Source organism: Crinia signifera, chromosome 5 (assembly GCF_055691185.1).
Source record: "Crinia signifera chromosome 5, ASM5569118v1, whole genome shotgun sequence".
Taxonomy (NCBI): domain Eukaryota; kingdom Metazoa; phylum Chordata; class Amphibia; order Anura; family Myobatrachidae; genus Crinia; species Crinia signifera.
The window spans coordinates 303,126,346-303,270,524 of NC_139221.1; the positions used below are offsets into that span (position 1 = coordinate 303,126,346).

At 45.2% G+C, this 144,179-nt stretch overlaps 1 pseudogene; it reads left to right on the plus strand.

Annotated features, from left to right (window-relative positions):
• The first annotated feature begins 91,335 nt into the window (after positions 1–91,335).
• Positions 91,336–91,543, plus strand: LOC146006073 (U2 spliceosomal RNA; annotated as a pseudogene).
• The last annotated feature ends 52,636 nt before the right edge of the window (positions 91,544–144,179 follow it).

The window sequence follows — 144,179 nt, forward strand, 5'->3', positions numbered from 1 at the left end:
GCGCGGGGGGGGGGGGTGCTGTGCTTGTGGGGGCACCGGGGGGCTGCGGTGCTATAGTAATGCCCCCGCCCCCCATCCCCCGCAGACTTACCTGTCTGCGCATCCCGTCTCCCCTCCTGGCTTCAATCAATTCTATGGAGACGGACCACGATAAAATGGCCGCCCCATAAACCATACAGTTCTCTGAAACTGTCTGGGGTATGGGGGCGGCCATTTTATCGTGGTCCGTCTGCATAGAATTAATTGAAGCCAGGAGGGGAGCCGGGACGCGCAGAAAGGTAAGCCTGCGGCGATGGGGGGGGGGCACGGGTGGCCGGCGGGGAGGGGGGGGAGGCGCCCGCCCACTAACAGCGGGGGGCGCCCCAAACCAAGCTACGCCACTGGGTGGAGCCCAGGCCAGTGCCAGTGTTTTTGGCACCCCTGTAAGCTACTAAATGTGTGCCCTACCTCCTATACTTTCTAAAGAGACAGTGGCCTCATAATAGTGCCCACATTTTAAATTGTGCCACACAATAGCACAAATGATATTCACATTACACTGCATGTAGTCACCCTGATTCATATTATAACACAAAGTAGTGCTCCTTATTCATATTTTGACACACAGCAGTTCCATTTATTAAAGTTACGCTACCCAGTAGTACTCTTTATACATGTATGCCACACAGTAGTGTCACTTACACATAGTGCCAACAGCAGTAGTACCAGTTACACATATCGGTCTCTGCTCCTCCAGTAGCTTCCTCTCCTCTCTTCTTCACTTCAGTGGTGGGAATGGCACGGCATAATATACGACGTGCCACAAAAGGGAGTTGCTGGGAAAGAATTTTCTGTTGGAATTATTGTGCATGGCTGTGGAGGAGGTGGAACTGAGTTCCTCCTACCATTAGAGGTGGTGGAACTCATTTTCACCCAATTCCCCCAACCTTTAATCCCTGGTCCCACTCTAGGCCCCCCAAATTTTCCTGGACCCCCACATCAGTCTCAGCAGCCTTCTCCTATGCTGGTCAAATACCAACATTCGCGGGTCTTTGGGGGAGGGGCTAAAGTGACATCAATTGGGGGAGGGGCAAAAGTGACATCCTCCCCTGAAGAGCCGCGAATAACAACATTTACTGTAATGGGGGCAGCGTTTAGTGTAGCTAAGCTTCTCCCAGGGAGGAGACACATTAAGTAGGCAACTGTGATATATGTATATATGTATGTACCTATTTTGGAATTATGAAGGCCAATTGCATTACTGACACATGGATTGTGGAGCGGGAAGGATCCACCCAGACAGGGAACCAAAGTGGTGTAGAGAATTTTGCTAATGTAGTGGGGATCTCTCTTGTTTCTGTGCAGGGGTAATACTGGCTGCTTTATTTTTACACAGTAAATTAGATCTCAGTTTCAACACACCCCACCCAAATTTAACTCTCTCTGCACATGTTACATCTGACCCACCTGCAGTGCACATGGTTTTGCCCATTTTGAGAACAAATTTGTACTGTGATCAGATATGAATAAGGGCCATGGTTTGGATCACCTACTGGGCAGTAGTAGGAGTGCAGTTAGAATAGGAGGCAAAGTTTTTCTGGGCAGAACATTTTACCCCTCTTCACCCCTTTAGGAGTAGAATTTTGAAAAACCCCGGCTAGTGGGTGGCCGCAAATAACGATCACAGTTTCCAAACTACCCAGCAGGTCACATGTTCCAGGTCACCCAGGAAATGTGCGCCAACTGTTACATTTTCCAGAGGACAATAGTGATGCATTGTAAACGTCACCTAGCTCCGAAACAAAGAAATAAAATGCCAATGCCAATATTTTATTGTAAATATATGGACCAAACCCTTTCATTGAGCGGCATCGTAGAAATATGTCGCTCGTAAAAGTCGTCCTTCGGCTATTGATATATATAGCACCTGGATTAGCAAGTGCTATAATGTGTGTACGGAAGATAATGAAGAATGCAAAGGTTGATAATAGTTCTCCTTGTAGTAGTCTGTCAGTTAATGAGTATATTAATGGCTGTCTGGAAAATGTCACCTTATCTGTTAGATATGAACCTCATCATTTACACAATGAGCTTTACGTGTTCGGTGAGACCAGGTCTATTATGTTCTCAGCTGCTGTGATAACATTTAAATCGCCTCATCCAGACCCTAGTCCATATAATCCCAATGCAGGGGAGCAAGAGTGACTGCAATAAGACATCTACATCCGCGGCACTTAGGGTATAGGACAGTGTCTGCGTCAACAGTAAAAAGGTTGACTACTGTTGGTCGACAGTCAAAAAATCAACATGCTTTAGGTTCGACATGGTCCATCGTGGACCAACTATACAATACCTTATTTTATGCAGCTGTATAGTAAAGGGGCCCATACATTTGTCCGATTTGGGACAATTTTGCCAGATCCATAAGGATCCGGCCGTGAAATTGGCCCAAATAGGATGTGTTTGACACCTCATCTGACCCGATGCGCAGTCCCGTGTGCATCGGGTCAGACCCTACAGATTGAGGGCCAGATGCACTAAGCTTCAAAAGTGATAAAATGGAGAGTGATAAACAGCCAACCAATCAGCTCCTGTCTGACATTTTTCAAACACAGCCTGTGACATGACAGGTAGGAGGTGATTGGCTGGCTGTTTATCACTCTCCATTTTATCACTTTTGAAGCTTAGTACATCTGGCCCTGAACCTGCTGCAGGTTCAATCTGTCGAATCAGAACCATCAATGGCACATCGCGGGTGCTTTTTAACACCCACGATGTGTTGGTCCAATCCGTAGGTGTGTGCCAGCGGTGAAGCACTGCTGTCACACACCTATGAGCAGCTGCGGGGTCCGGGCAGCGGCATCTGGGAAGTGGCGTCTGGGAATCAGTGTCCGTCTGGTGCAGGCAGCAAGTCAGCGGGGTCCGTCCAGCGGCTGGGAACTAAGTAGCGCTATTTGCCGGGCGTCGGTGCGGGAAGCACTGCTGAATTTGAAAACACTAGCCGGACACTAATTGGCTGAGATTCAGTCTTTTCAAAATGTTTTCAAATTCAGCAGCACTTCCGGCAAATTGCGATACTTAGGAGGTTATTCTGATCGTAGCGGCCAAACGTGCGTACGTTCGCTATTAACGTACGCTATCCGTACGCGGCCGTTGGAGTTAAGTCCACCCACAAGTCAGCCGCATACGTACGGCCAGAAACAACGTCAAAGGGGAGTGGCGTACAATTGAGCGTACGCCAACGTACACGGACGGATCAGCCCTTAGACACGTTTACGGACGTCTCTCGTCCGTCTTCCCGCCGACTTCTTGCGGAGATCTGAGCGTACGCCAGCTTGCACGGACGGGTCCCTATTGTTTTCAATGGAAAACTCAGCTTATGTCACCGCTCGTGAGAGTGAGCGTACGTCCGTGTACGCTGGCATACCCTTCACATATATGGACCTGCAAATCTTGCCTTTCAACTAGAATTCTGACAATTAATTAATTATTCTATTTGTTATTCAATTATTGTTTTCTATTAACTCAATTGTCTACCTTAATAAAGACCCTAATAAAACAACATTTTAACCCTCATTACATGTATATTTGTTATGTTCTAATGTGGCATTTTAATCACTATCTATGTGTCCCCATATTGCTGTTACTTTTAAATCAAGTTATGTTGGTGTTTCTGTATATGTACTAAATTATGTCCATAATTAGTTTGTCCAAAATGTGTAACATGTATACCTACCCTGATGTTATGTGTGATGTTTTAATCAAACAACATTAAACATTCATGCATTTTCACTATGTGTTATTTTACTCAAAAACACACACATTCACACATCAATCATTACCCCTCACCTCAAATTACAAATATAACTTACATTACACATCTGTATGTACCTACCCTTACAAGCCCTCTAACATATTTATTATTAAAAGGGAGGGGTTGGGGGTGGGGGTTGGGGAGGGGGTGGGGGTTGGGGAGGGGGTGGGGGAAGGGGATGGGGAAATTTGGTGGGCCCCAGCTTGACCCATTGTCTCCTCCTCTTCCTCCTCCTCTTCCTCCTCCTCTTCCTCCTCCTCTTCCGGCTGCTCCTGGGCTGCCTGCTCCTGGGCTGCCTGGTCCCGGGCTGCCTGCTCCCGGGCTTCTATGCGGGCTCTTGCCCGTGCTGAAATGTTCATGTTGATGGCATAGAAATCGAAGATTGGGTTTCATAAAAAAGGGGGAAAGAAAAATTCACATTAGTCATGCTCATAACCTTCCAAATTATCATTGCTGTTATATTTCAGACATTTATCATGCAAACTAATTGATATGCTACACCCAAAAACTGAGCAACTACTTAAACCCCCCCTATACACCCCATATACACCCCCTATACACCCCTATACACCCCCTATACACCCCCTATACACCCCCTATACACCCCCTATACACCCCATATACACCCCCTATACACCCCCTATACACCCATATACACCCATATACACCCCATATACACCCCCATACTCAGGAACATATTTATAAAAAGTACAGAAAACATTGCAAAAAAACGCAGTCATACTATTAATTAAAAACTGACATCGGGCAATATGGCGGCAAAGTGATGATAGCAAGACTGGCTGCCGCCGGCGCAGGTCAGACCAGCGCCGCTCAACTTGGCCCAGGCTTCTGTGAACGCCGGTCCGGGCGAAGATTAGCCGGCGGGCAGCATTATATGCCCGCCGCTTGTCAATATTCGCCACATAAGGGCCCCTGGGCCCCAGGCGCCGGTCCATGACCTCAACCAAGGCCAATAGCTCCTGGGTAGAAAACGCCCTAGCCCTGGTTGAAGTCATAGTGGCAATGGCGCAGTTATTAATTGCAGGTACATATATCACTTTTGGTGCTTGCTGATTGGTGTAAAAAATTGTTTGTTTAGTATTAACTTTATTAATCCTTCTTACATGAACAAACTGGATGCGAATAGAAACTTACGCGGACCGTTCCGATATACACACACCATAACCAACAACATGCATTCAATGTAGAGAGGAACTGTATATACAGTGTGCGTAAAAGAATACACGCAACCGTCTACTAATAAATACGCTGCTAAAAGGGGCACAATGCAACATGTTGGTGTATGACAATTTCATACTCATTACATATGTAAGGAAAGCATTATAACGTGATGTTTTGAAATGTGACTCACAAAGCATACACGAACTCCAACAGATACCAGCTGACAACACTCATCATTGGAATGACAGGTGCACACATTTCACGATGTAGCACAAAATGCTCCACAACCTGTGTATGTGCATATACATTGGGGAAAAATATACGCCCCCTTGTTCATGGCGGGAGATTAACATATAAATAATCAGTCAGATGCAGGCCAGAATTGCTGCAAACATGTCTAGTTTAGACGATTCCGCAGCTGAGGACGCTCTACAGAGAGCACAAGCAGAATCCCTGCTTCAAGCTTTACAGAAGAGGGAACAGGAGCGGAGAAGGAGGGCTCAAGAGAGAGGTAGCCTGCAAGACCAAGCGGGCTCCTCACTAACAGGCCCTGTTCAACCTCCACCAGCTCCACAAGGGCCAAGCAACCAGCCAGAACAAGAGGTTGCATCTCTCCAAACAGGTGTGACCCAGCAGGTGCATGTTGAGAGAACTGGGGCCACCAGAAAACGAGCTGCAACATCTAGGGTGAGGACTGAGCAGGATACCACCTCCAAAAAGAGAAACCCTGCATTTGTAGAGGCAGAATTAAGAATTTTAGTGCCCAGAGCACGTGAATGGATAGAATTGCCAATCAGGAAGCCGGGTGCCAGTGCAAGGAGAAACCTTTGGGACAAGATAACAGAGGAAGTGAACCAGGTGTCACCAGTGGTCAGAGATTGGCTATCGGTGAAGAAAAGGCAAGTGTGTTTGTCCCCCTGATAATGTCATATGTGTGTACATATGTTACATGTATGTTTTGAGAATAATAGAAAGGTGTGTTTGTAGATAGTGCTACACTTCAATGTCACATGTGAACACAACCATGTCTAATAACCCACATTGATATATGAAACATGCACCATTGGTGTGATGTGAGGTTATGGGCACAGTTCTGCTCATGTGAAGTATGTGAAGTATGTGATGGGACAAGAGAAAGTGTGTTTTGGAAAGAGTTGTTGTAAAGGTGCCCATACACGTTACAATTATTGTATACAATATTGTATACAATATCGCATCTCATAGCATATCGGTTTAGCGATGAGTACAAAAAGTATGTGCAGCACATACTTTTTGTACTAGATCTCATCTAATCTGATCTCATCGCAAAACCGATATGCTATGAGATGCAATATTGTATACAATAATTGTAACGTGTATGGCCACCTTTACATGTTCCATATGATGCAACTGAAACAAGAATGAGCAAACTGTGCACATGTAGCTGGTGAGAAAATACACATCCCAGTATGCCATCCCATAGTTAAATGACTCCATAATAACCACACTGTCAAGCTATGGTGGAATGTGTAGTTTGACAACAGGTGGAGGTGCCTAATTTGGCCATGGATGATGTCATTTCTGCATAGTGATCTATGTATGTGCATTTAGTGGCCTAATGAATGAGATGAGACACTGAAATGCCTCCTAATGGAGACATTAATGTGTGTGTGGGACACATATGGCTTTAAAACATAAGATCACCCACACTAGGAAATGTCACGTAGTCATGATGTTCACTAGCACAGTGGTGCACATATCTCATGGTGATATTTGTATTTTTAAACTTGTAGGTGGACCGACTTCAAAAGTACACTGAAGAGGAAGATGACTGACCGGTACAACCACAGCATGTCCACCGGGAGAGGTCCTATGCCCGATACTTTGGAGTATACCCCCCTGGAGCAGGACGCCTTGGACGTCATTGATGTGGCCGAGGTCAGGGGGATCTCCAATATGGACAGTGAGCTCCCGGCGGAGGTCTTTGATGCTGCTTTTGATGGTAAGTCACAGTAATGCATTGTATTTTGAAAGAGATTTTTTAGTGCGTATGTGATGGTGACATTGTTTTCAATTATTATCCTAGCAGAAGCAGAAACCCAGGATGTACCGGCAGCATCTTCCTCTGCAGAGCCACAGGTGGAGCAAGTGGTCCAGCCTCCACCAAGAAGACACCCCCAGCCCCAGCCACAGGAGACATGGGATGAGAGCATGATGGTGATGCTGGAGAGGATCGAGCAGCAAGGGGTGGATGCTGCGCTCCGTCAGCAGCAGATTGGGGAATTTTTGGAGGATTGGAAGGCCACAAACAGGCAGCAGTGTGAGGCCTTCAACCGCATGAATGACACTCTGGCGGCTGGCATGCAAAGCATTGGCCAACACCTCAGCCGCCTGAATGACATTCTTGCGGAGCTGCTGCCCACCGCCAGGTCCCTAAGGGACAATCCCCCATCTGCTGGCCCACCCCAAGCTGCTCCCCAACCTTCCACCTCTGCTGACCCTCCTGTGTCCACTAGGGGAAGACGCCGCAAGCCATCTGACCCAAAGGCCCCTGTCCCCAAGGCCCCATCTAAAAGGGGGAAAAAAGGGCCCAAATAATGAGACCTGGTTCACTTCCTCTGTGGTTGGACCCCAAATGTTTAAATTGCACTGGACATCCACTTCCTGAGTTGGCCATCTAACCATTTTCGTGCCATGGGCATTAAAGTTCTTATTTTGACCTCTACAAATGCAGGATAAATTTTTGGTGGTGTGTATCTTGCTTAGTATTCACCCTGGTTGTTGCAGTACGTATTCTGGTGTCCCCATTTCTTTCACCATTGCATTTGCAGGGTAACACATGTTTGGAGATATGCAACCTCTTGTTCTGGCTGTTTTTTTTATTTTTGTGTCTATTTTATTTGGTTATTTGATTTATGACATGAAAGTGTCTACTAAGCTGTGATGCTGAACAGCAAATAAATTTATTTTACCAATTAAAACAAAATTGTTGTATGTGTAATTTCTTGTGTGAAACAAATACTAGATTTATGTGTACTTACTGACCAGGGTATTTTTGAACATTTGTTGAAGTGTGGTCGAAGTTTCCCATGTGTAACCCTCTCCATGGTCATTCCCATGTTCCTATCCAACTTTTCCCTGCTAATTAGTTTGTGTCAGCACATGTGCAGAGCAACTTAATAGGTGAGAAAGCAGTTTGTGTGCAGGTGAGGTAGCTCCTACAGTAGTAGGTAAAAGCAGGTCCAGAACAATGCTTTCCTCATGGAGTGGGTGAGGCAGACAAACAAGGGTCAAAAGGTACATTTGTGTAGGAATGCATATGTGTCCTCCCTAAAAAAAGATGTGTGAATCGGCCAAACATGATAAAATTGCTTGTGAACAAACATGTATAAGTTTTTAAATATATATGATTTTACAGTGTCATAAGCAGATGTAGGAATCCTTTGTTAGAGAGATGTGAGTGCAATAATGTGATTGGTGGCATCTTACATCCAGAGTGTAGTCAAATCCAATTCATAGCAGATCAGATAGTGGTACAGTTCTGTATTTTGGGTACTATACAAAGATTGTGTGCAAAATAGTGGCCATGGGCTTAAAACATTGCTGAAACATCCTTTGTAGGTGTTAGATGTGGTTTATGTTATTGTATCATAAATACAAAACCTGGGCGGGATGTATCAACATACATCCCCGCCCTTCGCACGGCAGCCGCCGCGATGCTACCGCATATGTACTAACATATGCGGCCAGCATCGGGCTGCGGTAACGGAGACCCCCGCGATACCTGTTATGTGGGCTGCGGGGGTCTCCGTCACCTCCCGGCGGCTGCCAGCGTCCCCCTGCGTCTCCTCCTCCCCCCTGAAGCCGGATGTCCTGCCGGCTGTCACACCAGGGGGAGGAGGAGGTTAAAGGAGGACGGGAGGGGGGGCGGCGCGCGGACGGCGTACGTCGGGCGGCGAAAGAAGCCCATAGGCTTCTATAGGGTATCGCCACCCTCTGGGTGGCGATACCCTGGCCTGCGAAAACGGGGCGAACCGGTGATAGTACATAGGAAAATGCGGTAAAACGGGGGTTTTACCGCATTTTCCCTTTAGTACATCCCGCCCCCTATGTTTGTATTAGAGTGAACACGTTGACACATGTCGACATGTGTAGATTGAGTGTGCTACTGTGTAAAGTCTATGAAAGCACGTAGTGAATGTGTCTAACTGTTTAGCAAATAGCTACCTTAGCATATATAAGCAGGTCTTAAAAAGATTCTTACCTTAAATTAAACAAACCTTTAAATGTCGAGAAGTATAGAAAGATAAGCTTCCAATGTGTTTGAGTGCTGTGTGTGGCTTGCAGGTAGTGAAATCATGGTTTGGACTTAATAGACTGCAGCATTGCCTATTACATTCAGGTGTATGTGTTTGAGTAGTAATCAGCGTAAATTAGCAAACCCAGGCGCACGCTGGCATGCGGTATCTGTAGGGGTGGTTTGAGATGGCGGTTGGCGGCCGCCTGTTTTGTGTCCGAAATGAACGGTGCCTTAGTCGATCGTGCGGTAGTAGCACCGCTCATTTTTGGTGCACACCCCCGTGTATGCCCATATTTACGCCCATTTTCCCTTATTATTTCGGCCGCTCCCCTCATCACGCCCTATGCCGCCCCCAATGCCCGTACACTCGCGTATAGGTTTTTTCGCACGTAGAGACCCGTCCGTAAGCGTTGTGGAGTGTTCGCGCCTGCGCATTAGCGAATGTACGCATGCGCAGATCATAAAAAATCCCGGGACGTACGCGTACGGCCCGGCCGCTCCAACCAGAATAAGGCCCTTAGTTCCCAGCCGCTGCACGGACCCCACTGACTTACTGCCCAGCGCCGCAGGGACCCCACTGCCCGCCCCGTGCTGCACGGACCCCCCTGCGTGACCCCTGCCTGCAGCTCCCCGGGGACATACATGCAATAAATCGCATGCAATTTATTGCATGTAATTTGGCATATCAAGTGCCAAATTGTAAGCAGCCTCCCGGGAAGCTGCCGGGGGCTCTCAAGGGCAAACTGATCCGATTTGTCCTTAGGACAAGTGGGATAAGTGTATGGGGGCCTTTATAGCAGAGCCCAGATGACACATTCCCATTGGCCCTACCAGTGGCGTAACTATAAATTTTTCTCCCCCAAGCCAAAATAGTTTTGGGCGCCCCCCCCCCTGGGCGCCCCCCCCCCCCCCCCCCCATAGTGGCCCTTACACATTATGCCAAACAACATAATGCCCCTCACACTATGTCAGACCATAATGCCCCTCACACTATGTCAGACCATAATGCCCCTCACACTATGTCAGACCATAATGCCCCTCACACTATGTCAGACCATAATGCCCCTCACACTATGTCAGACCATAATGCCCCTCACACTATGTCAGACCATGATGCCCCTCACACTATACACCACACCGTAATGTTACTTACACTACATGCAAAACAATGTAATGCTCATTACACTATATGTCTAACACCATGATGTTGTACACTATACGCACACACTGCAATGCTACTCACACTATACGTGTCCATGCCTGTCCCCCCCTGTCCCCCGTCCCCCAGCAGAGATACAGAACATATACCATATACCTGTTGGACTGGCAGGTAATGCATGTGCGTGTGTGCGTACATACAACAGTGTAATTAGTTAGTATCACTCCCTCCACCTCCCCATTCTGCCTTACACACAAATTCCCCTTCCCCATCCACCTTAAATAATTTATCACAATGGCATGTACTACAGTATTTTCCAACTAAACTTACTGCATATTGTGGGAGTGGAGGTTCTTATAAGCTGTACTGCTATCCGCAGGCTGCGCTCTCTGCTTGCCTTAGGAAGGAGCTGGCCGGGTCAGGCATAGGTAAGGGCGCCGGGGACAGCCGAGGTCTGCGTCCAACGCAACTGTTTCCTGCCCAGTGCCCAGCTTTAAACAACCGACGGCGGAAGTGACCCGCAGAGTCCGGTCACCAGGGCTACAGTAAGTAAGTAAAGGAAGGACCCATACCTGTCGCGCTGCTGCCCGGCCGCATCTGCGTCACTGTCCTGTCACTCGCTCTCGGCGCCGGCTCCTGCTGATAATGAAAAGTGACTCTTAGAAAATGGCTGCCAAAACTGTCTGCAATACGGGGGCAGCCATTTTCTAAGTGTCACTTTTCATTATCAGCAGGAGCCGGCGCCGGGAGCGAGTGACGGGCAGTGACCGCAGATGCGGCCGGGCAGCAGCGCAGCGGGTATCTATAGCACCGCAGCCCCCCAGGCGCCCATAGTTACTCTGCGCCTCCCCGCCATGGTGGGGGCTGCGGTAGCTTAGTTACGCCAGTGGGCCCTACCTGTGTCCAGACTGACCCCCCCCCTCCTGCAGGAGGGTGAAGACAAGTAGATAAGTATATCACCCGTCTGCTTGGTTTCAAAGCATCGTCATTATCACTGTGCCCTACCTGAAAAGAGAAATGTGGCGGAGAGGTATCAAAACTTGGAGAGAGAAAAAGGGGAGGTGGATAAAGTATCAGACGCTAACTGTGATTTTATTTAAACATAGCCTACATGCCAGTTGGAAGCTGATTGGCTGGAGTAAATTTACTTAGATGGGAGTTCTACTGAAGATGGGATGTTGCCCGTAGCAACCAGTCAGATTCTATCTACTATCGTCTAGAAGCCGGTGCTCTATAAATAAGGAGTAGAAACTGATTGGTTGCTATGGGCAATGTCCCGTGTTCAATAGAACTCCCATCTTACTAAATTTACCCCGTTATCTCTCTCCAAGCTTTGATAAATCTCCGCCCAAAATGACGTGTAAGCACACTAGGGCAGAACAAGGCTCTATGCTACCCGGTGCTGGTTCTGTCCCCTAAACCCATGACATCATAATGTTACACCTAGTGGGCGTGGCCAGGAAGTAGGAAGTAGAATGCTGCCCAGTGCCGTCCTTTACATTTTATGCTAAATAGCGCCCTCCCCCAAATCCCAGAATGAGGCTTCCCGTTGTTAACCTTACTTCCACCTATAGGGGTGAATTCCCTGGTGAGGGCACCCCCTAGGCACAACAGTAATGGCTGCCCCCCTTTGCCTGCATTAATTGGATTATTTTCATTGGTGCTTATCAGCCCCCATTTGAAGATAACCAATTTAATATAATAAAAAAAAAGCCACGAACTATGACTTTATTTTTAATTATATACATATATCAGGGTTGCCGACCCTCCCGGAATTTCCGGGAGTCTCCCAAAAATTGGGTCCCCCTCTCGGCCCCCCGGAAGGGTGGGCAACCCTCCCGGATTCAGGAGGGACCCCCGCTGTCCCCCGGATCGCGGCATTAAAATGCCGCAATCCTCGGGTCTCAGGGGAGGGGGCGGAGCTAAAATGACACAATTGCGTCATTTTAGCCCCGCCCCTCCACGGAGATCACTGAATTTGCTGGTTTAACAGTATGGGGGCGGGGCTTAGGCCCCCCCCCCGAGCGGCTACTGAAACTCTCCTCTCCGGGCTTCTCCCGGAGAGGAGAATAAGAGGGTCGGCAACCCTGACATATATCTACTAAGTAAGACTGGGGCATTATGTGTATGTCCTATCCATTTACACTCCATTCAAGATGGCATATGGTCAGTGGAAATATTTAGCAGTTACTGGTACATTTCGGGCTGACAGTACCAACACAAGCATCCAAGTTCAGCCCCCAAGCCACCCATAGGCACGTGCTGTATGGGAAATTCGCCACTGCGCACCTATCCTATACACAAACACATTGCAAAAATAATAAACCGAGGGAACAGCAAAGGTCCATAGAACACCAGCAATAGTTTGTTTCTGTGGCAATGTCCCTTTAAACTTGGCGATGTTTATCTGTAACGGAACGTTTAGTTCCTGTCTAACAAATGCATAATGGAGTCTTCCTGTAGCGCAATTTATTTCACGCTGCTTCTCTAGAAGCAAATGAGTTCAAATCTGTCCGGATTGTATGCGCGGCACATGCAGGCACACTAAGCGGAAAATGATTACTCATTAAGATTACAATCCAGGCTCCCCTTCCTGCAATTGGATACACTACTTCTCCTAATTAAACACTTACTGTATTGAGCGTAGCAAGATGTGTACACTGCAAGTCCTTTCAGATCGCCTTGTTGCACATACACTGTAGTGTTATTACTAAAGTTTCATAAATGTTGTCTCTTTGTATTATTTCTCTCCATGTTATTGTTACGGCTCTGATGTCTGTACCAGGCTTGAGAATGCTGCGCGTCTTTTCTCTATCTAATTACAGAAGGATTCTTATCTAATAACGAACCTTTACCAGGAGGCCGCACACTGTGAGTTCATACAATGCTTCTACAATGCCCTTTTCAGAGCAGGTAGGTGTGAGTCCAGCTCCTGTCACAGACTACGCTGGTATGGGAAGTGGGGTGCAAAAAAGTACAATTCACATCTGGATTGTGTTCCAAAATCTATACGCTGCCCTGTGTGTACACTGGAGACATGAAACAGTCGTCAGCACGTGTTATCATTCATCAAACCACCGCTTCATACCCGTATAAATCAATACTGCGTTCAGGAATAGTCCAGCATTTGCCTGCAAGGTATCGCCGCAGTTAGTGTATAACAATCCCACAATATACTGGTAGGTTAATTGACTCCTAAGAGATTAACCCTAGAATGTCTGTGTGTGCGTGTATATGTGGTAGGGAATATAGATTGTAAGCTCCACTGGGGCAGGGACTGATGTGAATGTTCAAACGTTCCCATGGTAATCGGCCAGTAACTTGGGCACCGGGGACGGGCAGGTGACATCACAAATGTGCACGCATACATAAGTGACCTAGGAGTCACTTTATATATGCGTGCACGCACCACATCTTTCGATGGTCGGCGACCATTGAAAGATGTGAGAGGTTCCCCCTGGCCTGCAAATTAATGTTTATGTAAAACATCCATCCGCATGCTGTGTGATAGAACCTGATGTGCGAAGGGGGGATGGTGGGGAGGGGCGGGCGTACCACCATTCACAGGGCGGGTTCTGGTTGACTTGCATTCGAGCGAGCCAACCAGAATAACCCCCTATGTGTGCGCTCTCTCTCTCTATATATACTGCATATAAAACTGGTAATAAATAATAATAAATAAAAAAAGGATGTGACCATTAAACGGAACATGTCATTCCCTTATAAAGCCACATTGGTATTTTTCTAGCTTCAAGGAATTTTCAAGCTTATTGTGTGTTCAGTATAGAATATATAGGTAGTGCCGCTCAAGGGAATATAAAGCACATGCACCGTTGGTAGATCTTGAGGACAGGTTTGGCCACCCCTGGTCTAGCACACGTCCCTGAGCAGCAGCAGAAGTCTCTGCTCTCTCTGTACCTCACCAGAGCTAGACATTGGCATTAGGCAGCTGTAGAGGTGGTGGGTGGGGATTAGCTTGTTGTAAGCATGAAAATTAGAGATTTAATGCACGGGTGCGATTTGTGGGGGGACGGGGGGACGACTGCAAAGGGTCCCCCTTCCTGAGCATAACCAGCCTCAGGCTCAAAGAACCGGTCTTGGTTTTTGAAATTCAGGTGTCAAAAAACATAGGGGATCCCCAGGATTTCTAAAACCAGCACCAGGCTCAAGAGCCCCACCCACCATCCAATCAGGAGCCGACATTGCCTGGTGGGCTCACCTCCAGTTTGTGGGAGGAGCCGAGATTGTAAACATCCTCAGCTACTGTGCAGCCGGAGGGTACTGATAGGTGGAGGAGCAGAGCGTTCGGTACCAGAGGGCATGTGAGTATAATTTCCCTCAACAGTTACCCGTTTGGATACTACAGGGAGAAGAGGACAGGCATTTGAGGTGAATTCATAGGTAATGTATGTGTGAATGAATGTAGTGTGTAATAAAGTTATACTGTTCATGTGTGAGTGTGTGTGTTTTATTTCCCTATTTGTACTGTTGTGGACCTACAAGTACCAATTCCCTGCATGTGGTGCAGGCTTGCTGGTACTTGTAGTTCCACAACATTACACCATAGTTTAATCTATTATTAACTATTTATCAGTCTGGTGCCCACCGCCCCAGGGGCACCGGCGACAGCCCCGGGATTCAGCCTGGGCAGGGGTAATACCGCAATAGAAAATAGTTTAGCGCTTAATACCCAGCTCTCAAAAAATCAATCAGCCCTAGTCCTCTGCAGCTGGAAAACATTGGTGTGCGCAACCTGGTCACCAAAAAAGTAAATGTACCAGCGCTGAGGGTTAGGTTTAATTGGATTTAATATAACAATATATATACTTAATAAAATTTAAATACTGTACGGTATAAGTAAAAACACAAATAAAAATACACAAATACACATTTACAGTCAAAAGCAATTGCTCTTAGTTACACATTCAAAAAATGAATTGCACAGAATAATAAGCTGGCAAAGATGATTTTATCTCTTAGGTGTACAAGGCAATAAACACTAACGCGTTTTCCCGCCTCGGTCCTGTTACAGTGGCTTCCTTGGAGAGTGTACTTACACCCTTACACAGAGAAATGTGTTAGTTTGTTAAACACCATTTGTTTGGATCCGTGGACTCTGAGGATAGCTGTTATTCTGGCTTCAAAGCGCCAGCAGTATATACATACTTTATAGTATGTATATGTTGTTATATTAAATCCAATTAAACCTAACCCTCAGCGCTCGTACATTTACTACTTTTTCGGACAGGGGTAACCCTGGATTATTGAGGGGTTCCCCATTCCACTAGGGTCCTTGCCCAGGCTGACTATCCACGTGGATGAATGGTTTGGCTGACGGAACTTGAATTAAAAAAAAATTCCCCCCCGCTTTGTCTTACCCTGTTGGCTGTTTGGGCCCGGTGTGGGTTGTTAAAATATGGGGGGGACTCCTACTCATTTTGCCACCCATATTTTGGTGGTTGCCTGATGACTGCCAGTCAGTCGAGCTTCCGACGGTCAGTACTCCGCCATAGGTGCCTGTCTAAATTCCCAACAGTTGGGATCCCGACTGACAGGGGCTATTCTCCCTTGTGGGGAGAATAAAACCTGTGGTGAGTAAAGCGAAAGTTGGGAATACTTATTCTGGTTCACTCGCAAAGGCAAATTCTTTTTCAAATGGAAAAACCATGTGCACTGCAGGTGGGGTAGATGTTACTTGTACAGAGAGAATTAGATTTGGGTGGGGTTTTACTTCAAAGTGAGATCTATATTGCAGTGCAAAAATAAAGCAGTCAGTATTTTCCCTGCACAGAAACAAAACAACTCACCCAAATCTAATTATCTCTGCATATTTTCCATCTCCCCCCCCCCCCCCCTGCAGTGCACATGGTTTTGTCCATTTGAGAAGGTATTTGCCTTTGTGAGTGAACCAGAATAAGGGCCACTGACCGTCGGTATCCCAATTGATCGCTATACCACACCCATTTGGTAACCAGGACTGGCCCTTGAGCCTGGTGCTGGTTTTAGGAATCGCACATTTGGATTATTTTGCACATTTTTATGGCTAAAATCCGAACTTTATCGCATCACATCGCATTTTTCATGCCTCAAATCACTTTCTGTTAAAAAAAATTTTGGGGAAATTCACGATTTCAAAAAAAGCAATTTTGTGTGATATCAGAACCTAACTAAAAGTCCATTTGCTATCTTTTGTTTTTCTCCAACTATTATCAATTTGGAAACAGCATGGAGGTAATTGATGAAGATACATAGCATACATTGGGAATTCCTGTTGCTGGACAGACCGGAGTAATTAGCTGTTGGTGGATGCGGAGCATACTGTACCTTAGAGCTTTGCATGTACCAGGCATCACAAGGGCTATATAGAGTCACATAAATTGCATACCTGCCAGCCGTTTTTATGGGATGGCATACCTCCCAACTTCTTTGCTTCAGGAATAGGGACACTCGCACGGCGAAGCCGCGCGAGCGCCCGGAAAGGGGGCGGGGCGTATGCAAATGAGGGCGCGGCTTATGCTAATTAGCCGTGACCTCATTTTTATACGAGAATAGACGCTGTGCGCATGCTATTCTATTACATTGGGGGGTCTCCCAACTGCCACCCCCCTGCAGCGGGACAATGCCTGCCGCGGGTGGGACAGCGGGACAGGACCTGAAAATCGGTACTGTCCCACTGTAATCGTGACAGTTGGGAGGTATGGGATGGTCAGGCGTCTTGCCCTGGGGCTGGCAGTGTTCCGCTGTGTGCGTGTGTGTGTGTGGGGCAAATTGGGAGGGTATCCGGACTGATCATAGACTGACTCATGATAGACTGTCATATGGTCGACCACTAATGGTTGACACACAATAGGTCGACATGGTCTAAAGGTCGATATGGTCAAAAGGACAACATGGAAAATGTCGACATGAAAACGGTAGACATGCATTTTTTGTACAAAATTTTCAGCCGATATGTGCCGACAGGCGGTATTTCATGCCCTACCATCCACTAGGGCAGTGGTTCCCAACCTTTTTTCTCTCCCGTACCCCTTGATTAGGCTTTTCATTTATAAGTACCCCTCCTCTCAATTTGAAATTTCCACAGAGTGGAAGTGAGCAGTGTGCGTGTCCTAATATAAGTAGTAGCCGTGGGCTAGTATATGGTCAGAAATCAGGTCCATCTTTGGAGACAATACACAGCCAGCGGCCAGACAGAGTTCCCACTAACGCCTGTAGGATTCATGCTTCTTCCACCCATGTCAGTGTGGGGCAGATGGTCACAGGTAGCTCTCAGTGAATTGCTGGTTGGGCAAAAGCACGAGGAGACGCTGATGACGCTGCAGATGGAACTGGAAATGACACAACGTGGCTTGTTTCCATGGCAATGGTAGACTTCTTTTGCCATTGGGAGACTTTTTCTTCCGCCATTACCAATATTATTTCCAAGTACCCCCAACTGGTCTGCAGAGTACCCCCAGGGGTACTAGTACCCCAGGTTGGGAACCACTGCACTAGGGCGCGGAGGGAGAATAAAATTGTGTGCTGAGCGCAGGGAGCATGCGAGGGGACGCGGTACACTTAGACAGTGTCCATGTCGACCTATGTCAACATAGACACCCTAAAAAAATTTAAAAGTCATGTCGACATTTTTCCATGTTGATCTTTTGACCCTGTCGACCTTGTGACTGTCGACCGCTAGTGGGAGTCCCCCCTGCTACCTGCTGCTCTGCTTAGCAGAGCAATGGCGAATAGATGCTGTGCGCACATGTGGCCAGCAGCTCTCACAGCGCCCCCCAACAGCAGTGGAAACGTGGGGCATGGTCTCGCGTGAGTACCGTGGACATAGGCCATGCACCCTAACTGAGAGGCCATGCCCTTCATTCCTTCTGTCCCTCCTCCGCTGCCACCAGTGTTGGGATGTATGAGATCACAGTCGGACCTCCACTTGCACGGGAAGTCTGTGTTGGGACATCACAGTGAGGTGTATCACCAGAACTGCTGGCTATTATTAGGTGCAAATATGTATATTTACACAGGTGCCTTAAGCACCAACTATAGTACAGGCTGGTGTAAGTGCAAATTGGGAGCGAAACCCTCGATAACTGAATGGGTGAGATTTAATAGGATGAGAGATTCAGAAAGTGAGAGATTTGGTAAGAAATCTCCAGTTTTTTTAAAGCGGCAATCATCTATACTGCAAAATCAAACTGGTTTAGCAGTATGATTGCCGCTTTAAAAAAACTGGATTTCTCACCAAATCTCTCACTTTCTGATTCTCTCATCCTATTAAATCTCACCCAATATCTGGCGGCTCTCACAAGGACTGTAGAAGGACTGTAGATGGTCTATATATTATAGGCTGTATCAAACATTGAAATAATTTAAAAAAGCGGTCAGGGAAAGGATAAACATAGAATAATAAATAAATACACAAACACAATAGAACTAGCACTACAAGCACACATTCTCCAACCTCATGGTAAGGAGCCTGTCTCTTCTTCCTAGCAGCTACTGTACTGACTAGTCCAGTGCAGTGATTGAGGACTGTCTCTAGAACATATTTTATACCTCCGAACTATCAGGAATAGTAACAGCCAGCTTCCTACTGGGCTGGAATATACAGCGACTGTGGAAGAATATTTATTTATATTTAACTGTGTGGCAGAATAATACGTCTGACAGAAACACTCCCCGAAGATCGGCCAATTATTGAACTGGCATCATAATAATTAAGCTAGATAATGCCAGTGCCCGCGTACGCTGAACCCTTCATGGATTAAGTGGAAGCCCCCCCCCTTGTCATCGGTGGCGCGTCAATCACAATGATGGCCGTCTCTTGGGTCCTGAGCGCTTACTTGCCCTTTTTATTACAGTGATGTTCGTATTGTGTTTGGCCACATTCTTCCCTATGCAAATCAGCCAGTAATTATGAGTAAGCCGTGCCCTCTGTACCAACATGAGCTGAGTTTTTTTTTCCTCTCCGCTCCTTGCAAAAGCGGCCATGGGGAATTCAGATGCAGATCATAATTACATCTATGCCATATGGATGCATTTATATTCCATTACAGGTTAAGCTAATAAGACACAGGAATATATTGCTAATGCTTAGAACACCACCAGCCCCTGCACGAAGCATCTGATTGGACAGCTGACTAGACTGGTGAATTAAACTCCGTCTCAGCTCTTCATGCAGTGCGAAAGGCTTTAATTAACTAAATGATGTATTTGGCAGGCACCCTAGGTGTTGCATTTCCGTTTCGTACTCAAACACAGCAGTGGGAGCCCCAGATTATCTTATCACGGTCCACAGCAGAATTCTGCAACATAGACTTTTGAACAAAAGTTTGGCAAAGGTAATTATAAAGTTCAAATGTAGCCATGTAATTATCTTGCAGGGCGTATGACTTTAATATACCCTCTTTAATGAGACCTTTCTCTCCTCGTTAGCTTATTTATCGTCCTTGCATATTCACAATTGGCGTTACACGGGGAGAAGCACCGCTGTGTCGCGTAGAGACTTTTGCATAGATTAAAAAAAAAAGAAATGTTTTCCAGAAAAAATAATAATTGTTATCTCCTTAAATGTAACATTTATTTCTATAATGTCATTTGTGATAGGGTTGGGGGTGGTGGTGTGTGTGTGTGTATGTGGGGGGGTTATCGCACATTTAGATAATTTGTTTACAGTATATCTGGAAGATAAGTGTAATTTTTTTAGCTGGGTATTTAAAATTTAAGATAATTATTTAAAAACCGTATTAGGATATTGGCCAAAATGAAGATGTTTGAGTCTTTCTACCGGACACTAATTCCGAACTTAAATCCAGCCGCGCAAACAACAATTGGCCCAATCACAGTGACAGGATCACTTTCCTGGCTGATCAGACTACCATTGGTGCAGCAGGTCCCCCTGAGGACAAAGGGGCCCTGGCTGTCCTTGTCACACCTACTGTGTTTCCGTATCACACTCTGACGCTCCCTGACTCTCCCTTTTACCCTCTTCTGCTCCCTGTTACCCACTGCCATGCTGCATTTTGTAAATTTGGGTTGGTGAGGAGAAGGGGGGGGGGGGGGTGTGGGACCAAATGATATTGTTGGACCTATGGTCCCCACACACAAGTTCCGTTACGGGGTCGATGGTTAAATAGCATAAGATACAGTTAGTTAGTTATGGGACACGTGGGCCAGGGGCTGGAAATGATGAAGGGCCTATACCAAGAAGGGGGTGTAAACAGTGCCATGTGGGTGTGTACACCCTATACCCTATCTGCCCCAATCAGGAGCACATGAGAGGTCAGGCAGATGAGGTGGAGCAGCAGGTGCAGCAGGAAGGCGGGGCAGTGCAGCACGTGAGGATACATATCTACGCTCTCTGAAGTGGGATTTCCTAGTGAAATGGGGAGACATTTGCTGGAATCACAGACAGTGTGGAGGGGGTGTGGCTGAATTATACCACAGCCGGCCCCTGTCCCCCTAATCACCCCGATTCTTCTCCTCTCCAGGCTTCTCCCTGAGAGGAACATTTTAGAAGTAGGTAAGTAGTTTCAGCAATTTTCTGTATTATCAAGCAGATGTATTGATTTTTAATCAGTATTTGTTTTAGTTGTCCAGGAATCAGTGGTGTGCAAGCTGTGCAGTTGCCCTGGGTGCAGGGCATTGCCCCCCCCCCCCCATCACACACACAGAGTACTGGCATGTGATTTGATAGCCGGTAGCTCCACTTCAGTGCGACCTAGATCATTCAAGGAATGCTCCGGCATGCAACCTGCAGTTGGTATAGAATCTGTTTGGAGCATCCTTGTGTCCCCCATCCACGGACATGAGGCATTGCATGCCGTACCTCTCATGTGATGCCTCGCCATCTCACACGGCAGCTCCCGGGCAGCAGGATCGCATACGATACATAGTTACATAGTAGGTAAGGCTGAAAAAAGACTTGCGTCCATCTAGTTCAACCTGGTATAGATATCCATTGCTGATTTGGTAGATTCTGGTATTTTACAGACAATTTATATTTCTTATTTGTACCCATGGATGTTTTTCTCCAGTAAATGTTTGTCCAACTCAGGGCCGGCGCCACCACTAGGCAAACCTAGGCATTTGCCTAGGGCGCCGGCCACTGGAGGGCGGAAAATGCCGCCCGGGTACCTGTACCTGTCTATTTAAATCTGGCGGCGGAGGCAGCGGGGGTCCCTGCAGTCTATTAAAAATCACGAGCGCTATCCGCCGGGCTATGCGGAAGCGCTTCTAGTGTGAAAACCCTGGCAGCACGGCGCACGCTGATCTCAGCCAATCAGCGTGCTGCCAGTGTTTTCACACTAGAAGCGCTTCCGCATAGCCCGGCGGATAGCGCTCGTGATTTTTAATAGACTGCAGGGACCCCCGCTGCCTCCGCCGCCAGATTTGATTAGAGAGAGCGCCGAACGACAGGTACCCCCCCCCCGGCACCGGGGCGCCCCCAGCCCGACTCGCCTGGGGCGCTCCGGTGCCTTGCATCGGCCCTGGTCCAACTTTGCCTTGAACGCATTTAATGAGCCAGCCGTTACCACCTCTCTGGGAAGAGAGTTCCAGAGTTTGACTGTTCTGACCGTAAAGAAATTCTTTCTACTAGCTGAATGAAATCTTTTTTCTTCTAATCTATACTCATGCCCTCGCGTCCTAGATTCCTTTCTAGTAGAAAAGAGGGTGTGTGACAGTTCCTTATATTGGCCCTTGATATACTTGTACATGTTGAGCATGTCCCCCCTTAAACGTCTCTTTTCTAATGTAAATAGTCCCAAATTGCTTAATCTCTCCCCGTAGCTTAAATTCTCCATTCCCCTAATAAGCTTTGTTGCTCGCCTTTGGACTTTTTCTAATTCTATGATGTCCTTTTTATAGTGTGGGGCCCAGAACTGTACTCCGTACTCTAGGTGAGGTCTCACCAATGCTTTATACAGTGGCATAATTACCCTTGAGTCCCTAGTTTCCATTCCCCTCTTAATACATGCCAGAATTTTGTTGGCCTTTTTTGTAGCTACATTACAATTGGCACTACATCCTAGTTTGCTGTCTATTTGGACTCCTAGATCCTTTTCAAGTATGGAATTACCCAGTTCCTCTCCACTAAGGTTGTAACTTGCACACTGGTTGTGTCTCCCAAGGTGCATAACCTTACATTTATCTACATTGAACCTCATCTTCCACATCACAATATATCGTATGCAATGCTTTTCCTGTCTATGGGATCCGATGGATCTATGGTGCAGCATTGACAATCTCCGGCTCCGATCTGATGAGCACGGAATCGCAGTTGGATGTTAAACACATGCGATTTGGGCCCTTTTCATCTGCTTCCTTAGCCCAATGCCTCCGAATCCGGTGAAGAGGCACCAAATCGCACTAGCAGATGGGGGCCTTTAAAGTTGATGAAAAGAAGGCTGTAAAAAAAGCAAAAAAGCATTGTACCGTATTTACTAAAAGTTGCAGAGATTAATCAAATATAAATCAGTAGATCAAGGCAATATCACAGCAGGACTTTTTGCAATAAAAAAAAACCCAACGTAACAAAAAAGTCATGAAGAAAGCTGCGACGTATCTTAATCTTTGCTGCATTTAATAAATAGGGTTGGTCATTATTATATCAACAGAGGTTCTTACGCTTCCCATGGGCAATTAAGCAAAACCTTCTAAAAATGTTCCGGCAACAGCATTTAGGATAAAACATAACCACAACCAGCGACATACCCAGAAAGACAAATGATCTCCTTGTACGCGATTCATCAACACGAGTCTAGGGGTTCCCGAGATGTGACCTCAGCTATTAGCCAGTTATAGTGTGTTGTTAGCGGCATAAAAATCACAACATTATTATTCCATTTTGCCTTTTATGTAGTCGTTACATTTTATTCTGGCATTGCTTAATAACACTGTCACTAGAGGTCTGGATATGTCACAGGGACTGTAGCGTCGTATCCATATTCCCAGAATCTAAATTGTTCTATTAATATTAACTGTGTTTTGAAGTTTGAAATAGTGTATTCATTATTTCTTATTATACCATATAAAGCAAACAAAGGTTATTTTGAAACTTTGCTCACCCTAAGAATTAATAGAATCTGTGGGGTATGTTATATAAAAGGGGTGGGGGTTAAGATGCTGGCAGTCGAAATGCCAGCGCCGGAATCCCGACCAGCGCCTCAATACTAGTGCTGGAATCCTGACATTGGTGGAGGTGCAGATCCCGGATTCCCGACTGCTGGCATCCCGACACTGCCAGGTGGTACACAGGCCAGTCCCAGAAAAACGGGACTGTCCCACAAAAATCGGGACAGTTGGGAGGTATAATGTTGCACTGCAGGTGGGGCTGATGTAACATGCAGAGAGAGTTAGATTTGGGTGGGGTTTGTACTTCGAACTGAGATCTATATTAATAATAATAATATTTATATAGCACTTTTCTCCCAAAGTGCATTGCCATTGTCTTTACAGCTCAAAATACAAAACAAGCTTAATAGTAGATGTCAGTTAAATGCTTGAGTAAATAGGTACGTCTTTAGTCTATTTTTAAAGGATTCTACAGTGGGGGCTTCTCGCACTGTGCGAGGAAGAGAATTCCACAGAGTTGGAGCACGAAAGTTGAAAGCTCGACCCCCAGATGAATTCAGGGAGATTCTGGGTACTGTTAGTAGTCCTTCTTCAGTGGATCGTAGTAATCGAGTAGGACAGTAAGGGATCAGCAGCTGCTGCAGGTACCTTGGGCTCTGGTCATGTAGGGCCTTGAAAGGTTGTTTTTGTGTTATCAGTGTCTGGAGCAAAGGACAGGTACAGTTGGGTATCATCTGCATAGCAGTGGTAGACAAGGCCATGACGCCTGATTATGTCACCCAGTGAAAGCATGTATACTGCAAAAAGCATGGGAGATAGTATAGAACCCTGTGGGACACCACTAGACAACGGCACTGGTGGAGAAGAGTATACTCCCAAAGAAACTCTCTGTGACCTGCCAGCGAGAAATGATTTGAACCAGCTAAAGGTGCCCACACACTAGAACGATTTTTTGGCTGATTGGTTGATTTCCGATAAATTGACCGATATGTCGTCTGATGATTACAGAAAATTCTGCACGAAAGATCAGAAGATTTAACAAAAGATCCATAGGAACGCACACGGGGTCCAGGACAGGCAAAAGAGTACTTGTGTATTTTCACGGCGCCCGATATATCGGATGCGATTTTGCCCGATATATCGATGCGATCCAAACCGATTTTTGACCTGTTCATAACCCCGCTATCCACTACGCATGGAGTTGATTTTATATAGTGTGGCGAGCGCAGCGAGCCATCGAGCCCGAAGTGTGGCGAGCGGACGCGGAGTACTGCGCTCGCCACACTATATAAAATCATTATGAACAAGTCAAAAATCGGTTCGGATCGCATCGATATATCGGCCGATATCGCATCTGATATATCGTCCGATATCGCATCCGATATATCGGGCGCCGCGAAAATACACAAGAACCGGCAAAAGATTTGAAGGCTAATTTATGTGCACATCTTATGATCGCACCTTTAGGACTGTGCCGCTGAGACGACAGAAATACTTCAGGCACTCAATTAGAATCTCATGGTCAACGATGTCAATTGCTGCAGAGAGGTCCAGAAGGATTAAAGGTGTCCACACACTAGAACAATTTAATTGCAGATTGGCAGGTTTCCGATAAATCGGCCGATATATCGATAGATTTCTACCGATAATCGGTTGGAAATCGGCTAATATCGGTACAAATCGATAATATCGGTAATATCGCTCCTGTAGATCTTTTGCTAAATCTTCTGATGTTACATGCTGCATGAAAGATCAGAAGAGGAACGCACATGGGATCTTAAGATAAATCTTTGTTGAAGATGTGCGCTTGCCTGAAATCTTTTGTTCAGGACGGACAAAAGAGTTCAAGGCTAATTTATGCGCACGTCTTAAGATCACAGATCTTTCTAGTGTGTGGGCGCCTTTAGATTGAACAGCCTCCTCTATCCCTTGCATTTGGAAGATCATTGAGCACACATACCAGAGCTGCTTCTGTGCTATGTCTTCTCCTGAATCCTGACTGGAATAAATGTCTTGGGTTGATAGGTGGGTCCAGTGGCGTAACTATAAATTTTGCTCCCTCCTGACAAAAAACTAAAGATATTTAGCATACAAACTAAACGGTAGTTTAAACAATGGGCCTGATTCAGACCTGATTGCACAACCTATGAATTTGCAGGCCGGGGGAATCTCGATAAACTGCGCATGTAGTACACATGCACTAGGCCTGCGGTGACATCTTCCCTTTTTTGGTTTAATCGCTGGATGTTCTCAGGGTGATTGGTAGAAAGCTCCGCCCCCGATCAGCCTGATACTATGGCAACCGCTCAGTCCTGGGCTTCGCACCGACTGCACACACAGGAAAATCATTAGGTGGTTAGCGATTGTGAATAGTTTTCGAGCTAATCGCAGACCTGCAATATTTTTGCAAGCCGCACTAAGCAATTTGCAGGCGGCGGGAATTCACTCTCCCAAGGCGGCATATACCTCATCAGGCCAAATATCGCAGTTACTATGGGGGTTATTCTGGTTGGTGCGGGCGGACCGTCTTGCATACGGTCTGTCCGAGCAAATCCCGCATTTTCTCGGAAGAGCATGATTCTTCCCACAACACATCTGCGCACGGACGGAGTCAGCAACCGACAATGGGGAGTGGCGTTCATATGAGCGTACGCTCCCGTGCACGGACGGTCCACAGCCTCATCTATCGGAGACAGAACGCACGTCCGATCAGACGCGGTGGCGTACGCCCGAGCACGGGAGCGTATGCGTCACTTGTCTGGACCAGCAATTGGTCTGCTAATGAGAAAATTGGTAGAATCCAACATCAAAGGGAAATAGAGCTGTGTAAATACAGTTTTGGAATTGTATGTTTGTGTTGCAGTAAAAAAGTTGACACACGTCGACTCCTATGAATTGTGTATCCTGTTTTCCTAACATTAAAAGCTTGTGTAGATGGTTAAAAAGTAACTAAATGGACACATTGAAACATGTGTATTTGGATTAATACGACATAAAAATAAACCTGGTGAGAAGTGTAGAAAGAGAAGCTTGCACTGAAATGAGTGCTGTATATGGCTTGCAGGTACTGAAACTAGTTTACATACAGATAGTGATAGATGCTCAATTAGTTCAGTAGCATTTCCCAGGTGCATGAGGGAGGGGTTAATTACTGGGTAAGTAAAACAAGACATTTTTTCCCTCAGCACACTGAGCAATGCTAGTAACCAATCTAGAACACTACATGATAATAGAATTCAGAGATATTGGTTACATATACCTGCGCAGGTGTATGCTATGCCCCCAAGCCGCGTCAAGGCTTCTCTGTATATTGGGGGTCCCTAGCGCTATATCTAGGTGCAGGGTGCGGCACCCCAAAAACCATCATAAGCTGGGAAGCCCAGTGCGGCATGCCAGTGATATACTAAGTGTTAATAATTAGTGATAAGAAGCCGAGGCTATATAAAAGGGAGAGATAAATGAATGTAATTAAAATAGGATAGAGATAGTGTTAGTGAGGGAAAAGTGTTAATAGAATGTAAGAGCATGCCGCACTAAAGGCACCCAGCCCATCCAGTCCAGGAGCACCGCACCCCACACCACCGTTACATACCTCCCAACATGACCCATTCCAGGAGGGACAAGATGCTCTGTTCCTGGACATCCATGCCAGTGGTAGTTGCAGAGTTGCAGCACAGTCCAAAATTCAGATAGGGGAGCCCAAACAACTGACACCCCAAATACCACAGTCCGGGAGTCATTGGCAGGTGTGGCTCCCCTATTTGAATTTGTGAGAGTGGTGCAGTCCCACCTCTGCAACTGCCACTGGCAAGGATGTCCAGGAGCAGAGCATTTTGTCCCTCCTGGAATGGGTCATGTTGGGAGGTATGTATCAGGGATGTGTATGATCCGGGGGGCCACCTTCGACTTTTGCTGATCTGAAAGAGAAACATGACTCGTCACAAACACAGTTTTATATGTATCTACAAATCAGACATTTGTAGCCGTCTCTGCCATCTCTGCCGCCAGCTGGTCTGACAGGGGCGGAGACTGACCCAATTAATACTATTCTCTCATTGGCACACACGGGAGTATTTAGGCTACGTTATAATTATACGGTAGCATTGGTCACTTATGGGGAGAAAAAGTGGGGTAGTTCAATGGCGACCTGGAAGGCTGATGTTCCCTCACTTCTGGAATACCATGAAATCTTGAAACACTGCCAACAAACACTAAAATATCTGCACTCTGCCTCCCTTCAAGAGGTAAATATTGTACAGAGCATATGTGGCCCCCGCACAGAGAGCCCATATGATTCCTGGGGAATCTGACTCGGTATACGGTCATTTTGTAGACCACACTTAGGTCGACAGGGGGGAAGGTCGACATGGGTCAAGGTCGACAGGTGTTTACGTCGACATGGGGCAAGTTCGACATGGGTTTAGGTCAACAGTCGTTAGGTCGACATGGGTTTTTCACTGTTTTTTCCGCCGACAGGCGGTATTTCAATTACAATCCTCTAGGGCGTGGTGGGATAATAAAATAGCGTGCCGAGCTCAGCGAGGCACCTGTGTCCATGTCGACTGTGTCGACATTCGGGTAAAAAAACTGAAAAACCCATGTCGACCTAACTATTGTCGACCTAAACCCATGTCGACCTTGTCCCATGTCGACCTAAACACCTGTTGACCTTGACCCATGTCGACCTACAACCCTGTCGACCTCCCCCCCCTGTCAACCCAATGTGGTCGACCTAATGACAGTCGACCTAAATGTGGTCTAGGAAATGATCCACACCCTCTGACTCCTGTGTCAAATGTGGCCAGAGAAAAGCTACATTTTTCCATAACCTTTGAGAGTGTGGCAAAGATAGTAACGTTCTGGAACAAACTTATTGCCTTTATCAATAAAATATTTAAATGAAAGATGACTAGGAACTCCAAGGTGTGATTATTACTTGTGATGGGTGAGTGGGATTGGAACGGTCGGAAAAAGACTCTCCTACCAGTTATGACAGTAATTCTGGGAATAGCGAGAACATTGAACATGAAATATTGGATCAAACGTCAGCCCCCACCATATTAGAAACCAAACGTATACTACTCAATACTTTATATATGGAAAGAAGGGTGACCTTGCCTGATATAGAAACGGGAGTAAAGAGATTCTACAAAAAATGGGTCCGGTATATATAGACTCTACCTAGCAAGACCCAGACGCAAATCCAACGCCTATATGAGAATACGTCATGATATTTCATACTACAATTAAGTACTACATAATGATTAAATATGCCTATATCTGCCTTCGCTTAAGATTATATATCCGTCCCACACTGAGCTATATTCAACAATCGACTCAATTCTTTTTTTTTTTTTTTTTATTCTTTTTATTAAATTTTGCAAAAGACATAGACATTTACAAGCAATTACACATACAAGTGATACAGTAATAAATATAAGCCATAGATACATTGGAAATTCACATATTTTCCACCGATACGACTTTCCCAATCGTTTATCCGGATTTTCAATAATCCTTTACATGGGCTGTCACTGTATCTTACAATATCACATGACATCACATACCTACACAAACACTCCATGTCCAGTGCTGATTACCTTTATCCCCTTTTATTATTTCTCTGAATCTTATACACTCTATAACTGGCTGCTTTGTCTAGATTCTATGTACCTGGGTGTTTATTAGCTCTCCTGTGACCACCTCCTTTTAAGTATCTTTATAGAGCACGGTCCGTATTTTACATTGATTTTTCTTTATGGATTCTACATTGTTAATTATAATTAATAACGTAAGTGACCATTATTTTGTTAGCCGATGTGCATCCTATGTGTCTTCTTGTTTTATTCTCTAAGTGACTCCCATTCAGTCTCTTTCTCCTCCTTTCCCACCCTCTATCCCCGTGCCCCACCCTTCTAAACTTACCTCGCTTAACCCTTACTTGGCCCTCTTACTAGCCCACCCACCCTCATCCCTCCCTTCCCTACCCGCCCCTCCCATTTCCCCCTCTCTCCCCATTCCTATTTCCCACCCTCAGAACCTCCCTCCCGTTCGCGTTTTACCCATTCCCCCACCTCCCTAGTGATTTCCCTAGTGATTTCCCCTTCTTATCCATAAATTTCCACTCATAGAGAAAAAAAAAAAAGAAAAAATGGGGAAAAAGAGATTCCCTTCCTTCCCTTTCTCTCCACTCAGTGTTCAGATTTAGGATCATGTTAATAGATCACTTCCTTAACCATCTGTGCCATATTTTATAAAATGTATTTATTGTGTTTCTATTATTGTAAAGGTGTTTCTCGTGTGCCACAGTATAATCCATCAATGCCTTCCATTTCGCGTGCTCCGGGGATTCCTTTGCCATCCATGTTCTAGCTATTATAACTTTGGCTAGTGCACAGGAGTTCATAACAAACACCCTATCCTCCCATTTTGTTATGGTAGCAACGTTTATGTTTAACAAACAACATCTAGGCGTGAGGCTATTCTCATTTATCCCCAGTTTCACCAGGGTGGTTTTTACTCCGTCCCAAAACCTTTGTATAACATGGCATTCCCATATCTAATGATAGAACGTCCCTACAGCACTATTGCATTTCGGACACTTATCCGAGCTTCTTCCCCCAAATTCCATCAACTTCTCCATAGTTAAATACATTCTGTGCAGTATATACAGTTGAACTTGGTGTACCCTGATTGAGTTCGTACCCTTATAGACTGACGACAGTGCACTGTCCCACTCTGCATCATCCATAGGGCCAATATCTTTCTCCCATTTTTCCCTTAATTGTGGGAGGCTTCCTTCATTCTTCTCCCGCATGAGCTGACTATATATTTTGGCAACTTTACAGTCACTATTCCCTGACAGTAATTTTTTAACTGGGGATATCCTGAATTCCGGGGGCTCTCCTCTGAACTGTATATACAGGGCCCTTCTCAATTGAATGTATCTAAAAAAATGGGTTGAGGGGACCTTATACTCTTCCTGCAGCTGATTAAAGGGCTTTAACCCCTTCCCGACATTTGACGTACATTTACGTCATGGCCGGGAGGTACTTCCCGACACATGGCATAAATGTACGTCATGAGTTTAAACTGTCACTGCGTCTCGAGACGCAGTGACAGAGGGACGATGTCTGCTGTCCCTGACAGCAGACATGTCCCTGCATGCCCAGGGGGGGCTGCGATGCCGCCCCCCCGTCGGCGATCGCTGTGATTGGCTGTTCAGTGTGAACAGCCATTCACAGCGTTTTCCTGTGTTACCAGCGAATCGGACGCTCGGTAACACAGGTGTCAATCACCGCCGGGCGTCAGGGGGCATGAGGGGGTCATCGGTGACGATGACACCTCACCCCACCCTCACCCCACCTGCCCCCAAGGCTGTGATTGGTCCGTGGGACCCACGGACCAATCACAGCCAAGGCGCGACATTTAAACTGACGGTGACTGCGCTGCAGACGCCATTCCGGTCTGGAATAGCGTGCAGAACGGTCACCGTGCCTGCCTGCCGTGAATACCGACCTGATCCTTGCTAATACTTACCTGATCCTTGCAAATACCTTACCTGATCACCTTATCACTGCTTGTAGCGTGCTGGACGCTTCCTGGATCTGACTTCCTGAGACTTCCTGCTGCTGCTGCAGTGTGATAGAGAGATAGAGAGATAGAGAGAGAGATAGAGAGAGATAGAGAGAGATAGAGAGAGATAGTGACAGAGAGAGCTATATTTTGTGTCTGCTACCCCCCCTTTTTGGGGGTGCAGGGGTTTTCTATATATAAATAACTGTCAGTGCTGCTGCTGCAGTGTCATACAGTGATAGATAGTGATAGATAGTGATAGATAGTGAGAGGTAGAGAGATAGAGAGATTTGTGTCTGCTACCCCCCCTTTTTGGGGGTGCAGGGGTTTTATTTTATATATATATAACTGTCAGTGCTGCTGCTGCAGTGTCATAGAGTGATAGATAGTGATAGATAGTGAGAGATAGAGAGATAGAGAGAGATAGTGACAGAGAGTGATAGAGAGTGTATATTTTGTGTCTGCTACCCCCCCTTTTTGGGGGTGCAGGTTTTTTTTTATACATATAACTGTCAGTGCTGCTGCTGCAGTGTCCTAGAGTGATAGATAGTGAGAGATAGTGAGAGATAGAGAGATAGAGAGAGATAGTGACAGAGAGTGATAGAGAGTGTATATTTTGTGTCTGCTACCCCCCCTTTTGTGCTGATCAGTATATCTGTGCTGATCAGCAACTTTTTGGGGGCGCAGAGGTTTTTTTTTTATATATATACCTGTCAGTTGCTGCCAGTTGCACTGTCAGTTGCACCAAAGGTTGTGCACCTGCTGTCCCTCACTGGTAATCAGTGTCGCATCACTGATCACCTTTTTTTTTTTTGTGAGTGCTGTGGGGTCTTTTTTTAATTTTTTTTTTACACACACTGATTTTGTGGGTGTCCTGTGGCCACTGTGCGCCGATCAGTGACGTACATCACTGATCAGCTTTTTCGGCACAGGGTTGATCTATTTTTTTTTTTTTTTTGATCAGATTCCTGTTGCCTTTGAGCGCTGTTCAGTGACAGACGTTACTGACCAACATCTGTGCTCAATTTTTGGCGCAGGACCTTTTTTTTTTTTTTTTAACCCCTTCAATTTTTTATTTTTAACCCCTTCATTTTTTTTTTTTTTTTATTGGTATAAAGTATTTTTTTTTTTTCTGCACTACATACACACTACATATCCCCCGGGTTGAAATAAAGTTTGTACCCCCCCCTACACTATACACGTGTTGAAACATTTCACTACCAGTAACACAAAAATAAAAATGGCATCCCAAATGTCCTCCCAAATGTCCTCCCAAATGTCCTCCCAAATGTCCTCCCAGTCATCCAGGAGAATGTATTCAGTGGAGGAGGCATATGCCATGCTTGCCTCTGACTCTGACACAGGCAGTGATGCAAGCGGGGAATTTGAAGGATTCGTCTTAAGCTCCTCTTCCTCCTCTGGTGATGAGGGACCCCCTCAAAGACGCCCCCGTAGATCAGCTGAGATTCCCCCCCCAATAATTGATCTAGTATGGACCCCACCACCAGACAATTTTGAGCCCCAGGTTCCTGAGTTTTTGGCCATGCCAGGAATCCAATTTGATTCCACAGGTCTCAGAGAAATTGACTTTTTCAAATTATTTTTCTCTGATGATTTTATAAATTTAATGGTGGACCAAACTAATTTATATGCCCAGCAGTTTATTGCTCAAAACCCCACGTCATCATTTGCTAGGTGGACCCCTGTAGATGCAGTAGAGATGATGACGTTTTGGGGTCTGGTGTTTCATATGGGCATAGTAAAAAAGCCAGAAATTAGGCAATATTGGAGTACAGATGTTCTGTACAGTACTCCATTTTACCGTATGGCCATGCCCCGGACTCGATTTGAGACAATTCTTAAATTTATACATTACACCGATAATGCACAGTGCCCACCCAGAGATGATCCCACCTTTGACCGGCTATTCAAAGTCAGGCCGGTCATTGATCATTTCAGTGCCAAATTTGAAGAGGTGTACATCCCTGAAAAATTTATTTGTATCGACGAGTCCCTTATACATTTTAAAGGAAGGGTTAAATTCCGCCAGTACCTTCCCAGTAAGAGGGCAAGGTATGGCATAAAAATGTATAAACTGTGTGAAAGCACCTCAGGGTACACCCACAGGTTTAGGGTTTATGAAGGGAAGGATTCAAGAATTCAACCGCCAGAATGCCCCCCCTCCCTCGTAGGTGTTAGTGGGAAAATTGTCTGGGATTTAGTGCACCCCTTCCTGGATAAAGGTTATCACCTCTATGTGGATAACTTTTACACTAGCATCCCCCTGTTTAAGGCCCTTGGTTCAAGAGGTACAGCAGCTTGCGGTACTGTGCGCAAGAACCAAAGAGGCCTCCCAAAAACGCACATTGCCCAAGTAATGAGAAGGGGTGAAAGCAGGGGAATATGCAACGAAAATATGTTGTTGGTCAAATATAAGGACAAGAGGGATGTCCTTATACTGACAACAATTCACGGAGACAGTACCACCTCCGTCCCTGTACGAGGTACCAGTACCCACACCTCAAAACCTAATTGTATCCTGGATTACAATAGGTACATGGGCGGAGTGGATCTTTCAGATCAGGTACTGAAGCCGTACAGTGCCCTGCGGAAAACAAAAATCTGGTACAAGAAGGTGGCCGTGTATATCATCCAGATGGCACTGTATAACGCTTACGTGCTATTCCGTTCTACCGGCCAGAGGGGGACATTTATGCACTTTCAAGAGGAAGTCATAAAGGGCCTAATATTTGGGAACCAGCAGGCAGAGGGCCCAAGTACTTCTAGTACTGGCCCCCGTATTGTACCAGGGCAGCATTTTCCTGATGAAATCCCCTCCACTGGAAAAAAGGGCAGGACACAAAAAAGGTGCAAAGTTTGCTATAAAAAGGGAATAAGAAAGCAAACTATTTTCCAGTGTGACACTTGCCCCGACAAACCCGGCCTATGTATAAAGGAGTGTTTTAAAATATACCACACATCTATGGAATATTAGGTTCATAATTTCACCGTGCTTCGGGGGTCTTGCTAATGCCACATAGCACCCACCATTCATTCCACCAGAATCTGAGCCGCAAAATCCAAAAATCACTCCTTCCCTTCTGAGTCCTGCCATGCACCCAACTGGTATTTTTTGGTCACATGTGAGGCATTGCCGTACTCGGGAGAAATTGGGGCACAGATTTTAGGGTGCTTTGTCTCCTTCATTCCTTGTGAAAATGAAAAATTTTGAGCCAGAACTGCATTTTTGTGTAAAAAAATGTAATTTTTCATGTTCACTGCCCAGTTTTATCAAAATTGGTGAAACCCCTGGGGGTTTGAAATGTACACTATACCCCTAGATGAATTCCCTGAGGGGTGTAGTTTGCAAAATGGGGTCACTTGTGGGGGGGTTCCACTGTATTGGTGCTTTGGGGGTCTTGCTAATGCGACATAGCACCCACCATCATTCCACCAGAATTTCTGCTGCAAAATCCAAATATCACTCCTTCCCTTCTGAGTCCTGCCACTTTTTGGTCACACATGAGGCATTGCCGTACTCGGGAGAAATTGGGGCACAGATTTTGGGGTGCTTTGTCTCCTTCATTCCTTCTGAAAATGAAAAATTTTGAGCCAGAACTGCATTTTTGTGTAAAAAAATGTAATTTTTCATTTTCACTGCCCACTTGTATCAAAATTGGTGAAACCCCTGGGGGTTTGAAATGTACACTATACCCCAAGATGAATTCCCTGAGGGGTGTAGTTTGCAAAATGGGGTGACTTGTGGGGGGGTTCCACTGTATTGGTGCAACATAGCACCCACCATTCATTCCACCAGAATCTGTGCTGCAAAATCCAAAAATCACTCCTTCCCTTCTGAGTCCTGCCATGCACCCAACTGGTATTTTTTGGTCACATGTGAGGCATTGCCGTACTCGGGAGAAATTGGGGCACAGATTTTGGGGTGCTTTTTCTCCTTCATACCTTCTGAAAATGAAAAATTTTGAGCCAGAACTGCATTTTTGTGTAAAAAATGTAATTTTTCATTTTCACTGCCCACTTGTATCAAAATTGGTGAAACCCCTGGGGGTTTTAAATGTACACTATACCCCTAGATGAATTCCCTGAGGGGTGTAGTTTGCAAAATGGGGTCACTTGTGGGGGGGTTCCACTGTATTGGTGCTTGGGGGGTCTTGCTAATGCGACATAGCACCCACCAAAATTCCACCAGAATCTGAGCTGCAAAATCCAAAAATCACTCCTTCCCTTCTGAGTCCTGCCATGCGCCCAAATGGTATTTTTTGGTCACATGTGAGGCATTGCCGTACTCGGGAGAAATTGGGGCACAGATTTTGGGGTGCTTTTTCTCCTTCATACCTTCTGAAAATGAAAAATTTTGAGCCAGAACTGCATTTTTGTGTAAAAAATGTAATTTTTCATGTTCACTGCCCACTTGTATCAAAATTGGTGAAACCCCTGGGGGTTTGAAATGTACACTATACCCCTAGATGAATTCCCTGAGGGGTGTAGTTTGCAAAATGGGGTCACTTGTGGGGGGGTTCCACTGTATTGGTGCTTGGGGGGTCTTGCTAATGCGACATAGCACCCACCAAAATTCCACCAGAATCTGAGCTGCAAAATCCAAAAATCACTCCTTCCCTTCTGAGTCCTGCCATGCACCCAAATGGTATTTTTTGGTCACATGTGAGGCATTGCCGTACTCGGGAGAAATTGGGGCACAGATTTTGGGGTGCTTTGTCTCCTTCATACCTTCTGAAAATGAAAAATTTTGAGCCAGAACTGCATTTTTGTGTAAAAAAATGTAATTTTTCATTTTCACTGCCCACTTGTATCAAAATTGGTGAAACCCCTGGGGGTTTGAAATGTACACTATACCCCTAGATGAATTCCCTGAGGGGTGTACTTTGCAAAATGGGGTGACTTGTGGGGGGGTTCCACTGTATTGGTGCAACATAGCACCCACCATTCATTCCACCAAAATCTGTGCTGCAAAATCCAAAAATCACTCCTTCCCTTCTGAGTCCTGCCATGCACCCAACTGGTATTTTTTGGTCACATGTGAGGCATTGCCGTACTCGGGAGAAATTGGGGCACAGATTTTGGGGTGCTTTTTCTCCTTCATACCTTCTGAAAATGAAAAATTTTGAGCCAGAACTGCATTTTTGTGTAAAAAATGTAATTTTTCATTTTCACTGCCCACTTGTATCAAAATTGGTGAAACCCCTGGGGGTTTTAAATGTACACTATACCCCTAGATGAATTCCCTGAGGGGTGTAGTTTGCAAAATGGGGTCACTTGTGGGGGGGTTCCACTGTATTGGTGCTTGGGGGGTCTTGCTAATGCGACATAGCACCCACCAAAATTCCACCAGAATCTGAGCTGCAAAATCCAAAAATCACTCCTTCCCTTCTGAGTCCTGCCATGCGCCCAAATGGTATTTTTTGGTCACATGTGAGGCATTGCCGTACTCGGGAGAAATTGGGGCACAGATTTTGGGGTGCTTTTTCTCCTTCATACCTTCTGAAAATGAAAAATTTTGAGCCAGAACTGCATTTTTGTGTAAAAAATGTAATTTTTCATGTTCACTGCCCACTTGTATCAAAATTGGTGAAACCCCTGGGGGTTTGAAATGTACACTATACCCCTAGATGAATTCCCTGAGGGGTGTAGTTTGCAAAATGGGGTCACTTGTGGGGGGGTTCCACTGTATTGGTGCTTGGGGGGTCTTGCTAATGCGACATAGCACCCACCAAAATTCCACCAGAATCTGAGCTGCAAAATCCAAAAATCACTCCTTCCCTTCTGAGTCCTGCCATGCACCCAAATGGTATTTTTTGGTCACATGTGAGGCATTGCCGTACTCGGGAGAAATTGGGGCACAGATTTTGGGGTGCTTTGTCTCCTTCATACCTTCTGAAAATGAAAAATTTTGAGCCAGAACTGCATTTTTGTGTAAAAAAATGTAATTTTTCATTTTCACTGCCCACTTGTATCAAAATTGGTGAAACCCCTGGGGGTTTGAAATGTACACTATACCCCTAGATGAATTCCCTGAGGGGTGTACTTTGCAAAATGGGGTGACTTGTGGGGGGGTTCCACTGTATTGGTGCAACATAGCACCCACCATTCATTCCACCAAAATCTGTGCTGCAAAATCCAAAAATCACTCCTTCCGTTCTGAGTCCTGCCATGCACCCAACTGGTATTTTTTGGTCACATGTGAGGCATTTCCGTACTCGGGAGAAATTGGGGCACAGATTTTGGGGTGCTTTTTCTCCTTCATACCTTCTGAAAATGAAAAATTTTGAGCCAGAACTGCATTTTTGTGTAAAAAAATGTAATTTTTCATTTTCACTGCCCACTTGTATCAAAATTGGTGAAACCCCTGGGGGTTTGAAATGTACACTATACCCCTAGATGAATTCCCTGAGGGGTGTAGTTTTCAAAATGGGGTGACTTGTGGGGGGGTTCCACTGTATTGGTGCTTGGGGGGTCTTGCTAATGCGACATAGCACCCACCAAAATTCCACCAGAATCTGAGCTGCAAAATCCAAAAATCACTCCTTCCGTTCTGAGTCCTGCCATGCACCCAACTGGTATTTTTTGGTCACATGTGAGGCATTGCCGTACTCGGGAGAAATTGGGGCACAGATTTTGGGGTGCTTTTTCTCCTTCATACCTTCTGAAAATGAAAAATTTCGAGCCAGAACTGCATTTTTGTGTAAAAAATGTAATTTTTCATTTTCACTGCCCACTTGTATCAAAATTGGTGAAACCCCTGGGGGTTTGAAATGTACACTATACCCCTAGATGAATTCCCTGAGGGGTGTAGTTTTCAAAATGGGGTGACTTGTGGGGGGGTTCCACTGTATTGGTGCTTGGGGGGTCTTGCTAATGCGACATAGCACCCACCAAAATTCCACCAGAATCTGAGCCGCAAAATCCAAAAATCACTCCTTCCGTTCTGAGTCCTGCCATGCACCCAACTGGTATTTTTTGGTCACATGTGAGGCATTTCCGTACTCGGGAGAAATTGGGGCACATATTTTGGGGTGCTTTTTCTCCTTCATACCTTCTGAAAATGAAAAATTTTGAGCCAGAACTGCATTTTTGTGTAAAAAAATGTAATTTTTCATTTTCACTGCCCACTTGTATCAAAATTGGTGAAACCCCTGGGGGTTTGAAATGTACACTATACCCCTAGATGAATTCCCTGAGGGGTGTACTTTGCAAAATGGGGTGACTTGTGGGGGGTTCCACTGTATTGGTGCAACATAGCACCCACCATTCATTCCACCAGAATCTGTGCTGCAAAATCCAAAAATCACTCCTTCCCTTCTGAGTCCTGCCATGCACCCAACTGGTATTTTTTGGTCACATGTGAGGCATTGCCGTACTCGGGAGAAATTGGGGCACAGATTTTGGGGTGCTTTTTCTCCTTCATACCTTCTGAAAATGAAAAATTTTGAGCCAGAACTGCATTTTTGTGTAAAAAAAATGTAATTTTTCATTTTCACTGCCCACTTGTATCAAAATTGGTGAAACCCCTGGGGGTTTGAAATGTACACTATACCCCTAGATGAATTCCCTGAGGGGTGTACTTTGCAAAATGGGGTCACTTGTGGGGGGGTTCCACTGTATTGGTGCTTGGGGGGTCTTGCTAATGCGACATAGCACCCACCAAAATTCCACCAGAATCTGAGCTGCAAAATCCAAAAATCACTCCTTCCCTTCTGAGTCCTGCCATGCACCCAACTGGTATTTTTTGGTCACATGTGAGGCATTGCCGTACTCGGGAGAAATTGGGGCACAGATTTTGGGGTGCTTTGTCTCCTTCATACCTTCTGAAAATGACAAATTTGGAGCCAGAACTGTATTTTTGTGTAAAAAAAATAATTTTTCATTTTCACTGCCCAGTTGTACCACAATTGGTGAAACCCCTGGGGGTTTGAAATGTACACTATACCCCTAGATGAATTCCCTGAGGGGTGTAGTTTGCAAAATGGGGTCACTTGTGGGGGGGTTCCTAACTTTTAGCATCTTATGGTGCCTAGAAACCTACATGGTGCCTAAAAAATAATCTCATAAAAAGGAGGCTCCAAAATCAAGTAGGTGCTCCTTCTATTATGAAGCCTGTGGTTTGGTCACCGTGCACACTAGGGCCACATGTAGGATATTTATGAAAACAAAAGAATTGGGGGAATCAATTTTCAGTCACATTTCTCTAGTAAAATGTACTGTGTTCCTTAGAAAAATGTATTAAAATTGCAAATCTGCAAAAAAAAAGAAATTTTGAAATTTCACCTACACTTTGTTTTAATTCCTGTGAAACACCTAAAGGGTTAACAAACTTCCAAAATGCTGTTTTGAATACTGTGAGGGGTGCAGTTTTTGAAATGGTATCATTTATGGGGGTGTCTCACATACAAGTCCCTCAAAGTCACATCAGAACTAAACTGGTCCCTAAAAAAATCAGTGTTTGAAATTTTCTTGAAAATTTGAGAATTTGCTATTCATATTGTAAGCCTCCTAGTGTCCCAAAAAATTAAAAGGAAGTTGAAATAATGATGGAAACATAAAGTAGACATATGGTCTATGTTAGTTATTCACTATTTTGAGTGGTAAGATTATTTGTCTCACAAGCAGAAAATTTAACATTTTGCAAATCGCTAAATTTTCCATTTTTTCACGATATTTTGGTATTTTTCACAAAAAAACACAGACTGTATCGACCCAAATTTACCACTAATTTGAAGTACAATGTGTCACGAAAAAACAATCTCAAAATCACTGGGATAAGTAAAAGCAAAAAAAAGTTATCCCCACTTAAGTGAGACATGTCAGATTTGAAAAAAAGGGCTCTGTCAGGAACGCAAAAACTGGCTCTGTCAGGAAGGGGTTAAATCTTTATTTACAAATAGTTGACTCACCATTGTTATATTATATGGTCCCCACACCTTATCGACCTGGAGTGCTTTTAACTCAGCTAACCTTCTAAAATCATTTAGTGGGTGCTCTACCTCCATCATTTGAAATTTCAAGATTTTATTTGCTTCTTTCCAAACTCTAACCGCCTGCTTAACCGCGGGGGGGTCTTGTTTACTCGTCTGTCCCTTTATTCATTTTTGCAGGGGAGTATTATCCTTTCTCTCTGATTTTATCATTTTCGTTATCCTGCCGTTCTCCTCATCTCCAGTCATCCACCCAGCTAGTGCTCTTATTTGTCCAGATAAATAATACATTTTAAGGTCTGGAAGGGACATACCCCCTTCCTCCCTCTTCCTCATTAAAGTTTGGAGCCTTATTCTTGGTCGGGAGTTGTTCCATATAAAGGATGAAAACATACTGTTTACTTTCCTAAAGAAGGCATCCCCTATATAACAAGGGGAATGTTGCATTATATACAGGAATTTAGGTAGTATTGACATTTTCAAGAGATTTACTCTTCCTACTGTTGTCAATGGTAGTCTGGCCCATTGTTTTAATTTTACGGCCAGATGGGTCGTCAAGGGATCCAGATTTAGCCCTGCGAAGTCTCTTGGATTACGGGATATCCAAACTCCCAGGTATTTAAAGGTGTTAACATATTTGAGGGGTAAATGGGAGAGCAATGTTTCTAATGTCTCAGGGTTAATCGGAAGAACACATGATTTCCTCCAATTCACCCTGAATCCAGAGTAGTCTCCAAAATTCTCCATTTCTTCCAGGGCCACGGGGATAATCTCGGTCGAAGCTAAAATCTTGGCCAAGGTGCTGGCAATAAGACTGAACCGTCACATTGCAGAAATAGTACATAGTGACCAGACGGGTTTTATGCCCGGAAAATCAACTTCCCAGAACATCTGCAGACTCCTAGAGAACAGGATCCCTGCCCGGTGGTGGTGTCGCTCGATGCGGTCAAAGCCTTCGACACGGTTGAGTGGCACTACCTCTGGGCAGTAATGAGGGCGTTTGGGCTGGGACCAGGCTTTATTAAATGGGTGCAGCTAATGTACTCAGATCCCAAGGCCAGGATGGCAATTAATGGGAGTATCTCCCAACCCTTCTCCCTATATAGAGGAACCAGACAGGGGTGTCCTCTGTCCCCTAGCCTTTTTGCTCTGGCGATAGAGCCCTTGGCTTGTCACTTGCGTAACCATTCTGACTTGGTAGGGTTCGGTATAGGGGACAGCACTGAGGTGGTGTCCTTGTATGCCGACGACTTGGTAATGTTTTTGGCGGATGGAGCCAAGGCGATTCCCGTGGCAATCGACTCAATTCTTGAATGTAAATATAGGCGTCTTACCACCCTCTCCCTTATGTTTCTTCCCTTATGTCTTGTCTTGTTTGTGTAGGTTCCGCTTAAGCATATTACTCCGTTGTTTGAGTAATAAAAAGTTAAATAGTGTTATTTTGTCTTTTATAAACCTTGAGGAGATATCTTATCGAAATCTTTAGTTTATGTTCATGGAATTTTGTTTACATGTCAGGAAGTCATGTCAGTTTAACGAATTCCAAATTGTGTATTTTGTTTACTTTCAAAACCAAAAATGTTAACAAGACACCCTGCGCAGTGCAATTTGTCTGACAGGGAAAATAGTGTCTCCTTGAAATTTGTGAATTTTTTTTTTTTTTACAACCTATGCAATAAAATGTGTAATAAAAAAAATAACTTGTAGAACATTCCCCTCTTAATACATACATGCTGACGTTTTAAAACTCCTCTCCGGGAGAAACCCGGAGAGGAGTGAAAGGGGGTGGGTAGAGGCTTCATTTTGGGGGCCGGGCGAGGCAAGCCCCGCCCCCATGACAGGCAGCTGCATCAATTTGCGGGTCCGTGGATGGGGGAGGGGCTAAAATGCCGCGAAATGACGCGGTTCTCATCATTTTAGCCCCGCCCCCTCCCCACGGACCCGCGAAATTCAGAGTTTTATACCACGGGGAAAGGGAAGCAGGGGCTGTGGCAAAAATGTGGGAGACTTGCCCACCTTCCTAGGGGGCCGGGAGGGGGACCCAATTTGTGGGAACCTCCCGGCCATTCCGGGAGGGTAGGCAAATATGCCTTAATATGGCTGCATAGTCACCAACTGTCTGTAATCACTGTTACTACAGTATGTTCCTGTCAGTATACTTTTATTGACACCCAGGATTATTTTAATTACCAGTCTCTTATATCGGGGTAGCACATTTTGTTGTGCCTCACAATTGGGGACAGTGATAAAGCAAAGGGAGTAGTTATAGTCATCAAGGTAGGATGTCATTATACATACCCTCCAACAAGGCCCATTCCATTATGTACAAAATGATCTGTTTCTGGACTTCCCTCCCAGTGGCAGTTACAGAGGTGGGGCTGCAGCACAGTCCAATATTTAAAAAGGGGAGCCACACCTACTACCACTCCAAACATCACTGTCCTGGACTCACTGTCAGTTGATGTGACCCCCCTCTTTGAATTTTGGTCTGTGCTGAAGTCCCACCTCTGTAATTGCCACTGGTAGGGAAGTCCAGGAACAGAGCATTTTTGTGTACCTAATGGAATGGGTCCTGTTGGAGGGTATGCATTAAACAAGAGGGCATGACCTCAGGGTGTAGGGGCGTGACCAGTGGCACCAAGAGGCGGATAGCGGGTACTCTTTATCCAGACCCTGGCATATTGGAGGGTCCTGCTGCCCCCTCGCCCACTTTTATAGACACTGCTGCAGCCGACTCTCTCCCCAGTACCAGCAAACACCCTGCTGTGTGCTGCACTGGGGAGAGAGGCAGCTGAGAAGCAACAATGGATGCAGGGTGTGCAGTGTGGGCCCCGTCTGGAGCGAAGGGCCCGTGTACATTTTGCACCCGTTATAGATGCAGCACTGGAGTAGTGTTCTTCTAATGAGACAGATGTACAGTACAGTATCAAACCTTCTAGGAAGAACATGAGGGGAAGTTGCCCTTAGCAACCAGAGTCTACCAATCATTGTATTTAATGCACTAGATACATAGGAGTACTGTACTGTAGAAGCGGATGGGTTGCTATGTGCAACTTCTCCAGCATTTTTTGTTGCAGGTTTCAAACATTTCCCCCAATAGAACAAACGTAAATTTTGAATCCAAAAGAATGAAAATAAATAAATGTTTTCTAGTAAAAGCAGATTATTGGGCCTTGGCAACAGAATGGGGGATTCTGGGGATTACTTCTCCCTCCCCCCGACTGTTACAGGAGAGCAGAAGTTACTGCTCGTTATGTCAGCATTGCTCCCAGATGTATTTTGCACATGTGATAATATAGTGACCCTCCTCCTCCTCCTCCTCCTCCTTTAGCTGTATTTACGACCATATTGTTGTGCACTTTCTGTATGGATTGGAGAGAGACTACTCTAGGTAAGGAGGAAAACACAGAGATATTATTATTCCAGATTGGCGAGGCTTTTATCTACTTCCTGTCGGGGGATCCAAAAACCAATTGTATAAATGTTTTCACTAAACATAATGGTACGAATCTAGGCAGCTGCAGACACTATTCACAGTAGGCCTGATTTCACCCGATTCCGGCAGATCTGGCTGAGAAATCGTGTGAAATCAGCCCAAATCGCAGGTGTATGACATGCGCAGTCCCATGTGCAAGAAACCAGAGGTCAGACGTGCTGCACGTCCAGCCATTTGAGTAAGACCCCCTCCCGTAGGCAGGGAGGGGGGGTGGTATGCGACACATTACATGTGGAAGGACAGCATGGAATGTATCTAGGAGTATCGGATACAAATTCTCCCCTTAGAGAAGTTGCATAGAGTAAGGGGGCCTTAAAATCTATAATTGCATTAATCCGCTAGGCCACACCCCCATTTTCGCTGCTGCGGGTGCATGTTCATGCCTCCAGCCTCTTTGTCTCCCTGAGTAGATACTGTGTGCATGCGCTCAGCAGAGCAATAACGGCCAGGAAGGACTCCCAACTGCCTTCCTTACCGCAGGACACTGCCGGCCGTGAGTGGGATGCAGGACAGTCCCCAAAAAACAGGACTGTGCCGCAAAAATTGGAACAGTTGGGAGGTATGCCGTAGTCTGTTTGGTGGCTCCACTCCTTATTTCCCTCGTGCCGGCCATGCCTACTCCATAGCGATGTGTTGTGTGTTATTGTCATTTACTACCTTTGTGTATCCACACGTACAGTAGGCCCTTATTCTGGTTCACTCGTAAAGGCAATTTCCTTCTCAAATGTACAAAACCATGTGCACTGCAGGGGGGGGGGGGGGGGGGTCAGATATAACACGTGCAGAGAGAATTAGAGGTATTTTGTTTCTGTGCAGGGTAAATACTGGCTGCTTTGTTTTTGCACTGCAATATAGATCTCACTTTGCAGTAAAACCCCACCCAAATCTAATTCTCTCTGCACAAGTTACATCTACCCCACCTGCAGTGCACATGGTTTTGTACGTGGAATTATTGTCTACTCCTTGGCTCTACCTTGTTAACTTAACAGTGTCCCATTGTGCTAAAAGCTTTACCAGCCCTCACGGTGCCCATACTCGGGGCGATTTGCTCTGTGTGTATGGAGCTAGATTGCACCGTGTTCAAAACACATGCGATGCGCTACAGCAGCGTGCGTTTTGATGCGATCTAGTTGAAAAAGTCAGTGCTGCACATTCTATTTGTGCTGTGCAATGTGATGTGCGCAGGAGCGTGTATCGCATTGCACGGGCAAAAGGCACCGTGTATGGGCACTGAACGCTTGGGCACACCTGCATATATTCAGTCACGTCTGTGTTTTTCTTGGTGCTTTCATTAAACAGACGGTTCCCACCCCCATATGCCGGCTTCCTATCAATCACCTTGCACAACAGCTGAATCGGGCCCCATGCCGGTGAAGGGGATGCAGGTGGTCGATATCCCGACCTACCACAACTCCAGTGCCGCAATCCCAACATCACTGGAGATGCCAACGAGATGCCTACAGGAATATGCAGGAGGTCGGCTTATTACCCAATAACCAATGGGATTCATAACTTTAATGCGGAGACAAGGTATATAATTATATTGTATGCGAAATTCAGGGCGCATCTGAGCACAGTTTGACAGCCGCACTCTAAAGAACGAAATAAAAAAAAAAATTGATGTAACAAGATTTTATTAGATGATGATGACAGAGTACTGGAGGCAGCGCAGAGTATTTGAGGCAGCGCTGTTTGCTGCGGCATCCCGGAGTCGGCGCTAAGTCCTAGTCACATGCTGACGGCAAGGTGCGGCTACAAGTTCTGATTTACTCTGATTTACTCTGATTTCAAAGCAGGATCTTAATAGCTATCACATGACAGTTGTTGCCAATAAGATCCTGCTTTGAAATCAGAGTAAATCGGAGTAAATCAGAGCCTGCACATCTCTAGTTAATGTGACCGCGGCCCATGATGAGGGAGGACACCTCTGTAGTGCGTCACACTATGGCACCCCGATGCCTTGTGCTCTTTGTTGGACAGTATTCGTGCATGAATAATATAGCGAACGCTATCAGCACCGCCGCCATGGAGAGGGTGACTACGACGCAGAATGGCAGACTCGTCATTACCTTGTCCTTAAAGCGCTCCATAATAGTGATGATCACCGGCTCCTGCTGTTCAATATGTTCCGGCTCTGGCTCAGGACTGACCTCTGAATACAGGGCATCATTGAAGATCTCCTCCATCTCCGAGTATTCTATTTCACGACTCCGGGTCACATTGAGGAAATAAAACATCTGCGCTATTACGAAATGGTCCTCGTCTTGTATTTGGCAGGCATATGTCCCCTCGTGGTATTTACGGGTTGGCTTAATATGGATGTGCAGGTCTTGTCCTGTGAATATGGTTTTAAAATAACTGATGTCCGCCACCCTGATGTTCCGCGCAAACTTCCATGTGACGGTTACTGCGGGGGGGAGGGGAAAAGGCGGAGTGCAGAATATGTAGGTCTCGGCGGGTTCCATGGAGTAGATGTCTTGCAGCGGACACTGTGCAGGCGCCTGGCATTCCTGCACTGAGCAATCGTCACAATGGAACAGCTGTGCCGCTTTCTGTCTCCCGCAGACGCTTATACATTTCTTAGCTGGGTTCTTTGCCGCAATCGCTTTCACGTCCATTATGTACTCCTTCATCTTCTGGTCAAATGCCGCAGTCCAGTCCTTAGCAGGGAGCGATGAATTGATCCCTCTGACGGTTTTATTAAAGCCTCCTAGATGGTCTCTGATGTTGGTCATCTGTGAAAGCGGGATAACGAGGGCGTCCATAGGTAGAAATCCTCTCGTTAATTTTGCCAGGCATTCTAGGGCCTCCATCTTGCCTGTGGAGCTGGCATACTGGCAGATGCTCGCCCTGTCCTTACTCGTCCTCAGACAAGTGTAGCAGCTTCTACTCAGCTCCACACCACAGATGAGGTATAGGGTGCAGAGCAGCAGCAGGCTGCGCTGTGCTGCCATGGTGTCCAGCAGCACAGAAGAGAGTAGTAATAAGTTACTGTAAACGCTTATAACACTGAGGTTATAATTATTCCGGGGTTTGCTTCCTATTCAGTCGGCTTCCCAAACGGATATGAGTCTCCCTAGCCTGTGTGTTCTCCTCAAGTAGTAGAGCTTGTGTGATGTCATAAACAGTGATGTCACAATCTGTGATGTCACAATGGCTTTGTAACATGTCATGTTGTTACCAGCTAAATCATGCCTGCTGTAGGATAATCAGACCTTGGGGGAGACGCACTAAGCTTCAAAAGTGATAAAATGGAGAGTGATAAACAGTCAGCCAATCAGCTCCTACCTGCCGTGTCACAGACTGTGTTTGAAAAATGTCAGGCAGGAGATGGTTGGCTGTTTATCACTCTCCATTTTATCATTTTTGAAGCTTAGTACATCTGGCCCCTTATTACTAATCTGAGGATATTTTCATTCAGTTATTTTGCTATTAATAACTTGTAGAACAATTTACTCCGGGTCTGGATAATCCCCAATTCCTGCTTTGGAGGGAAAAGGACTTGTCGGCTATCAGCATACCTCCCAGTATGACCCATTTCAGGAAGGACAAGATGCTCTGTTCCTGGCCATCCATGCCAGTGGTAGTTGCAGAGTTGCAGGGCTGCAGCACAGTCCAAAATTCAGATAGGGGAGCCCAAACAACTGCCACCCCAAATACCACAGTCCGGGAGTCATTGGCTCCCCTATTTGAATTTGTGAGGTGGTGCAGTCCCACCTCTGCAACTGCCACTGGCAAGGATGTCCAGGAGCAGAGCATTTTGTCCCTCCTGGAATGGGTCATGTTGGGAGGTATGCCGTTACCCTAAATTGGGTCTACGATTAACCAGCAAGCAGCCACATGATAATGGCTCCTTACTTGATATATCCAAACTAAGAGCTACCTACCTTGGAGCAACCCCTGACTACTCCATGTGGCATATCAGGACCCACATCTCCTCCTAATATGGGCTCCCTTCTGCCTCTAACAACATACATACAGATAGTGATAGATGCTCAATTAGTTCAGTAGCATTTCCCAGGTGCATGAGGGAGGGGTTAATTACTGGGTAAGTAAAACAAGACATTTTTTCCCTCAGCACACTGAGCAATGCTAGTAACCAATCTAGAACACTACATGATAATAGAATTCAGAGATATTGGTTACATATACCTGCGCAGGTGTATGCTATGCCCCCAAGCCGCGTCAAGGCTTCTCTGTATATTGGGGGTCCCTAGCGCTATATCTAGGTGCAGGGTGCGGCACCCCAAAAACCATCATAAGCTGGGAAGCCCAGTGCGGCATGCCAGTGATATACTAAGTGTTAATAATTAGTAATAAGAAGCCAAGGCTATATAAAAGGGAGAGATAAATGAATGTAATTAAAATAGGATAGAGATAGTGTTAGTGAGGGAAAAGTGTTAATAGAATGTAAGAGCATGTCGCACTAAAGGCACCCAGCCCATCCAGTCCAGGAGCACCGCACCCCACACCACCGTTACCCTAAATTGGGTCTACGATTAACCAGCAAGGAGCCACATGATAATGGCTCCTTACTTGATATATCCAAACTAAGAGCTACCTACCTTGGAACAACCCCTGACTACTCCATGTGGCATATCAGGACCCACATCTCCTCCTAATATGGGCTCCCTTCTGCCTCTAACAACATACATACAGATAGTGATAGATGCTCAATTAGTTCAGTAGCATTTCCCAGGTGCATGAGGGAGGGGTTAATTACTGGGTAAGTAAAACAAGACATTTTTTCCCTCAGCACACTGAGCAATGCTAGTAACCAATCTAGAACACTACATGATAATAGAATTCAGAGATATTGGTTACATATACCTGCGCAGGTGTATGCTATGCCCCCAAGCCGCGTCAAGGCTTCTCTGTATATTGGGGGTCCCTAGCGCTATATCTAGGTGCAGGGTGCGGCACCCCAAAAACCATCATAAGCTGGGAAGCCCAGTGCGGCATGCCAGTGATATACTAAGTGTTAATAATTAGTGATAACTAGTTTGTTCACTAAATAGGCTGCAGCATTGGATAATATTGTCAGGTGTATGTAATTCACTTGTATCTGGCGTTAATTAGCAGACCCAGGGCGTCCGTACTAATGCACCGTGCGCTCGCCGAGCGAGGCGGTTGTCCCTCCATGCAGTTCTAGTGCACACCCCCATGTACGCCCAGATATACGCCCAGTTTTGCCGACTATTCTGGCAACTCCCCGAAAAACGCCCACATCACGCCCACTGTGACCGTTCGCGCTTGCGGATAGGATTTTTTGCTCGGGAAGGTCCGTTCGTGTGCGGTGTGCTGTCGCCACACATGCGCATAGCGAATGGTACAAAAAAAACTCTGTACTGTACGAACGCGGTCTGACCGAACCAACCAGAATAGGGGCCTATGTTCCCATCATCTTACTTCCTGCACCCATGCTGTGCGACAATACAACTGCTAGGCATGTCGACTGATCTGTGGCGGATGCTGCGTCTGTGTACACAGCCGCTGGGATGCCACAATACAAATCCAAGCAGCAATAGCATTTGCATATTTGCGCACAGTCTCTGCATATAAGAATGCATCGGCGTCCATCTCTGGATCAGGCTGAGAGACAAGAGCAAAAAAGCTTCTAGTGCAGCGAAGGCTAACCTTGACACTCCAGCTGTTGTTGAACTACACATCCCAGTATGCCCTGCCACAGTTTTACTATTTGGCCATGCTAAAACTGAAGCAGGGCATGCTGGGATGTGTAGTTCAACAACAGCTGGAGTGTCAAGGTTAGCCATCACTGTTCTAGTGGGTCTGGCCCTGTGTATGGGCACAGCTATCATATACGATACCGGTCCCCTCTTTTCGTGGTTAGCGAATGACCTTTTGATGGCTAATATTTCATCTCACATGGGTAATCACGCCTTCCGGCTGCTTCTGCTAACACAAACACTCAGAGGACTGAGGGGCATTGTGGGAGATCATGTGACTGGAAACTGCCATAAAACGCTATTGAATTATGTCTCACATGATGTAGGCCGGATTGCTAATTAGATTAAGACATACATTGTTTCATGGGACCACGATTTTTGCACGGTTTGTTCAACTGTAGTCAAACATTAAAATTGATTTGATTTATTTTTACCCTTGGTTAGCTTTATTTTAATGCTATTTAGTGTTATGTTCTGTGGGGGTAATTCAGGCCAGATTGTACGGTCAGTGTTCAGTTAAGCCGCCGCCTGCTAGAGTGAAGTCCTGCCTTGCGAATCAATGGGATCTCTGTGCAAATGGATGTGTACGACTACACATACATCAGCAGCCGTGCGAAAATGTCCAAGGCCATCCTAACAGGCTGGGCCCAATCATCACAGGCTCAGAGTACCCAGAGACTTAGGAGGTTATTCTAATGGGCTCGTTCCCCCCCTCCCCCCCCCACGTGTTGGTACTTGTTGGTGGCTTAGGGGGTTATTCTGCTTGGTACGGTGGGACCGTATACGGGCGGATCGGGTTTTTTTCATCTGCGCATGCGTAGGTTTCGCTATGCGCATGTGCGGCGACCTCACACCGCTCACGGACGGGTCTCTCCGTGCGAAAAAACCTGTCCGCAAGAACACGGTCATTGTGGGCGGCATGTGGGCGTTTTTATGGGAGCGGCCGGAATAATGAGGAAAACTGGGCGTAATCATGGGCGTACACGGGGGTGTGCACCAAAAAATGTACGGTGCTACAATCGATCGGCGAACGCACCGTGCATTTCGGCCCAAAAACAGGCGGACGCCAAAGATACCTCCAGATCACCCCTAGAGATACCGTATGAGAGCGGACGCCTGGGTCTGCTAATTAACGCTGATTACTACTCAAACACATACACCTGAATGTAATAAGCAATGCTGCAGCCTATTAAGTGTAAACCATTATTTCACTACCTGCAAGCCACACACAGCACTCAAACACATTGGAACCTTATCTTTCTACACTTCTCAACATGTAAAGGTTGGTTTAATTTTAGGTAATATTCATTCTAAGACCTGAGGAAGCTCCACCCCCAGCGAAACGGCCGTCTGATCCAGCCGTATTAGCGGCTCACCCCTACTCCCCGCCGCACTTGCGGCTGCAGCAGATCCGGATTTATCCCTACAGAAGACCCGGCAGGATCTGTTTGGTAAGCGGCGGTAATCGCTACCTTTATCCTTATTACTGCTGTAATTTACACACCGTATATTGCTAACAGCAGCCTCCTTTTTTCCTGCCTGCTAGGCTAGATTTCCATTTTCTAAATCTTACATACTCCTTCACGCTGTCAGGAAGCAGGTGCCGCTCATCGGCTGTCAATGCTTTACCCTACAGCACATAGCGGAAAGCAGCACACCTGCTCCCATAAGTAAGACATCTGATTTACTATACCCCACTTACACAATCCTCACCTTTAGGGGTACTCTCATTTCCAAATCAGTATTGATAACATTTAACCCTGCACTGTATTTAATACAATAAGGTACTTGTACTACTAACTGGAGAAAGCAGATGCCCCATTTTCTTATTTCCGACACTCTGTTCATACAGTCATAAAATTGCCGAACGCTCACTGACTCTCAGTATACAAGGACGGTTGAAAGACTCAGCCTCCGCCTCCGCAATCTTTTCAACTGTGAGTGTCACTCTCTCTCATATCAAATCTATATTTGACACCCTCTGTCATAGCAATTACCCTCGCAAAACAGTACCCAGCCACGGTTCTGCATATATTTTGAATAGCAGCAATTGCAAAAATTGATAGACCCATTATACATATTCACTTAGCAATACTGCAAATGATATATGTGTAAATATCCGGACTGCACCAGCGCAGAAAAACTTCTGCCTGGTCATTATCTCTGTGTAATATTTCGCTATTTTTTACTTCCTTACCACAAAGATAGACACAGTAAACCTTGACTCAGACATAGGCTGACATTCAAAGATAAGCTGTACTGTCTGATCACTGTGTAATTTGCTATCTGATAACCAGCAAATGTGGTCCTTATAAACAGTTGATTACAAATTTATTCTATAAAAGATTAGTATCATTCAACTGTATTTTCTATGTTTCGTGTTGTTTGTCTGTGTGTCGGTCTGACCAAAATATTTTAATTTTCACGAAATATCTAGACACATATTTTTGACAATTAAAAGAGTTCCCCCAAACAAAAGAGAGTACTTTTTCTTCTTTATCTTCGGTACTCTCAGGGGAGCATCGCCACGTCACCACACACCAGACAATTGGTTGTTTGACTACAAAAACACTGTGGTAATTACTTATTCTTGGAACTTGACTTTAGATTAAATCTTATCTATAATTTTCCAGTGTCGCTTGTGCTCAGGTTCTATCCCTTCCCTTATTCCCAACCCCCCCCCCCCCCCCTCCCCCACTTGAATACTGCTTATATATGTCAAGGTAGTTATTTTTATAACCATCTACACCCAATCAAAAAGTGTTTTTGTATACTTTAAAAAGCAGGACACTCAATTCACAGAAGTCGACATGTGTCAACTTTTTCACTGTAACACAAACATACCAGTTTTTTCTTAGGAAAAATACACATAAACCACATCTAAGAGCAACAATGATGTTTTTGGACTCAATTTCTACTTGCACTGTGGCGTACGCCCAGATATACGAAAGGTGTCGGTGTGAAAACGGACGAGATCCGTCCGTGCACTTTGGCGTTACGCTCTGATGTACGCCAGGTATTGGTGGCTAAGAGGGAGATCCGTCCGTACACAGTGGTGTACGCTCAAGTGTACGCCACTCCCCATTGTCGGTGTTTATGACCCTCCGTGTGCGGCTGTTCTGTGGGCGTACTTTCGCTCATCGTCTGCGTATGGGAAACGTACGGTGAGACGGACCGTAAGTACGTTTCACCGACCTAACCAGAATAAGGCGCTTAGTACCAAGGCACTGGAGATTAGCAGAAGTAGTGCCTATATTATAAAAGGGAAAGAGAATGGATCCAGTTAATTATAGATCAGTTAGTCTTACATCGGTGGTAGGTAAATTATTTATTAGAGGGAGTATAAATAGGATTCTATTCAGGAATATTTACTGCTAAATAATTGAATTAGTGGGAATCAGCATTGATTCGTGAGGGATACTGTAGGTCATGCCAAACTAACTTAGTTTCTACAAGGGAATTTGGACCAAGGCGAAGCAGTGGATGCGGTTTACTCAGTGCCGGTGCAGGCCACCGGAGCGCACCAGGCGCGCGGGGGGGAACGCTGCATTGCTCACCCGTGCCACACACCCCCCCCCCGGCCGCAGGTTTCCGGGGCGGACGGGGACAGGGGGGTGGCAGGGGGTGTCGGGGTGTCATTTCCATGGGGCGGGGTGTCAGATGATGTGGCGACTGCCGCTAAGTAATACCAGGGGTAGGGAGGGGGATTGGGTGATGCGGCGGCCGCCTAGTCGCTCTGGGGGAGTGCCACTGACCTCCACAGATCCCTTAGAAAATGGCCTGAAATTACCCCGTGTGTGTAGGCCCCATTAGTCTTGTGTATTTAAGACCACAGTATATACAGCATCTTTACACTGTATACACTGTTCCTGTATTGACAATAACTAATGTAACACATGTACTGTAAATAGGCATCAGTGTCACTCGGCTGTCGGATCCATTCGAATGGAAATGGAATATACAGCACAGATGGCTTAAATTTTTTAGGCATATTTTCTCTGTGTCACGTAATTTGTCATCCTAGAATAAACTCTGGGATGTGTGTCAGAAGGAGGACACAGCGAAGGAGTGTTACATATAAAGTTACAGCATGAGCCAGCTGCCTTCAATTAGCGATGAGAGAAATCGGAGTACGGTACTGCGCAGGATGCCACCGCCGGACAATAAATAACATTTTTGGATTACATTTCAAAAACATTTTAAAAGGGAAAGAAATAAGAAAAAACACCCAATACTACGGCAGATTTCAAGACTGATCGAGGTGATCAGCCAATCAGTTTCCTGATGGTCGGGAAACTGCGCACGTGTAAGACCCACTTGCGCATATGCAGGGCGGGTCCTGTGATGTCATAGTAGTTTTGCTAATGCCTCTACCTGATTAACAGTCCACAAGTTAGGTATATTTTTAAGACCGGTCTAGTTTAGATACCAAGTCATCATGGTGTAAGTCGACCTTGACAAAAGGTTTTTTTATGGGTTTTTGGTATCTATGTCGACCTTTGTCATCATGGACACCGTATTAGTGTACCAAGCCCCCACACCTCCCCTCAATATTATATTCTCACTCTATGCCCACTGGGATAGTGAAGTAAGAAGAAGTCGGTAAAAAATAAATCAGGAAAAACTTGTGTCTACATTTTCCTGTGTTGAACTAGACCATTTTGCTTGTCTCCACCTGTTGCCTGTCCACCAATAGTGGTTGACCTATTGACTGTTGGCCTACAGATTGTTGACGTAATGACAGTCATGGGGGGGGGGGGGGGGTGTGTGTTTATTCTGGTTGATTTGCTCAGATGCAAATTTGCATCCTGTTGAGTCAACCTAATCCCGCCTTGGGAATGGTGGTACGCTGGCCCACCATTCCCAAGACGCATACGTTCACACTCGTTGCAAATGGAAGTGGTACTTGTGCACTAGCACGGCGCCCATCGCATCGCAGACCATATCACATGCGATGCGACGCGATGCGGATACCCTCACAGGTACCTTCACAGGTATACGCGTCCCCTCGCGGGCTTCACAGGTATCCGTGTCCCCTCGCGGGGCTCGCTGCGCTCGCCACGCTTCGGGCATTTTGTAAAATCAACTCCACGCCGTCGGGGATAGTGGGGGTATGAAAAGGTCGTAGGACGCATACCGCCCATATTGGGTGTATGGCATGCGATGCAATAAAAAATAGGAGCAACTAATTATCATGAGCGCCGTGCTAGTACACAAGTACCATGGAAGTTTTACATAAACATCCATTCACAGCCTGCGGGGGAACACTTGCTAAGAGCAACCTTTGATTTGCGTGCACAAGTGGACAGGCAGCTGACATCTGGTGATGTCCCACATCATCGGTCCATTACCATGAGACCGCCCAGCGTTTTCATGGGAAGTCTCATAAAACGCTGGCCGTTCCCATATGCTAATGGCGTCACCTTAATCTCCCTGGTATTTTTTACACTTTCAGGTGGTATAAGCTGGTGGTATATGGTATTTTTTACACTTGGGGCATTTTAATTTCTCATGACCACACATTCTGGTTAGGCACTGAAAAAGATTACTCTTTTTTCAAATTTTATGGACTATTAGTTCCCTTAGAAAATCATCTCAGATGAAACATATATTATGATTATCCCCCTGATGAAGTCTGTTTAGACGCAACGCGTTGGGATGTTTTTGTTATGCTGTATTTCCTGTATCACCTCATTGAAGGATCAAATAAATAATTTTTTGGGATGTACACCTCTTCTCTCTGCTTGACTGGAGTCTGGATAATTATTATTAAATCTATTGGTCATATGTATAACATTTAGGTGCCATACCACTATTGGGTTGTATGTTTTTGTTTCTGTTCCCTAACCCTCAGGTGCTGCCATACAAGTGGACATTCTATTGAATATTGTATTTAGGGTATCTTGAATATTGGGGTAAATATATATATATATATATATATATGATAGATACACTCACACATGGTCATATGTGCTGCGATATGGGTGCTAGTAAGGGCTTGGCACAGCAAGCTATGCTGTGCACCGCCTAATGCTTTTCAATGAGCCGAGGGTGCGACTTCGATGCACGTTCGTAGTGGTGGGTGCGCGCCTTTCCCTTACAATGTTTATTGTTAATGTTTTGATGATGTGCTCCCCTTCTGAAGGCCGTTCACAAGTTGATTGACAGGAAGCCATCATTTCTGGGTGGCGACCTGCCCTTTTCTGGGAGTCAGGGAAACCGCAGGCATGCCCAGGCGTTATAAGGGCGGGTGTGTGACGTCAGCTTCAGTCTCAATCCGGCTGATTCATCCGCAGCTGCTGATTAATCCTGAGCTACTCAGAGAGTGTGCACACTGGGGAAATCATTCAGTGGTGAGCACACTGCGGATGGATATGCAGCCCATTTGCTGGGATGCAACATATTCATTACCCGTTTGCAGGCTTGCAAAGGGCGGTATTACACTCTGGCAGGGTGGCGGCTAACTATTCACACGGTGATTACACGGCTCTGCTAATTCACCCAGGACGTCTGAATCAGGCCCTATATACTGCCATGCTTTGCTCCACCCCTCTCTAGAAACTCCCCCTGCTAAATCCTGCATTTGCCCCTGCAACCCGTGACGAATCGCATGCAATTTATCTTAAGGCCCCCATACACTAGTCTGACTTGTCCTAAGGACAAGTCGGACCAAATTGCCCCTGACCTCCCCTGGCAGCTCTCCAGGAGGCTCGCATGCGATTTGCCATTTTTACATGCGATAAATCACATGCGATTTATCTCATGTAAGCTCCTGGGGTGCTGCAGCAGCGGCAGGGAGCAGGAGAGCCGGGTTGCAGTGATTTGCGTGGCCTGGCAGCCGGTAGTGGCAGGTGCCAGGTGGTGGGATGGGAAGCGGTAGCAGAGCTTTAAAAAAAATTCCCCGCCCGGCCATATATGAACCTCTCACAAGTACCTCTCTAGAAAGTGGACAGCAGCAGCAGAAGAACTGAGTGCTTGGAGTGGAGGACAGACAGGGCCAGGCAATAATAACACCAGCAGCAGTGTGGACATCCACTGGTGTTTGAAGGGGCAGAGCTAAGTCTCTAGGGGGTGGGGTTTAATCATGGACCGCGGAAGAGGGTTTAATTCCATGTAGAGGATAAACCTGGTCTGTCGGGGGGGTGTTGGGCACTCATAACCCCCCCCCCCCCCATGTGTGCGCCAGTGACATCTCCCGTGACTTGAAGAAAGGGGCAAAAAACATATAGTATACATTATATACAGTGCATTCGATCAGTAACTCACAGTGTACTGCACCAAAAAATTAGGGGTTAATAGGCGCATTTCATGCTGAGTTTCTATATATCAAACTGTAAATAAATAAATAAATGTATTTGTGCTAAATAGCAGGACTGGTTTCTCCAGCAGGAAAGAGTACAGGTGACACTCCCATCTTAGGATGTCACCGGGTGGGAGGAGGGAGGACGGACCTGTGTATCGCAGGGTGAAGGACACTGCGCAATGCGGAAACATGCATTGCATCCCACCGCTTGTCAAACACAGGAAATTTGGGCACTGCACATGCGATTTATCACATGACAAGGGTATGAATTGTATGTATATCGCCACAGTGTATGGGGGCCTTTACAAATCACTCATCTTCTGACACTGTATACTCTGTGCTGTTGGGAGATCCTGCTCCTCCCACTATATAACTCTCAGTTTGTGACTACCTGCCGCTTTCATTCCCCTTCTCAGGTCTGTCAGCCACTAGCCTCTGTCTTTCCCACCTTCCCTTCCTGTCCACACCCATTCATTACTGAGATTCTTTAGCCATTCACTGATAAATGTGCCGAGTGTATGTCGCGCTGCAGGTAAATAAAAATAAACATATTTTTTCAAATTCATAATGAACCTACAAAGAAAATTTCAGATATAAATAAAAAAAATATCCTATCGTAACACAAGCTTTCTGAATGGCCACGTTGAATATCTCATCGGGTTGAGGGATGATGGAAAAAAGTGTTGGTTGTCCGTGTAATAAATGAATTAAGTGAATATTACATTCATCATGCACGTTCATGCCGGCACGAGATGAGTCAGCACACATCGCCTAAATGATGGCTTGTCAGCTGTGACCCGTGCCATGTTTTCATAGGTCAGATTAATAGTGTGTGAGTTTTCTTCCACACTTCCAAATGTTCAAACTCTCATTTGATGTATCGCAAAACTTCAGAGACTGTGGCGGAATGTTCAGCTGCAGCATAGACATCAGGGACCGCTGGGAACACGGTAATGCTGCTGAATGCTGGATACCGACACGAATCTGAGAAATCATTATGGATTTTTTTCTATCTGACTCTCCCTGTAAATGTAAATACAAAAATTTTTTTTAGAACAAAGAATTCTCAGTAAACGATTGAAGAGCTGCATAAGTCAATATGGAGGAAAGCCATCACTGCCTACAATTCAGCTGTAATATATTATCAGGTCCAGGGCAGATATCCCTATAATTGTTCCCTACCAAATGCTAAGCACAGATAACTTGTAAGGGAATCCTAAGAGTATATCCCAATGTTTCCCATTTGGCCGGTATAAGACTAAAATTCTGTTTGATTCTTTGCCTTTCTACCACCTAATATTAGGATGAAGTTGGCACCCGAGGTTTAGAATGACGGCGGTCAGAATCCCAATACTCAACAGAGGCCCTTTGGCCCAGTGGTCATTCGCTGCTTATCTAGCGGCTTAACTCCGCCCGGCCGAACACCTGGCCCCTCCGCTGCTGAATCCCCTCTCCACTTAGCCACATGCGAGGGGATGTACGTGAAAACATCCCCTCGCATGCAGCCCAAGGGTCGAGAAATCATTCCATTGATTCATACGAGTTCTCTCCACTTCAGAAATAAAAGTCAGTTTGAACTGATTTTTATTTCCGTTGGAGACACCGAAGACGGGCAGGAGCTGACAGCAGTCATCTGCCCCGAGCAGGGAATGCCACGCCTGCACTCCCAGGGAACGCCCAGCATTTTTATGGGGACACCACATATAACGCTGGGTGTTCCCCTCCAGTTGCCCTCTGAATGCCCCCTCTCTTCCTTACCTGTGCAAAATGCCTTGTTGAGTGTGATACCATAGTGAATCAGCCCCAGAATCCTGATGCCTGAATCCCAGCAATCAACATTCCAAATGTTTGGGGAGGGGGGAGGATTAGGTACTAGGGTGAAGGTTGGATTTAGGCTGCAGGACGGGGTGGTTAGGCTGGGTAGGGGTTTAGGGTTAGGCTGTGGGGAGAGGGTTTGCAGTTTTGACCACTAGGCCTCTGTAGAATCCTAGTGTCAAGATGCTGGTGTTGGTCTGGTGAGAGTTGGCAATATAAGCACCAGGATGATGGATCTTATACCCAACCATAGGCGAATCTAGGGGGTGGTCCGGGGGTGCACAGGACCACCCATTAGCCCATTTTGTAGCTGAGGGATGGGGCTTTCCAACGAGCCCAGCCCCGTGTCTCTAGCCCCCTGGGAACCTGAGATACGGCCAGGCAAAGCTGGAACGTTTTCCCTATACGATAACATGGGACCCGCTAATTCCGACCCCCACCCAGTTCAATGGCTGCCAGTTCCCCCTTCGGCATCACTGAAGATCGAGGTTGATCTCAGTTGAACCGAAATCGCTGGGCCTTCAATCTGATACCAGGCTGGATCCATATGGGTTAATTGGTTCCAGGGATATTGAGGTTAAACCGTTTTTTTTTTTTTTTTTTTCATTTCTTAAATGTAATTTCATGACTGTTTATTTTCTTTGAAGGCAGATTTCTCTTGAACCAAACAGCCCAGTTTCACGGGACCAAAATCATCAACTCAAAAGTTCTTCAATATGATACTGGTCTCATGTTAATGGGTCACTTGGTTCCGAAGATATAGCTGGTTGGTTAAAGGGGGGTAGGGAGAGGGGAGTGGTTGTCTCTCCCCCTCACGCCAGAAAATGCACGGACTAGGCTTGTGTTTAAGGGGTCAGCCTGGGAATGTCCCTGCATGATCCTGGGACCATTTTCCCGAGTAAATCCCTGCATTTTCTGTTGTGAAAGGGGTATTATTTCAAACAGCCGTGACCTGCAGTGCTCTGAATACAGCCGGGCAGCCCCCTGCTCTCTGCCCAGCTTCCGCTCCAATTCTTCTCCCCGCTTTCACCTCAGCCCGCCCCCCCTTTAATCATGTGGTGCTGGCGCCCGGCGTGCTCCCCCGACGTCACGCACGACAACAGCGTGCACAATATTTCAAATGTCCACTCAGCTAGAGGGGACACCAGGAGGGGAGTGGGAGCTGCTCTGCGCTGTGCTCTGCTCCTCTCCCCATAGAAGCAGCTGCACCGCTCTCCATCTCTCCCTGCAGCAGCAGCGAAGGCTCATATAAAAATTTACAGTAAGTGGCACTTTTGGGGGCATTGCTTAAGGGAAGCTTCAAGTGGCGGTATGTGGGGGCATTACGCATAATGGGCCTTATTCTGGTTGGAGCGGCCGGGCCGTACGCGAACGTCCCGGGATTTTTTATGATCTGCGCATGCGTACATTCGCCAATGCGCAGGCGCGACCACTCACCAACGCTTACGGCCGGGTCTCTACGTGCGAAAAAACCTGTACGCGAGTGTACGGGTATTGGGGGCGGCATAGGGGCGTGTTGAGGGGAGCGGCCGAAATAATGAGGGAAAATGGGCGTAAATATGGGCGTACACGGGGGTGTGCACCAAAAATGAGCGGTGCTACTACCGCACGATCGACTAAGGCACCGTTCATTTCGGACACAAAACAGGCGGCCGCCAACCGCCATCTCAAACCACCCCTACAGATACCGCATGCCAGCGTGCGGCTGAGTTTGCTAATTAACGCTGATTCCTACTCAAACACATACACCTGAATGTAATAAGCAATGCTGCAGTCTATTAAGTCCAAACCATGATTTCACTACCTGCAAGCCACACACAGCACTCAAACACATTGGAAGGTTATCTTTCTATACTTCTCGACATTTAAAGGTTTGTTTAATTTAAGGTAAGAATCTTTTGAAGACCTGCTTATATATGCTAAGGTAGCTATTTGCTAAACAGTTAGACACATTCACTACGTGCTTTCATAGACTTTACACAGTAGCACACTCAATCTACACAAGTCGACATGTGTCAACGTGTTCACTCTAATACAAACATAGGTTTTGTATTTAGGATACAATAACATAAACCACATCTAACACCTACAAAGGATGTTTCAGCAATGTTTTAAGCCCATGACCACTATTTTGCACACAATCTTTGTATAGTACCCAAAATACAGAACTCTACCACTATCTCATCTGCTATGAATTGGATTTGACTACACTCTGGATGTAAGATGCCACCAATAACATTATTGCACTCACATCTCTCTAACAAAGGATTCCTACATCTGCTTATGATACTGTCCAATCATATATATGTAAAAACTTATACATGTTTGTTCACAAGCAATTTTATCATGTTTGGCCCATTCACACATCTTTTTTTAGGGAGGACACATATGCATTCCTACACAAATTTACCTTTTCACCCTTGTTTGTCTGCCTCACCCACTCCATGAGGAAAGCATTGTTCTGGACCTGCTTTTACCTACTACTGTAGGAGCTACCTCACCTGCACACAACCTGCTTTCTCACCTATTAAGTTGCTCTGCACATGTGCTGACACAAACTAATTAGCAGGGAAAAGTTGGATAGGAACATGGGAATGGCCATGGAGAGGGTTACACATGGGAAACTTCGACCACACTTCAACAAATGTTCAACAATACCCTGGTCAGTAAGTACACATAAATCTAGTATTTGTTTCACACAAGAAATTACACATACAACAATTTTGATTTAATTGGTAAAATAAATTTATTTGCTGTTCAGCATCACAGCTTAAAGTGTGAACACTTTAATGTCAGAAATCAAATAAACAAATAAAATAGACACAAAAATAAAAAAACAGCCAGAACAAGAGGTTGCATATCTCCAAACATGTGTTACCCTGCAAATGCAATGGTGAAAGAAATGGGGACACCAGAATACATACTGCAACAACCAGGGTGAATACTAAGCAAGATACACACCACCAAAAATTTATCCTGCATTTGTAGAGGTCAAAATAAGAACTTTAATGCCCATGGCACGAAAATGGATCGATGGCCAACTCAGGAAGTGGATGTCCAGTGCAATTTAAACATTTGGGGTCCAACCACAGAGGAAGTGAACCAGGTCTCATTATGTGGGCCCTTTTTTCCCCCTTTTAGATGGGGCCTTGGGGACAGGGGCCTTTGGGTCAGCTGGCTTGCGGCGTCTTCCCCTAGTGGACACAGGAGGGTCAGCAGAGGTGGAAGGTTGGTGAGCAGCTTGGGGTGGGCCAGCATATGGGGGATTGTCCCTTAGGGACCTGGCGGTGGTCAGCTGCTCCGCAAGAAGTTCATTCTGGCGGCTGAGGTGTTGGCCAATGCTTAGCATGCCAGCCGCCAGAGTGTCATTAATGCGGTTCAAGGCCTCACACTGCAGCCTGTTTGTGGCCTTCCACTCCGCCAGAAATTCCGCCACCTGCTGTTGACGGATCGCAGCATCCACCCCTTGCTGCTCGATCCTCTCCAGCATCACCAACACGCTCTCATCCCATGTCTCCTGTGGCTGGGGCTGGGGGCGACATCTTGGTGGAGGCTGGACCACTTGCTCCACCTGTGGCTCTGCAGAGGAAGATGCTGCCGGTACATCCTGGCTTTCTGCTTCTGCTAGGATAATAATTGAAAACAATGTCACCATCACATACGCACTAAAAATTCTCTTTCAAAATACAATGCATTACTGTGACTTACCATCAAAAGCAGCATCAAAGACCTCCGCCGGGAGCTCACTGTCCATATTGGAGATCCCCCTGACCTCGCCCACATCAATGACGTCCAAGGCGTCCTGCTCCAGGGGGGTATACTCCAAAGTATCGGGCATAGGACCTCTCCCGGTGGACATGCTGTGGTTGTACCGGTCAGTCATCTTCCTCTTCAGTGTACTTTTGAAGTCGGTCCACCTACAAGTTTAAAAATACAAATATCACCATGAGATATGTGCACCACTGTGCTAGTGAACATCATGACTACGTTACATTTCCTAGTGTGGGTGATCTTATGTTTTTTAACCATATGTGTCCCACACACACATTAATGTCTCCATTAGGAGGCATTTCAGTGTCTCATCTCATTCATTAGGCCACTAAATGCACATACATAGATCACTATGCAGAAATGACATCATCCCTGGCCAAATTAGGCACCTCCACCTGTTGTGAAACTACACATTCCACCATAGCTTGACAGTGTGGTTATTATGAAGTCATTTAACTATGGGATGGCATACTGGGATGTGTAGTTTCTCACCAGCTACATGTGCACAGTTTGCTCATTCTTGTTTCAGTTGCATCATATGCAACATGTAAAGGTGGCCATACACGTTACAATTATTGTATACACCTTTACAACAACTCTTTCAAAAACACACTTTCTCTTGTCCCATCACATACTTCACATGAGCAGAACTGTGCCCATAACCTCACATCACACCAATGGTGCATGTTTCATATATCAATGTGGGTTATTAGACATGGTTGTGTTCACATGTGACATTGAAGTGTAGCACTATCTACAAACACACCTTTCTATTATTCTCCAAACATACATGTAACATATGTACACACATATGACATTATCAGGGGGACAAACACACTTGCCTTTTCTTCACCGCTTGCCAATCTCTGACCACTGGTGACACCTGGTTCACTTCCTCTGTTATCTTGTCCCAAAGGTTTCTCCTTGCACTGGCACCCGGCTTCCTGATTGGCAATTCAATCCATTCGCGTGCTCTGGGCACTAAAATTCTTAATTCGGCCTCTACAAATGCAGGGTTTCTCTTTCTGGTGGTGGTATCCTGCTCAGTCCTCACCCTCGATGTTGCAGCTTGTTTTCTGGTGGCCCCAGTTCTCTCACCATGCACCTGCTGGGTCACACCTGTTTGGAGAGATGCAACCTCTTGTTCTGTCTGGTTGCTTGGCCCTTGTGGAGCTGGTGGAGGTTGAACAGGGCCTGTTACTGAGGGGCCCGCTTGGTCTTGGGTCCTCCTTGTCCTCTCCTGCTCCCTCTGCCTCAACCTTTCAAGCAAGGATTCTGCTCTGGCTCTCTGGAGAGCGTCCTCAGCTGCGGAATCGTCTGAACTAGACATGTTTGCAGCAATTGTGGCCTGCATCTGACTGAATATTTATATGTTAATCTCCCGCCATGAACAAGGGGGCGTATATTTTTCCCCGCAATGTACTTGCTCATTTACGCCGATATTTCCCGCCGATAATTGCCGCTTAAATTACGCAGGTCTCCACGCACCTGATCAATCACCTGTATATGCACATACACAGGTTGTGGAGCATTGTGTTCTGCAGCGTGAAATGTGTGCACCTGTCATTCCAATGATGAGTGTTGTCAGCTGGTATCTGTTGGAGTTCGTGTATGCTTTGTGAGTCACATTTCAAAACATCACGTTATAATGCTTTCCTTACATATGTAATGAGTATGAAATTGTCATACACCAACATGTTGCATTGTGCCCCTTTAAGCAGCGTATTTATAAGGTAGACGGTTGCGTGTATTATTTTCCGCACACTGTATATACAGTACGGCTCTCCATGGAAATCGGTGTATTGTGCCCCCTTTAAGCAGCATATTTATAAGTAGACGGTTGCGTGTATTATTTTTCGCACACTGTATATACAGTTCCTCTCTATACATTGAATGCTTGCTGTTGGTTTTGGTCTGTGTATATCGGAACGGTCCGCGTAAGTTTCTATTCGCATCCAGTTTGTTAATGTTAGAAGGATTAATAAAGTTAATACAGGTCGAGTATCCCGTATCCGAATATCCGTTATCCGAAATATTCCGAAATACGGACATTCCAGAAAGTGAAAAAAAATTTTTTTTTTGCTAAAAACTCACTGGGGACATTTGTAACAGCATCACTGGGGACATGATATGTAACTGGCACTATATATGTGCAAGACAATGATTGCTTGGCATTCAAATTCAGTGCTGAGATAGTACACACATTTTGTTTCACGTTTTGAAACCTTGTTTTTTGAACAATTAAAATATGTTTGTGTGTATTTTATGTGGTAATAAAATATATTTGTGTGTATATTATGTGTTTATACAGCATAAATGCAAGATACTTCAAAATACATCATTGAAATATTAAAATATTCCGAAATACGGAATAATCCGTTATCCAAAATTCTCCTGGTCCCGAGCATTTTGGATACGGGATACTCAACCTGTACCAAACAAACAATTTTTTAGACCAATCAGCAAGCACCAAAAGTGATATATGTACCTGCAATTATTAACTGCGCCATTGGCACTATGACTTCAACCAGGGCTAGGCCGTTTTCGACCCAGGAGTTGTTGGCCTTGGTTGAGGTCATGGACCGTCACCTGAGGCCCAGGGGCCCATATGTGAGTAATATGGACAAGCGGCGGGCGTATACTGCTGCCCGCCGCCTAATCTACTCCACGACCGGCGTCCGCAGAAGCCTGGGGCAAGTGGAGCGGCGCTGGTCAGACCTGCGCCGGCGGCAGCCAGTTTTGCTCTGCACACTTCGCCGCCATATTGCCCGATGTAAGTTTTTATTACTAGTATGTCTGCGTTTTTTTGCAAATGTTTTCTGGACTTTTTATAAATATGTTCCTGAGTATGGGGGTGTATATGGGTGTATAGGGGGTGTATATGGGGTGTATAGGGGGTGTATAGGGGGTGTATAGGGGGTGTATATGGGGTGTATAGGGGGTGTATAGGGGGTGTATATGGGTGTATAGGGGGTGTATAGGGGGTGTATAGGGGTGTATAGGGGGTGTATATGGGGTGTATATGGGTGTATAGGGGGTGTATAGGGGGTGTATATGGGGTGTATAGGGGTGTATAGGGGGTGTATAGGGGGTGTATAGGGGGTGTATAGGGGGGGGTTTAAGTAGTTGCTCAGTTTTTGGGTGTAGCATATCAATTAGTTTGCATGATAAATGTCTGAAATATAACAGCAATGATAATTTGGAAGGTTATGAGCATGACTAATGTGAATTTTTCTTTCCACCTTTTTTATGCAACCCAATCTTCGATTTCTATGTCATCAACAAGAACATTTCAGCACGGGCAAGGGCACGCATGGAAGCCCGGGACCAGGCAGCCCGGGACCAGGCAGCCCTGGAGCAGCCAGACGAGGAGGAGGAAGAGGAGGAGGAAGAGGAGGAGGAGGAAGAGGAGGAGGAGGAAGAAGAGGAGGAGGAAGAAGAGGAGGAGGAAGAGGAGGAGGAGGAAGAGGAGGAGGAAGAAGAGGAGGAGGAAGAGGAGGAGGAGGAAGAGGAGGCCGAGACAATGGCTCAAGCTGGGGCCCACACAATTTCCCCATCCCCTTCCCCCACCCCCTCCCCAACCCCCACCCCCACCCCCTCCCCAACCCCCTCCCCCCACCCCCACCCCCTCCCCACCCCATTTCCAACCCCCCTACACCTCTCCACCACCCACCCCCAAACCTCTCCAATCCCCACTCACACCCACTACCTCTATCCAAATTCCCATCCCATCCCCCTTGCTCCTGACCCCCCCAACCACCGCACAGCCAACCAGCGGCGACCAGGATGGCTCAAGTAGCCGTAAGTAAATAATGTGTCTAATGTTTACCTACACATTTCTACACATAAACAATCACAACAACCACATATGTGTATCCAACATCAACATTAGTTGCAACATATCACTGCAGGGCGACCATGAGGTGTGTCCTGTCCTTCTCCAGGAACAAGGGTCCCCTTGGTGTTTTTTTTGAGTGTGGCCATGCCTCACCCCTTGAATAATTGACATAACAGTACATCCAATGAGATATCCGACATTAGTGGTGTGGTAGTAATGTGGCTCCAGGTGTTGGGTAACTCCAGTTCCCAGCATGATGTGCAACATAAATGTAGAGATTGTTTTGTTAATAGTGTGTGAGGCCATAACCCTTAAATAGCACAGCCTAATTGTGAGGTTAGAGGACAGTCCCCCAAAACCAAACTACCAATTGGGTCTCAGCATACATACATTCAAGAAGGAGTAATTTAATTAATGTTATTTACTATGTACAGTATGTGTGTGTTAACATATTATTTTTTAGTACTGTGTTTACAGCAGACCCATCTTCAATGTAGTTTCAAAATGTATGTGGCCTTCACACATAACTCTGAACTTTTTATTATGTACAAATACAACAAACATTTGTGTATGTTATATATTAATTTTTTGTTTTATCCCTTCATTACAGACACTGAACAGCAGCAGGAGGAGGTGGCAGCCTGATGCGGGAGATCGTCCTGACTCTCCTGTATCTCCAAATACTTTTTGGCCTACTGGAGGCCCGCATTTAATTTATTTTTATCCCCCCCCCTTATTGTTTTTGTTAGAAATAAAAGTTTATATTGTGTTATAAATTGCCTGTGTTTTTAATAATAAATATGTTAGAGGGCGTGTAAGGGTAGGTACATACAGATGTGTACTGTAGGTTATACTTGTAATTTGAGGTGAGGGGTAATGATTGATGTGTGAATGTGTGTGTTTTTGAGTAAAATAACACATAGTGAAAATGCATGAATGTTTAATGTTGTTAGATTAAAACATCACACATAACATCAGGGTAGGTATACATGTTACACATTGTGGACAAAGTAATTATGGACATAATTTAGTACATATACAGAAACACCAACATAACTTGATTTAAAAGTAACAGCAATATGGGGACACATAGATAGTGATTAAAATGCCACATTAGAACATAACAAATATACATGTAATGAGGGTTAAAATGTAGTTTTATTAGGGTCTTTATTAAGGTAGACAATTGAGTTAATAGAAAACAATAATTGAATAACAAATAGATTAATTAATCAATTGTCAGAATTCTAGTTGAAAGGCAAGATTTGCAGGTCCATATATGTGAAGGGTATGCCAGCGTACATGGACGTACGCTCACTCTCACGAGCGGTGACATAAGCTGAGTTTTCCATTGAAAACAATAGGGACCCGTCCGTGCAAGCTGCCGTACGCTCAGATCTCCGCAAGAAGTCGGTGGGAAGACGGACGAAAGACGTCCGCGTACGTTGCCGTACGCTCAGTTGTACGCCAGTTGTCGGAGTGTAAGGGCTGGGCCGGCCGCGTACGTTGCCGTACGCTCAGTTGTACGCCACTCCCCTTCTACGTTGTTACTGCCCGTACGTAAGCGGCTGATTTGTGGGTGGACTTAACCCCAACGGCCGCGTACGGCTAGCGTACGTTAATAGGGAACGTACGCACGTTTGGCCGCTACAATCAGAATAACCTCCAATGTGTGGCTTAATGTGTAAGGGGCATTACGGTGTGCAGCATCATGTGTAAGTGGCATTATGTGTGCAGCATCATGTGTAATGGGTACTATGGTGCTCAGCATCATGTGTAATGGGTACTATGGTGCGCGGCATCATGTGTAATGGGTACTATGGTGTGCGGCATCATGTGTAATGGGTACTATGGTGTGCGGCATCATGTGTAATGGGTACTATGGTGCCATCAAGCAAGAACCCCCTAGCAATGAGCACGTAGATAAGCAGCACTTATGTGGCAAATATGTAATGGGCATTATGGTTTGTTATATAGTATGTAATGGGCATCATGATGTGTGGCACAATGTGTAATGGGCATTATGGTGTGTGGCCTTATGTGTAATTGGCATTACGGCGTGTGGCTTTATGTGTAATGGTTATTACGGAGTTTGCTAAAATGTGTAATGGGCATTACTGTGTATGGTCTAAAGTGTAATACCACACCCCTTTTGTGATGCCACGCCTCCTTCCCATGAGGCCACCCCCCTTTTTGCCGCGCGGCTATGCAGCGCAAAGGTCCCCCTACTTTTATCTGGGACCACCCATTACCATAATTCTAGATTCGCCTATGTACCCAACCTCCAAATATTCTGTCTGAATTTCTGATCCTTAAAAATTTGGAGAGGCGAGGGTCAGTCGCTTTCACTATTCGGTGAACGCAGTTCTGATTTACTAAGCTGTCCGCATATGTCATGACATTGGTGATATTGAGCAAATGGATTGATAGGTACATTTACTTTCACAATGAACACAATGGGGCAGATGTATTAAGCCTTAACAAGAGATAAATGCAAGGGTGATAAGGAGAGATAAACGTCCAGCCAATCAGCTCCTTACTGACAAACACAGCCTGTAACATGGCAGTTAGCAGGTGATTGGCTGGACGTTTATCTCTCCTTATCACCCTTGGATTTATCTAATAAAACTGCCCCAATGTTACATAATCATTTGATTGAAGTTGTTTGGATCATTATCAGACATGTTGAGATATCAGTTGGGGCGCTTGGTCAAAAGCCGGTTTGTCAACCGGTGGCTACAGAGAATAGGTAGTCACTCCCAATATTATGAAAGATATCAGGAGGGTGGAGTAACTGTGCTAAATACATAGAGTACACATTAATAAGCAATTTAAGAACACAATTATAAAAACATACATAAAATAGAATAGAAATAATATATGAATAAAATAAGTTGCTGGTGTGCTTAATAGCCCAATTGTATATTGTATAGTCACCCGATGGATCCAGTATTAGTAATCAAATGTAGCTAATGGTGGTGGTGTTCCTCCCAATAGGTTGCACCGTATAGTAGGACGAGGATCCGCTAGCGAAAATAAACCAGTTTGGAGGGTGGCGGTGTCTGCTTGATATAAAGTTCATATCGTGTGGACAATCCCAAGGCTGGTTTGGTCACTGGCAAAAGTAGTAGAAGCAGTAGTCTCAGGTGATATGTGGTGGAATGGAGATTACCTGATAACTGGGATCTGAAGATTCCCAGCACATCGATCAAGTCTGAATCAGGCCCCATGTCTCCACCGCAAACTGCAGACTGCAAAATTCCAACCACAAATTTGAACTGGTAAAATTTGATCCGTTTGACAGTGCTACGTTTTTGAGCATTTCTAGAACACAGCACGCCCCCAATGTAAGGCTGCCGGATCACTTTACTAGATCTTCAGGATCCTTGTCGGTGGCCCATGCCCAACACATGGAAAAGTCACCAAAAAAAGTTCTATTTTTATACTTTACATTTGTGAACGGTAAATTTTGCAGAGCAAAGCGCCAGCTGAGCAGGGCACCAGGCCTGGAGCATGGAGAACGAAGCACAATTCTAACTGGTGTCCACATGGACACATTTTCATGTGTCAATGTTTTCTGTGGACCTTTTGACCATGTTGACATATTGCCTGTCATCATTTTGCCCAGTCGCTCAAGGGCATGTAGATATATATTGCATGTCGACCTTTTGTTGCCAACCTATTGACTGTATAGTCATTTTAAACCTTTCACTACACATCTTCCTTAATGGGCATTAATAACATAGGGGCAGATTTATTAAGCTCGGTGATAAAGTGTCTGGTCTTTATCACCGGCCAATCAGCTCCTACCTGTCATTTTTCAAACCAAGCCTGTAACTTCACAGTTAGGAGCTGATGGGCCTCCCGGGAGGGTCCTGAAATTGGGGTCCTCCTCACAACCCCCTGGAAGGGTGGACAAGCCTCACGGACGCCCTCCCTCTGCTGTTCAAATACCTGCATTTGTGGCTCTTTGGGGGCGGGGCTAAAGTGACAAAGTGTAGTTTAGTACCACCTCCTTCCCGAAGAGCTGCAAATCACGGTATTTGCAGGAAAGGGGTGGGGCTTAATCAATCCTAGCCCCCATCCCCCCTAGAAAAGCTGCAGAGTCTCTTCTCCAGGCTTCTCCCAGAAATGAGACACTTAAAGTAGGCAAGTATGATTACTAAACAGCCACCATAGTCAGTCTAGTGACATTTATTATCTGCTCTGTGCTGATTTGTATATATATATATATATATATATATATATATATATTTATATAACAGTTTTATTAATTGAAAATGATCCTTTTCAAATGATACATTATTTATATCTGGGAATATTTAATATCAGGTCTGTGCACAGTGCAGCACAACATCTTCCCTAAGTCTCTGTATTGTCTGATTAGCGGATGGCATATAAAGGTCACACATAATCATTTATTGTGACAAGGACAAAATGTTCTATACTATTTTATTTTTCCAAAAGCAGTCCCCAATTCAATAGACATAAAAGCTGTTTATTCATATTCCATTATACATACACGGTTATATAAAATGTAACTGCGTGTGTGGGAGGAAAATAGTAAATGTCACATTTCCCTTTAGTCTCGGTGATACATATTTGTTCTATGTTGTGGGAAGTCATATAGCCAGGTACTCGCGCTTCAAATGCGAGGGAACGCGGTACACTTATACAATGACCATGTCGACATAGACAACCCCAAAAATGTTAAAACCTCATGTCGACCTTTTGAGTGTCAACTATGCCCATTTTATTTATTAACAGTTTCGGTACTTTTTTCCTAGCAGGGCGCCCAATTTTCTTACGTACGCTACCGTAGCAAAATTGCATTGCATTGCATCTCATGGGCCATTATAGTGCCATGCGATGCGATTTTTTGATGTCATTTATTCACTGCTCTGTTGGCCCTAGGGGATTGCATTACATTGCACCTCCCGAAAAATTGCATGAGATTTTATAGGGTGCGATGCCATGCCATTAGCTATACACTTGTATGACATACAATGAGGTTTCTCTGACCCCACCACTATCCACGCCACCCCGAAGCGTGGCGAGCGCAGCGTGGAGTTGATTTAAAATAGTGTGGCGAGCGCAGCGAGCCACCGTGGTCGAAGCTTCGGCGAGCGCAGCGCGCCCCGCTAGGGGACGCGGAATACATGTAAAGTAATCCGCGCCCCCTCGCGGGTCTTGCTGCGCTCGTCACACTTCGGAGCTCGTGGCTGCGCTCGCCACACTATATAAGTTCAACTCTACGCCGACGTGGATAGTGGCGGTATGAAAAGGTCAGGAGGACGCGTACCGCCGCTGCTCACCATGCTTCGGGTTGGCGTGGATAGTGGGGGGGGGGGGGTCAGTGAAACCTCATTGTATGTCATACAAGTGTATAGCTAATGGCATGGCATCGCACCCTATAAAATCTCATGCAATTTTTTGGGAGGTGCAATGCAATCCCTTAGGGCCAACAGAGCAGTGAATAAATTACATTTAAAAATCGCGGAGAATAGCCGTGTACGCTTACAGCATACTGGGCGCCCTGCTAGGAAACAAGTACCATAGTTGCTTATGTAGCGCATACACATTCCGCAGTGCTTTACAGAGTATAGCTGAACATTCACATCAGTCCCTGCCCCAGTGGAGCTTACAATCTATATTTCCTACCACACAGACATTCTAGAATTAATTTTGTTGGGAGCCAATTTGCCTACCAGTATATTTTTTTGGATTGTGGAAGGAAACCGGAGTACACGGAGTAAACCCACGCAAGCACGGGGAGAATGTACAAACTCTGCACATTTAGGGCCATGGTGGGAATTGAACCCATGACCTCAGCGCTGTGAGGCAGTAATGCTAACCATTACACCATTCGTGCTGCCCGATGTCAACTTATGGTATGTTGACCATTTTAGTCAACCTAGTCACTGCCGACCATTAGTGGTCGACCTTGTGACTGTTAACCTAGACATTTTCGACCCTCTATACCATAATCCCCATTCGGAGCTGTGAAGAGACTATATTAGTTCTCTACAAGCGTTGCCCTCATCAAAAACACTCCGGGCAGCAGGGAGAGCTGCTGCTGGGGGAGGAGCCTGTGTAGATACAATATAGTCACCTGTTTGCAAGATCCCCTCCTCCAGAAACTCCCCTCTTTTGGTGACAAAGAGATGCTGCCGCTGCACATCCGAAACAGGAGGTTGGTGATCAAGTGGCTGCCCTGACTATGTTGAGAGCTGGAGGAGTAAGCTTAACTAGGCACGCTCCAAGCAACAGGAGTGGGGGGGCAGGGGTGAGCTAAGATGTTTAAACATGTGGGGGATGGGGGAGTCATAAAATATATAAGGGTTGAGGGTGTGGGGAAGATTTTCAAATAGTACGAGTGGTGAGGGGGAGAAAGATCCTAAAATATATGGGTTTAGCCAAGGGGGTCATCAAATATACAAGGAAAAGACCTGATGAGGTGATACTGGTAAGGGGTGAAGAGGAAGGAGATGTCATGTAATGGTGCTGACATGAGGGGTAGGGCCCTCTCTCTTGGGTGTTCAGTGCCCCCTAAAGGCTGGGACTACACTGGGACTACCCAAAAAAGCAGGAGTCACACGCAACTTCCAGGAGAGTAGGTAAGTATTGTCTGCATTTGGTGCAAAATTGGACTTAACCCTTCGATTGCCAGCATCTCTATGAGAGATGTGCAAAATATCTGCTAAAAAATGCCGGCGCCACTCACATTTGTTATATAAATTCAAATAAAAAATGTTGTGTAAGAAAAAGATTATATTTCCTATATAAAGTCATCGTTACAGGTCATTTTCACACCTATTTTGACTAATTCACTTGGCACTCAAAGGATTAAGCCCAAATATAAATATATGTCCAGGGTAACATGGCTTTCATACCCCTTTATAAGTGAAGTAACTTGCAGTGAGGAGAATGACACTCCAAGCCGTCTGCTTCTATTTGTATCAGCCTTTACAACCTGTTTTTATTAAACTGTTGTGCTCCCTAGTTCAAAAGCTTGGAGCCATTTTTCCCTCTATAAAGGGATGCCGGCCATAAGGTTAGCTTTGTTTTTTAAAAACTGGATGTATCAATCGATAACTGCAATTAATCTGCAATATGTGTGTTGTCTGAAAGAGACAGGGTGAAAGTGCAATGTGCACAGAATCTTTTTTATCTTGATTTATATAAAAATAAATCAACACTGACAGTACAGCCCAACACATTCACAGCATCCTCAGATATTAACCGGCCATACAGATTTCTTGTTTTAGATTTTCTGTGTTTCTGTATGAAAATGTGACCGATAAAAGTAACTGAAACTGTGGGGGAGAAGTGTCAAATCCTTGAGTGAGATTAAAGTGAAGACAGAACCAACAGTCACCTTCTAAATGACATGTTATAGGGTGTTTTTGAAAAAATGACACTTAACCCTTTGAGTGCCAAGTGAATTTGTGAAAATAGGTGTGAAAATGGCCAAGCAAACATTTTTATTCAACATAATGACCTGTAAGGTTTACTTTATACAGTATAGGAAATATAGGCCACAGACACACAGCATTTATAGCTGTTTAAAAACATGTTCTAAATTAGTAAGAAAATGCATCCTACCCAATGCCAACCAAAAATACAACACATTATAAAAAGTGGTGCAAGAGGAAATTGCATGTGGTCTCTCCCATCCACTTTTATAAAAGACGTGCAAAGTTTAACAAAACAAGCATATCAGTGACTGAAATGCTTGGTTTGTTTGGACAACAGGCAACCCAGTTTTTTGAAGAAGTATTTCCGATCATAAACCTACTGCAAATGACATAACATGGATGAAGTGCTCAGATGGTTACATAGTTACATAGTAGGTAAGGCTGAAAAAAGACTTGCGTCCATCTAGTTCAACCTGGTATAGATATCCATTGCTGATTTGGTAGGTTCTGATATTTTACAGACAGATTATATTTCTTATTTGTACCCATGGATGTTTTTCTCCAGTAAATGTTTGTCCAACTTTGCCTTGAACGCATTTAATGAGACAGCCGTTACCACCTCTCTGGGAAGAGAGTTCCAAGGTTTGACTGTTCTGACCGTAAAGAAATTCTTTCTACTAGCTGAATGAAATCTTTTTTCTTCTAATCTATACTCATGCCCTCGTGTCCTAGATTCCTTTCTAGTAGAAAAGAGGGTGTGTGACAGTTCCTTATATTGGCCCTTGACATACTTGTACATCTTGAGCATGTCTCTTTTCCAATGTAAATAGTCCCAAATTGCTTAATCTCTCCATTCCCCTAATAAGCTTTGTTGCTCGCCTTTGGACTTTTTCTAATTCTATGATGTCCTTTTTATAGTGTGGGGCCCAGAACTGCACTTCGTACTCGAGGTGAGGTCTCACCAATGCTTTATACAGTGGCATAATTACCCTTGAGTCCCTAGTTTCCATTCCACTCTTAATACATGCCAAAATTTTGTTGGCCTTTTTTGTAGCTACATTACAATGGGCACTACATCCCAGTTTGCTGTCTATTTGGACTCCTAGATCCTTTTCAAGTATGGAATTACCCAGTTCCTCTCCACTAAAGTTGTAACTTGCACACTGGTTGTGTCTCCCAAGGTGCATAACCTTACATTTATCTACATTGAACCTCATCTTCCATTTTTTTGCCCACTTATCTAGAATTGCAAGATCATTTTGAAGCATGGTGACATCTTCTAATGATTTGATAACTTTGCTAAGTTTTGTATCGTCTGCAAAGATGGATACATTGCTGAGTAACCCAATCCCAATATCGTTAATAAAAATGTTAAACAAAATGGGCCCCAAAACCGAACCCTGGGGCACTCCATATCTGATACGGCACCATTCACAACCACTCTTTGTTCTCTATTACATAGCCAATTCCCTACCCATCTGCAGATATTTTCACCCAATCCTAGGTTCTCCATTTTATTAATCAATCTCTTGTGTGGGACAGTATCAAATGCTTTAGCGAAATCTAGGAAAATCACAACTACAGCATTTCCATTATCTAGTTTTTTGCTAACCTCTTCATAGAACCCTAGTAGACTGGTTTGGCATGAACGATTTTTCACGAACCCATGTTGGTTAGTACTGAGTAGATGATGATGGTCTAAATATTCCTGGATACCATCCCTTAAAAATCCTTCAAAAAGTTTACCCACAATTGATGTTAAACTAACATGTAATTAGCGGGATCTTCCATTTTTGAATATTGGCACTACCTCTGCTATTCTCCAATCTTTTGGTACTATACCTGACGATAGTGACTTGCTAAAGATATAATGTAGGGGGGGTAGCTAGTTCATCCCTTAATTCCATTAATATCCTCGGATGAATCCCATCTGGCCCTGGTGATTTATTTGTTTTGAGTTTGCTTAGCCTCAGTATTATTTCCTTCGGCGTGAAATCCACAATGAGATCTGGCTTATTTGTCCCGTTTGTGGTAAATGTTCGTTCCCCAGTCTGCTCTCCCTTAGTAAATACTGATGAGAAGAACTAATTTAACAGTTTTGCTTTTCCCTTGTCCTCAGTAACACTTTTTCCACTAGTATCAGTTAGTGGGCCTATGTTTTCCTTAAATAAACGTTTACTATTTATGTATTTAAAAAACTTCTTTGGGTTGGTTTTGCTTTCAGTGGCTATGCACTCTTCATATAATATTTTAGCTGCTTTGACTACCCCTTTACAAGTTTTGTTTGATTCTTTGTATTTTGCGAACGCCTCCTCATTCAAGTTATTTTTATAGAATTTAAATGCTCTGGTTTTATTGTTGATAGCTGACCTTACTTTTTTGTCCAACCATGGTGGCTTTTTTTGTTGAATTTACCTTTAGTTACTTTAGGAATGTATTCAATAGTTAGTGAATCAAGCACCTTTTTTAGAGTATCCCACATTTCCTCTGCATTTTTTCCCTCCATAACCGTTTCCCACCCAATTCCTGTTAGGGCTTCCCTGAATAATTCAAAGTTCGCTTTTCTGAAGTTTAGTATTTTTGCAGATCCTTTTTGATGTAATTTACTGAAGTTGATTTCCATATTGTGATCACTGTTCCCTAATTGTTTTTACTTTTGTGTTTGAAACTAAGTCTGTGTTATTTGTTAATACTAAGTCCAAGAGTGCCTCATCACGAGTTAGAGTTTCTACCGTTTGTGTAATAAACTGGTCTTTAAGTAAGCTTAAGAACCCATTGCTTCTTGCTGATTTACCTGTTTCGTTTTCCCAATCAATGTCGGGTAAATGAAAATCCCCCATAATTAATACCTGACCCTGATTTGATGATTGTTTGATTTGGTTTAAAAGAAGAGACTCTTCCCTTTCATTTATATTTGGTGGTCTATAGCATACCCCTATTATAATTTTGTTTTTTGTTTTTTTATTATTGTCGGTTATCTCTGCCCACACTGTCTCCGAGTTGTCTTCTTCCAGGTCTGTGCTCATATTTTTCTCACATGATGTTAAGTTATTATTTACATATAGGCACACACCCCCGCCCCTTCTATTTTCCCTGTCTTTCCTGTAGAGTGTATATCCCTCCATGTTTAATGCCCAGTCATGCGACTCATTACACCATGTTTCTGTAATAACAATGATGTCGTAGTCGTCCCTACTGATCACCGTTTCTAGCTCCCCGATTTTACTCACTAAGCTTCTTGCATTAGCCAGTAAGCATTTTAATTTATGTTTATTTTTACATATTGCTCTAATATTGTGATTAGTTTCACCCCAGGACCCATTTGAATTCTTTACTAGCTTCCTCTTTCCCCTCTCCCCTTCAATAGACTCTCTACAGCCCTCCCCACCATGCACACTGCCTGCCCTATTTGTAGTTCTGGGAATTCTTCCTCTGTCCTTCCCTCCTTCCCGTATACTAAGATCATCTGTACCTAAGAACTGTAATGGGGTAACGTGACTGTTACAACATAACATTTTATTACATGACATTCCTGATGCACCCTGAGAGTTACCCCCGATTTATACCCTTGTTATGTCCCAGGACTTTGTCTATGTCTCTGTCCCCCCCCCCTCCCCCCATCTCCTTCCCCCATATGATTCCTGATCCCAGTCCGGCTTTTCTCCCTGATGGTCCCATAATGTCTTGCTGCCCCACCCCCCCATCGCCTAGTTTAAAATCTCCTCCAACCCTTTAACCATCCTTCCCCCCCAGCACCCCAGCCCCCTCCTCGTTCAGATGCAATCCATCACTTGAACAAGGAGGGGGCTGCGGTGCTGGGGGGAAAGATGGTTAGAGGGTTGGAGGAGATTTTAAACTAGGCGACAGGGGGGTGGGGGTTAGTCAAACATCTACTAGCATTGGCCTATTAAATGAAGCAGATGTCTTAACAACTGCCAGGATTTGGTAAAAATAATTCCACACCCAAGAGGTAGTTTTCTTGGCCTTATGCCCAGGCATCACGATCACTTTTTTTTTATCATCAACTGCAGCCATTGGTGGCTAATTTTCACAAACATCATCAACATCCTTCTCCCCTTCATTAATGTCAGATAATAGTAGTACACAATTATCAACCTGATCCTGTTCCACTTCCATAAAAGCATCCTCAATGTCTTCATCACCAACTTTACTTCTACTGCCTCCCACATTTACAGATGGTGCCAAAATGGTGCAAATAGGCTTCTCTATGCGAAATTTCAAGCTTACACATAGCTAGTGTGGAGACCTCTAGCCTCACCTGAAGAATTTGTAAAGACTTTAAACCTGAGTTTTTTCAAGGGCATTTATTTGTCTCTTTTTAAGGTAGCTCCTTTACCCTTTTTAACATTGTAAAATATTTTGATTTCATGTGACCTTTCCTAAAATTTCTGCTCCCTGGACCAACTTTAGAAGAAATTGTACAATCACGATTGGAAGCAGCTGCAGTGCTAGTAGTTGGTTGCTGCTCCCACTCTTCTCTCAACTGATTGTTATCCATAGCAATTAACTCAACACAAACATGTACAATAAAAAATACTATTCTATTTTAATTTTTTGAAAAATTACATAGCTCACAGTTTCGAATGACACCGTTTCTGTGTAATACATCAACATAGGCAAAGTGGAATACAGCGCTCGCAGCTTGTATACATTGTATACATTTTTTACAGTACAGTATATCCTATAGAGAAGTTTTCCTATAAATCCTTCAGTAATTATTCTACAGCACTCCCAGCAGCATTCCCCTGCACACCCGGCATTCCCCAATCCACTGCCTTTTACGCCATGTCATACCATTTCCCCACCACCTATGACACACCCCGCCCACCACACAACCCACACAACACACACACTGCTTCAGTCATACTGTAGGATTCCAGACTTTTCTCCACCAAATCATGAGAATCATTATCATGTTATAGGTCTGCAGAAAGACTTGCAGCACCTTAGCTGCCTGTTGCCTCACACATATAGACCCTGCTGCACCTACAGTATTTACCACATGGACTGGCAAGTACCTGCACATAGATTGTTACTTCTAGCCAGTGGTGCCAAGAGAGGAGGTGAGGGGGTACTAATTACCCATGCCTGATGGAGGGGCCCATTGGGGCCCCCATTAACCGGAAGCAGCTGCAGTAGCTCTTCTCAACCCAACGCATGCTGCTGTGTACTGGGCTGCAGTGTGGACAGGGAGGTGCTTAAAGTACAATTTTTTCTGTATTTTATTATAAGGGTGCATTACCACGCCATCTGAATTTGGACCATGCCCCCTGAAAAGTACCTGGGCCCAGTCAGACTCTCTACTGCCCTGCTTCTATCCTCCTTGGCAAATGACAGCTTGGGCCAAGTCTGTAGCTTCTCCAACCTGGGTCCCATTAAGGTCCATGGGGGCAATTTTTGTTTGGGGACCCCTACCAATAAAATTGTCAATATGATGTCCTGGAAATGTAATTAAAAAGTCTTATGTGTCAATACAAACACTACAGTGCCTCCCCCTGGGTCCTATAGGGTACAACCTGCACCCATTTCATTATACTTACCTTTCTTTAGTCCATGACGCCAATCCCCTCCTCTGTTGATATGCCCATGCCTGAGATCACCCTGTGCACCACAGGAATCCCATAATATGCCATTGTGCCTCCCACAGTGGTGCTGTAGCTATATGTGTGGACCTTTCCATCTATGGGGTCCCTGAGCGACCACCGCAGATGCACGGTTGTTAATCCAACTCTGTCTCCAGCACCTTTTCCCCCTGCTGTAACAATCCATGAATAAAGGTAGTTGGACTGTAGATACTATAGGTTGGTGTATGCACAAGTCTATATAGGCGCCATTGCAGTTGGAGCATGGGAAAAGTAAAGTCAGGCAAGGGATGCACCCCAGGCTCAGCACTCACTGTGCATCAAGTGGCTCAAATACACGATGAAGGTTCTAATGGTACATTAAACAGAATACACAATGTATGCTTTGTACATATGATTTTGCATTAAGCATCTTTCCAGCCCTGGTCACTCGTCACTATCAGATTTACAGATGTCCTTAGAAAGTTCATATTGCGCCCACCGCAGTGTCCTTGGCTGCATATCCTCCTGTACCCACAGAATGGGTTGTGCTGCCAAAGCAAATAGGTTTGATGGACAGCCCTAGGAAGAGCCTCTTTATTTCCCTTTAGAGTAGGTTGTGCGGAAAGTTCTAATTTAATGACTCCATAGAACAGGGGTGAGTATCATCCAGCTTGTAGTCTGCAATCACACTTCTGCAGGAAACACTCATATAAGGTCAGTTACTGACTCACTGCTCAGTTATAAAAGCATATACTGTACATAGCATCCACATTTTGGGTTTTCTTGTGACATAGAGCTAAGGCTTCTTCCATGAATGAGAAATATTTTATTTATTATTATTATGGGTTAAAGTTAAGCCCTGACAGTGCCTCGGGTTCCGGGTGCCCCTTGCTAAGTGAAAGGCTTTATTAACTAAAAATTTTAATTAGCTATATTGTGATGTCATGACATCATGACATCATGTGCACTGCATCACTAAGCCACCACATCATAGAGGCACCGTGACAGAACACAGAGACTTTAGCTCAGAGCATATAGCATAAAGGCTTCCTCAGGGTCGGGCCCTTTGGGCCCACCTAGGAGCTAACATTCTTGGAATTCTGAGCAAGCTCTCCTGGTGTGAATCATCCTGGCCATCGGTGCAGTCGACATTAATGGTTGCCATTGATGGAGATTCTGCACAAAGCCATCGATAGTCATAAACTATGTGATGGATACCCGTCAATAGTTTTAGCTCTCAATGTTATCCATTATCTTTGACTGAATGGCCCGAGGGCCAATCAAAATGTGGGGGCGTTGCTTCTGGGTGTCGGGGGCGGAGCTATGCTCCGTGTCCCGACACATTGAAAAAAAAAAGAAATATGAGTTTTCCTTTGCCATCGATGTAGGGAACCATCTGGTTCTCCTACATCAAAGGCAAAAGTATTCAACATCGGCAATAAACCATCATTTTAAATAATCGATGGTCGATGGCCATCCCTAGCACAGAAACAAAATTTCTCAACAAAATAACACAAATCTAACTCTCTCTATACATGTTACATCTACCCCACCTGCAGTGCACATGGTTTTGTCCATTAGCAAACCAAATGTGCTTTGCGAGTGAACCTGAATAACCCCCATACTGTACTATTTGATGTAAATGATATTTTAAATACAAATAAGGCATCTATGCAGCTCCCCGGGAGGGGGGACACACGATTAGGCACTTCATGTGCCAAGGTTTGCATATGATAAATCGCATGGATTTATCATATGCAGTGCAGTCCCCGGGGAGCTGCAGGAGGAGGGAGCCGTGCGGGGGGACGGCAGCGGGCGGGGGATGCCGGCTAATTGAGAGCCGAGCAGGGAGAGGCAGGAGGAAGCTGTTGCGGTGGGGTGACAGCGGGAGGCGAGTAGGAAGAACTTGATGACTCTGGCTGCCGGGCAGCGCCGCAGCGGCGGGAGCCGGGAGGAACAGATAACTTGGAGAAAAAAAACGCCCATAGAGATGACTAGCAAGCCATTGATTGGCTGAGACCTCTCTCAGCCAATCGCTGATTGGCTGAGAGAGGTCTCAGCCAATCAATGGCTTGCTAGTCATCTCTATGGGCATTTTTTTTTTCAAGTTATCTGTTGCTCCGAGTCCCGGCTCCCGCCGTTGCGGCGCTGCCCGGCAGCCAGCGTCATGTCATCAAGTTCTCCCTACTCGCCTCCCGCTGTCACCCCACCGCGACAGCTTCCTCCAGCCCGGCGCCATATGCAGCCTCCCCCTGCTTGGCTCTCTATAGCCGGCATCCCCCGCCCGCTGCTGTCCCCCGCACGGCTCCAGGGCTGGGCTGCGCATAAGATTTGGCAAATCTTATGTGCAGCCCGTCCGACCTCCCGACCCCGATCCGATGCGCACGGGACCGCGCATCGGATCGGAGGGGATGTCTACAAGTGCGATTTGGGTCGATTTTACTGCCCGATTCATCCGAATCGGGTGAAATCGTTCCCATATCGCATAGTGTATGGGGGCCTTTAGATTTTAGTGGGGTGTGTTGAAACTGAAATCTAAATTGCAGTATAAAAATAAAGCAGCCATTATTTACCCTGCACAGAAACAAAATAACTCCCCCAAATCTAACTCTCTCTGCACATGTTACATCTGCCCCGCCTGCAGTGCAGCACAGTTTTGCCCAGTTGTATGATTTTTTTGCATCGCTAACACAGCCGAATCATATGTTCTATCATGTCCCATTTATTTAGCAGCAAGCAATGAAGGAGGGAAGAGCAATAGGAGAACTTTAGCTTCAGCAGCTGCCAAATGAACTGCAGGATTTCCCATTTATTGCTGTTTATCTGTTGTCTCTTATCTCCCTCTCTCAGAAGCAGGGCTGATACAATAAATCTGTTTTATGCTGAATGTACTAACCTTGCCTAGCTGATTGCTTCTAATTTCTATTACTTTTCATTACCCTGAAAAACTAATTTGTCTTCAATCAAGTGTCTCAGGCCATTGTGAGATAATGCGATCAGATAATCCCAGCCTTTGTGGCTGTTTACAGACGGAATGACCTTTTAAAACAAACAGATCACGAATGTGGCGGCTATTTATCAGAATCAACAGATAACCCAGTCTGCTGATTTATTATCAGTGGGTAAGTCAACAATACATATATATTAATGCATTGGAAATTATTCAGGTCCCTTTGCTCGCATGCAAATTCGCATGCAAGCTCGATGTTTTCCCAATACGCATGCACCAGGTGCGTGCGCCCACAGCGGACAGATTGTGCACGCAACATTGCAGGGGGGGGCATAGGTTGGCAGGCCAGGGTACTCGCCCTTGGAAACACCCAGCGTTTCATGGGCGTTCCCATGGAAATAGCCCGGGGATGTGGGCGCGGGGGCGGTCAGCTGACATCACCCGATGTCAGCTGCCTGCCTACTTCCTCCCAAAAAAGTGTGTCGGCGACCATCGAAAGATGGGGGAGTGTCCCCCTGGCCTGCGAATGGATGTTTATGTAAAACATCCATTGGCATGCTAGGGCGAATGAATGAGCACGGCGAGCGAATTGGGGGGGGGGGGGCAGCCAGAATAAGGTCCACTGTACACCAACAGCTATATAAAGGTACGCACCGTAAATAATACAGATAGAGCAAAGTAAAATAATATGGCAGCAGATACGGTTCCTGCGCTGAATAAACATTTGATTTAAATTCACAACTGATTTTTGCTTCTTGTTTCTTCTTCCAATAATGTTCTGCAGATCTGTGGATATTGTTTAGGATTTACATGCCACAATGACCTCGGATTTCCAGTGGTAAGCTAAAACAATTCCATGTGCAATACGTCTATGAAAGTTCCACAGTGGTGTATTCTGGACGTAAAGGGTTCAGACCTGTTCGCAGCGTATATTCGCTATATGCGTCTGAAATGATCCATATTGGGAGATCACATTTTATTTGTTAGCCAGATCTCCCGAAAAGTGAAAAAAACTTTTGACTGTCAACCTTCCCAATGTCGAACTAATGCAGGGTTGCTTACTTTTAAATTCTCCTCTCCGGGAGAAACCCAGAGAGGAGACTGTCAGCAGCACTTTGAGGGGCGGGGCCTGATGTAGGTGTCATCAAGCCCCACCCCCACACTCCAAATCCCGCAACTCGCGGGTCTTTGAGCAGAGGGTGGGGCTAAATGACGCGCTTTGCATCTTTATCCTCACCCCCTGCCCCGGAAAGTAGCGAATTGTGGGAAATGAACTCTGTCGCGGGGGAGATGGGGGGGGCGCTGGTATCAGGGAGGGTTTCAGGAGCCTCCCAGCCATTCTGGGAGGGTAAGCGACCCTGACCTAATGCTACTGTTGACCTAATGACCATGTCGAACAACAGATATGAAAGTCCTGGTGGTGGTGCGCTTAGAGGCTGCCCTGTGGTGGGTGACTAACTGGAAGGTGACCCAAAACATCTTCAGAAGACAAACAGGCAAAAAGAAAGTAGAAAGTCCCCTCCACTGGTGCCAGAAAATAAGAAGAATACATCCCTCCGACTAGGATTGGGATCCTCTTTTCCGAATAGGGGTATAGATCAACATGTGTGTAAATAAATACCGTACGCCCCTTTTGTTGGGGTCACGATCCTCTTCTCCGCCTCAGTACTAAGATTCCGTATTTAATATGTGAGCCAAAGATCCCTCCTCTTTTTATGATCACACTCGAAAGGTGGGGTGATGGTTCCCAAAAAACAAGATAATGGGGCATATAGTGTAATACAATAATTTATTGCGATAAAACAAACATGAACTCATGTGATAAAACAACAAATGGATGCAAGTGGCCTGTTACCCTGGTACCCTGGACAGGTACCCTGTCCATGGCTGACCAGACACGGTGGTCATGTTTCAGCTGGGGACCTTGCATTAAAAGTGTACCCCGGCTGCGGCATGATACCGCAGGCTGTTGGTGCCGGCTCCAAAACACAGGGCCCCCCATCACTTTTTACCCCCGTATTTGGGAAACCAAAACCGGCTCAATGATCCCAGGGCTTTTATGCTCAGAGGGGGACCCCATGCCGTTTGTTTTTTTAAGTGAATTTAAAAAAAAATGTTATCTGAATGTGCTCTGCCGCTACTTTGTATACGTCCTAGATGCTTCCCATTATTATAATTTTTCTGAAATCTCAAGATAGAACTTTTGTCAAAATGTACTCTTTGAACTTTTAACTTTTTTGTGCAGCATGGATGGGAAGTTCAAGGGAATTCTTAAGTTCACAGATCTTTCTAGTGTGTGGGCACCTCAAGAGTTCCAGCCATCTAATACACCGTATTTACATTAGTATTCAGCAATTTGGGAGCATGGGATAGAGATACAGTATAGAAAATATCCTTGTGACCACCATACTATACAAAGAGCATCACAACAATTTCAATAACATACAGAAAACACATGAGCAGTGGACAAAATATAAATAGCATTCCAGTGACCACCATACAGAGCAGATAGCTTCTCAGTGACTACCATACTGTACAGTGCATATATATATATATATATATATATATATATATATATATATATATATATATATATATATATAGACGTGCAGAGGTGCGGCACTCCTGGTATAAATCAAGACGCGTAGTCGGGAAACTTTCACAACGTTTCAGTTCATGTTAAGAACTTTTTTCAAGTGTACAAATAACAATAAAAAACATCTTACCTTTATAGTACCATCACCCAATGTGTAAGCGCGGCTGGCTGGAAGCGGGACCTCACTCCCGTCCAGTGTTGTCGCGGAGAAAAGACGTCATGACGCCCAACGTGGCGCATGACGCAGTGTGTGTGAGGGAAACCCGTAACCAAGGAGACATATAAACGAACAAAGCAGCGGCCGTACCTGTACATAAATAAATACAGTTAAATCAGAAAGCGAGTAGCGGGGTAAAAATATATAAGGATATGCGGCTATGGGCGCTATGCATACAATGAGGCTAAGGTAGCACTATAATTAACTAAATGGATTTAATAAGTGCAAGATGCCGTGCCTATAATGGCAATCGACATACTAATGTCAACCTAAGTGCCATACATGAATACTACAGGCTAAAGACAACCTAATGGTCAAATATAAAGATATGGCACTGCTAAATATATAGGCATGAATATAACGAGCAGCATAAAAATATATAAAGATGAAATAGATGTAAAAAATACCCAGAATAAAGAACAATAGAAGAAAGTGGAGAAAAGAGGACATAAGTGTAACTGAGAATGGCAGATTCAATGCGAAATAAAAGAAATGTTCTCATTGAGTCCTTTAGGTGAGATGACATCCATTGTCATGATCCACTTAGTTTCTAGTTGGATAAGCTTCAATGATCTATTGCCCCCTCGTGGCAACGGAGGTACTGTGTCGATCATACGATATCGCAATGAGTTCAAAGGATGCCTGAACTCCAGGAAATGCCTGGCGCCCGTTTGTTCTGCTTTTCCAGATGCCAGTGCTTTACGAATAGCTGACCGATGTGCCGTCATTCTATCCTTGAATTTGCAATCAGTTTTGCCTATGTAGGCTAACCCACACGGGCAAAGTATCTGATAGACCACATGAGTGCTATCGCAATTGAATCTATGCCTTATCAGATATTTACGTCCAGTGTGTGGATGGTAAAAGCAGTCGCCGGGCAGAAGAAATTGACAAGTAGTGCATCCACATTTGCTACATCCCATTTTAGGTGTTTGTAAGAATGTTTCTTTAGATGCAGATGTTTTATATTTGGTTATGTCGGATTTGACAAGAATGTCCTTCAAATTTCTGCCACGGGTGTAACTGGACATGATCTGAGTGTTTTCCAGGCCCAGCGCTGCATCGGTGTTGACTATTGGCCAGTATTTTTTCGTGATGGTATTTATTTGTTGGGAGTTGACATTGTACCTCGTTACCCATGGTATCCTGGACACCTTGGGCTGAGAATTGCTCCGTGTTGGCTGGAGCAAAGTAGCTCTGTCCAGTTTGGTGGCTTTATCTTTAGCGGCCAGTAGATCTTTCATCGAATAACCCCTAATAACGAATTTCTTTACCAGTTCATCAAGTTGTACTAATGCCATAGTCTTATCACTGTTTATCCGCATCACCCTCACCATCTGGGAGTACGGTAAACCACGTATGAGGCTCTTGGAATGGCAACTTGTGGCTTGTAGAATCAAATTGCGATCAGTCGGTTTGGAATACAGGGAGGTATCTATCTTGGTACCTTTTTTGGAGACCTTGACATCCAGGAAGTGTACTTCAGTTTGACTGAAGACATACGTGAATTTGATGGGGTTCTCACTATGATTATGATTCTCGAGAATGTCAACCAGCGATTGTTCAGTGTTATTCCAAACAATGAAGAGATCATCTATGAAGCGACAAAGCATGCCGATATCTTTCATGCAATCTGGGTTGTCATAGAATATGATATTCTCAATGCCGTACATAACTATATTGGCGTAGCTCGGGGCTGCTGAAGACCCCATAGCACAGCCTTGGAGTTGAAGATAATACTGTCCGTCAAATGTAAAGAAAGGTACTTGTTTCCTATCTGGGCGCCCACTAAGTTAATTGCGCACCATGCTATTCTCCGTAGAGAAATCGGATCGCATCGCATCGTACACATACACGATATTGAACGATGCGATGCGATGCGATCCGATTCGATTTCCCATAGGAAACAATGTTAAATGGCTCAATTTAGTCAAATTATCATAGGAACAATAGTAAATGGGCCAAAAACACCCCTGAACATTGAAATGTCCCCCCAAAAGTAGTTGACGCCACCCCGCCATCAACGTGAACCCGAAGCGTGGCGAGCGCAGCGAGCCCGCGAGGGGCGGCGGTACGCGTCCTCCGACCTTTTCATGCCCTACTATCCACGTCGGCGTGGAGTGAGAATAGAATAGTGTGGCGAGCGCAGCGAGCCACCGAGCCCGAAGCGTGGCGAGCGCAGCGAGCCCCGCGAGGGGACGCGGATACCTTCACAGGTAAACGCGTCCCTTCGCGGGCTTCCCAGGTGTCCGCGTCGCCCGCGAGGGGACGCGTATAACTGTGAAGGTATCCGCGTCCCCTCGCGGGGCTCGCTGCGCTCGCCACGCTTCGGGCTCGGTGGCTCGCTGCGCTCGCCACACTATTCTATTCTCACTCCACGCCGACGTGGATAGTAGGGCATGAAAAGGTCGGAGGACGCGTACCGCCGCCCCTCGCGGGCTCGCTGCGCTCGCCACGCTTCGGGTTCACGTTGATGGCGGGGTGGCGTAAACTACTTTTGGGGGGACATTTCAATGTTCAGGGGTGTTTTTGGCCCATTCACTATTGTTCCTATGAGAATTTGGCTAAATTGAGCCATTTCACATTGTTTCCTATGGGAAATCGAATCGGATCGCATCGCATCGCATCGCATCGTTCAATATCGTGTGTGTGTACGATGCGATGCGATCCGATTTCATTACGGTGCCGTACGTAGAAATCCTGGGCGCCCAGATAGGAAACAAGTACCTAAAGAAATTATTAGTGAGTATTAACTCTAAAAGATTAACAATAATTTCCTGATGTTCTTCGGGGAAAGTACTTTTCTGTTGTAGAAAACGACGAACCATACTGAGTCCATAACTGTGGGGAATAGATGTGTATAGGCTTACAACATCTATGCCCACCACTGAAGGCAAAACTGATTGCAAATTCAAGGATAGAATGACGGCACATCGGTCAGCTATTCGTAAAGCACTGGCATCTGGAAAAGCAGAACAACCGGTCGCCAGGCATTTCCTGGAGTTCAGGCATCCTTTGAACTCATTGCGATATCGTATGATCGACACAGTACCTCCGTTGCCACGAGGGGGCAATAGATCATTGAAGCTTATCCAACTAGAAACTAAGTGGATCATGACAATGGATGTCATCTCACCTAAAGGACTCAATGAGAACATTTCTTTTATTTCGCATTGAATCTGCCATTCTCAGTTACACTTATGTCCTCTTTTCTCCACTTTCTTCTATTGTTCTTTATTCTGGGTATTTTTTACATCTATTTCATCTTTATATATTTTTATGCTGCTCGTTATATTCATGCCTATATATTTAGCAGTGCCATATCTTTATATTTGACCATTAGGTTGTCTTTAGCCTGTAGTATTCATGTATGGCACTTAGGTTGACATTAGTATGTCGATTGCCATTATAGGCACGGCATCTTGCACTTATTAAATCCATTTAGTTAATTATAGTGCTACCTTAGCCTCATTGTATGCATAGCGCCCATAGCCGCATATCCTTATATATTTTTACCCCGCTACTCGCTTTCTGATTTAACTGTATTTATTTATGTACAGGTACGGCCGCTGCTTTGTTCGTTTATATGTCTCCTTGGTTACGGGTTTCCCTCACACACACTGCGTCATGCGCCACGTTGGGCGTCATGACGTCTTTTCTCCGCGACAACACTGGACGGGAGTGAGGTCCCGCTTCCAGCCAGCCGCGCTTACACATTGGGTGATGGTACTATAAAGGTAAGATGTTTTTTATTGTTATTTGTACACTTGAAAAAAGTTCTTAACATGAACTGAAACGTTGTGAAAGTTTCCCGACTACGCGTCTTGATTTATACCAGGAGTGCCGCACCTCTGCACGTCTATCACCATTATTCTGTGAGGGCACCCGGGACATTGTTTATTGATCATTCGGAGTGCCAGACCATCGATGTTTATATATATATATATATATATATATATATATATATATATATATATCATCCCTCTAACTGTTGGACAATACAGAGTACATCCTAGTGACAGATATGCAATACAGAAGGCATCTCATTCTCTGTCATTTAATACAAAGAACATTCATATGATCTCATACAGAGCATCAAAATGACTGGCCTACCATAGAGAGAATCATCCCAGTCATATACAACAGATAACTCTGTGATTACTATACTGTCCAGCACCCCAACTTATTAGTTTGACCCCAATCAGTTATGGGCCTCACATAGAGGGCGACATTCAGGCCTTTACTGAGTGATTTTACAAAAATCACTCAGAAAATGCCTTAAAAAGGCATGTAAATGTGCACACAGCGATTTAAATGCGCGGCCCGCCATTCTGAATCTGCTCAAGATTCAGAATGGATAGGTCAGATAATTTCAGTGCAGTTGCTCAGAATTTCCTGCACATCTCCCACATGGGTGGCTCGGGCAGATGAGCAGGGCCTCTGAGCGAACAATGCTGGTGCTAGTCCCTAAAATATGGGGGACCCCCACTCATTTTGTCCCCTGTATTTTGGGAACCAGGACCAGCTGAAGAGCCCGGGGCTGGTCCATAACATATGGGGGACCCTCACTCACTTTGTCCTCCGTATTTTGGGAACCAGGGCCAGCTCAAGAGCTCGGTGCTGGTCCCTAAAATACGGGGGACCCCACTCAATTTTCCCCCCGTATTTTGGAAACCAGGACCGGCTCAAGAGCCCCTTACTCCCCTAACACCACTACGTTAAAAGGCCCTAGAGGGGACAATAGGGATCGGTGGGTCCTCCTTCGCCAAAGCTCGGAGAGATCCTCTTCCCTCAACCCCCAGAAGGGTTAGGGCGGGTGGGTTCTCCTCACTAAAGCTCAGAGAGACCCTTGGTAGGCTTCCATCTGCCTTGCAGCTTAGAGTCATCCTCGGGGAGTGCAGCTCTCCCTCAAAGGAGAGAGCTTTGGTAGGTGGGGAGTGGGTAGCCCATAAGGGTCGTAGACACAGCCCAAAAACGTGACTAAACTAACGAAAAACAGAAAACATGAAAAAATTGACAAATGTGAGAGGGGTGAAGAGAAATAAATAAGTAAAGAATTTACTAATTGACACAGATCAACAGGTACATGAGCTGTTGGTAGATCTCGAGGACCGGTTTGGCCACTCCAGATCTATAGGGATATCACTTATGACTGTCCATGCAAGGGAATTATGTGATAATAATTGACATGAAATGCTTATCAAGCTCATATTAAGTATATATCTTCACTTGTTCCCTCAGCACATCACAGGCGCACAGGGGTATATTGCTCAGGATGAAAGATATTTCCCCACTAATTATGCATATATATTCACACTATTATTTTCTTTTCTTCCATAGATCCAATTAACTAAGCACATCTGCACACTGGGAATATCTAAACAACGATGCTGCAAGTATACTGCTAAAGAGACACAGATCATTCTCTACAGGAGGCGATAGGAACAGATCTTCAGCAAAAGTTACAGTCTCCACAAAGAGCTTGGAGGAGGCCCAGCTCAGAGTCAGTGACTAACAGCAGGATCTCACTGCTACCTGGCTGTGCCACCTAAATAAGATTGGTCACTACCACTGATACAAGTCATTTTGGCTAAGATCAAGTGTAGTATCTATTCTTATCAGTGGGTATGAACTGGCATCTGGCAGAGAATAGAGAAAGGATGGACTGAGTAGCTGTTCTGATGGGCAGAGGGTGTGGGACCCCTCTTTTTTACCTGGGAGTGGTGAAAAGTCTGGCTGAGTACCTTCACCTCTGCCAGTGGTAGGAGGTGTTGTTTCCATAAACCCACTGGTGAGAGGGGGGGAGAAACACTGGGCCTTGTAGTTTAACTCTCTTGACTGGTTCGTAGCCCCCGAAGGATGAGACAGCGAAAGGCTCAGTCTAGTATCCATTCCCAAGGAGCGGAGAAAGCCTGGGACTGAGATGGCTCCTGTTCCAGAGGTTCGTAACCTCTGATGGGGAGACCGCGAAAAGCTCAGCTTAGTACCTTATCCTTCGGATCGGAGAAACACTGAGACTGCCTGGAGTCCGAGGCTGCACTGTGCCCCCGGGGGTTCCGAACCTGCACCGGTGATCGCAAAAATCTTCCCCTCTAGGTTATGCTGCACGTCCTTACCTCGTCCTTTTGGATGGGGTAGGACAATTTTTCACACCCCCACCCCGGCCTTCTGGCTGGGGTCCTCTTTATTATTTATTTCTCTTCTTCTCACGTTCGTGCACTTTTCACGTTTTCTGTTTTCCGTAGTTTGTCACTTGTTTTTTTTTTGGGTTGTGTGGTTGACCCTTATGGGCCTACCATTCCCAATGTAACGAAGCTCTCATCCTTTTGGGGAGAGCTTCGGTCCCCTTGAGGGCGACCACGAGCCGCAAGGTGGAGGGAAGCCTAATGCGGGTCTCTCCAAACCGTCCTGACCCTTCCGGGGGTTGAGGAAAGCGGGTCTCTCTAAGCTTCAGCGAAGAGGACCCACCGATCCTTTTTTTCCTCTCTTCGGCCTCATGGCTGAGAGGGGTTAGGGGAAAAACGGGCCCCTTCTCTTTTGGGAAAGGGTCCATCGATCGCACGACCCCCTATGCACGTGTTTAGGCACAGCACTGGTGGTGGGAGCACACCTCGGGCTCCCTGAGTTTCTTCAAACTTCCACTGATACAAGTGAAATAGCTTCTCTGCCTTTTGGCTAAGATCAAGTGTAGTCTCTGTTCTTATCAGTGGGTGTGGACCACCCCTTGCAGAAGAATAGAGAAAGGCTTGACCTAGTAACTGCTCTAATGGGCGGAGTGTATGTGTAGGGGAAGTAACGGGTTCCTCCTCCTTTTCGAGAGAGTCCATAAGTATGTACACTTCCTATGCATGAGTTCACTTGAGCACTGGGTGATGGTGGAGCACGCTCCTTGGGCTTCGATCAAAAAAAAAATTCCACTGATACAAGTCTGTATAGATCTTTAGCAGCTAATTCTTAAGGGAATTACACACAGGGCGATACTAAGCAAAGTAGATCATTCATCAAGATCGCTCAGCACACAGTAACAATGTGTGCTGATCAATCTGTCAGGGCCGGCAATCTCACTAGATTTATCCTGCATGATGGATAGTAATCGCCGTGCCATATCGCCACGTGGGGCTGTGCATCACTATCGCTATGGCCACTGCACATGGAGCAATGTAGTCAGATCACTAAGAAAATGCCCTGAAATTGCCCCGTATGTAGGCCCCATTATTGTGACATTATCTGAACTCTGGCACCTGGGAGGTGACACAGAAGAACAGGGCTGGCCAACCAGTTCAAGATCTACTAACAGTTCATGTTTTCAAGGCTGCCTGTGGATCTGTAGAATGTCAGTTAGGAATGAATGCAGCACTTGTTTGACAATGTGACAGTTAGTAATGACTACACCTGTGCACCAGTTAGGGGGAAAAATGTGCAGAGCTGGTAAAACCTAAGGACCAGATTGTCCACCCACGATGCACTAGAGTGATGGCCAGTTGTCTAGATGATTGGGTTGAAATCCCTTTAGCCCGCACCATGCAATATGAAACAATATATTGTTCTATACTCCAATACACTGCACAACCCTGCATATGATATCATCTGATGGGCTGCACAGGATAGCAGATCAGAAGCTGCTGCAAGCGACACGTGGGAACACTGCAATTGTGAGCACATACAGATGGAGCCCCTCTCAACTATCTTCCTTAGGTCTTGGTCACCATGGCTATACTGTTATTCTCAGCAGCAATACAATACATAGAACAATACAGTAGGGGATTAGCCGAGTAATCCCATTACTCACTTAATCCTATTAAAGGGCTAGGTGAGGAGGGCTCCATCTGTACTAGATAATGCTGATGATTTATATGGTATATTGGCCCTATATTGTGTGTCCCCACCCTTCTTAGCAGGTCCTTTGATCTCTCAACCTCAGTGCTCCCGATTTTACTTTACGCTAATGTCCTGCTACAAGACATGGGGAGGGGGATAATATGGCTGCCAGTTGACAAACTCTATCATTTAGTGACTAGTCCTGTCCACCTTATGAAGTGAAAATTGACACAACTAGTCCCTCACATGTACTTTATGTCTGTGCCGCTCCATATGGATCTCACAGGTTTTCACTTTGAACCAATGTAACCCTTGCTTGCACCCAGAAGAGACGATTGATCATGCCGTTAATTCTAGGGCCCGATAGATATCCCATTGGCCAGGGGCGGATTTAGGGAGGAGGGCGCCCCTAGGCACAACAATAATGTTTACTAAGTAGGACAGTTTAAAGGGGCAGTATCTGCATGTCCTATCCATTTACACTCTATTTAAGATGGAATATAGTACAGTACAGTGGATATTTTGCAGTTATTGGTACATTTTGGGCTGACAGTACTATCACAGGCATCCAAGTGCCGCCCCCAAACATGTGCCGCCCCTAGGCCGGTGCCTCACGTGCCTAATGGGAAATTCGGCTCTGCCATTGGCCCTGTTCAGAGTATGAGACTTAAGGTGCCCATACACTAGCGCGATTTCGGCCGATTTCGGCCGATTCCGATTACATCGGCCGATATATCGGATGAAATCGCATGTGTTTGATATAAGTTCCGATCCGATGCGCGCTCCCGCGCGCATCGGATCGGACCTAATAGATTGGACGTGCAGCACATTAAATTTATCGGGAGCGCACTTGTCAAGTGCGAATTGAGGCTACTATTTACCACATCAGATAAATTGCAGTCAATTTATCTGATGTGCTTAACATACCGGGAGAGGTGGGGTTTCGCCGCCATGGCTGCTGTGTCTGCGTCCCTGTAGTGACGCGCGAGATGATGACATCATCATCTCGCGAGTCCCGGGGAAGTAGGAGACACAGTGCGCAGTGCAGCGGCGGGAAGTGGTACCACACTCCTCACTCTGACCAGGCTGAGCACAGACAGCGTAGTGTTCTCTGCCGGTCAGTCTCTTCATACGTTTAATTGATGGACCCTCCGCTCCGCCACCCCCACCCCCCCTCCCTCTCCTTCTCCATGTCCCCCTCTGCCAGCAGAGGCAGGCCGGTGTCCCCCTCTCCGCCCGCCCCCCCGCCCCCCCGCCCCCCCGCCCCCCAATATGCTTATCCCAAGACTGTTTTAATTGTACTACTGTATTTGCGTCTACCACCTCGGATGGTAGGCTATTCCACTTATGTACTACTCTTTCTGTCAAATAATTTTTCCTCAAATTTCCCCTGAAACCTGAGCGCGGGCAATTGGCGTAATCTTGTGTTTAATTTTCACGAGATGCCAAGTCTGTATAGGCTAGGGGCTAAATGTCATAGGGTGGGATTTTTTGGGCCCCCCAAAAAATAGCAGCAAATTGCACCTTACCAAAAATGCTTATGCGGATGCACATTTGCATATGTAATGAGATGTGTAATTTGCTGCCAAAACGTGTGAGATGGTGCGATTTTGCCCTATTGTTAGACTTCAAAATGTGGGCATTTTCAGTCTTGAAAATGTGCGCCTTTTTAAAAGATGTGATTCTGTGGTAAAAAATTTTAAAAAAAAATGGCGTGGGGTCCCCCCTCCCAAGTATAACCAGCCCCGGGCTCTTTGAGCCGGACCTGGTTCCAAAAATGCAGGGGACAAAAAGTGTAGGGGTCCCCCGTATTTCTGAAACCAGCCCCGGACTCTTGGACCGGTCCTGGTTCCAAAAATACGGGGGACAAAAAATCTGGGGGTCCCCCGTATTTTGAAACCAGCACCGGGCTCCAACAGCCCTCGGTGTCATGCCACAGCCGGGGGACAATTTTTAGACAAGGTCCCCCGACCGAAACATGAGCACCATGGCTGGTCAGCCTTGGACGGGGTACCTGGAGGAGTGGGGACCCCCCCAATAAAGGGGTCCCCCCCCCCCAGGCTTCACCCGTCCAGGGCTGAAGCCCGGGGCTGTCACCGGCGTCCGTGGCCAGTGGACGCCGGCCTGATAGGGTTAATTCGCACATACGTCACATTGCTTTATGCAGGAGAACTACAAGTGGCAGCAGACCTCCCCCGCATGATGGGACTTGGAGAACCGCAAGTCCCAGCATGCGGGGCATTAATGGGCCCGCTGGGACTTGTAGTCCACCTGTAAAAAGAATGTTAAAATAAAACACACACACAGAGAAGTAAAACTTTATTACACACACATTCGCACTCCTCACTTTTACACCCACATACTCACCCATCCAGGATCCAGCGCTGGACTCCCTGCTCCCCAGCCGGCTCCCCCCCGCACTGACAGGCAGCGGGGAGAGCCGGCTGTCTCCCCCGCAGTTAACAGCTTCTGTAGCGCTGTCCCAGCGCTACAGAGGCTGAGAGCGTGATTGGCCGATGCGTCTCCATGGAGACGCATAGCTCAGTCCTGATTGGCTGGGCTATGCGTCTCCATGGAGACGCATCGGCCAAGCACGCTCTCAGCCTCTCTAGCGCTGGGACAGCGCTACAGAAGCTGTTAACTGCGGGGGAGACAGCCGGCTCTCCCCGCTGCCTGTCAGTGCGGGGGGGAGCCGGCTGGGGAGCAGGGAGTCCAGCGCTGGATCCTGGATGGGTGAGTATGTTGGTGTAAAAGTGAGGAGTGCGAATGTGTGTGTAATAAAGTTTTACTTCTCTGTGTGTGTGTTTTATTTTAACATTCTTTTTACAGGTGGACTACAAGTCCCAGCGGGCCCATTAATGCCCCGCATGCTGGGACTTGCGGTTCTCCAAGTCCCATCATGCGGGGGAGGTCTGCTGCCACTTGTAGTTCTCCTGCATAAAGCAATGTGACGTATGTGCGAATTAACCCTATCAGGCCGGCGTCCACTGGCCACGGACGCCGGTGACAGCCCCGGGCTTCAGCCCTGGACGGGTGAAGCCTGGGGGGGGGGGACCCCTTTATTGGGGGGGTCCCCACTCCTCCAGGTACCCCGTCCAAGGCTGACCAGCCACGGTGCTCATGTTTCGGTCGGGGGACCTTGTCTAAAAAGTGTACCCCGGCTGTGGCATGACACCGAGGGCTGTTGGAGCCCGGTGCTGGTTTCAAAATACGGAGGACCCCCAGATTTTTTGACCCCCGTATTTTTGGAACCAGGACCGGTCCAAGAGTCCGGGGCTGGTTTCAGAAATACGGGGGACCCCTACGCTTTTTGTCCCCCGCATTTTTGGAACCAGGTCCGGCTCAATGAGCCCGGGGCTGGTTATGCTCCGGAGGGGGGACCCTAGGGCTTTTTTTTTTCAAAAACACACTTTCAAACATTTTTATAAACAGGACCATGCACAGATCTCAATGATCTGTGCATGGTTCTGTCAAATTCACCTGTTATAACCTTGTATATTTTTAGTGGGATTTTTGGTAGCTTTTACCAAAAATTGCACCCAAATACATTTTGCCCTAGATGTCTCAAGAATACGGAAGGGCTGATAAATTAAGTTATTGAGTTTCATCTAAGTATAGTGGCCAATAAAGTAATAAATAACTTGATTTGGGTGTTTTTAGATAATAATAAAAATCAAAAACCAAGCCATTGAGCAACGCTTGCTAAATCTAAAACCCGCCAACATCTCTAAATCAAAATCTTAGGCACCGGCGCCCATATCTTATCATAACTACATTGTAAATCAATTAATAACTCTATCAAATAATCTTCCTGTAGATGAAGTGAGGGCACTTGTGTAGTTTCACGGTGGCACTGAGATCGTACGTAATTGCATGCGATGATACTTGTGTAGTTTCCAGGCGCCCCTGGCCACAGATCATATTGCATTGCTTGAGATGCAATGTGATTTAGCCCCCCCCCCACTAAATAGAATTGCATATTGAGCTTAATCGAATTGCATCGCATTCAATTTGCTTGAGAAGCCATCCGTGGGCTGATGCTCCGTGAAACTACACACATACCATCACATGCGATGCAATCCCAGTGCTGCCGTGAAACTACACAAGTATCAAAATTAGTTACGGTCACTAGGTCTGCAAGCATTAATGTCGACAAGCATGAATGTTAACATGGCATTAGCCCAACACAAGCAGTAGGTCGACATGCCCAACACCGACAGTAAAAAGGTCGGAATGGGGTTGCTCACTTTTTTGGGAGCCAACATGTTCCGACAGGCATAGGTGCCGATTTTGTGGGTGCTCAAGGGCCCAATCAGCCACGGAAATTGATGAGCACCCACGGGCCCAAGTTAAATAGGTATTATTTTATGGCCACAACCCTTCCCTATGAAGCCACTCCTCTATATGTTTGGCTTCAGCACCCACCCTCAAAAGCATAAATCGCCACCTATGCCGACAGGCGGTATTACATGCCCTACCATCCAATAGGGCGTGGTTGTAGAATATAATAGAGTGTCGAGCATAGCTAAATACAAAGGCCAAGCCCATACACTGGTTAGCCGGGCCGTATCTGCAGCTGAGCACTGACAGGCTATATACTTTGAAAAAATGATAAAATTATTACCCATATATAAAGCATTACTGAAATATTACAAATATATACATTCTTAATATCTGTAACTCTTTTATTTTTATATAGAAATGTCTTTGGATAAAAATACTGATTTTGTGACCGGCCTCCTCGAGTTATATAGGAGCCATGAATGTTTGTGGCAGGTTAAAGCCAAAGGGTACAGTGACAAGATACGGAGAACTGCAGCTTTGGAGGAGTTAGTAGGCTTTTCACGCCAATATTTCCCATCCGCTAACATAGCCTGGGTGCGACAAAAGTTGCAAAATATGCGCACTGTTTTTGTTAAAGAACATAAAAAAGTTCAGAGTTCCATTGCGTCTGGAGCTTCAACATCTGCAATATATAAACCTAATTTGTGGTATTATCCACTGTTTGAATTCATTTTGAACCAGGAGCCAGAAAGAACAGGGTTATCCTCCCACCCACGTCCTACTGCAGCAGAGCCGGAACAGAGAGAAGCGTCTCAAACACCATCAGTAAATTTACATATTTACATTTAAGAAATAATTTATTTTATTGAGGCATAAAGGACAAATCAATACAAATATGTCATTTACATAGCAGATCATTTAGATTAATTTGTCACGGGTGGACCAATGTTCTGCTTCTGAACAAGCACAAAATGGTTAATACGCATGTGTAGTTTCTTTTGGGAGTATCATGTGCATCCCCATTGGGATTCAGTATTGAATCCCGGCGTTCAGAATCCCGACGCCGGAAACCCCACAGCCGAAATGCCGACAAGGGGGGGACGTGGATCGCCCCCCCTTGTGGGCTCGCTGCGCTCGCCACGCAGCGGGCCCGGTGCCTCGCTACGCTCGGTACGCAAATTTATTCTCCCTCCAGGGGTGTCGTGGACACCCCAGGAGGGAGAATGTGTCGGTATTTCGGCGGTCGTGATTCCGGCGTGGGGATTCTGAACGCCGGGATCCCGACCGCCGGGATTTTAACTGCACCCCCCCCCATTGAAATGCCTGTAGTTCCCATGGCCATGTGCCCTGTCTTCTGGTGAAACTACTCAATTAAAAGTCAATAAGCGCTGACTTATATGTGCCAGCTATTGAGAAATAAGTTGTTTATCACCGAACTACAAATTATTTCACCAGCAGCGGCCACATGCAAGGGGATGTTTAAGCCCTTCAGTGGTGGGTTTTGCTGGGGCAGAACAAAGCTAACAGGGCAGGTTTGAGCTGCCCCTGCAAAACCCAACACAGGAAGCTGGAAGCCCCCCCTCACCTCTGCTCTGGCGTTAGTATGCCGGAGCTTCACCTGTTTGCTGCCGCTGTCCCCTCTGCCTTAGCCCGGTCACCTGTCACATTCGGCAGTGACGTCGGCGGCATGCTGGGGGATGTTTGCGGCAGCTCGGGAGGACTCGGGTGCCTGAGCACTCCCGAGTCCCCCCCGAGCCGCACCGACCATCCCTGAGCCTATCGCATACGTCACTGTAAAATGATTGACGGCTGGCGGGCGGTTGGGTCAGAGGAGCTCCGGCACACTGATGGCCGGAGCAAAGGTGATGGGGGACTGGGATGTGACGGTTGATGGGAGGCTCTAGAGGTGGTGCACACCTGGACACCACTGGTGCTCACCGATTGTATATTATTGGTATGGCCAGAAATTTTCGTGGACAGCCCATTGCAGCAGCGCAGCTTAGTCCGGTAAATTGCTGGGCATACCACTCAAGGGGTTAACTGCCCGAAAAACTGGTGGGCCAAAATTTGTATACGAATTTGTTAAACACGACCATTGGCTCGCTGACAAGGGAGCGATTACTGCAAAGCCACTAGTAGGCTCGCTGTACTAGCACCCTGTTCTATTCTCCATCTATGGGGTAACCCATGCATGTAACCACCGGTGAAGTGTAAAGCCCCTGTCATTTGTGATACACATGTTGGTATACTTATTCTTGGGTGCTCAACTGTCGATCAGTCATCTGTCACCCATCTTCACCCACTTATTTGGAATATCCAGAAGCGGTTACTCTTTCTCCCACTAGCTTTATTGTCTTAAAGGGTCTCGCTACAGTTCCGCAACTACTTAATCATGTGCCAATGTGGAAATAGATTATTAACTCTTCCACATTTGCATGGAGTTTTTGGAAATTAAACCACCTTTTAACAATGTGAAAAAAGTTTATCTTTCATCCATCCTGGTGACACAGCTAACCTCGGGATTTAGGAGGGTCCACAGGAGTCAAGGCACCTATGCTGACGTCTTTGGACACACGCTTCTCCCTTCTGCATCCCATCATGCTCAACTTCATTTAAGGTGCCTACAGGATTGGGTGGTATGCTGATCGGCAGCTCCTGTAGCTGCCGTTTTTTATTGATTTTCCAACAGATTAGATAGATTTGTAGTATATGATTAACTGTTTTAATTAGTACAGGTCTTTTTGACCAGTGTAATACTTCTGACAGAAGTTACACAGACTGAGAGCGCAACCGTGGCTACCAGAATCGCATCCTGTCAGCTCTCTGTGTGCAGGGGGAAGCTGTCTGCTCTCCCTACACAGCGCTTCACCTGTAAGCAGAAGAGAAGATGTTTGCCTGGGCCCTTGTGGGTGTCCTGAACCAGCTCCTTACATAGAAGGGGAGCATGGGGGACGGACCTCCCAAGATGGCGGCCACCATCTTAGAATGGTTTGTAGACTGAAATCCCACTAGGCAGGTGAAGTCTATAACAGCTGTCCTGTCACTCAAAGCGGCCTTGGAGAGAAGGGGAGGCACTGGAGGTGAGGAGAAACAGTTGTGGGCCCGGCTTTAGGGGGAAAGGTGCCAAAACGGCTACCCTACCCCGCTGAAGAAGAGACTTGCTCTCTTCCTGCTCTGTGTTCGGGGCAACATTTCTCTCCATACATGATGGGATGCTGAAGGGAGGTGCCTGCGTCCAAAGACTTCAGCATAGGTGCCTTGACTCCTGCAGACCCTCCAAAATCCCAAAGTTCGCTGTGACACCAGGATGGACTCAGAGAAAGGGGTTCGAATGGTAAGTTCTTTCCCATATCCAAATTTTCATTCATTTGCAGATGGATCATACAGAGTTAGAATCCTCCTGCACAAGTGATCTAAATTCCAATGTGCTGGAGAATTACAGCCAAACACCAGTGCCTACAGTGGAGCAAGGAAATGTTTCTTCAACTCCTAATATTCTTCGCCCTACAGAAACTACGCAAAAGCGAAAAAGAAAGCAAAGATATATCGTGGAACAAGATGATGCAATTTTTGACAATTTAAAAAAGTCACTTGCAAGAACCCCAGACCGTTTTGACCAATTTGCGGTCTATATAGCAAATTGTATGCGAAATCTTCCCCCAGACCAAGTCCTTCAATATGAACGCCTTAATAGTGAGTTGATGTACAAAGCTCGATTTGGCATATTAAGTCCACTAACCTCTATTAGGGACCCTCCAGGGCAAATGTTACCAATGCAACCTCAACCTGTTGCAGAACAAATGCCGTTAAACCCCCTAAGCAGCTTCCCTACTGCTATATATAGTGCACTCTTAGCCGAAGCAGATCTTCCACAATTTCAAAATGTTTAATGTTATTATTTCTTGCCATCTTGGCAGCTAAGTTTCAAATGTACATGTTGCAAATTTGTCAGGATGCCAATAATACACACTCTTTAGAAAATGTAAAACAAATTATCAAAGTGTCTAAATATGTCTCGAAACAGTTGTGGAGTGTTTTGAATTACCTTAAAAATAAATGCAGCTTGCTTTCTCCTCTGTTGACAGTTGTCCAAACATGTGTGATTTTATCAGGGAGGGGCAGCAAAAGGTTCAACATCAAAAAACGTGAGCGGCTCCATAGATGCCCATCTTATGATGTTAACATTGGTGTGTCTGATAGTAACCAAATTCCTAACTTTCCAAAATAATACCCCTTTCACACCGCTGCCAAATCCTGGTCCGCGGCAGGTCAGACCCGGATCCTCCCCGGTGTAAATGGGGTATATCCGTCTCCATTTACACTGGTCCTCTATCCAGGTCATGACCTGGGTAGAACCCAGCTAGGACCCGTGTGAATGGTCCCACTGCGGGTCCAGGCAACCGCAGCGGGTCCACAGCGTGCAGCGCTGGGGAACCTGTACCCAGGTGCTGCAGGAGGAGGGGGGTCCCTGCGGCTGCTGAGGGGAGAGGGGATACCTGTCAGCCTGACAGGATGGTGACTGCTGCCGCCGCTGCAGTACCTCCCCCCGGCAGCCAGTCCTTGCGGCGAAAGGACAGTCAGTGTCGGCGGACCCTCTGGCGCATGGGAACTAGTACTATTTGCTATGCGCCAGAGGGAACGCCGACACTGACTGTCCATTTGCCGCCGGAACTTTGCAACTGGCGGGGGGAGGTACAGCAGTGGCGGTCATCATCCCGTCAGGCTGACAGGTACCCCCTCTCCCCTCAGCAGCCGCAGGGACCCCGTTTCTCACAGCACCTGGGGACAGCTTCCCCCCTCTACCCCCTCCAAGATATATATATATATATATATATATATATATATATATAGAGAGAGAGAGAGAGAGAGAGAGAGAGAGAGAGAGAGAGAGAGAGAGAGAGAGAGAGAGAGAGAGAGAGAGAGAGAGAGAGAGAGAGAGAGAGAGAGAGATAATTATCCAAAGAGGCAGCACTCAAGAGGCAGTTTTGATAGAAAAGAACAAGTCTGGATTTAAACGACAAGCTTTCGGGGTGTGACCCCCTTCATCAGGCACAGACAACCTGGTTGTCTGTGCCTGATGAAGGGGGTCACACCCCGAAAGCTTGTCGTTTAAATCCAGACTTGTTCTTTTCTATCAAAACTGCCTCTTGAGTGCTGCCTTTTCGGATAATTATCTGCTTTCTGTCCGGCCACCAGGGCCCTATATTGACTGAGACTAACTGGAGTGCCGGCTGCTTTGTATTGCTATATATCTATATATATCTATATGTATCTATAGATATATATATATATCTATAGATATATAGATATAGATATATATGGATATCTATATCAACAAGGAAAGGCAGGGCTGACCCAGGTTCAGTGTAAATGGTGCAGACCCAGGTCCGACCCAGGTTGAAGTGCTGTGTAAATGCGGTATAAAGCAGGGTCAGACCCTGAAAACTTGAGCGTTCAAAGACCAGGGTCCGACCAGGGGTTTTGGTGTAAAAGGGGTAGGAAAGGTCAACATCACTTTCGTGATCTCAGTCCTTTCATTTATTTATTGCATATTTATTTGTGTATACTTCAATCAACCTGATGTGGAAGACTCACTAGCCACGAATGAATACCCAGTCCACCAATCTACATAACATACTATTTACGAATGTTTATTCTAAAACAGGATTCCAGATTAATGTCCATATTATGGTCACTATCATGCACTTCCAAATGTGTTTAAAGCAATTTAAACAGGGCAAAAGTGTTTTTCCACACTTTAAGGCAATATTTTCCCCACCATAGTCTCAATTATGTGCCCAGTACCACAATGAACATGTGTTTTTATTTTTAGCTACTTATTTTAAGAAAAAAATGAACATCAGAAATGAAACAATGTATTTCTGCAATGAATATATATTTTAATGTTTAAACTCAACATTTACGTTAATTTACAAATGAGTAACATAAACCGGCTTCAAGGAAAGGTGCTGTTATATTCTGCAGTCCATTCTATGCCTCAGTCACCTACAAATACATTAAACAAATTTATTTAATGGCCTCCTCCTGCCAGGGGACCACACCTACCCCATTAAAATACTCCAAGTATTCCTCCCTTACTAATTTTGCACGGGCAGTTGCCCTAGTGATGGCCAGAGGTGTTTGAACAGAGGACATCTGTACATGCTCCTCTGGTAGGTTGGGGTCTTCTATTGCTGTGCTGCCAAAGTAACTATGCTGGGTTGCTTTGTGACGCAAATAATTATGGAGGACACAGCATGCATATACTACCCAGTCAATTTTGTCTACATTCAAGTTTATGGTTGTATGAAATATACGGAAGCGGTTGGCAAGTATTCCAAAGGCATTTTCTACAATGCGGCGTGCCCGGGATAGCCTGTAGTTGTAAATCCGCTTCTCTTTAGTCAAGTGCCTTTGCGCAAACGGTTTCATTATATTCTCATGCAGCGCAAAGGCCTCATCCCCGACAAAAACAAAATTGAGGCCATGCTTAGTGACCTCTCTTGTAGGCAACTTTAGGGTCTTTGCTTCCAGACTGTCATAAAATGTTGTTTTCTTCAATGAACCACCATCTGAAGCCCGACCATTTTTACCGACATCTATAAATATAAACTGATAGTTGGCATTCACTACTGCCATCAATACTATACTAAAGTACCCCTTGTAATTATAATACATTGATCCGCTATTTGCAGGAGGGGTGATGCGGACGTGTTTGCCATCAATTGCACCCCCGCAGTTAGGGAAATGCCATCTGCTTTCAAACTCCTCAGCCACGGCTTGCCACTCTTCCACACTTGCAGGGAGCTAAAAAAGGAAGAAAAACATGTAATTAAATTAAGATTATTCTACATAAAGCTTCCAAATTTGAAAGGTGCATATACCAAGAAACCAAGCTTTGATAATTCTGTCACACAATTGCAACAATACAGTGCCACTACCTACTATAGAGGACGGCACCATACCCCCATTAACACACCTTTGCCCAGGGGTGGCCAAACTACATCCCATGTGCTGGAAGCAGTACACTGACCGATCCGGACTAGCCCACTGCCCTCAAGCCACAACTGATGGTGAGCTGCATGGACACCCCCAAGTTCAGTCGCCTCCTGAGTAGTGGCGTAACCGTGTGGAGTGTGTACGTAGTGTATTCGTGGGGGGGGGGGGGTGAGCAACTTCAACTAGGCACTCGTGTGCGTGTGTGCATGTGGGGCGCAGTCCTGTGCAGCTGCTGCCTGTGATCAGCTTGTGCATAGAAGGAGCCTCCTGGCACATGTGCAAAAGGCTCCTATCGCTGGTAGGTCTGCAGTGCAGGTAGCGCCATTAGATCCATGGTGTTTAAGATTTGGCACCAGTGCCACTGGCAGGTTCCTTAAATAACTGAGGGGGGTGTGTGGGGAATTACTGTAGGGGAGGATTTACTACGGTATTTGGAACTACTAGGGGAGGCAGATATTTAGAATATTTAAGGCGGGCCAGATGCGTGGAATCACTGTGAGGCAGAATCATTGGTTCAGCCTTGCAGCACAGTTCATATTTTTCATGTTGCTCCGATTTGAATTTATTTGCCCACCGCTGCCTTTGCCAACACCAACATTCAATAAATGGTTACACACATGCTGTAGTAGCAAATTCATTGGGTCAGGACCATGGATTCTTAACTTTACAGCTTGTGTTTATTGTCATATTCAAATATGAAATCAAAACAACGTATAGCCTAACCAGGTTTTATGTATACATTTAGTTAGTGGTGGTTTTTACCTATAGACTGCAGACACCCAAGGCAGTCCCTGTTCTATGGCCTGCAGCTAAAGGAGCCCACTGCCAGGGGCATTGGCAATACCTATGTCGCAACTATGCAATCGCTGGTCCCGCTGCATGTCAGATGCATTGTACAGGTGCCAGAACGTGATTTCACTTCTATGTGCAGCTGACAAAGTTGGCTATAGAGCTGTCTGCATGCGCAGTACCACAATAGCTACAGCAAATGCAGCGTTCCTGGTGCCTTTCAGCATCGTACTACAGCAGCTGCAAGGAAAGGATAAACCGTAGTGACTGTGTTTTCTGGTATCATGGACAGTGATAGTCTTCCTCTCCTACCATAAGGTAGGAGACACCACTGCATATTCTTAGCCATATTTATTACTAACTTTACAACCGTACCAAACCATTTCTACATTTTTTTTCTCACATGCAGGCTAAACAACACACATTTGTGATTTACAATATGTTAAACAAATGATTTTTCATAATAATTTCATTTTAAATAGTTCACAACGAAGGTATGTGTTTTTTTGGGTTTACCTTTAAAAACTGTTTCTGCAGCACTTTCACTATAGCTTCGCATGTCTCAGGGATGATACGCCCCAAAGCCTGAGCAGAGATGAAGGCCCCAAACTTCAGATCCTCCAACGACCGCCCTGTAGCCAGGAACCTTAGGGTAGCCACCAACCTCTCCTCTACAGAGATGGACTTCCGCATTTTGGTGTCTTGCCTCTCAATGTAGGGAGACACCAGACCCAGCAACTCCTGGAAGGTAGCGTCGTCCATGCGCAGGTAGTTATGATAGTCGTGAGGGTTGTTCTCCCTAATCTCTGCCAGGAGCGACATATGTGAAAGAGAGCCCCTCTTCAGCAGCCACTCCTTTGTCCAGCAGGACCTGACTCTCTTCCGTTGCTGATCCCTCTTACGTTTTAACTTCATAAAGCCATAGGCTTGAAGAAGGTAATGATAAGGATCCATCAAAAATAGGCAAGAAAGCACCTTGTTCAGCCAAACCAAGCAATGCAAATGCACAGTAGCTAAGTGGAATGCTCCAAAGGTATAAACCAACCTCACTACTCAGTAAGCAGAAGTGTGCACAGTTTTAAAATGTCTCCTGCTTTTTATGTCACTGTTTTGGCCACCCCCCTAGGGCCAACCCACAAGATAAATCTGATGGTACGTGATGAGCATCAGATAAATTGCATGCAATTTATTGCATCTGATAAATTGCAGTCAATTTATCTGAGGCAAATTGGATGTACAAAATGGCACATCAAGTGTCAAATTGTATGTAGCCCTCCTGGGGAGCTGCCAGGGAAGTTCACGGGAAATCAGATGCAATTTATTGGGCAGATAAATCTTACTAGTGTATGGCCACCTTTACTGTGTGAATGAGGATTGCTCTATGACCATAGGAATTAATCATCCTACTATGCCATATACAAGTGTCAAACATGGTTAATGCCCATTGACCACACTGCCTGTAAAAGGGTTCTCATAGGATAGCGTGGAGGAGGAGAGCGGGTGGGGGGCTGTTAGAGATGTGGGGCTATTAGGTATGTGAGGCCTATCTACAGCATTAAGTGGTGCATACATGGTATCCCTCCCAGGGCCGGCGCCACCACTAGGCAGCTTTAGGCATTTGCCTAGGGCGCTGGTCACTGGAGGGCGGTAATGAGCTGCAGGAGGAGCAGCAGCAGCAGGAATGGTCCCGCCGGCGCAGAGGAGAGCAGGAGGAAGAAAGATGCACGCACCTGCCAAGTTATTCAGGTGAGTGAGCCGTACGCTTCCGCCCCGGCCCCCCCTGCCTGGAGCCCGCCCGTGTATGTCATCCATCCCCCCCCCCCCCCCACTGCTCTTCATTCGTCAATTCTGGGCAGGTGCCCCCCTTTCCCCAATCAGCGGCAATCTTCGGTGGGTGGCGGCGGCACCCCCCCCACACCGTGGAGCAAATGGGCTACGGCGGCATCCCCCCATCAGCGGCAATCTTCGGTGGGTGGCGGCGGCATCCCCCCACGCCATGGAGCAAATGGGCTACGGCGGCATTCCCCCAGTCAGCTGCAATCTTCGGCGGGTGACGGACGCAGTCCCCCCACGCACCGTGGAGCAGATAGGCGTCCGCATCCCCCATCATGCAGCAGGTGGATGGCATCCGCATCCCTCACCCCCCGTATGGTTCAGAGCGGAGGGAGGTGGGGGTCACCTGGGGCACTGAAAGGGCTTGCACTGGCCTTGATCCCTCCTACCCACTATAAGAGTATGTATGCTCCTATCCGTACCCCTATTCAGACATCTTCATGCATTCATTGCCAAGTAATAATATTCATAGCATACCTTCCAATATTGTGTTGTGCAATCCCTGAACTTCTCATGTGCGAAAGGGGGTGGGACCTTGTGCTCACCAGGCCACACCCACTGATATGCACATTTTTAGAGTGATGTGACATGTAACACCCCGTTCCTCATCATGCCGGAGACGAGTTTAAGTATTATATTTAAAGGATACAAAGTGGAACATATTTTAATGTTTGTTTTATTTAAAGACATTGGGCCTAATGTTCCAAGCTTCAAAGAGTTATAAAATGGAGAGAGATAAACAACCAGCCAATCAGCTCCTAACTGTTATATTGTGTTTAAAAAAATAACAGTTAGGAACTGTTTAGCTGGTACAGGTTGAGTATCCCTTATCTGAAATGCTCAGGACCATGAGCATTTGGGATAAGAGATTTTTTCAGATTTTGGATTTTTTTTTCATACTTACCTGGTCCCCTGGTGGTCCCCCAACGTCCAGGGTGGCCTCTGATCCTCTTCAGCTGCATCTCTCATCCCAGGGGTGCATTGCGCGAGTGCAAGTGCGCACCGGTGACATCACCTGCCTGCATATTCATCACGCCTGCATATTCATGCAATGCACCCCTGGGACTGGAGATGCCACTGAAGAGGATCTCGGAGGCTGCCGAGAACATCTGGGGACGAGGTAGGTATGAAAAATAGGGGCTGGGGGGAAAAAAACAAAAAACAAAACAAAAAAAAATATTCTGAAAAACCACGATTTTCTGAATATTTCAGTTTTTGGAGTACACGGATAAGGGACACCCGACCTGTACTTAATCACTCTCCACTTTATAACTTTTTGAAGTTTGATAAATCTGGTCTATTATTAGGTTTGGAACTTTTATGTTGAGGAACGGGAAAAAAAGGGTAGGGGAAGAGAAACATAGGGTAGGAGGGGGAGCTGGGAAGAAGAGGCAGTGATGTGGGAGGAGGAGTGAGGGAGATGGGTGGAGTGAGGGAGATAGAAGAGAGGGGAACAGAAAGCACAAGACCTCAGGGGACAGAGATAGGAAGACATCAGGCAAATAAAGCTGTCAATTCCTGACATATCAGCTGTGTTACATCTACCTATGTATGTTTCAAATTTTTTTAATGCATTTTTGCCTGCTTGTGACCCTTCAAATTATGGGTACAAAATAGTATTTGTGACATAAGACTTTGTAAACATAAATTTAATACTATCAAATTAACACGCTTTCAATAGGAAAAAGAATAAATAATAATTAAAAAACATATATATATATATATATATATATATATATATATATATGTATATATATATATATATATTCCTCCAGTTCCTTAAACATTTAGCATATATGCAAAAGAGCAATATCACATTAAAGAAGACAGAAACATGAAAGCCGATTGAAAGGGGAAAATGTATATATGTCTTCGCCATTAAAGATTACGCCCCAGTTCTGACTACATGGCAGAATTTCTATTTTTGATGTACATTAATTTGAAATAGCTTAATATTATTATTATAATGTAAGGATACGTATGAACCCATTTGCCACGTTGAGGGAGAAAAAGCAATTATACAAGATGAAGTGTTTCGCTGACCTACATATGCCAGGATACTTTTTGAAACACTCTCATGTCTTAGGGTGGTCTAATGCATCCTGCGAATTAATTGAGTCCTACACTGTAATTAAATAATTTATTCATAGCATTTGTACACATCTCTGCGGGGTATTGGTTTTTTAACATAATGCTTTTTTATGATAAAGGTTTCCTTTAAAAAAAAAAAAGTACAAAGTAAGTCTGATTCGTGAACATTAATCTATGAATATATTTCAGGTTTTTTTTTCATTCAATGCCAATTTAAATAAAAAAAAATCACATTTAATGGAACCCACGTTATAATGAGATTGGATAAATCAATTGTCTGCCGGTTGTAAGAAGCAATATGCAAACTATGTTATATCTCACCTAGCCGGTTACGGGACGGAACACTGATTCATTTTTGAAATTTTAGAAAATGATTAATTTTACCAAAGATAATAATTACAATTTGAATGTATAATAAGCACTGCACTAAATTCTTGGAGAGGAGTAGATCTTAATTGGCTTAAAAGACGCATTTAAAAATAGTGTATTTACTACTATACGCTGACTTGGGGGCTTCTCAATTTGCGCCAGATGCCAGGCTTTCGTCAGGTGTACAGATACAATTACAACCAATTACAATCAACCAGGTTGTAAGCGTAAGGAAAGATTATTTCACATTTGCTTTGATGGTGGAAAAAACATTTGCTGTTAGTTTTCATGTAAATAAAAAATGTATATTCTTCTCTTATGTACAAATTAAATTGGAAAAAAAAAATCTAAAAACGCCCACAAAATTATATATTATAGGAAAGATCTGTGAAACTCTCTTGCGCAAAGTGTAGATAGTAGCAATGACACTTTCTCTTATACCTCGGTTACTGGATGTCACTTACAGGGCAAACCTAAGTATAAGGCCACCCAAATACCCGAGTGCCTAGCAAAAAATCTGGTGCGGTGAAATGGTGATACAAATATTGGGCAGCAGATAGGGAATGGGTGTAACTCCCATTTGCCTAATAATAGTGCCGTGAAACTCAATATTTTTTGGCCCGTCCCCCACACCCATGGCAGAATGGCCGTATCAGCCACATCCTACCTGCTTCCTTTTAAAGCTGGCAGGAAAAAGAGATTAATGGACTCCCAAATTGAAAGAAGAGGCAGATCTAAAAAAAAAAAAAAAAACAGGATTTGCTTAATCTAGTCCAACTCTCTACCCGCAGACCCACAAATCGTAGCATTTTGGGGGTTTGATTCCCACCATGGCTTTAACTGTGTGGAGTTTGCGTGGATTTTTTCCGGGTACTCCGGTTTCCTCCCACATTGCAAAAATATACTGGTAGGTTATTTTGCTCCTAACAAAAATTAACCCTAGAATGAATGAGTTTGCATGTACATATGGTAGGGAATATAGATTGTTTGTAAAGGAGAGGATAGATCGTCACAGGCATATATTTATACGTTAATAATAAGGAAGAATGACTGATGTACCAACATGTAACCAATAATGACAAATGTTGTCAGGGGTGAGAAGGGACAAAGGCAGAACAGTACAGGTTTTTGGGGCACACTTATATAATAAAGGTGGTAGATGTATAATGAGTAAATTAAGAAATAACTTTTATTCTACGTCACTTAAAATAAAGGTGTCAAACAATGTGGCGTCAAAAAATTTTATTATTATATGTGTAGTGTGATATAATTTGATTGTACAATTGATAAAATTTCATCACAGTTAATGGGTTAAATGTTCACCACTTGAATACGTTTAAATCTCGTAGGACAACAAATTGTATTTGCACATCCTACGAGATTTAAACTTTACCCCATGGTAAGACATTATAAAACAATATCAATTGTACAATCAAATTATATCACACTACCCATATAATAATAATATTTTTTGACATCACTTTTTTTGATGACTTTATTTTAAGTGAAGTAGAATAAAAGTTGTCTTAATTTACTCATTATACATCTACCACCTTTATTATATTAGTGTGTCCCAAAAACCTGTACTGTTCTGCCTTTGTCCCTCTTTATCAGGGAATATAGATTGTAAGCTCCACTGGGGCAGGGAATGATGTGAATGTTCAAATATTCTCTGTAAAGCGCTGTGGGATATATATATGCGATATAAGAAACTGTTAATAAATAAATAAAATCAATTTTGCTTTTTTGTCCCTTTTTTCAAATTTCAATGAAAAAACATTTTTTGACATTTTGGTTACACTTTGGTTACATTTTAATTGATATGTTAAGATGCGCAAGAAGACTAATGTGGGGAAATGTAATAGGGTCTGGGTTTGCAGAGGTCCAGGATTTTTGCTCAGATTGCCCGTATTTTTAAAGAGGCAATCGTTTACAAGGCAAAACCAGGTTGGCAATAGTAATGTTGTATACTTAAGCTTTGTGCATACACATTATTAAAAATGGTCTACATTGAATGTTGAATGAAGTTAATGTTCTTATTTTAAAGTGGCTCACTATTGCATCTGCTGTTGAGCCTGACTAGACGTTGGACCTGAAAGGGTTAAGCCACAGCTTGAACATAGTGAGAGTGAATTCTTTGATTATGTTTTCCTAACGGAAGTACGTATATCACACGAAATCGGTAAGAATTTTTGGTACTTGTTTCCTAGCACGGCCACACTGATTTGCATCGGGGTGGTGGTGTCGGAAAAATTGCGACCGACCCGATTTTTTTAATTGAATCAAATGTGAATAGGGTCCCTGGGACCCTATTTTACATTGGATTCAATGTAAAATATTACCTAGACCCCCAATTTTACACCCTCAACGACACCCCACGATTGACGCCAACCCAAAGCGTGGCAAGTGCAGCGAGCCCGCGAGGGGCGGCGGTGCGCGTCCTCCGACCTTTTCATACCCCTACTATCCACGTCGGCGTGGAGTTGAGAATATAAAGTGTGGCGAGCGTAGCGAGCCACCGAGCCCGAAGCGTGGCGAGCGCAGCGAGCCCCGCGAGGGGCCGCGTATAACTTCACAGGTATACGCGTGTGCTCGCCACGCTTCGGGCTCGGTGGCGAGCTGTGCTCGCCACACTTTATATTCTCAACTCCACGCCGACGTGGATAGTAGGGGTATGAAAAGGTCGGAGGACGCGCACCGCCGCCCCTCGCGGGCTCGCTGCGCTCGCCATGCTTCGGGTTCGCGTCAATCGTGGGGTGACGACGGGGCCATATACAATGTGAAATGGGTCATATTGGCCCATTTCACATTGTTTCCTATGTGAGATGGACTTAATCAAGTCCATCTCATCTTGTGCCATAATGGCACAAGACCGACGCGATGCTCCCGATTTCAATGTTAAAAAATATTTTAACATTGAAGCCTATGGCAAAATCGCGGGCATCGCGTCGGTCGCGTCGGGGGCAATGTTAATCGCAGCGACCGACTCGATGCCCGCGATTTTGCCTTTGCCGGCAAAATGGACCTGATTTCAAAGGAAATCGTGTCCATTGCGGGCATCGTGTACCTTAACTTTAAGGTACACGATGCCCGCGATTGTGGCCGTGCTAGGAAACAAGTACCGAATTTTTTTATTTTTTTTAAAACCTTGAATCATCGGTAGAAAGTCTGTTGAGGAGTATGTTTTGTTTACAATAGTCACAAACTGTGTTACTGTAATCCTGAAAAGACCGAAAATAATACTTTCCAAAACTGTGGAAGACTGTCATCCGTATTCTACAGAAAGGATGTAGCCCAGAGAGAGCTGTTTGCCATTTTATAACCATATAGTTTATGTTTAAATTGTTTAGGGTCAACAACAAACCCATTTATTAACAGTACGTGTTATTTTGGCCTTAGTTGAAATGATAAGGGTCATTTGTTGATGGTATTGAGAAACAATAAAGATTTATTTACATTTTTTTTTTAGCTATAATAACACTTAATAAAAAAAGTGGTAGGTGGGGCCTGCATCTCAGAGGACTACTATGGTGCAATAAAATGTGTCCCTATCTTTTTAGAATGAAACATAAAAAGTTGTAATAGTTTGCAAAACTTTTATACATCAACTGTTACCCGTTTTGTGCGCTCACTTGTCATTTTGTTTTTTCGTTTCTTATTTTTACTGTTATTACCTTTTCTTCCTTTTTAAAAAAAAAAATCAAAGACAACACTTTGTTCATAAACCTTTTTTTGTTTCTTGTGATTTCCTATTTTGTGGGGTTCTTTCTCTCTTCTTGTTCATTGTCTTGATCAACAATAGATTTTCCCATAGGCGCAGTTTGAAGGAAACAGAGAATGCAGTATGCTTTGAAGAGTAAGTCTTCCCTTAAGGTAAAAATGTCTTGCCAATTATTTGTGACTGAAGCATTTTACTCAAATAAAGTATTGGCAGATACAACACTCAATTCAAAAGGAGTTTGCCGCATCCAGAGAACCAGAGTAAACATTTGCCTTTTTAAACAAAGATATTAACCATTAGAGATCTTCCAGGCCTGGTATTTATGTCACGTACCTTTTCCGTCTATGTTATTCAAAACCATTGTAAAAAGAAATGATTTAGTTATGGGGTTTGTCTTTATGTTAAGGCAATGTAGCGTATACTGTATATGTATTGTATTACATTTTTCGTGTGGATGCTGCTTGTCCTTCTGTGTTATAACTTATTTGTACTTGTGCTTTACTTTCTGGGTCTGATTCAGACCTGTTTATATGCAGGGGCGGATTGGCCCACCGGGAAACCGGGCCATTTCCCGGTGGGCCGGCCAAAAGTCACTAAAAAGGGTCCAGCCGCGCTCCCCCTGGGCCGGCTGGGCCGCGGGCAGCGGCCACAGCACTTTTCCCACTTCCAAAATGGCCGCGGGAGGGCTGCTGCGGATGCGCGCACAGCACCTATCAGGCTCCCAGTTCCCGTTCCTCCTCCGCCTGGCCAGCAGCAGGTGAGCGCCCCCCCCCCGGTGAGCATTAATGCATACCATCGCCCCCCCCCCCCAGGCGTACATGCCGCCGTCACCCCACCCCAGGCGTACATACCGCAGCCCCCCCCCCCCCACTCCCGGGCTGGATTTGGGACCCAATCGGCCCCTGTTCATATAGGTCCAAATTCGGCCCCTTTTGTGATGGTGGAGGGTCTGCGCATGACCATATGCGTATATGAGCACTCGCCAAGGTGTTTACACAGGCGTCCCCATTTAAATGCTGGGTGTTCCCCTGGGAACAAAGACGGGACCATGCTTGCTCAGGGCGGGCGGCTGACATCACACGACATCAGTGCATATGCAATTCAGGAACCATTGAATGGTGTTCGTTTCCCAGTCTGTGCAAATGTAACACTGACCCTTCCACAACTCTGCGACAGCGACAGGCTGATCAAAGCCATCGCACACACCCTCCATTAAAACGCCAGGGTATGCCGGCATTTCTTTCTGACACTCCCAGAAAATGGCCGGTTTCCACCGCCAAACACTGCCTTCCTATTGGTCAAGCTCTGGCCACTTTGCATTCACGATCCACATGCATTTTCTTTCGCTATTTCCACTTGCACAATGCATACAGAACACACGCGCGCAGTCATTCGATAATTGTTTGATCTGAAAATTCGCTCATCAGCCATTAACTCTGAATCAGTCCCCTCATTTCCTATGACTCGCAAAACCAATTTGCGAGTATTAGATTTTTCTGGCATTTCTTTCACAGAGCTGTAACTAAGGTGGTGAGTTGTAGCCTTGCCCAGGGCACAAAGCTAACTGTATGCCAATGTAGGATTAATTGCTTTATTATTTTGTGTTTGTGTGGTTTTGCGTTATATATTATGTTCCTATTACTGAGACTTGTGCTCTGATCACTGGCCTTTGTGTTTGCAACGGTGTTTGCAACTTTTGCCGTAGTCGTTTCTTCAGCTTTAAGCTAATATTAGTATAAGTCCTTCCCTGGTGTATATACATGTGTCCAAACATGTACGGAGTGGGATGCCTACTGTGTGGAGCTTGAGTCACAACAATCGTTCTTGGTGCATCTTTAGAAGCTACAACAGAATTCACCACCAAAATTTGTACCTGTCCCATGCCAGGAGCAGAATCTCTGGCAGAGTAGAGCCTCCAATGTATACAAGCCCGCGACACTGCCATAACACACCAATAGGAAGGTACATCTCTGTGTTTGAGTAGCCACCTCCCAGTCAGTCACTGCTCAGTAATGCCTATTACATTTTACAGACTCTGTGCTCCTCAGTACCGATGCACACAGTGGAAATACATGCGCAGTTGAGAGGGATTACAGGTTAACCACACAGGCCTGAAAAGGGATCAATGTAAATTGTCTGCAATTTGATGACTGAACGTCTGGGCCCCCACTTCTCTACCTGGCAGCTCAGTGGGATTCTGTATGGCAGCCATTTTCCCTGCAATTTTCCAACTGTGCATGCACAAAGGGTTGACCAAATGGCTAATGCACCACCAGCGAGGTGCTCCAGAGGGTGAAGTATGCGATAAATAGATGCAGGGCATGCAGTGCACATGGCCCCCACACCTTGCACCCATTATACAGTATATGCCTATTGCAGGGTTGACAAACCAAAGATGGTTCAGGTCTGCGCATGCACAAACAGACAGAAGGCAAGGCAATGGGCTATTGCTATCAGTGGTAAAAACATTCTTCATCAGAAAGAAGTAGCCCCCACACGTGGAAAAAAATGTTGGATGGTCATGATCATTTGACCGATGCTGTTCTACGAATGAAAAAATAAATGTCACAAGTCTTACTAAGGGGCCGATTCTGGTTCACACGGAGTGAAACGAATTTGGCCCCTGCCCCGATGGTCGGAGTTTATGCATTTCTGTGCATGTCTAAACCCAGACTGAGAACGTCCATGGCGAGTTGCTCACTCGCCGGCCAATTCGCAAAGGGGACTGAAGTATGGGGGTGGACGGGGTAGTGGCGGCGCTGGGACATGGGAACGGCCAGTGTTTCATGGGCATCCCCATGGAAACTGTGGGCATTCCCATGGGTAGTTGGATGGGCCGATGCCTGCTGGGGGCGGGTGAAGTCACAAGACATCAGCCGACCTCCCTGTCTTTGTCCCCGGCACCCACAAATATAAGTCAGTTGAGACTGGCATATTTGTGAAGGCAGAAGAAATCATTTGAATGATTTCTCCTGTTGCGGGCACATGTGAGGGGATGTGTCTTCCTAACACGTCCCCTCGCATGGTTGTGAGGGGAAATGGTGGTGGTAGGGGGGGGGATTATTTGCCGGGGCAGCACCACAGAGGCCCCCTAAATCTGCAATATCAAGACCTGGCATACATGGCACTGTATAATTCCATTTTAAAAATGTTTTCAATTCTATGCATGCTTAGACAAGACTATAGCCACCAGGTCATAATACATGTCTTTATACACATTACACCACACAGCAGTACTCCTTATACATGTGATGTCAAGCAGTAGTAGTATACCTTACAATTTTTTACTGCATAGTAAAACTCCTTACACACAATACACCTCATAGTAGTGCTCCTTATACACGTTGGGTGACATTCTATTGGAATGAGATTTGTGTTTTTTGGCGAATATTAGTAAAAAAAATGGCGACATCGCATTTTTCCTTGAAATCGCATATTTAATAGGATGCGCTAAGGGACGGATATCGCATATTATGTGCGATAACTCATGCGGACCAAAAGTGTGTGAAAAAAAATCAAATTTTTATCGCATCCAGATGTTTTCGTACAGAAAAGTATACAAATCGCTTATTTAATGGGATGCGTTTTTACAAATCGCACTTTTAAGGTGTCTAATAATCGCACTTTTTTCAGACCAGGTTCTGTTGGGCGATTTGGCCCAGAACTCACTTTGGTCAAGTGCACAAATGGTTAATTTCAACACAGGTGCACTCAGTTTCACTCAGAAACACCCCTACATATACCCCAACAGCATTTAGGACACCTGTGAGGGTTTGAGACATGGAGATTTTGCAGAGTGGTTTGGAGTTGCTGATTTGTGATGTGGCCCATTTGGAGGAGCTGCGCAGGAGGGAGGAAGCTGCACACCAGATCCAGGTAGCCCCCCGACTACTGCGTACCACACGTATGTATCGTGCTCGGCTGTACCTGGACTCCCTCTCGGATCAACAGGTTCTGGGGATGTTTAGGCTGAACCGCAATAACCTGTTGGACTTATACTGTATGAGCAGGTGAGAGATGATTTGGACCCTTTCGGGGGAGGCAACTATGCAGTGTCTGGGCTGCAGTAATTAATGTGTACCCTCTACTATTTGGCCACTGGCTCCACTCAGTCTGAAACCTCATGGTCCTTGGGGGTATCACAGCCCACTTTCTCTAAGCATTTTACTCAAGTGTTACTTACTTTAAAGAAGTTGTGACGGACATACATCAGATTCCCACGTTCTGAGTTGGAGTGGCAGGACCACAAGGTGGCTTTCTATAGACTCTCAGCATTCGCTCACGTATCTGGGAGCTATAGACTGCACACACATTGGGATTAGGGCACCACACGTGCGGTAATACGTCTATGTCAATCGGCGTGGGCGGCACTCTTTGAACGTTTAGGTGGTATGTGATGGTCATCTCAAAATCCTAAGTGTTGTCGCAGGCTTTCCTGGGAACTGCCATGACGCCTATATTCTAAAGGCACTCAGCCCTCTGCAACTGATTCAACCAACAACAAATGCCAGAGGGCTGGCTACTTGGTAAGTACATTTTTACATATTACCCTCTCTGTCCTTATTTGTACCTGCTCAAATGTGTGTGTTTCCAGTTTCACAAGCATATTGCTCTTGTCCCAGTGTCTCCTGTTTGCACAATGCACATACCTTACCATATAAGGCAATAACTTCCTATCTGTGTTTTAGGTGACTCAGGATATGGGTGTGTTTCCTGGCTCATGACACCTTTGCGCTCCCCAGAGGGCCCTGCACAGCACCGGTATAATGAATCCCATATTGCAACACGCAATGTGGTGGAGCGTACATTTGGCGTATTGAAAAGTAGATTCCGGTGTTTGGACCGGTCATCGGGTACGCTGCTTTACCACCCTGCAAAAGTAGTGATGATCATCCAGGCATGCTGCATGTTGCACAACATAGCCCTGTCCCAACCTGCCTATGTGGAGGAGGAACATGCAGTAGTCGTGCAGGGAGCCCAACCTACCACACCTCGGGTAGTGAGGGGTACGCAGAGGGGGAATCTGGTGCCTACACAAATCATCAGGCGTTACTTTTCTGGTAAGCACATGTGCCCTGTATTCCAACATGTACCTTTGCTGTAAGTGTACTCATAAACAAATTATTTAGCAATACCATCTGTTTCCACCCACATTTAGCCTAATACACAGAGACCAACTGATGCAGCTGGTGGTGCTGACCTATCCCTTGCTGTAATCAACCTTGTAAGTACATTTGTAACATGTATGAATTAAGTTTGCTCTAAAACATGGCTCACCTGGTGTTGTGGAACTACACGTGCCAGCATGCCCTGACACACAATAACCATTATAGTCCAAACAATGAGTGCCAGAGCTTGCTGGAATATGTAGTTCCACAACCTTTGATGGGCTAGAAGTTACCCAACACTATTTTTCAGCAATCCCATTGTCATATACCATTACACTATGTCATATTTCACACAACAATTGCTTTAAAAATAATACACAGACAAAATGGTATGCGTTTAGACATTTTTACTGCAGTATAGTATGTCATAAACAACCTGCATTTTTGTCACTCAAACATTCAAACTGTCGGGGGATGTAACAAGATGTATTGCATATTAGATGCAAATTAAAAATGTATAAAAAATATGAACTATTTTCTCCCACCATCAGGCCACCCTAAACCACTTCTTGAAGCTGCACCCAGGCCACCCCGGGTCCTAATACTCCGACGGGGTGGGGAAGTGGGGGAGCCACTTACTGGGGTGCTAGATACACTACTCAGTGTAGATGCTGCTGCACCTATGACATTGCCTTCCATCTGCTGAAGTTGTGCCTGCATACCTATTAAGGCATTGGTCTGCGCTGTGCATGATTGGCTAAGTGCAGCTATACTTTGCGCAAGGCTGCCAAAATTGCTATTCTGTTCCCTTACAGCAGAAGTAAGATCTGCAAAACGGGTGTCAATGCTATTAGCCATGCGCACATGAGTACCTACACCAACCCGTACACTCCTTGAAATTTTTCTTAATTGACGAAAAGTGTGACGCATGTACCCCTCGATGTTCCCTATTTTCAGGCTTTGGGAGGCCATAAATTCAAGTTGTTTCTCCTTGAAATTTACCAAGGAGTTAGCTACTTGTGCAGCAGAAGCTGCTGTATGGGGTGTGTTTGTGGGTGGGGGTGGGTTGGGAGTCACCCCACTTGGGGGAAGATCACTCTGTGATGACGTCTGTATTTCCTCCTCAGCCGCAAAGGTCTCCACAGGTTCGAGAATGATGTCCATTTCGTCCAACATCATCATAGAGTATTCTGTTGGTTGTGTTCCTAGTTGTACAGTATCTGTGGATACAGATGAAGAGGTAAGTACTGATGCATATATAGGCCAGACTCTCTTCAGTACTGTTTTTGAAAGGGCTTGAGATGCTGGACGCACATACCTGGGGGTATTATGTACTTACACATGTACCCCGATACTGCATGTAACATTGACATTAATAATAAGTGAGATGGCTAGGTCAGATTACATTCATTTCCGTTGCAATGTAGCAGCAGGAGATGAATGTAGTGTGAGATATTGTTGGTGTGACATGGGTGTGTGTAGTGTATGTGTAATGGCCTGTTTTTTGTTCATTTACCTGCTTCCACAGATTCTGCTCCAACGGGCCTTCTTTTCTTTGATGCGTGAGCACTTCGGGACGGACAATCTGTGAAAGGAAAGATGGGCAGCCATTATGTACCTTGCAATGGATAAGCATTAATGCCAAAAATGCATTGAAATGACATTACTGGACAATACTTCCTTTGGTTAAGGACTACATTATTTAGTCCCCACATTATTTGACTATGTTTTTCACCTGAATTTTTTGTTAGATTATTATTAAACTGTTTGACACATTACAACTGGTGGATAATCTGTGGTATGTATGCATGGCAGCTAAACCACCAGTACACCAATGTTTTTTGGGCCACATACATGTTAAGCTGCTAGAAATAATGTTAAAGTGTTGATCAATATCAGCAGTTGTGGAACTACAAGGCCCAGCATTATGACCAATTTGAAAGTAGGAGCAGGCAATTTTTTGTGCTTGACCTTGCTGGGCTATGTAGTTCCACAGCAGCACTTTACTTAGCATAACAATACAAGTAAACATTACAGTTTGAAAACATTGGCATGTATGTTTAAGATTGCATGTGGTCACACTTACCAGCTCTGGATGGCGTTGGCGGCCTATCGGTATCCGCGACGTGCATGCCAGGCAGGACCTCAGGGGGTATGATTCTTTTGAGCTTGACCTCATAGGACGTGTAGCAGACAGTGGTGGGGCTTCCTCCGCCAGTCTTGGTGGCCTCCTCCAACTCCATGGCCATTTTACTTTTGAGCTGTCTCTTGATGTCGTTGAACCTCTTCTTGACATTTCTGACCAGGCGCTTGTGCTGACTTACAGCGTTCACCGCCTGGGTGATGTCCGTCCACATAGCCCTTTTGCGCTGTGCAGTGGTCTTGTGGTGACTTTTCCCCAGTAACCGGTCAAACACGGGTATGATAGCCCGGACAAGCGCAGCATTTTCCTCGTAGGAGAATCTGACCTTTCGGACACTTTTTGTGCGGCCAGCTTCTACCTCCTCCTCATTTTCTACTCCAGCCATGTACCCCTCCTCCTCCATGCCAGTGTCTTCCTCCTCCTCACCTCCATCTTCCTCAACCTCTGACATGTGGCCCTCCTGCAGCTGCTCTGGGGTATGGAATAGGTCCTGGGTATAGGATGGGGATGCCAGCGGATCCTTCACCTCCTCCTACTGGGGCTGGTCCGCCAGGGCCTGGTCTGGGGCTGGCCTTGCTGTGGCCATGCTGCCTGCCACACTGCTGCCACTCCCTGTAATGGAGGACGACCTCAGCAGTCCTCTGCTGCCTCTCCCACTTGGCTGGCTGCTGCCACTGCTCACTCTGCCACTTCTCCCTCTGCCACTGCTCCCTCTGCCACTGCTCCCTCTCCCTCTGCCACTGCTCCCTCTGCCACTGCTCACTCTGCCACTCCTCACTCTGCCACCAACACCTCTTCCTCTGCTCACACTGCCACTGCTCCTCTCCATGCTCCTTACTTCCTATCAAAGAGTGAAATGGCGCCAGTGCCCCTTTATATAGGGGTGTGATGCATAATGGAGGGGACAGAGGTGGGCCAATAGGTTGGGGGGTTCTTAGTCATGCGGAGACAGTTTTGTAAATCGCACTCCGGTTGGTCCAAAACTCGCACATGACCAGCGTAAGAAATTGCACTTTTTTGTGTCATAAATTCGCACCACTTCGCCGCAAATCGCACTACATCGCACTTTTCAGCCTCCAAATCGCATCCCATTTAATATGCGAATTATTAACAAAAAATGCGAATTAAAAAAGTGCGAATAGCGGCGATGTGGTGCGAGATAAAAAAATGCGCATTTATCTCATCCCATAGAATGTCACCCCATATGACACATATATTAGAGGTCCTTATATACGTTACACCTCACATTATTGCTCCTCATACAAGTGATACATCCAAAGTTGTGATCTAAGTAAATTGCCTCATTGTTAGATCAGAGCCTTGAAGGGATACCCAAGTCGGGACTCGTAATTCCTTAGTACGGGTGGGTTCGGTTGGGTTTCTATGGAAACTGAACAGCTCATCTCTATCTGTGGGTAAGAGTCCTGGCACGGCACCTTCTGGAGTTTTTGGCACCTGCAGCTCATGTTCCACGGAACCACCCTTGCTGATCCCTAATCAGAATGGATCATAACTGGTATATCATTAACAGGTATATCATTAAGTAAACTTTGCCAGAGAGCATGCACAAGCCACTATGGTAAAGCCACCTGTAAAAAATAAGAAACATTAAAAAAAGCATTGTAGTAAGGCTGAAGTTTGTTCCCCATGTTTCCCACAATATATAGGTCATTACTGTACAGAGACCAGAGACAGAGCTGCACAAGGAAACAGTGCAATGCTTTGGGACTCGACAGCCAGGGCTGAAACAAAATCTAAAAATACTGTATAAAGTTGTTTGAGGCTGTCTCAGCAAACGTCCAGGTCAGAGCTGACTTTCCAGCTCTCTGTATTATGGCACAAGGGAAATATTTACACTGATAACACCAATAACACAGAAACCGTTGTCTGGAGGAGACAAAAATAACCCTTTGTTACCCTAGGAAACAGTGATTACCTCAGACCAGAGAGAAACAGTCAAACTGTGAGATTGCTGGCACCATGCACTACTAGTCTTGCATTTAGGGGTGTCATTAAAACAGGGTTGACTACTTTCTGGCTGCACCCTCAGGGAGCCAGTTCTAGGGGACGGGGCTGCCGAGGGGATGGAAAAACGGGCGGTATAAGAAACTGATAATAATAATAATAATATTGTTATGCCTATGTACTAAATTCCAAATGCAATATGACCATGTTTGAATTCATCCCTAAGCATATAAGTATGTTTTCAGTGTATTAAATGTTATTTTAAGTCCCCCATATGTTTTATTTCCTTGATAACGTTTTTATTTTTGATAACTGTTTAAACTGGAAAAATTGAGGTTACAACCAAATTTATTGAAACAAATTATTAATTGGAAAGAACTGATCATGGTGGTGAAAGAAGCGGTGCAGCTCGGCAATAGCCCATAGATTGATCTTAATAAATGGGTGTGGAGTCTCCACTCCCTGAGCAACAGTCTTGGATAGAACCATTTTGCCAAAGTGCTGGTAAGATGTCGACCTGGTCCTCTTCTAGGGTTGTGACTGACTCGCCTCTTTCAAAGGGGAAGTGCTAGTAAATCTCTGTTGCACTACATTTGAGCCACCGAGGAGCCCTGCTCTCTGCGTGCTGCTCCTCACCTTGTCAAAAATCTAAATCTTTATTGATCTCTAATGGTGGGTACACACGGTGATATAGAAGCAAATTTGAATCGAAATCGAATGGTTTTCCATATTCGATGTAAATTCGATCTGCGCGTTCAAGTTTAGTGGAAATCATAAAGAAAAATAGTGACTATGACTATGACTATCATGCTGCAGCTGCAGCATGGCTGATGTTGAGGATGTCCTCCCTCGTCGGAACATGCTTGGACAAGGGAGGGGGTCATTACCGAATCGCGGAAGCGCGCATTGTTAACAATGCACAGCGTACACACTGGACAATATTGTTCCCAATATTGTTCAGAAAGCCCTTTTTGAATGATATTGTGAACAATATCGTCTAGTGTGTATGGGCGTTAACCCTTACAGCTAACAGCAGCAGCATGCTATAGGTCAGTACACACCAGCACAGATAAGAAAGACCCTGTGTGATTATTATTCTGCTGTCTGCTGTTATGTGTTCCCACAAGCAGAGGGAGGGAGGATATGATCACTTAATAATTCCCACCAGCAAAAACAATAGTGACACGCAGGAAATGTACTGAAGTCTCCTACACCATAGTGATCATCCGGGCCAGGACGCACCCTTATTTCCGGGATGCATCTTGGCTGTTGCATGTCTATTCTTTGGTCTCTAAACCATCACTACGTAGGAAGGCTGACCATGATAATGTCAACATTGTTAATGTTGATATCACAATGTTGACAGTTATTCTGTCGAAAATTGCTAAACTGTTGAATGCAATGCCTCAGCATTCTCAGAATGTAGACAGGTGAAATGTTGACATTTGTCAGAATGTAGACATTAGGGTTGAGCTACAGGTGGGAGGGTTAGGAATACAAAGAAGGGGTAGAGTTAGGGAAAGACTGCACAGAGGGGGCAGTTAGACAATAAAGGGAGGCTTAGGGGTAGGGAAAAATCTTACTGGGATGCTGGGGGATCACATCTCTGACATTGATGTCAGTCACGGAACCACTGAAGGATTGAGTTGGAAAACAGACATATGGAAAGGGCTAAAATGCACACATCCATAGACTGTGCACTGACATACTGTATACATGTATACACAAACTGCACACTGACATAGGGCCTGATTCAACCCGGAATGCATGGCTGCGAATTTACACAGCAGGTGATTATCGATGCACTTTGCTTGGATACGATTCGCAATATGTAGAAATGTGCAGGCTCTGATTTACTCTGATTTACTCTGATTTCAAAGCAGGATCCTATTGGCTATCAACTGTCAACAACTGTCATGTGATTTGGGATAGCCAATAAGATCATGCTTGTAAATCAGAGTAAATCAGAACTTGCACATCTCTAGCAATATGCAAGCGTAAGGCCATCCTGCGATGAAGCCCTGCAACTTTTTCTAAATGCACAGCATTCGCAAGGTGATTGACAGGAAGTAGGCATCTGCGGGTGTTAACCGGCCGTTTAACACTGGGAGTGTCCGGGAATACGCTAGGCATGCCTGAGCATTTATGGGAGGGTGTGTGACATCAGCTCCAGGCCGGATACACCTTTTTCATGGCAGCCACTGAGTAAGTCTCTGGCAGCTCTGACTCTGCAATGAGTTGTGGCCAGCGTAAAAATCATTAGATGGTGAGCCTGATAGGATGGGTTTTGGACATATTTGCATCTCTGCAAATGGATATGTAGACATACACATCCATACGTACAGCGAGCATATTGATTCGCAAGGTGGGATTTCATTTTAGTGGAGCAGTGGCCTAACTGAACGCTGGTCGCTGCGAATTCGCAAACCATGCATTCAGCTCTGAATCAGACCAATAGACACGTTATAGGGTGATATCTGAAACCTTACAAAAAAAATAGATTAGGTCCAGGCTGGGGAGTTGACGGAACCGTGCACAGATCAGTGAGATCGGTGCATGACTCTGTCCAAACAAAGTGAGTCAAAATAAAAGTAAAACAGCATGGGATGCCCCCTCCCAAGCATAACCAGCCCCGGGCTCATTGAGCCAGTCCTGGTTTCCAAAATATGGGGGGGGGGGGGGGGTGATGTGGTCCCCCCCGTATTTCAAACACCGGCACCAGGCTCTTGGACCGGTCCTTAATAAATGGGTCCACATCCCTGGCTTCACCCATCCAGGGCTGATGCCCGGGGCTGTCCCCAGTGCCAATGGGTAGTGGACCCTGGTCTGATTATTTTGTGGTAAAAAAGTAACATTGGATTGTGCTGTTTAACAACAAGTCCCAGCAAGCATCCCCCACATGCAGGGACTTGGAGAACCACAAGTTCCAGCATGAGGGACATTAAAGGGCCCACTGGGACTTGACCAATATTACAATAAATACACACAGACACCCAGAACAGTAGAGCTTTATTCACATACATGCATACACGGTCACCCATTCACATACGCAAACATACATACTCACATTGCCACACGCTCCCCACAGGTCTGTATACTGAATACTCACAGACTTAGACAGACCCCCATTACTTAGAGGGAATCCAAGTGACTCACCCAATCAGGGCTGACCTCCAGGGGAGTTCCCCACCTGATTGGAGATGGCTACATCCAATCAGGGCTGATCTCAGCCCTGCTTGATTGAGGGAATACCCAGTGACTGCACATTCCCTTTACTAAAAAAAAAATCGCCAGATATTGCAAGTGATTTCTGACTTTGTCTAAAAATTCACACTCTAAAACGTGCGATTTTCAGCCCAAAATTGCACGTCACATGGGCAATAAGGTGCGATCACACCTAATTACATCTCGCCCTGTATAGATAAATGTTGCCTTTTAATCTGACATTATCATTCTTCTTCTAGTTCGTGCCATAGCAACTGTCAGGTGTCTTTGTTTTGTATGCAGGAATGATTGAGGTTGTTCTCTGTGGTCTTTATAATGATTGAGGAGTTGTGTAAGGTCAAGGGGCATCAGTGTCCTCCCTAACAACTATGAGTCATGATACAGAAAGACAACCCGTGGCTTTCCAGCAGCTGGAGAACTACAACTCCCAACATGTTTTGTCAGAGAGTATGGGGCAAACACTACACTTCATCTGTTTCCCTAATCCTGGCTTTGGGGGCATTGTACTGTAGGTGTGGATGGTGCTATCGCTGTTCACGCAGAGACAGAAGATATGCCCATTTGTGGAACATGGGCCGATTCAGTTGCACAGCCTACTAGTGATGCAGATGCATTGTAGAAATGCAAGTGCATCTGCATCCCTAGCTTGTGCCTGTATTGTCTGCCTATGGGTGGGAGGGGGAAATGAATGTAATGCCTACGATGTCTGCCTTTAGGGGGGCTGTGGGAAATCAATGTGATGCCTACTATGTCTTCATGTTAGGGAAGGGGTGCTGGGGAGGTGACTTTGAAGCCTGGGATGCCTGTCTATCGGTGTGTGGTTGGGGGGTGGGGGCTGCAGGAGAATGAATATGATGCCTGGGATGTCTGTCTATGGCGGTGTTTGTGTGTGTGTGAGGGGGGGGGGGGTTCCCTGGGGGGGGGGGGGGGGGTTCCCTGACTTGATCTTCTGTGCATGTACAGTCCCTCTGGGGCCATGGCTGGGGGATCCCTCTACTGGCTAATAATGCGATGTCTAGCCCATAGCCACCACCATTTTTAGATGTGAGGTCCAATCTTGGTGAATCTCACAGCATTGCATCCCCCCATACAAACAATCGCCATAACTAGTTATGCAAAAAAGCCAAATGATACAAAGTTAAACCATAAATCCATATGTGATTGATGGAATAGGAGCAGGCACAGGACAGGACACGGACTCTGCTTACAGTCCTATCCCTAATGAGGGCAGTCTGTTGGACTGTGATTGACTGGATATTATTGACGGGTCTTTAATGCCGGCAGGGGGGAAATAAATACAGTTGGAGATGTTGCAAAACAACTGAGGACAAGTAATAGACATGCAGCGGGAATACATGGTCTTGTACATATTCACAGGTGATAATACAAAGGAACCCGTAGAAACTGTATTAGATGTTGTTGTTCAATAATAAACCGAAGAGACTGGTAACAATGTAACTCTGCTGTCAGTCTCTGGTGATGGAATAAAGAATAAAAGGGTTCTAAACTAGCTCCACAATTATATATATATATATATATACTGTATATATATATATATATATATATATATATATAGAGCAAGCTGGTGCAGGCACTCGTAGGGCTTTGTAATCCGCGAAAACAAACTGGACACAAGGGTCTAACAGTAGTGATGCAACGTTTCAAGCATTTACTTGCTTTTCGTCAGGCTTACAAAGAAACAGTGTACAAACAGGGTTTAAATCACCTTACCTCCACCGTGCTCCCGGCTGCCGCGCACGCCGCCCGTCCAGTTCCGGGTCCATCCCCAATGACGTCAGCACGCTTGCGGCGCACATTGGCTCCGTCACCAGGCTGGGCGGGTGGTTGCCCGGCAACCTGTAAACAAAGATACGTGTTGTGACAACAGCAAAATACGAACATACAAGACAAACATCAACATGCTAAAACAACAGCTGCAAATGGGTGATATTGATTCAAATATCAACTTGCTGCAATGTAAACAGCGGGGGTGTCAAAAACAAAGCAAAAAATGCAAGATAGGGTAGGACGGAGGTCACTGAAACTCAAAGCTGCGCATAGATCCAAGAGGCAAAAGGAGCGCAGATGTCGACATACTGTGTCGACCGTAGTGTGATAAAAAATCACACAAACAATTATAAAAAGCAATGGAAGCTGCAGTATTCGTTCAGGCCCGCCGGAAACACCGTGTTTAGACGGTGGATCCAGCGTGTCTCACATTGAAGGAGGAGTTTACCACGGTCTCCACCTCTTTGGCTGGCAGGAATCTGATCTATGATCTTATATCTCAGGGTTGACAAATTATGCCCCAATTCCCTAAAATGTTTAGGGACAGGTTGTTCATTCGATGCAGGTTTGCCCTCTAGGGATTGCCTGATCGTAGACCTATGTGCACCCATGCGTTCTTTAAAGGTCCTTGTGGTCTTCCCCACGTAGAGGAGACCACAAGGACATCTGATGATATAGACGACATGGGTGCTGGCACATGAGAGGACCTGACGGATGGGGATTTTGACCCCTGAATGGGAATGCAGAAAAGAATTACCTGTCTCCAGGTAGCCACAGGTGGTACAACCTACACACCTGTAGCATCCTGGTTTCTTGGTCAAGAAATTGGTTTTGCATTCTTTATCAAATCCTGTAATATCATTCCTCACCAGCCAATCCTTAAGATTCCGCTGTCTTTGGAAGCTGGGCAGTAAAGTGCTGTTTTTAAATGATTTAAGGCCTGTGTCCCTTTGCACCAAGGGCCAAAGGTCTCGAGCTGTTTTAACTATCAGGGAGCTGGTGTTAGAAAATTTCTGAACAAACGGAATTTTAGAGTCACCTAATTGGGACTTCTTGTTTTTGGGGGCCAGTGTGTCACTACGGGGAGTGGTGAGTGCTTTGGTCTTAGCTTTAAGCAGATCACTGTAGTTATAACCCCTGACCAAGAATTTTTTGAGCATGAGGTCCATCTCTTCTTCTGCCTCCACCGGGTTTTCGCAAATGCGTCTAGCCCGGAGGAATTGGGAGAAGGGAAGACCTCGCACTGTGCTGATGGGATGCTGACTGAAGCAGTGTAACAATGTGTTACGATCAGTCGGCTTTTTAAAGAGGCCTGTCCGGATCCTACCACCATCTAATGTCAGAGTGACATCAAGGTAGTGTACCGTTGTGGGACTTATCTCAAAGGTAAATTTGATGGTACAGTCTAATCCATTAATGTGCCCAATCAGGTCCTCAAACTCACGTTTGCTCCCCGTCCAGATACATAGCAGGTCATCTATGTATCTGGTAAGGAAAAAAATGTTGTTAGAAACCTTGGTATCTGAAAAAAATAAATCTTTCTCGATTTCAAACATAAAGCAATTCGCAAACGCCAGAGCTACGCAAGAACCCATTGCGCAGCCCCGGCGTTGGACATACCATTTACCGTCAAACAGAAAATAATTGTTAGACAATGTAAGAGATAACAATTCGAGAAAGAATGACAGCTCGGGGCCCTGGTATAAGGGGCTTGTGGAGAGTAATCTCCTGGCAGCCTCTACCCCAGCACCCTGGGAGATGCTGGTGTAGAGGCTGACTACATCAAGGGTACAAAGAAAGCTTCCTTGCGGGATATCAGGTAGGCTGGCAAGCTTATTCAGCAAGGAGGTGGTGTCCTTCAGGTAGGTGTTTTGGATTTGAATAGTGGGTTGGAAGTGCATATCAAGAAACTTGGATACGTTGTAATAGATGGAGTCACGGGCGGCAATGATGGGCCTACCGGGTGGGTTAGAGGCATCCTTATGGAGTTTCGGTAGGGAGTAAAGGACTGGTGCCGTAGGGAATTCTTGAAAAAGTTGTTTCGCAGTAGAACTGAGGATGACTTGTTCTTTTACCGCCGTTTCCAGCAAACTCAAAAGTTCTTTATTAAAGCGGGATGTTGGATCCGATTGAAGGACGGTGTATACATCTGTGTCGTTCAATTGCCGAAAAAGTTCATGTCGATACTTGTTAGTGTCCTGTATTACCACTCCGCCCCCCTTGTCGGCGGGGCGGATGACAATATTCTTATCCATGCTGAGATTTTTAAGAGACGTAAACTCTTCCTTAGACAAGTTGTTATGTGGTTGCCTGGGATTTTTCCCCATTTTTGCAGCCTGGAAGTCCAACACTTTATTAAAGCTCTTGAGTGACTGGTTGTTGGTGGTCGGGTCAAACTTTGAGGTTCTCTTGAGACTAATAGGTTTTTCTGGTGGCACTTCTGTCCCAGGATTCTCTTTAGATGTTTTTTCAAAGTACTCTTTGAGTCTCAATTTGCGGTTAAATCTAAAAGAGTCGATTTGCCACTGAAACTCATCAAACCCTTTGCTGGGCACGAAATTAAGTCCTTTGCTCAGGACCGTCATCTCAGGTTCTGAGAGAGGTCTGTTTGATAGATTAAAAATTATTTCGTTTTTGTTTTTGTTCCCTTCTTCCCTTTTAAGGTCCCGAAGCCACTGGCCATATATATATAATGCAATTTGCATCATTTTAGCCCCATCCCTTCCCGGTGGACCAAGGAATTGGATGCAGTGGGAAAGGGGGGTGCAGGGTCTGCGGGGGCAATGCAGGAGACTTGCCCACCTTCCCAGGGGGCTGGGAGGGGGACCTAATTTGCGGGAGCCTCCGGCCATTCCAGGAGGGTATTTATGGGCGCACCCATAAACGTTGGGTGTTCCCTGGCTTCCTCTGCCTGCCCGCCCCCTGTCCTCCCATACTGGAGTGAACGCCCAGCAAGTGAGAAACACCCTCAGGGAGTTTGCACTTGCGCATATTCGCTCATGCACAGACCCTCATCATTGGCAGGGGGACCAAATTCGGGCTGCTACAGGCCTGTCTGAATCACCCCTAACTGTACATAGAAACATAGGATATGTGTGTGTGTGTGCGCACTTTCCACCTATATTTTAGTCTCTGAATAAAATATTACAATCTTCCTACAATGTCAGTCTGATTCCCATCGCAGGCTTTGTGCGCTAGATAACAACATATAGGCATACGAGAATTAATTGGGAGCCCATAAGGAATATCCTTATAAATAAATAAACTGCGCCTGTAATCTGGTGCATTACATTGCTGTATGTGATATGGTAAATTGATATGTATAAATATTCATACGCATTACGGATGCTGATTTGCCATTTATATAATATTGTATTATTGTTTTCTATTTTTACACTGTAGCGCAACTATATTAAAAGAATATGATAGAAAATAGCAGTCGCGATGGCGGCTTTACGGGTCTGTGCAAGGGATGGGAAACCCACTTGATGGGAAACCCACTTTGTGCATCTGCAGTAACAGCCACCGGAAAGCCCTGTTGGGTTGGTACTATGGGTCCGATTCAGGTTTAATTGCAGGGGCGATTATTAATTGAGCGTGCATGCGTACGGCCCACAGTACTCATGCGCAAGCTATTCGTCAAAAGGGAGCCGCAGGCTGCCCGCAGGGTGATTGATACCCTGCTTGCATTTGGGGGCGGAAACACAGTGGCTCTCAACCTCGCTCCTCAAGTACCCCAACAGTTCACGTTTTTAGGTCACCTTAGCTGCACTCGTTACTCACTGACACATTTTAACCCTTTGCAGTCCCCTTTTTTTTTGCAATTCAAACAGTCTGGTTTAAATTTTTTAATTAACTGCCATTTATTTTTTTCTTATGGTCGACATTGAATGTTGAACGATGTGAATGTTCTTATTTTAAAGCGGCTCACCATTGGATGTGTTACTAGCGCTAGGGCTGTTGAGCCTGACTAGACATTGGACCTGAAAGGGGTTATAAGATCAGGTGGAACTAATTACTTCACTTGTGATTCTGTGTGGAGACATGAAAAAAGTGCACTGTTGGGGGTACGTGAGGACCAAGGTTGAGAACCCCGACCTAAAATACAGGCTCCCAACGGCTATAAACACTTCTGCGCTGCGAATGGAGGGGAAAACCATGTGTTGGTGATCACTTTTTAATGGTTTTCCCCTCACGTGATTGGCTGTGATTGCATTCGCAGCTGTGCATATAGGAGGGGGCAATGCAGTCAGTGCAGTGGTATGACAGCGTTTAACCGATTGCTGGGATCCAAAATCCCGCAGCCCAGCTAACAGGTCTGAATCATGGCCTACTGTATGTGTGCTGCAGCCTCTCCATCAAAGTGTGTGCGATTAATCGGCTGAGCCCGCAACACATAAACGCCGGCCGTCATCCGGCCCAACACCTGTCCCCCCTCCCCCCATTACATGAATCCCCTCCCTAACACAACCCTTCGCATGAAGCCGAACCAGAGAGAAATTATTTGATGGTCGCTGCCTATGCCACGCCTGTGTGTGCTGGGGAACCGCCATCTTTTTTATGGGGATGCCCACAACACTCTAGGCATTCTCCTGCTCCAGCATCAGAGGTAGTAGAGGCTAAGGAGGGGGGTTTTCAATTATTGCCTTATTTTTTTGCCATTCGTAAAATCGGAAAATTTGTGGCCATTTTTTGGGGGCAAATTGGATTCACCCTATTCAATGCCTGTGCTGATTTTTTGACTTGTCGAAAAGTGAAAAGTCATGGGTGAAAAGTCCTCAAAAATGGGTGAAAGTGGCTGCAATTGAATACTATGGTGCCGTTTTTTTTTTTTTGGCAAGCTGAAAACTGCCACTTCATTGAATACCGCCCTAATACAGTAGAACAATTTAAATATGCTTGGGATAGACATAAAGATCCTAAAGATATATAATAGGGTTTGAGAATAAAAAATATGGATAAAAAGGGGGCAGACTAGATGGGCCAATTGTTTATGAAACATTGGGGGTTATTCAGGTTGATTCGCAAGGCTGTGAATTCGCAGCCTTGCGAGTCCACCAAACCCTACCCGGCGAACGACGCCCCCCCCCCCCCCCCCCCTCAAAGTGCGGCTTCGACCGAACAGCTGCGAATGGATGTTTTGCATAAACATCCATTCGCATGGCTCGGGTAACCGCCCACATCTTTCGATGGTCACCGACCATCGAATGATGTTTAGCGTGCACGCATATATAAGTGACTTTTCAGTCCCTTACATTTGCGTGCACGCTGGCGTGGATATGGGCGGGCAGCTGACATCCGGTGATGTCAGCCACCCGGCCCACACACCTGCGTCACTGCCTCATTACCATGAGAACGCCCAGTGTTCTCATGGGAACGCCCATGGAACTCTGGGCGTTCCCATATGGTAATGGGGCAGCCCAGCACCCCCCCCATCTCCGCCCCCCCCACGCCGTCATGGGTGCGTGCACCCGGCGAACCGAAAGGTCGCCGTGGGTGCACACACCTTACGCCTGCGCATGCGCAGATACCTGCCTGCGCATGCGCAGACGTGCAACACGTTTCACGTGCAGACGTGAAAAATCATCGCTGACCAACGAATGATTTTTTTCACATTCGCGCATGTGCAAACCCCAACCGTCGGGGACAGGGTCGAATTCGTCCCATTACGAATGAGTCTGAAATAGATGTTTCATGTCGTCACAGTAACATACCCTCAAAACCTTTTTTGGTCGGTACAGTACTGTTTTATGGCCTATGCCGATCATAAAGGGCTTATAGTTTTCTGGGTCTCTAACACTCCATTGAAAGTAGAGTGAAGGGGACGTGACCACGCCCATTTACCAAAGACCACACCCACTTTCCGAAAGTGTACCAGTTTCTGCCCATCAGATGTTGGAGGGTATGCAGATGCAACCAAGGCAAAAGATGCTAAAGCAGTACCATGATGTCACATTGGGCCTTATTCTAGTTCACTCTTTCTGACAAAATCCTTCTTAGATGGAAAAAGACATGTGCACTGCAGGTGGGGCAGATGTTAATTGTGCAGAGAGAGTTAGATTTGGGTGGGGCTTTACTTCAAAGTGAGATCTATATTGCAGTGTAAAAATAAAGCAGCCAGTATTTACCCTGCACAGAAACAAAATAACTCACCCAAATCTAATTCTCTCTGCACATTTTACATCTGCCCCCCTGCAGTGCACATGGTTTTGTCCATCTAAGAAGGATTTTGTCAGAAAGAGTGAACTAGAATAAGGCCCATTGTACTGTGTGCCTCGAACAACGCAGCTCATCTGCATTACCCTGCAAGTATATTTGCTTTCCTGTCCTGTCACATTCCAATCAATTTGTCCATCATTTAGAAATTGTTTTCTTATAAAATCTAAAATAAAAATCCATTTATATGAAAAATGACTCTGGGATGAGTATTCCAACACTATCACCACAAGAACAGAGCAAAAAAACTGATAATCATGAATAAATACATATATTTTTCTTGTGCAAGGGTCTGATGAATTGCTACCATAATTGTGAAGTGACACAGATGCATTTATTTCAAGTCCAGTTCCGCCACAAAGAAACCTTTTTTGTAGCAGAAAATAATTAAATCGGGTTATTTACGGCTGTAATAACGGACATCAAAATCAGCAATAACAAGTTACCTTGAACAAGGTTGGCACGGTAAAATAACAAAGAAAGACTTTCAATTCTGCAAAAGCATAAGATAACAATTTAAAAAACAGTGGATTATAACATTAATGTTAATAATGACACGTTCAAAATCTCCGAATGTGCATAACTGAATAATAACGAGTGTACCAGAATGATATTAATTTTTAATTGGAGCATGGTCAGAATTCTAGCATGACTGCATACCAATTAATTGTTAGCAAAGGAGGAGATCGGCGCACAGCCGAGTTGTCTGGGTGACACAAAGCAGGTCAAATCTCTCACTTCAGTCACAGGATCTAAGAGAAGGAGGAAAATAAAGCATTCAAAAAAATACCTAAAAAAAATGTTTGTTACCAGTGAAGGCTTCTGGGAATGTGGCTGCGCAAGAAAACATACAGTATAAGAATTACTATGATAATTAAGGTCTCACAACATATGTAGAAATTAGTGGGATAAAGATGTGTACTTCATTTTTTCAATCTATTTTTCCAAAATACATTCCCCCCCCCCCCAATAATAAGTGGACAAGAATTTTCCTTTAGGGTATGTTTCAGAATGTTCTAATTTATCACTAATATTTTGTTTGGAAAATAACCAGGTTGAGTGTTTAACAAGAAATCGGAACATGTTGGTATGTATGTCAGCATGACAATTTTGAGTTTGTTGCTAGAGGGTTTTTTTTAATCCGTATCTTAGATGTACAGGGGCATGAAGTTCAAAATGTGCCCTTCTGTAGGTGTGTTGTGTGTGAAAAGTAACTATACTGTCTGTTTCGTGTTCTATAAACATTTCTAGTGGTGACTGTGAATTTTTATACACAGAGGAGCTGAATTGGGTGGATCATTGTATGTGTAGAAGTGTAATTTTTTTAGCATTTTTGCATATCTCCTTCTGATTCTGATTGATATCTCCTTCTGAATTCCGTGATTCTAATCAATATCTTGATCTGAGTCAGTGATTCTTATTCGTGTCACCTTCTGAGTCTGTGATTCATATCTCATTCTGAGTCTGTGACTCTAATTCCTATCTCCTTCTGAGTCTGTGATTCTAGTTTATATCTATGTCTCAGTCTGTGATTCTGATTCATATCCCCTTCTGGGTCTGAGTCATATCTCCTTCTGAGTCTGTGATTCTGTTTCATATCTCCGTCCGAGTCTGATTCATATCTCCTGCTGAGTCTGTGATTCTAAGTTACCTCCTTCTAACTCCGTGATTCTGATTCGCATCTCCTTCTGAGTCTGTGATTCTGATTCGTCTCTGCAGTTGAGTCTGTGATTCTAAATCACATCTCCTTCTAAGTCTGTGATTCTGATTCATATCTCCATTGGAGTCTGTGATTCTGATTCATATCTCCATTGGAGACTGTGATTCTGATTTACATCTCTTTCTGGGTCTGTGATTCTGATTCATATCTCCTTCTGAGTATGTGGATCTTTGTTAGATCTCACTTTGGGGTCAATTCAATTACTCACAATAACATTGCATGTTATGGCAATAGCATCTCACACCCTTTTGCTGAGAATTGAATTGACCCTTTTTCTGTGAAATAGGTGTTGTGAGTTTAAATGCTTTTGGCATGTGAAGGAGACTTTGGCTTTAGGCTGGCGCTGTAGCACAATGTATATAAAGTGATGGTTACATCAGTAAGTTACCATCTGGCAGTCCCCTTAAGAACTTCCACAATACATTAGGATGGGTGATAGCTAACAAGCATGGAATAAATTAGGCCTTCGTTTTATTCAATATAAATAAAATACGTCCTTTTGAGTGTTCCTGAAATTCAAGGAAATTCTCCTGGAGACTTTATTGCTCCAATGTACCAGAATGATACTTCAAACAAGTGATAAAAGGTTCTTTCCCATGTGATTAAATGTTGTAAATGTTGATCTCAAAGTGATTTCAATTTTTTTTTTTATAAAAATTCAAATAAAGTGTAAATGATTACAATGTAACCGTGCTCAACATGTGTATAGTGAACAAAAATATTCAATAAGGTCATTAAATAAACTAAATTAATAGATGGGTTCTTTGGTTTGCTTGTTGTTCTTGCTTACCTGGCTTACCTCACAATGAGGGTCAAAGAAGCTTATAAAGGTATCTTTATCCTGTGTTTGGGAATCACTACACTGGGGGAAGTACTTTTGAAGAAAAAAAAACATACCCTACTTACGGTAATTAAGGTAGTTGTCAAGCATGTAGCGTTTTCTTTAGGTGTTCACCAATCTACGGGCACTTTTGGGTGATAAATATTTGATCCAGATGCTCAGATGGATATATGAACCAAAAGGGATGTAGAGTAGAGTAGAGGATAACCAGTGTAAGTGGTTAAAATGGAAACCAAATGTATTATAATTTGGTTCTAAGCCAGGTATTACACGGTCACTTATTTCAGGGGGACACCCCGTTGCAATTTAGCGTACCTCCCTTACATGTAAGGAGAACTGTATACACATATATCAGTGTCTCTTTAGGTCACACACAGTTATGAGGAACCAAACGTACCATTACTCACAGTAAATATTGTAATTATCAGGTTTATTTGGCTTTCTTTGGGTCCAACACAGGTATTCAATAGATGTTATTATCCTGAATGACTCCAATAGGAATCAATCCAAAAGGTTTTTCAAAAATGTAAAAAAAGTACAAAAATATACACACAGTGTATCCCAAAAACACTTGGGAGGCCTTTTAAAAACAATACAATGTCCAGAAACACATCAGGATTACAACGTTAAGTCAATAGAGTCCAACCGTATACACATGAAAAAAAGAATCACAAAATACAATCATAAAAACAAGGTAAAACGGATATAAAGATTGGCTGCTTACGCTCTCCAGAGGTTTGTCAACGCATTTCGATCCTAAGACCTGTTGTCTTGAGAAAGGTCATTGGACCGAAACACACTAAAAACCTCTGGAGAGCGTAAGCTGACAATCTTTTTATCTATTTTACCTTGTTTTTGTGATTTTTTTCCATGTGTTTATGGTTGGACTCTATGGACTTCCCTTTGTACACCTGATGTGTTTCTGGACATTGTATTTTTAAAAAAATGCCTCCCTTTTAGAAACAGTAAAGGTTAACATGGCACCTTAATGATAGCATTGCTGCCTCAAAGAGCTGTAGAGACATGTAGCCTGGGAGATACTGAGGGGGTGTGGCCAAAACGGAGGGGGCAAGACTATGCATGCTGCTGCAAAGAGGGGTTTTGTCCCCTTTCATAGCTGTCCAGAGACCCAGTGGAGTGCTACAACAAGCCTAGTCCCAGTTAATGAGTACCAGCCTCTCAGTTTTCCTGCTCACAGCAAGGTATCATGAGTTTAATTCCAACCAGATCTATATGTGTGGAGTTTGTATGCTCTCCCAATCTTTGCATGGGTTTCCTCTGGGATTGCTCCAATGGCTCAAATAAATTGACTAAATAAATTGACAAAATTGACCTTTATATGAATGTGTGTGTGTGTGTGTGTGTGTGTGTGTGTGTGTGTGTGTGTGTGTGTGTGGGGGGGGGGGCATGTTGGCTTATGTCTTGTGTATTAGTGCAGTGGTTCCCAACCTGTGGTGCATGTACACTGTAGACCAGTTGGTGGTAATTTTGGTAATGGCGGAAGAAAACAAAGCAGTCTCCCTATGGAGGAAGGATTCTCCGGTTGCCATGGAGATTAACCACTTTGCATAACTTCCATTTCCACCTGGAGCATCATCAACATCTCCTGAGAGAAAGCTTCATCAAGGGGTACAGGATAGAAAAAAAATTGGGAGCCACTGTATTGGTGGCATAATAATAACTAACATACATCCTTGCGAATGTACACATGATTCAGGGCAGAGCGGTTCTCAGATGTTTCTCTGCAACTACTAAATGGGCAATTCTGGGTGGCATCAAGAGATTTGATCTGTGAGTTTGCCCATAGATGTGTCCGATTCTGAGTCATACTTTACGTACACATTATGGACACCAAATTCAGACAGACCTTCTATGGGTGATGTTTTCAGATTTCGCAGTGTATTTACAAATATACGCAGGATGAGAATACTAGAGTACAATCGCATTAAAACACCACTGGCAGTCAATCCACAGCAGGAATTTTAAACGCTGTAGCCCAAAAACTTACAGTATTAAAAAACCTCTTCACCCTCAGACCTGAGAAAGTAACAGAAAATAGCTTGGAGTAGTTTCCAAGCCATATCCTTGAGGCAAAGGAAAATTGTATTTGGATTACGTTAAGTCTTCCTTGCTTTTACCTATAACAGGCCTTGCCAGTCCTCCCTCTTTCCCCTGTGGCCCCGTTAACTCCCCTTCATGTGCAGTGTATCCACAGATGCTTGAGGAATGAATCATTACTCCTGTGTTTAAATTGGAAGAACGGCTTTTGTTTTAAAGAGGCAACGGAGACTCATAAATGGAGATGATTCATTTTTCAAATGTATAAAACCGCTGCAGTGCTACGTCTTATGGAATTGCTAAACTAGATCTAGCATCAAATCCTTAGAGGAAGGACAGTATAAAAGTGCCTTCAAACAATTTGCAGTCGTTAGGTACAAGAAATATAGCAACATCTGGAAAACAAATTAGCGATACCATATGTGCGTACAAATACACTGTATAATGTACATTGTGCTGAGCGATCGGTAGTCAGTGCAAAGTATTATTGCCAGACGAGGGTAATAATCCACTGCGAAGACACAACGGCACTCAATAAAGTTGTGATGAACAATAAAGTTTATTCTGCAACATTTCAGATCTATTGCAAACTTTTCTCTTGGCAATCCAGTTGGCATAGTGGTTTAGCATTACTTCTTCCAAGGACTGAGGTCTTGAGTTCAGTTCCTGACCAATACACTATTGGGGTGATTCGTATAAGCAGTTATATATGTGGAGTTTGCTTGCAATCTCCGTGTGTTTCTTCTGGATGGTCCTGTTTAATCCCACATACCAAAAATATACTTGTAAACCAATTGGCTTCTAACAAATTATACAAAAAATTAGCATCACTGGTGCAGGGAATGATGTGAATGACTGAAATACTTTCTGCAAAGCGCCTTGGAATATGTGTGCGGTATATAAATGTTATCGTATACAGTTCTAAAGCTAAAACTCAGCTTGTGGATTAAACCCCAAAAATACAGAGCCAGGGACATCTTAACATATAAGCATATGCGTCGGGTGTCATACATTGCGTCGGGTGTCATAAAATGCAATTGTTCGTATTCTGATTGAGGCCGCTCGGGGGCAGGTACAGCAATGGTGACCATTTTGCAAAACGGGGGCGTGAACGTCATCCATTTCTGAACCAGGCCCTGTTATACTAGGAATCTAGGGGCAGACAGATTAAGGGCCAGATGCACTAAGCTTCAAAAGTGATAAAATGGAGAGTGATAAACAGCCAGCCAATCAGCTCCTGCATGACATTTTTCAAACACAGTCTGTGACATGGCAGGTAGGAGCTGATTGGCTGGCTGTTTATCACTCTCCATTTTATCACTTTTGAAGCTTAGTGCATCTGGCCCAATGCCTGGTGAAGTGATAAAGTGGAAGGTGATAACGCACCAGCTCCTACCCATACCTCCCAACTGTCCCGCATACCGCGGGAACGTCCCGATATTTTGGGACATTCCCACGTCCCTCTCGCCGCCAGCAGTGTCCCACGGCGGGGGGCAGTTGGGAGTCCCCCCCTGTAGTCCGTGAATAGACGCTGTGCACATGCGCACAGCATCTATTCTTGCAGGCAGAGGGGCTGGGGGCTGGCCAGCAGCTCACAGAGCATGCCCCCACTGTGGCGAAAAAATGGGGGGCATGGCCTCAAGGCAGCACCGCGAGTATAGGCCATGCCCCCTTTCAGACAGGCCACGCCCCCCAAAAATTTGCCTTGCACCCTGTCCCGCCGCCGGGGTCTCAGATGTTGGGAGGTATGTCCTACCTGTCATTTTTCAAATACAGCTAATTGGCAGATACATTATCACCTACTACTTTATCACTTCACCAGGCCTTATACATTTGCCCCTCGTATCATAATACAGTAATACACAAAGTTGTTTTTCAATGCTTCCATCTATTTTATTATTACAGTAAGCAATAGAAAGATATTAAAAAACGGTACTTGTTTCCTAGCACGGCGCCCGTCGGGGTTCATCGCATGCCTTAAGTTAAGGTACTTAACGCGATGGACGCGATGTACCCGATTTTCTGACTTTAACAAGCTCAATTGCCTGTAAAAGTGAAAATCGCGTTGATCGCGTCCATCACGGCCCCTAATAAGGGGCCGCGATGCGACCGACGCGATCAACGCGATTTTCCCATAGGGAATAATGTTCAATTAATTTTAAAGTGAAAATCGGGTTGGATGCGTCGGTCGTGGGCCATGATGCGATCAACGCGATCAACCCGATTTTACATAGGTGACAATGTAAAATGGGCCAATATGGCCCATTTGACATTGAATATGTGTAAAAAGTATGGTTAATGCCCCCCCCCCCCCATTTTAACGCCACCCCAGTATTGACGCCAACCCGAAGCGTGGCGAGCGCAGCGAGCCCGCGTGGGGCGGCGGTACGCATCCTCCGACCTTTTCATACCCCTACTTTTCACGTCGGCGTAATGTATGGGGCCTGAGCCCGAAGCGTGGCGAGCCCCGCGAGGGGACTCGGATACCTGTGAAGCCCGCGAGGGGACGCGGATACCTGTGAAGGTATCCGCGTCCCCTCGCGGGGCACGCTGCGCTCGCCACGCTTTGGGCTCGGTGGCTCGCTGCGCTCGCCACACTTTCTATTCTCAACTCCACACCGACGTGGATAGTAGGGGTATGAAGAGGTCGGAAGACACGTACCGCCGTCCCACGCTTCGGGTTGGCGTCAATACCGGGGTGACGTTAACAATGGGGGGCATTTGAAACATCAGGGCAGTTTGCTATGAAAATGGGGTGTTTTGGGGCATTTCACATTGATTCCAATGTAAAAATCGGGTCGATCGCGTTGATCGCATCGCATGCGATTTGGTTAGCATGCGATGCGATCGACGCAATTTTTCCGACCCGATGCTTACAATCAAATTCGGTGGCGCCGTGCTAGGAAACAAGTACCTAAAAAACATTTTATGTGACCTAGTTCTAAAGGTCGTTGCCAAAATGTGTACACAACGGTGTGTTTTTATAAAAGTCTAGTGTCCTAGTAAATCAGAACCTGCCCAGGGCGTCTCCACGACGACACTGTGCTGAAACTTTCTATCACCTGCTACTTCCTTGCTAATGATTTTACCTACTGTATTTCTTTTAAGTTTTGACTCATCCTTGCCTTGGACTCACACCCATACAAGACAGAATCTGTCCGCTTTTAAGAAAACGTTCCCTGTGAAGTCGTCCTGTCACCAGGAAACACAGCAGACATAATCAAAGTCATATGCCATTAAAATAATTAATGGCAATTTTGTGATGAGTTTGTGGCTGCTGCAGTTCTAACAAGTCGCAAAAAGCTTTAAAACAAAGTGACATAAAACTCGGAATAATATTCGGTTCTCTTATACTGTATGAAAAAAAAATCTATATACATGTAGCTTTTATACTTTCATATTTTAAAAGGCACCTCCTGCTAGCACCTGTGATCCAAGTGCTGCATCCGAAGATGCAACATCGGATCACCATCGGTCGCAATGGTTGCAGACTGGCTTTCTGGACCCCTTTGCTAGGTGCGGGAAGTCAGCATCTGACAATGCTGACCCTGGGTATCAGAAGAATGCCTACAAAATGGGGGATACATGGTCCTGGCCACTGCCCCCAAAAGGCACAGGGTGTCAATCATAAAGGAGTACTGCGAGAGGTCATTCACAGATTACAAACCATCAGATTGCACATTAACCATCGGGTTTGCATGCTCTATGTGAATCTGACCCAAAGTTTGCAAAGGTCATAGGTATGTGTTTATTTATACCAAAAAAGCTTGAAATGATCATTTGTGGGCCCGCACCAACATTTTATTTGGCAAAAGACCTTATATAAACCATTATTGGATTTTTCGATTCACATTATAATGCCCTTGGTTAATTAACCCTAGTGAATTTGTCAAAATAGGTGTAAATTGCCAAGCAAGCATTGTTATTCATCATGGTGATTATAATGTTTATCTTGTATAGGAAATATAATCTATTTATCCATAACATTTTTTATTTGAATTTATTTAACAAATGCGAGCGACTCTGGCATTTTTAGCGGATATTTTGCACAATCTCTCACAGAGATGTTGGCACTCAAAGGGTTAAGCTGGCCCACTTGCCCAATATTTTCGGGGAATCCCAACTCAAAAGAAGGGACTGCAATCTGGATCCAGATGATAAAATTGAGAATATCTTGGTTGTGAGCATAGGTGGAGGCTGAGATCTTGTATAACCCGCTCTCCAATCTAGAACACTTAAGGCCCTCATACATTATGCGATTTGAGCACGATTTCACCTGATTCAGATGTAGACATCCCATCCGACCAGATGTGCGGTCCCATAACGGATTAGAGACGGGAGGTCGGACGGGCTGCACATAAGATTTTCTAAATCTTATGTGCAGCCCAGAGTCGGGCGGGGGACAGCAGCGGGCAGGGGATGGCCAGCTACCAAAAAGCCGAGCGGAGGGAGCAGGGGGGACGACGCAGGGAAACAGGCAGGGGAAGTCACTGCCGGGCAGCGCCAGTGGCGGGACTCGGGAGCACTTTAAAAAAAAAGCCCATCAAATGAATAGGAAGCCACTGATTAGCTGAGACCAATCAGCGATTGGCTGAGAGAGGTCTAAGCCAATCAGTGGCTGCCCATTCATTTGTATGGGCTTTTTTCAACTGCTCCCGCCACTGGCCCTGGCGTCCCCTACCCAGCTCCCTGGTTCCCTGCACTGCCCCCCCCTCTGGTCGTGGGCATCCCCCCTGCCAACCCGGGCTCCCTGGTCCCCTCACCAGCATCCACCGCCCCCCTACCACCACAACTGTACTGGTCTCTTCTTTTCATGTAAAGGGCCAATGTATTTTATTTTTGTCAAAAGAAAAAAGTTTGGTACCGTGTTAGCCAGTTGATAAGAAAAGTTTTATAGTTCCTCAGTGAGAAAAACAAAATAGCAATCTAGCAAATATGATACCTTTTAATGGCTAACAAAAATAAATGTTGTTAAAATGCAAGCTTTCGAGACTACTTAGGTCTCTTCCTCAGGCATGGTATAACAAGGTGTGTGAAGAAACACATATATATACACAGCAGAGTAGGAACAAGATGTGATAGATGTACATTCTTAAGATCAAAACAAAACAAAATAACAGAATGAGCTTGTAAATTGAGTCCTTAATTAGTTTGTAGATAAGTAGTGTGAAAGTTTTATTGTCTTTAAGTTGATGACAGACCAGAGTTAGAGCTCCGATGCCCTCACTCTCTCTGGCCCAGATTCCTCAGATGTTGTAGTGGGCCATAAATCCCTCGGATAGATTCAGTCCTGTGTTAAGGGTGTCAAACGTTGTCATTAATTTGTATTCCCAGACCCTCCTGTCCCTTTGTGATTTGAAATTTCCTTTTAGTATAATCACTTTCATATTGACACAATCAGGATCATATGAAAGTGATTATACTAAAAGGAAATTTCAAATCACAAAGGGACAGGAGGGTCTGGGAATACAAATTAATGACAACGTTTGACACCCTTAACACAGGACTGAATCTATCCGAGGGATTTATGGCCCACTACAACATCTGAGGAATCTGGCCCAGAGAGAGAGTGAGGGCATCGGAGCTCTAACTCTGGTCTGTCATCAACTTAAAGACAATAAAACTTTCACACTACTTATCTACAAACTAATTAAGGACTCAATTTACAAGCTCATTCTGTTATTTTGTTTTGTTTTGATCTTAAGAATGTACATCTATCACATCTTGTTCCTACTCTGCTGTGTATATATATGTGTTTCTTCACACACCTTGTTATACCATGCCTGAGGAAGAGACCTAAGTAGTCTCGAAAGCTTGCATTTTAACAACATTTATTTTTGTTAGCCATTAAAAGGTATCATATTTGCTAGATTGCTATTTTGTTTTTCTCACTGAGGAACTATAAAACTTTTTTTATTTTTGTTACCTGTTGGGAAGCAGTGTGATTTTTTATTTTTTTTTATATGGGGGCCAATGTTTTTTTTTTTTTTTTTTTCCTGTGGGGGCTAATGTGTTTTGCCCTGTAGAGATCTCATGGTGCGCATTGCCAATTTTAAAATCTGATTTAGTGTGCCGCAAGGTAAAAAGGTTGAAGTTCACTGGTCTAGGTCAACAATAAAAGGTTGACTCCCACAAGGTCAACTTTGCTAGAAGGTCTATCTCTCTGCTCAGCCCTCAATAAGCTGCGATCAGCCTCTGAAGGAAAATCCAGATGAGCCCCTAGAAGTTATAATTTTATATTAGTTCTATTTGAAGAGCACAATAAAAATACAACAAAATATAAGAAACCATACGTCGTATGGAATACTGAATATTGCTTTCATGAACTGGTGCTTTAACCAATAAAGCTGTTTAACAGCGGTCCTGCTGACTCTAGGAACATTGGCATCAATGGAAACGGCAAAAACAAAACTGCCATTTACCCAGGATGAAAAGAAATAGGCATTAAAGGCAACTGAGGAATTTCTGCAGTGCCATTAAACCGATGATTGACTTTACATGCCGTGCATGCTGGGAAATGCAGCGCACTAA